This window comes from Convolutriloba macropyga, chromosome 2 (genome assembly GCF_964194025.1).
Source record: "Convolutriloba macropyga chromosome 2, txConMacr16.3, whole genome shotgun sequence".
NCBI classification, from domain to species: domain Eukaryota; kingdom Metazoa; phylum Xenacoelomorpha; order Acoela; family Convolutidae; genus Convolutriloba; species Convolutriloba macropyga.
In genome coordinates, this window is record NC_134469.1 from 77,214,356 (window position 1) to 77,358,534 (window position 144,179).

The 144,179-nt window shown below is 35.0% G+C and overlaps 6 protein-coding genes across 9 annotated transcripts; 4 read left to right on the forward strand and 2 right to left on the reverse strand.

The window, feature by feature from the left end:
- Window positions 1-2,492: 2,492 nt before the first annotated feature.
- On the forward strand, window positions 2,493-29,979 carry LOC142334725 (protein C-mannosyl-transferase DPY19L1-like). Of its 2 annotated transcripts, XM_075382979.1 has the most exons (16): window positions 2,493-2,747; window positions 3,753-3,777; window positions 6,560-6,647; window positions 7,053-7,190; window positions 9,862-9,985; window positions 15,486-15,729; window positions 20,642-20,849; window positions 21,200-21,286; window positions 21,358-21,417; window positions 21,987-22,067; window positions 22,284-22,385; window positions 22,798-22,944; window positions 23,013-23,138; window positions 23,412-23,604; window positions 29,099-29,324; window positions 29,690-29,979. In XM_075382979.1, the coding sequence occupies exons 1-16, from the start codon at window positions 2,531-2,533 to the stop codon at window positions 29,832-29,834; spliced, it is 2,211 nt and encodes a 736-aa protein (XP_075239094.1). In that variant the 5' UTR covers window positions 2,493-2,530; the 3' UTR covers window positions 29,835-29,979. The 2 variants fall into 2 exon arrangements, with proteins under 2 accessions (XP_075239094.1, XP_075239095.1); XM_075382980.1 differs by lacking the exon at window positions 3,753-3,777 and having other exon boundaries at window positions 2,644-2,747.
- Window positions 29,980-32,820: 2,841 nt separating this feature from the next.
- On the forward strand, window positions 32,821-56,911 carry LOC142335476 (putative tubulin polyglutamylase TTLL2). Of its 2 annotated transcripts, none has more exons than XM_075383999.1 (6): window positions 32,821-32,969; window positions 44,205-44,577; window positions 47,326-47,541; window positions 48,332-48,845; window positions 55,475-55,607; window positions 55,972-56,911. In XM_075383999.1, exons 2-6 carry the CDS (start codon window positions 44,225-44,227, stop codon window positions 56,727-56,729), a joined length of 1,974 nt encoding a protein of 657 aa, XP_075240114.1. In that variant the 5' UTR covers window positions 32,821-32,969; window positions 44,205-44,224; the 3' UTR covers window positions 56,730-56,911. The 2 variants fall into 2 exon arrangements, with proteins under 2 accessions (XP_075240114.1, XP_075240115.1); XM_075384000.1 differs by having other exon boundaries at window positions 32,840-32,969; window positions 44,208-44,577.
- Window positions 56,912-61,624: 4,713 nt separating this feature from the next.
- Window positions 61,625-65,477, reverse strand: LOC142335477 (FAD-dependent oxidoreductase domain-containing protein 2-like). Its single transcript, XM_075384001.1, has 4 exons — window positions 64,946-65,477; window positions 64,239-64,628; window positions 62,957-63,390; window positions 61,625-62,855 (listed from the first exon to the last, which is right to left on the reverse strand). Exons 1-4 carry the CDS (start codon window positions 65,230-65,232, stop codon window positions 61,894-61,896), a joined length of 2,073 nt encoding a protein of 690 aa, XP_075240116.1. The 5' UTR covers window positions 65,233-65,477; the 3' UTR covers window positions 61,625-61,893.
- Window positions 65,478-75,333: 9,856 nt separating this feature from the next.
- LOC142335478 (FAD-dependent oxidoreductase domain-containing protein 2-like) lies at window positions 75,334-82,661 on the forward strand. Its single transcript, XM_075384002.1, has 4 exons — window positions 75,334-75,713; window positions 78,191-78,580; window positions 80,231-80,664; window positions 81,392-82,661. The coding sequence occupies exons 1-4, from the start codon at window positions 75,427-75,429 to the stop codon at window positions 82,375-82,377; spliced, it is 2,097 nt and encodes a 698-aa protein (XP_075240117.1). The 5' UTR covers window positions 75,334-75,426; the 3' UTR covers window positions 82,378-82,661.
- Window positions 82,662-102,114: 19,453 nt separating this feature from the next.
- Window positions 102,115-105,619, reverse strand: LOC142335006 (uncharacterized). Its single transcript, XM_075383335.1, has 3 exons — window positions 105,302-105,619; window positions 102,475-104,385; window positions 102,115-102,417 (listed from the first exon to the last, which is right to left on the reverse strand). The coding sequence occupies exons 1-3, from the start codon at window positions 105,617-105,619 to the stop codon at window positions 102,115-102,117; spliced, it is 2,532 nt and encodes an 843-aa protein (XP_075239450.1).
- A 3,725-nt stretch (window positions 105,620-109,344) lies between these two features.
- Window positions 109,345-140,524, forward strand: LOC142335479 (uncharacterized). Of its 2 annotated transcripts, none has more exons than XM_075384004.1 (9): window positions 109,345-109,554; window positions 112,235-112,408; window positions 116,456-116,583; window positions 126,162-126,318; window positions 127,335-127,466; window positions 127,948-128,184; window positions 131,459-131,502; window positions 137,397-137,648; window positions 140,184-140,524. In XM_075384004.1, the coding sequence occupies exons 2-9, from the start codon at window positions 112,282-112,284 to the stop codon at window positions 140,415-140,417; spliced, it is 1,311 nt and encodes a 436-aa protein (XP_075240119.1). In that variant the 5' UTR covers window positions 109,345-109,554; window positions 112,235-112,281; the 3' UTR covers window positions 140,418-140,524. The 2 variants fall into 2 exon arrangements, with proteins under 2 accessions (XP_075240119.1, XP_075240118.1); XM_075384003.1 differs by having other exon boundaries at window positions 112,245-112,408.
- Window positions 140,525-144,179: the final 3,655 nt, after the last annotated feature.

The following is a 144,179-nucleotide window of genomic DNA, read 5'->3' on the forward strand; positions in this document are numbered from 1 at the left end:
TAGAAGAAATCGTGTGACATATGTGTGTTGCTTATATAAGCTGCCTCAATTAATCTTCAATTAGAGTCACATAAACTCCCTTGACATTATATTTATTGAAGGCGAGAAAAATCATTTTAAGAGTGAGGTAACTCTTGAATAATTCATGCAAATGAACAAAAACTCGCTCCTCAAAGAGTAAAAAATGACATCACGCATCTTATTCTCTTGACGATGCATGAACGAAAAGCAGATTTAATGAAGGCTATCGTAGCTTTTAAAAAAGTTCTGTTGTTCTCAAATGAAACATTCCTCGCGGAAATATTGAGAGGTATATGGCAGTTTATCTTCACTGGTGAGGGGGGTAATAACCCTGGTCAGTATCACTGTAACAAGCATTTTTTGAAGATGGTACGAGAAAATCTGGAGCTTAGTTTTTCAATGAACTTCACGGTGTTCAGCTTAATCATTACTTTTAAGTCAATCACATTTGAACAACAACGTGAAGTCCGTTGGAAAATTAAACTTCAAATTTTCTCGTACCATCTTCAATAAATGCTTGTTACAGCGATACTGCCCACGGTTTTTAACGTTGGGTCTAACGTTCTTCATTGCTTTTTTGAGGCTGCAAGTCTACGAAGTTATCGCAGCTATTTTCTGGCAATCTAACTGCTATATTTTTATTTTAAGACAAAATATTCAACATAAAATATTTCAAATTAAATTTTCACGTTAAGGGACATGAGAAATAAGCTGCAATTATGCAGGGTACTGCAATGTTAAATATTAGTTGTGAGGAATTGAGTTAGTCTGGTCTTAAAATCTAAAAATTGGATATTAAAAGTATTCCAAAAAGAACGAAGATTCGTGAAGTTTGTGCGTGGCACAGAATGTTGCAGCGCAGTGATCGTCCTCAAAGGACATGGTTGAATGAACGCACTGTTATCAGACAAAGAGTTAGAACAGAGACAGTGTCTTCCAAGCAAATCCAATTTTGAATTAACTCTGGAGAAGTTAGGTTCCACAACTGTTGGGCTTTGACGTGATTTACAAAATCTCTTCTGGTGCTGAAGTAAAACAACACATCATCACTAAATATTTTAACAAATGTTCGTGAATTGTAAGTCTAAGATAGTCGAGGATTTCAAATTTTTAGCTGATCATCGGTAAGATAAGCAGTTGCTTATATCAGTCAAATAATAATTGAGATATAAGTCAAGATTTTAGCCTCAGTTTTAAGGTCGGAGAAGTTGTCAACTTAAAAATGCCATTAATTTTTTTTACTCAGAATGCTAAAACGAATACCAGAGAGAGATATTTTCATCGTTTTTTTTTACTTTTTAACAGTTGCGAACGATAGCTGTGGCTGGCATTGATCTTATTTTTGTACAATTAAAGATTTTAACTGAATTGGTGCGCTGAATAATTAGATCTGTTCGAAAGCAAATTGAAGTTTATTTCAAGTCAGGTCAAATTAATAAGTAGCAGAAAAAATGACTGTTTTAAGTCTTAAGTTTCCAAAAAATCTTCTAAAGTTGGGCCAAAATACATTCTCGGTATTGATATTTTTGTTCACGCAATTGAATTTTGTTTTCAATGTTGTTAGATCGTTTTGCTCAAATTTTTTGCATAAAATTTGTACATAGTTTTCAGATTTTTTGGTAGAAGTTTTTTTTTAACTGTCCTTCTACGCTTGGTTGCAGTTAGTAGCGTGGCTAGGTTTGTCATGTTTGGTTTACCTCACTAAATTATTTTTTAGGAAATAAATTCTGATTGAGGGTCGCCTAAGTGTATCGAAAGCATCACTTCAAATTATAACAGTGCTGTCCCTGAAAACTTAATTTTTGGCCATTTGAAAATTGGTAAAATTATAACACTAAAATTGTAAATTTGAAAAAAAAACTTTTGGTTGCCTGTTTTTTTTTCGCAATGCTCAATCGCGATCGGTCATTTTCTTGTAATTTTAACTCAAGTCTTAGAATTGCTTAGATTTGAAAAAGTTTTTCAACTGATCGGATGAATGTGTTTCCAATTATACTAACAAAGCCTCGGTGATTATACATAGAGTGTATTATACAAATTAGGCTTTAATTTAGGCTGTAGCGATTTATAGCTATATGATCAAATTTCATATCTTTTTGTATTTAAAGATGTACTATTTTTTACCTCGTCTTTTAAATTTTACCCACGTATTCGAAATAGTGAGGCTTACGGCCTACTAAGGCTTAGGATTTTGGGCCATGTTGCTAATTTTCGAAAATCCCTGATAATTCCTTTTTGATAAATGATTGGCATTTTGAGCGATGTCGGGTTTTTTTCGGCTCAAAGGTTTCGGCTCGCTAATTAACTACAATTAAATAATTTGGCCTTAATGAATGGTTTCACTACTACTGGTTCAATCATTAAGAGCACAAACAGTTATGAGTTGCCCAAATCAAGTTATCTGGTATTTCAGATCTTTCTTCAATTTTTAGGATGATCTTTTATCCCCAAACTAACTATTGTCAACAAATGAGCTATTTAACTAATTTCAGATGTAGATTTACTCGCAATGAAGCGACGGAAGGTTAAGGAAGCAACTCAGGAGAATGAAGTTTTGTCCCGTGAGCTTTCAAAGTCTGGCAAGTCTATCCGAAACCAGACTATCTCTAATAAAAGAAACGTAGGTGAAAAATCCTTGAGCAGTGACATGCGTGACGCTGGGATTGACAATGAAGATGATGATGAGTGTTGGCGGATCCGACATTACGCATTTCTGATTCTTCTAGGTAAGTTCAAGAATCGTTAAATGAGCCAAATTTTGGGTTAGAAAAAAAACTCGTGTCCAGCTCCACGTTTCCGTTTATTTGGAAACTTGTTGCTCATTCAATAGCAGCATTGATATAAAATTGGTTATTACTCACTTTTATAGAATATTGGGATCTATTGGTGTCAGGACAATTTACCCAATTCCATTTTACCCAATGCCATTATACCCAATGCCATCTTACCCAACCTGCCATTTTACTCAATGCCAACTTACCCAATGCCAACTTACCCAATTTACCCTATTGCTAAATTAACGAGAACGACCATTTAGCCGACTACAAAATAAATGGCCTGTGGGACTTGATATGAAACTATCACAACCGAACATGAGATTATAATGTCCACAAATATTAAAAATCATCCTTGAAATAGCGACTGCTAATTTGTAATAGGATAATTGAACGAAAAGATCAAAGAGCATTGGGTAAGTTGGTATTGGGTAAAATGGCAGGTTGGGTAAAATGTCGTAGGGTAAAATGGCATTGGGTAAATTTTCATGTAACCGGATCTATTATGCCCCGCAATAACAAAGAATGTTCTACAGCTGTTACTATTAAAAGGACGGCCTTTGTGCTCTGGGGCAGGAGAGTTGAAGTTATTCATTCTAGTATGGGAAAGAACAATAGATCCGGAAATTGTTAAATTAGGCCAGATGCTCATCATATATGTTAATCGGATGTATCTATATTTACGATTTTCTGTCACGACAGTGGAGCAAATTCAAGAACTGAATTTTTAATACAATTTTTGTACTCAGAAATATAGCCAATCAGCTGTTTATTGACTACTTGTGATAGTCTGGTAGATACGAAACCTACCTATGTCCTGCTTTGTTCTATGTAACCTATTTCCACGGTGTATAATTTTACTGGCATTGTAGTTGAAAAATTATGAAGCTTTTATGAGTGTGAGGGGAATTATTGATGCTATCTTTCATATGCACTGATTGAGTTCCATTGTTTCAGTTCTGATCTTTCATCAAATAAATAGGTAAGCGTGAACACATAAGGTGAATCATTTGGAATTAAAAATAATGTGCTTGCTGTGTTTTGGTGATTTGTGGCGTGATTTTAAATTCATGCGCACTCAAATTTATCTATTTGTTATATTTCATTTATCATGATAAGTAAATGTACTATGCTATTTTGAAATTATTCATAGCCTCGATAAAGAGCGCATCAAAAGCCTAGATGGCCTTTTCGAGGTGGTAAAATGTCAATAGAGGTAACCATTGATGATCAATGAAGAAAATTGAGAAATAAAGCAATGTTCTCATACAAATTTTGGTTTCTTAGGAAAGGTTTCTCAAAAGCAGTGAAATTACTAAACTGCGTAGAGAGACTGATCGGGCGTCCCAGATGATAAATTATAATCGGGGAGATTAGGATCACTTGCAATAAAACTCAAAGCGCTTTATCGGAAAATTTTACCAGCATAATTAGTAAGTGTGAATCATTTCGGTATTGCACCTGTTAAATGTATTTTTTGATCTGAGCAAGCGATGAGAATAACAAGAAGGATCGTTGTGTGCATTCGCATATAATAATCCGACCCGTTCATACACATTTTTGACTTAATTGTCTAAAAAATGAGACGCACGAGATGTGAAGATTTCAAATATTCGGAATAAATTGTACGAGTTAAAAAAAATCCTCGAAAGTTCAAGCGACTGAATAAAATAGATAATGGCACATCAGAGGCATGCCATTAATGAGACTACGAGAGGAGACTAACAATAAAATAAAATAACAACAACAAACATTAATTGCGGCCAGAACTGAATATCGACTGCTTTAAAACACTTGGAACAAATGCAAAATACTTCCGTGAAAAGCAAAACCCAAAGCAAAAAATTGTACCTACTTAAAATTCCTTAATGATACTAGGTAAAAAGTAAAAAGTCGATAAAAAAGAAGAACGAAAGGGGGCAATGTTCAATAGCCTATTGATTCTTTTGAAACCAAATAATTTCAGAATTCATAACAATAATAAATTGATTTCAACTAAAATGTACTAGAAAGAATTTTAAATCACCCCTATTGAGCCAATGGGACCTGTCATTAGATGGACTACGTGATACGACTACAAAATATCAACAAATAGCTTCAGAAACAATTTAGGAGAGAAAAACATTGTTGAAGTCATTAAAACCATAAGTGGTTATGTTGAATTGGACATCCTTTCACCGCCAATCGCACCGGCCAATAACGTGACCTGACACCAAAAAGGAAACTCGAATATGGGCAATTATTCAAAATCACAAAATTTTATGAAAAGTATCAGTAGCGAATTTATTTAATCAATAATAAAGCATAAAATTGCTGTACAGAGTGTTATAAAATAAAAACAGGATGGGATCCGCAGCATGGCGATTAAGCTACAAGATGACAAAATAAAGATTTAAAATTTGGCTCAGTTCAAAATTCATTGTTTTTTATCTATTCCGTTTCGCCCCCCCCCCCCCCAATGTTTTTATGACCCTCAGTTACAAATTATATGTTATATAGCACGTTAATATGTAAAAGATTTGGGCTCACTAAGCTTGTGGGGCCGAAACATATTAGATCCGTTCTTTTTTCAAAGAAATTTGTTGAAACTCATAAAAGCAATTATCAGTATCAACCAGAAGCATCAATTTCACCTCTACCTCTTTAGGAAATCAAAGGGGCTTTGGTTAACTGGACTAAATCATGAGACTATAGAAGGAAAGACAATTGTAGATAAAACTAAAAAATTATTTGAAAATTTACGGAAACACTTTGTCAATGCAATAAAAAGCATGAGCTTTTCTCATAAGACATAATATATGTTTAAGGGTTTAATTGGTGAGCGTAAATGAAACCTGATACTAACTGAAATTGCATATGAAATCTTGTTTAACCGTAATTTACATAGAAAAACAAAAACGTGTTTGTTTTGTAAAAAATCCATGATTAGAAATAGCCTTGCCTTCGCTGCGTGTTATTTGAAATTATTTTTTTTTCAAATTTTAGCTTAATACATATTTTCCCAGTAAAAATTTCAATATATCTGATCATTAAGCGATTCAATCTGGATAAAAATAGATTTAAACTTGCGAAAAGCCGGTGAGCAGCAAAATTTTATTCCTCGAACTCTTTTAATAAGCGGAATTAAGAATAGCGTTCCTCTGTGTGTATGAAGCTGCGTCAATAATGTTTAGGTGTATACTTTGGGGTATTTTTTGACAAAGTGAGCTAAATAAGTATATTTGGTGGATTTTTACTTTAAAAAGGGCTGATTTTTCAAAAGTTAGCGAAAAAGCCAGATCAAGCTGTTCAGAAACTCTCATTAATGGTAAACCTATCAATTGTTATTTTATTTGATTTAAGCTCAATTTTGCGAAATTCTTTAAAATTGAGCAAAAGTGGCGGAAATTGTGATAAAAAACCACGGAAGTCAGTTGAATGTTCACAAAATTTTTGTGAGCAAAAAACAGTTAAGCATATAGTCCCCCCGCACTAAGGTGGGATCAGAACAAATTTGAGAACGTAGGTATTTATAGGTCGCACAGTAGGAGTGGCTTATGCAGCACATTAGTGTTTTGTTTATCAAATAATGATTGCTGGATAGGTTTTTGTGTCCCTTTTTGGCGCCCTTTCATTGAAAAAAGTGACAGAACTAATGAATTGCAATTTTGTTTTGGATGACAATTGTCCGAGATTAAGCACGTTTAGGTGTTAGCCTCTTTTTGTGCTTAGGATCTTGGTACATCTGTTCACGTTTTATAATTAAACGTTGAATATAATTTCAGGCATGTTCTCTACACGTTGTTCGAGCGCTCCAAGCATTTCTCTCATCTGTCTGACTTGGAGCGTGAGATGATGTATCGAACAGAAATGGTAAGTTTGAAGGTCCTCAAAACTTCTAATGATTTAAACATTGGGAAATGGAAAACAATTTTAAGTGATTTAAGCAGTTTGGGAAATCGGACAATAATGCAAAACATAAACAACGAGAATAATCTTAGTATTGGGCTGAACGTCTTGATGTCTTGGAGCGAAATGCTTAATAAAGTACGACACTCATGCTCATCCGTCGGATTTGAAGACACTGACCGCGCCAATTGAACGTTTCAGAATACAATAAATAGTTTAGCATCATTGTCCGTCATTACGGCCAGTCGCTGAGGTTATTTTCTTGTTTAAGGTATCCCCCCTTAGAAGATAAAGAGATACTTGCTATCGAAAATTTGTATATATTCTGTTTGCCGGAGATGCATACGAAAGGGTTTGTCATTATTTTAGGGTCTTTACTATTCTTACTTCAAACAAATGGTCCATGCGTCAACCCTGAGAGAGGGAGTTGAGTCAATGACACATGACAACTTGACAGAGTACCCGACAACTATCAACGCTCTACAGAGATTCAATCTTCTGCCAGAGGTAGAATCAATTTTCATTAAAAAATAATAAGAAACAGGCAATTTTCATGTAAAATTGCAATCTGTGCGTTTTTTGTCGATGAATGTAGATCTATTAAACTTTTTAATTTCTCTCAAACGAAGTTGCCCTCCCCCACTGTTGCCCCACATCAGCCCCCCCCCCCCCAAAAAATCCCCACTCCTGCACATCGTTCAGGCCGTAGGATACCCGTGCAGCCGAAAACAGACCTCCCACCGTTGCCACCCCCCCCCAATGCCCCCCACCCAGTGCACCTTCACCCCCCGCTGCGCTCACCTCACGTCCCTTCAATTAAGCTTAAGCTACTGACGCAGCCAACCGCTCGGCGGTCGATTGAGAGCAATTTGCCCGACGTTAATCGGTTATGTTTATGATTAAGGGTCGATTGATATAAAAATAAAAAACTGCCAAAATTATATCAACAAAATATGAGCCGAGGAAAGCGCACTTTACTACCAAGAAATAAAAAATGCTCTGTGAAAAATGGCGTTTGGAATAAGAGCAGTTTGTGCAATCAAGAGCTCTGCCCCGGTGCTCTTCTAATTTCACTTGCCAAACAATTAAACTAGGCAATAATGTCCTGCTTCAACATAGGAAAATATGACTAATCTCATGACCTAAAGTTACAATTTGAAATACTTCCACTTGAATACCTTTTCAGGATTAAAGAAGCTGCTTACTTGCATTTTTTTTTGATCGAATACAGCTTCAGCTTTCCTAAAATCAGTCGTTCCTACACTCCAGTACCAAACACACACACACACACACACACACGCACACGAACGAATTTCCTCCCCTTCTATGTCAAATACAAATCGCATTACCTTAAGAACTGTTTTTCGCCAGAGCTATAGTGTCCTGGAGTGACTTCATCATATCTAATCCAATTAGTAATATTCCTAAATTTAACCTTAAAAAAGTAGGTTCCGTTTCTTTAAGAAATTTCGAACCTCTCATAACCTATGTTATGGAAACCTATCATGGAGAGACTTTAAATTCAGTTAAATTTGATACAATAAATTTATTTGTCCAAAATAAAAGCAATAATTTGTATGTTTACCCTACACTGCCATTGGCATGGTATTTATATCTGTCTTTGGAGTTCAGGTGTTCTTTTTTACATTGTAGAATTGCCATTCGTGGTAAAGTTACTATGCGAGTGAAACTGCCATGCTCTATTTTGCCTATTAATATTTTCTTCGGCGATAAAAAAACGTGGTATTTTTGAAAAATACTTGAAATTTCAATATATGATTGGGAATCAGTAATCCGTTTTAATGGCTTTCAAACAAAGTTTGCTGCAATTATTTTTGGCCTGTCTGTCCTTGTGTCCAGTATCCTGCTTGATCATGTTTTTGTTTGCTTGATGTGTCTTTTGCCATCAAAACGGGCAAACTGATGAAGCTCACCCAAAAAATTTTGCAAACATTGAAAGAATTTGCGGACATTGAATAAACGTTTACCCATTTTGTGATACTGTAATTGCCATTAAGCAAGTTTTTGTTATACGAGCTTAGAAGCCACTTTTTGGAACGTTTACGCAGTCGCATTTCGAAATTCGGTTCAGTTGAACTATGTTAGTGAAATTGATAAATACTGTTGTCCCTATTTTGCAGTTGATTAAATGATTGCATCTTCTCCGTTTGTGCCCTCCCCCAGCTTAGTGGGTGCACCACCATATTGATTTACTATGTAACATCGCGTGTTCTGTAATCGGTGGTGCATAACGCACTGAGTTTCAACAGGTGCTCCAGTTTAAGCAGATTTCCAGCTTGGATTCCGTTGAATTCAAGCTGGACGGGATAACAATGAAGATCTTGAATCTCTCGAAAGGCACATAAAAAGTGATCTTTCACAGCGAAAGAATAGCGAAAGAGAAACAGCCCTGAACAAAATTCTTAGTAACCGTTCGATTTCAATATTGTTGGACAATGAACGTTTTGTAAGAGATAATGAAAGATTAGTTTGTGTTTTCACATTTCTCTTGTAGACTTAGGTTGATCTTTCCGCGTTTTCTTGATCTTTGTTTGATTGAAAACTACAAGAATTGATTTGTTAAAACTTTAATTCAAAAAGCTATATCTGAAAGTTTTACTTTAATTCAAAAAGCTATATCTGAAAGTTTTTTTAAAAGTGATTTTGGTTTGATTCGATCCCACTGTTGACAGTGTTTTTCGATGACAATTTGCAGCTTTCGAAGTTAAAGTTCACGATTTAATGTGATTTTCTGATGATTTTCTGAATGCGATTTCGAAATATATTTGGAGGTAAGTTGTAGCTTTAAAATGATTGAAAGACAGAAATCAAACTTTTTTGATCTCTTCAAAGCTCTGTTGGCAGCTTTTTTTTGGTGTCATTGCTGCCTTTTTGTTGGAATGGCTTATGGTGATATGATGATTGCAGAAAAGTCAAATTTTGATTTTTTTGAGCTATTAAAATAAAAGCTTAACTAATTTTTCATAGCCAAATAATTTTTCTAATTAGTGAAAAAATATTTTTCTAATTTTTGCATTAGAGCGTCTATAAACTGTACTGAGTGAAGGACTGAGAAAAATAGATCCGAATTTGGCTGCCATTAATAACATGGAAGATGTCTAAGCTACAGTATTGAGACAAAGATTTTCAGATGGTCATGTGTGGTGTATGTTTTTAGATACTGACAGGGGTTGCATACAAAATATACCTGAAGTGGTGTGATCTAGCAACATGTCCATTCAATCACGTGTGTTACAGAATTAACCGAGGGGCAGATTTGGAACCAACCACTTCTTGTGAAGGTTTCTAGTTTACAAAAAATAAGCCTTTGGGACCCCTCTCTGTGAACAAAAATCCTTTTACATTCATAATCGGACTGAACAAAAGATCATTTTACATTGAATGTTGGGTTTTTCCCATTATAGAACACATTTACCATATTTAAACCATAGTGGCGGGATTTAGTTTTATTGGGAGTGTAGCCAGTCATTACAAATAGTATGCGATAATTATTATGGTGTGAAAGTTCAATTAGGTAATATTTAAACAGGGAAAGAAACCAGCTCTCATACTCGACGAGAAACTATGAAAACTCTGTAAAAGTGTGTCGACCCATATAAGTCAGCAAATTATCAGAGTTTTGAAAGTAATTTTCTATGTGACCAAGTTATAACCTGGTGCATTTAAAAGCATGTATTCTCGTTTTTGTAGATCTTGATGAACTAGTTTAGTTCATTGTCAGATTTAGTTCTGCCATGAAAGTTGAGGGTGGTGCCACTTGACCGGTCCATGCTAAATGTCAATTATCGTTTTTGTTGTTCATACACGCTGTTCTTTGATCGGTGCTTTACAACCATTTTGGACGCTTGAAAGCATGCACTTATATGAACTGAATTATTAAATTGGATTTACTCGGTGTGAGTTACTTAAGTTCTTAATTATATTTGAATGCAGTCCAATAAATTCGTGTGTGTAGAAAGGTAATTGAAGTTCAATAAGGCCGACGAACGATAGAAGTAAAGCATGATTTTTGAAAAAGGTTTGATTCACGAAAGTAATTTTGCTTCACAAGGCTCCAAACATAACATCGGGGCGTATGGTGGTCTTATTCTCCTAAACGAAGTTAGTTTGTCAAACATTCTGAAAAGATCACTTAATTTTTTTATGATAGTTAATGAAATAAAACTTAAATTTCTTGTTGAGTCCATATGCAGGATAAAATTATTGTTGGGATTTTTCCTTCAAATCCTATATTTACAATTTTTTCTGACGTCATGCTGTATGTACAAACCTATATTTTCGTATTCTGATCATGGGCTTATAACATAAGAGCCGGGTGTAAAAATATATTTGGTACAGTCGTGTGTTCGCGTTAATAGTCCTGACTGCTTGATATGCTGATGAGATTAGTTAGACTATTTAAAAATTAGACCTGTGCGTATCTTATCGCGTATCGTGAATCGTTATGACTTTTAAATTATTTCTACTGGCCTAAGAGCATTCGTGAGTGCCATGATGGTAAGACGAAACAGCCGAAAGGAAGTGTGAATGTATAAATAATAGGACGAATCAGTTTTAAGCGAGATCCGCAAAGATCGGCTTCTTTTCAGAACGGGATTAGGTGTTCGTCGCGATTGATAGCCTGAAAAACAAGCAGGCAAAGCAAGTAGATCAGTTTTATAAATCTCACTTTTTTTGAGTAGAATTACCAAGTATCATTTAAGTGACAGAATTTGAAATTTTTTGTTCCAAAGCAGGTCAGGAAGAATATAGTAGCTCTCGAACAAAAGTAGCTCTCATTTGTGAATTATTGTAAAAGTCTGTCTTTTTTATGCAAAATTCCATTTGCGTTATCTAAATTTCTCTCATTCGCAAGTATCAGCAGCTGAACTCAAGTGGCAGCAGTTCACTACTAAGAGTCAAATGAAAAGTGCGCTGAAATTTGTGTCAATATTTTTACTTTAAATTATAGTGGTGTTCATTTCCCTCTAATGACATATTTGAAGCTGAAACTGAATTCGTGCCTCATAGTTACGTGATGTTTTTCCTATAATTATCCATAATAAGTGCTATGATATAGTTCGTATTCAGATAGATCTCAAGGCCATATATAGCCAGTATTTCCATCTAGGCCTGTAACCCCTTATTTGTTTATGTTTACTAAAAACAACCGCAGATTGACAGTTTACTGACAAACATATTAAGTGCCTAAAAGCCTCAATATTTACCTTTTTGAGTTCCCTGACGATGAATTCGCATAATTGGTGAATAACTTCATGAGAAACTCTATACTTGGTGAAGCAAATATTCTGATAAAGTAGGTGCTAATACGGAACTTGTATATGTACTTGACAAACATCAAGAGACGTACAAAAGCCGGAAATTGCCCAACTTGTAGATCAGTAAATATTTGCGAAGGACCAATACAGCTCAAGGTACAGCCCAGCGGAACGACGTTCACCAGAACACCGGAGAACCAGCCTGACAATCAGTTGATCAATATCTCTAAAAACTTGATAGAACCTGGAAACTTGGCGAAGTAATAATACTGAACTGGAAAGTCTTTATAAAACACCAAGTTAAATCAGGCATAAGTAGAGCTAATCGCGACAGATTAAATCTTTCAAAAAATACAAGGCAAATTAGTGGATATATCACGCATTCGAACCGCTCAATAGAAGACTTTTACTAGCTAATTTTATTTAAAATATATCTGCTTAAAATCGCACTGTGAAACATCTAAATAAGTCCTTGTAAAATAAATTTTACAAGTTAATTACTCCTATTATTAACCTCAATAACACCACGAGAAAGACACTAAAAGTTAGTGCGTAACATGGTGACAGGAGTTATTAACGGTTTCCCAGTTTAACGGACCGAAATTCCGATTAATTCTTTGATTAATTTGATATTTTCGTCTTTCTTTTGACATTTTATTTTCCTTCTCTTCATTACCTCAAGAATCTTCAACCAGACTCCAGCACACTTTTTTCGAGCAAGACAATAACGCAGAAACCAGTAACAAAGGAAAGATTGGGTGGAAACTTTGTGTCTTTGTGGACTAAATGCAACAATAATTCAAAAGTGCTTGAGTGAGTAACAACTGGAACAAACTCAACCACAGCCGCCACAACGGACAAAAACAAAACAGGGTATTTACAAACAAGTATATTGTGAGTAAATGAGTTTGTAAAATTGATTTTGGTGCTTTATTTATGTCAAATCATAAAGAACAAATTCTCCCCGTTATTAATAATTGTCGCGCTTCCCCCAATTTTGTTAAACATATTGAAGGAAACAATAATAACTACACACAAAGTAGTAATATTACACAAGCTCAGATAGTAACTGCTTTCTCCTTGTCATTTTTAAGTCCATTTTATATTATGTGGTTGATAAAGATGATAATCGTGTTGCAATTTATTGGACAGCAAAAAGCATAAATAAAAAGCTCGTAAATTTGGCCTTATTTGTAAAAAATTTCAATCAGATAGAGAAATTAATCTTGACAACATCATTACTTATTTTCAGGTGACATTAGAATAAGCTAAATTACTGAAACCATAGCTTAAACATCAACTAAAAGAGGTCAAAACTGAAATTTAAACAAAAATAAATCATTTATATTCAATTCCCCCACCCAGCTCCGTTAATGAATCAAACAGTGACTTCGGTCATTATGCTGTTCCCTATCTGAGTGCAGCTTCCACAAGGCCTGTGAGGTTGTGGTCCCCACGAATTTTCCTAGACTAAGGGGCACTCTTTAATGGTGAGACTTAGGCGGCCCATACGGCTCCAACGATATAAGTCTGACGATTCGACCGGAGCTTTAGGCATAGGTTCATAAGTAGCCCATCTTTACTATTTTCTGAACAAATGGTTTAAGTAGTTTCTTTTCTGATCTCTTGTGCTACTCATTTAACTTCTTTTATCTCAATTAACCAATTAATCTTTTCATTAAGTTAAGTTAAGAGCTAGTTAATACTTTAGAACGAAAGTAAGACTGATTGAACGATAAGTATATAATCTAAACAGGTAAAAAGCAAAATGGCACACGCGCAAGAATATTAGCGAATTTGAACAATTAATAACGGGCGCAATCGGAGTCGCAGCAATCGCAGGTGCGCAACAAGTGAATTTTCTGCAATTACATTTAAAAGGAGATGCTCCTCTAGGTTTTCTGCTTTTTACTTCTTAATCTAATTTCGGTCACATTGCAAGAGCTAGGAACTTCATTTTAATCGATTGAGTCTTATTGATGAAAAAGCGTCAAATTTCTTTCTTTAAAGACTATTTGCTCAAGGCCAAGTATTAAATTTTTTAAGAATAACTTTAAGTTTAGGCAATTTTAATGCTCTTGAAAATTCACAATGTCTCATCTTTGTTTTTGATTAATTCCAATGAGTAATTGCTCACAAGTGAAACAATGATTTGGGTCATGTTTTTCTGTTTTTTTTAATGCGTGTTTGCTGAATGGATTGTTCGTCGTATGCATTTGACGCCCTCAGAAGTGGGGTAAACTGGTGAAGCGCAAAGGGCATTAAGGGCCTGTTCAGTGCTCTCAGAGCTCTGCTGGTCTCTAAGTGTACGTTTCTCCAAAGTTGTTGTGGAGGAATCGTTTCATGATTTTTGACTGCACCGGATTTCTTTCCGCTTCCGATTTTTCGTATTTACCTTAAACTAGATACTAAGAAAGCCAACACTTTCAACTCAGTGGTTATTTGAGTACAGTTTGCAGTGTGTTAGTTCGCCGTGTTTAGAATCTTGGCGAAATTGAAAAGAGATTTTTCAGAAATTATTGATTTTTGGAGCTTCAGCTGCTCGAAAATCTCTTAAGCAAAGTTTGCACGCTCTTTTCGGGTGAAGGTTTAAACACTAAACTTCAATTTGTTTTATTTGGATTAGGAGCAGTCATTGTCATCACTGCCTATTCGTTTGGTTATAATTTTCACTGAAAATTACTGTTTAATCGGTTGCGTAATAATTTTTGTATTTAAAATTTCTAATTTTTTCAAACCTGGTTGGTTGTCAAACTCATTGAAAGGGTTTATTCATTGCAAGGAAAGTACCAGATTTATTGATGTGTGATCAAAACTATTTATCATATGTCGTATTAATTGCTCTCAAGGGAAGTTGACAGCAATTATATTGGTCCAGTTGGTCTTTCTTTTCGTATGCAATTTTTCGTTGTATTTACTTTTCATCTGATATTTATCTTTGGATGCCCATTTTCCGTCCATTTTCAACTCCGTCGCTTAAGCTGGCCTCCCTAATGCTGGCCTCCTTAAATCGCAGTTATCCTCACGAAGCTTACCGCTCGCCAATTATTTCAGACTCAGGCCAATTTGGCTGACGATATCCAGTTAGGTTCATGTGTTAAGTTACTGAGTATTTAACATTTGCTGATTTTTAGTGTATTTGAAGCGTGAAAAGACGAAAAAATGTGATTTGTTTTGAAAATTTTGGTCCTAAAATTTTTCAAAAGAGGAGTTTTTCATAGAAGCCTATTTCGTATGTATCCAAAAGTTGGATCGATCGGTCAAAAATTTAAAAATAAATCAAAGTCGTATAAATGTTGAAGGGACGTACTTATTGTGTATTGATGGGTTCTGTAGCTTTTAGCCCTGTTTCACAGCTGTTCAACAATTAAGATTGAAAAATCGCATCATTTTCAAAATTAGTTACAAATTTTATGAATTGTTTTTGAGCGTAAAGTGAAATCAGTAGTTTTGGTCAATCAAGCATAAGCATACACGAAAAAATGTTCCAATATAGTTGTTATTTTTATTATATATTTTACAGGTCTTGGTGTTCCCATATATTTCTACACACATTCGGCATTTGAAGTGAATGCTTTGCTGGTTCCGTTGACGTTTCTGATATGTGTGATCATCAACAACAGCATAGGAGCCGGTGTCATTGGAGCACTGGCATTTCTGTACAATTTCGGAGAGGCTACCAGAGTTATGTGGACTCCTCCCCTGCGCGAGACTTGGACATTTCCAGCTATCCACTTGCATCTCTTTGCTATCACATGCTTGGTCAAGTGAGTGCTTATCTTAACTGAGTAGTGTAAATATTTTTGCTGCAAACTCTCGCCAAAAATGCTGCGCGCGCTCAAAGTTCTTATTTTGCAATAGGGAAATTATCCTTTTTTTAGTTCAACTTAGTTTGGCTAGGTGATGTATTGGGAACTCGGTTTTTCACTGCTCTCGAACAAAGTTTGAAGCAATTATTGTGAACGTGTCTTTTATTAATAGCCGCACAGCGATAGCTGGGGCTATTATTGGCCTTCTCTTGGTTTTTTACAATTCAAAGAATTTGACTTGTATTGGGGCGCTGTCTTTTTTTTAAGATCTGTTCACAGATTTTCATGATTTTTGAAGTCAAATTGGAGTAGTGATTTTGGTCACGCCGAAACAGGAAATGGAGCAAAAAAGCGAGTGTTTTTGTGGAGTGAAATTTCTTCGCTCTAATTTTAAAGTAGAGTGAGAAAACGGTGTTTGAACAAAAATTCGGTTTCTCGGTAGTGGTTTTTTGTTCACATGCGGCAATTTCACTCTGATTTTTACTGTTTTTTCGATTTTTTGGATCGGATTTTTTTCTAAATGGCTTTCCCAATCCATTCACAGCTCATTCTAGGCCTAGTTTTTTGTTTGAATTAAATTTTCAATTCTCGCTAGTGGTTTTTTTGTTCACATGCGGCATATTGACATTAGTTTTTTTTCTTATTTTTCATCTGATTTTTTTTTAAATGGTTTTATCAATTCTCTCATAGTCCATTCTAGGTCTAGTTTTTCTGTTTGGTCAAAGAAAATTCTTTGAATTGTACGTCAGGACTTGTCCTGCCATGTTGTTTATTTCGTCGTCATGATTTGTGTTACGACCATATGACGTCACAGCCACTTTTTGTTCATTCGTTCATGCAATTTCAACTGAATTGCATGCGTGACGTCATTTTTCGCTCTTAGTGGAGCGAGCTTTTTGTTCATTTGCGTGATTAAATTTTTGGTCACACTTGACTTACCTCACTTGACTTCCTCACTTGGAAATTGACTTTTATTTACTTTAATTCAAAGAGATAAGGTTAAATGGGTGTGTGTCACTCTAAATGAAGGTTATTTGAGATCAGCTAATAGAGGCAGCAATAACTTATACAGATTATAATCAAAATGAAAAGACAAATCTTTTTGGTCTGTCTTTTTTACTGTTTTTTTTAGACTGCCGATCTAAGAATCTATTGCGGCTATTTTCTGCAATCTGCCAGCTATGTTGCAAAATTTTTGCTTGAATGTTTTCCTCTAGAACATTATTCCAATTTCACTTCTCGAGTGACTTGACGCTTGGGTTTTCTGAGTGATTTCAATTGCGAGCCTTCAAAAATTAAGTCTGTTGCTAAAATAAAACCGATTGAGGATAAGTGTGCATGGAGGGCGCGGTTTTGAATCCCTACCTAGTAATAAGTTTTGCTAAGTTTTCTTGTCTACGCCCCCTTCTAAGCTGTTTATTTCGCCAATCGTTCGAGAGCAATTCGTCCGATGTTGGTCGGTTTGTGTGTAGTCAAATTTTAACGATATATCACTCTACGTCTGGTCTAGTTATCAATTGCTCTCAAACAAAGTTTGTCACATGGTCTTATGCGATTTTTTGCCTGACCGATTTTTCGTCTCACCCATTTGGTTTTTCGTGCTCAAAAGTGGGATAAACAGATAGCACTCGGAAGGCATTAAGTGGCTGATCAGGTCTCTTAGAGCCTTGCGCTTTACTAGTGTCTAAGTTTGCGGATCACCAAAACTGTTTTGAGGAGAGTTTTAATGTTTAAAGGATTTTGAAAGTTTGAGCCAGCCCCCCTCAGTCACACCCGCCCCCCTCAGTTCCCCTTGCAACATTCTCCTGTCCAATCTCCACCTGGCGTTTTTCAAAAACCTACTTTTTCAAAAAGCGTTTTTCAAAAATTAAAATTTTTTTAGTGCGATATTTTCATTTTTCATTGAATCACTTCATGCTATGAAAGCAAAGGTTGTGAGGGTTATCTAAAAACCCTTAATAATGGCTGCTTTGAGGTTGCTGTGGGTATATGTTAGTGCTTGCTGTGGGTATATGTTAGTGCTAATGTCTATGACAACGTTTATTTAAAAAAAAAATTAGTCAAAGCTTTGTTTTTACAGCAGTGATTGCGTTTCATCTGTTTTTAGATGCGATGGCTAAACGAATTCAGTTTTCTGTTTTTTTTTCATATTTTCACTTCTGTGTATCAGGGGGAAAACATCAGTAGGAAAGCGTGAGAAATTATCAGCGAGATTTTAATAATTTTGTTCATTGTAACATCCCTTGTTCTCAAAAAGCTATTGTGAAATTTCGCCTGACTATCCTGTCGTTTTTTGAATACTGTCGTTTTTGCTGTTTTCAAAAAATAGTGGATTTAATTCTGCATTCTTAATTGAGGATTTTATGGTACAAATATTGAATATGACTTACACACTAACTTTTGTTCAAAATTTAAATTGAGATAGTAATTTCGTTTGAGGTCTTTTTTTGTTAACTTTTCAATTCATGTTTGAAGTATAAGTTTTTTCACTATCGAATGTCTCTTCATTTGAGTAGCATGAAAGTAAGCCCGAGCAACCTTTGAATTTGTTGACTTTGAGAACTATTTGCAAAGAAAATTTTAATAGTCTCAGTTAAGTTTCACTCGCATTTTTTTGTTCTTTTCTTTTTTGTCATTTCATTATAGTATCAATAAGTAGTAAAATGAAGGCAACAGTAAAATGAAGGATGCGGATCGACGGAATGTCAGCAGTAGTATATATATATATATATATATATATATATATATATATATATATATATATATATATTAGTTAAACATTTTGCTCAAGAATTGCAAACAAGTCTAGTAGCTCTGTTAGAGCCTCACGCCTTACTAGTCTTTAATTATCTGATTCGTCAAAACTGATTTGATTGAGGAGACAATTTCAGGGTGTGAGGGGACGGTTCTTAGTCATACCCCCCCCCCCCCCCCCTCAGTCCTCAGTACCCCCCTCCCCCCTCATTCCCTCATCCACCCTCCTCCAAACTGGTGATTTGGACTCACTTTCGTCCAGCTGTTGCACAATCCTACCCCCAATCCCTAACCCCCCCCCTACTCCGCTCCGCTCACCCCTCCCCTCAATGCTAGGGTCCTACGCCCCAGCTGGCTACTACCGAAGCCAACCGATCGCCCGTTGTTTCGTTTGAGAGTAGTTCGCTCTACGCTAGTTGGTTGTTTGATGGTTTTAGTGGTATACGAGAACCTCTATTGACGTTGTAAGCCCCCTTAGTGCATTTATTTCCCCCGCACCGGTTGAAGCAGGCTGCAATAGATTTGAGCAGCCACTGTCGTTCGAGATCAATGCTTCCGACGCTTGTCGGTTATGTTTATTTTATGATGAGGACGAAGGGAACAAATTGACAACTAATATGGGAGAATTATTTTAAAGTTATTGTAATAACTACACTTCTGTAGTTATTATAATAATCTTGGTATTCTTTAATGGAGTTTTAACTAACACCGGTTTTTTGTCTGAGTTTTTTCATTTGACCACAATTTTATGATCGTTTTTGTCTTGAGAAACGGAATAAACTGCCAAAGCCCAAGAGAATTTGAGCAGTTGTTGAGCGGTTGTTGAGCAGTTATCGTAGAGCCCTTCTATTTGTCAAGTATGCAATTGACTGGAATTGGCAAGAAGACATAAATTTATGGCTCGAAGAGCGCTTCTCGAGAGCTTTGGAACCCCGCGCCCCGCCCTGTAAACATAGTTTGGAGTTCTGATTCTGTAATTATTTTGATAGGGCAATTTTATTGCAGTCTTTGTGTTCAGAGTGATATCTGCCTCGTTTTTGCTAATTTTATGTTAAATGATTCTTGAGGTACACTTTCTTCCTTTTAATTAAAAAACTCAAATCTTTAAGGAGCTCAGGCAACAGTAAAATGAAGGATGCGGATCGACGGAATGTCAACAGTAGTATATAGTTTAGCTAAACATTTTGCTCAAGAATTGCGAACAAGTCTAGTTTTTTGCTCTCAAAAATTTCTTGGAACTGTACAAATGTCATTTCACGAACTATTTTTCAAAATTCGTCTTCCTATGTGTTCTTCAATGCAAATATTGATGAATAAATTTAGTTTGCCGGTTTTCAGCTCCCAGCGATTTTGTTTTCCGATAACTTACATGAGAACAGTTCACTAAAAGCTATTCATTTTTGTGCATTTACCTTAATTATTATTTTCCCAGGATATCTTACACTACTATTTGTACTTTTGGATAGTAAAAAGTTACTTGGATCCTGTTGGTCATGTTTTTGACTCAAACTTAAATCCAGCTGAGATAACAAGCAGAACGCAGTTATGTCTAGCAGCTACAAGCTAACAACGTCAGTAAAAACTGACAAAACACTCAATTAGCAAGTTGACATAGTAGTATACAATCTTGCAGTGTATGTCAGTATTTATCAAAGATGTACTTAGAACAAGAGAAATAAATCAAAAATGTGTCAGCGTTGAAACCTAAACTCCTTCCATGGAAGTTTACCGGACGTCTGTTTTGAATCCTTCCTATATTCAGCTAGAAAATAGGCTTTTAGTCGTTTCTTGAAAGCCTTCAGTCAGACTGGTGTTGTTGCATTTGAGATTTGATTCAAGTATTACATTGTTCCATAAATCACAATTATTACGAAAAATTGAGTTCTGGAAAATTTGGCAGTTGGACCGCACAGGGTGGTACCACAAACCGGTACACTTATGTTTTATAATCTGAGAGTTTGGAAAATCTAGTTTGGAAAATCTGGAACCGATAGAATGCTATACAGAGGAAACAGACGTAGTGTTGTGGTAACACGTGAAATAATTAAATTTCACTTCTATTTTTGCAAAATTTTACATTAATTATGTTTGTTGACATTTGTATTTCTTTTTTTAGACTGGATAATTATCGCAGAGGATGGAAGTGGAAGAGATATGGGGTGGTTTTGTGCCAACTGGTTTTGTTTTCGACTACAGTGTACAGTTTGGCTTCCTGGCAGTTCTCTCACTTCAACTTCTCAGTCGCAATCACAGCTGTATCTGCCTTGCATGTTCTCCAACTGATCCATGAGAGAACATTTGTCAGTTTTCTCATTCCTACTTCGGTACGAGAGACCTCCTAGCTCATTTTGGAACTAACAATTGCTTTCTATTAATCCAATTATTGCATGCAAATTTTACATACAATTTTTCTATGCATATCTGATAAAAGTTGGTAGCTGTATCAGAATAGAAGAGTACTAGTCGGTGTTAATGACTTGAGTCAATGCAAAATCTTAAAAGTCGGAAGCTTTGATCTTAGCACTTTTAAGGACTCTTCCCCTAATAGAGAGAAGCAGCAGACGAAATAGAAAATGAAAGCAATGAAATTGTTTCGCCTTAGTGACGCATATGTCGTAATTTAACCAAACAATAATCTACTTCAGTTTCATTCGAAAACTGTTTTTTTTTTCAGTTTGGCTACTTTTTGGTTCTATCTGTGATGAGAGAGAACACTATGATGTGGACATCGGCTATGTTGATGACAATAATCTCTGCTTGGGTTAGATTTACACGCTTACTCTTCTCTGTCAATCCATAGGCTGTTCCTCTTTGACCAGATTTCTTGTTTAGTTGCTCGTCCTGTTTCAAAGACAGCAGTCACAGAAAACGACTGAATCTCTGCTGTACAGAGTAAGTAATAGATGTTTTTCAACACTAAACAATTATCTGGGCTAACGCGCCTAAGCAGTTCTGCTCACGTTTAGTGGCTTTTGGTATTTTTGGTGCGTTTTGTTTGTGATCGCTGTCTCGATTTTTTGATCGATATATGGAGTTAATACGATGTTGCGTTAGTTGAAGCTTCACGCGTGATTATATAATCCGTAAACTAGAAAAAGCGAACTCTATTTTGCATGTTTTTCGATTGCTTCGTAGATTTTTCACAATTCTGTTGCATCGTTTTGATTTTTATGGCATCCATTAGACTTCAGATTATTTTTGACATAATGCTTATCTTGAAGGGGTTCCCGTGTACCAGTTTTAGTACCGGTGTGTGATTGATCGCTCACTGCACTGTGATTCAGAATTCTTCTGATTGAAAAAATTAATATTTTTTGTTATAAATTTGTTAAAAATTAAAAATTTTGCGAATACTGAAGTGTAAGATTTATGTATTTGTGTGCGGAAATAAAGGATTGAGTTTTTAATTGCTCTCAAAAAACGAAGTTTTTAAATGCTCTATTGTAAAAATTGTTCTGCAGGTATTTGCACCGGTGCTGATATGGGTGAACACTTTTGTCCTGAAACAGATGATAACTTCTCTATTCGGAGTATCAGATGAGGTAATACTACAACTTCTTAACAGCACAGATATTTTGAATGTGATTTCAAGCCGTTTATTTTCCCCCTCCCCCCACCCGCGCCCCGGTTAGCTCAAAGACTTTCTATGCAATAACACATCGTGTACTTGAAGGGGAGGGGAGTAGTAAAACGTAACAGGTCTTTTCAATGTGACCAGGACCAGAACGTTACTGTTGATTCGCTCATTTTCATTTCAGATGCACATTCTGAACATATTGAGGTCAAAGTTCTCCAACTTTCGTGATTTCCACACTCTGCTGTATGTATGTGCCAAGGAGTTCGACTTTCTGGGATGGGAGGTTAGCCATGGCATTTATTATTACATTATCACTTTATTACTATATCAGTTATGAATCATAACAAACAACTCGGTCTTCCAGTTGGCAATGCAAAGTCTGCTATCAAAAGTATTTTCTGGTACGGAGTTCAAGACTTTTTTTTAATGGAACGGCTATACTTCATTGTGCAACGTGCGAATCATGTTTGCTCTTCAGGTCTTTCAAATTGTAGCGCTTCTTCAGCTTAGTGAGCGCAAAGCGTAAACCCCCTCCCCCTCCAATACCCAAAATATATACTATTATGGGAGGGGGGAGAGGGGGTAAAAGAACACTGTTTTTTTTTTGCACGCATTAGTGTAGCTGTTTTGAATTTGATTTTGCATAGCTTGCCGAAAGCAGATAATCATATGTTGAAAATGGAAACGTATTTCAGTACGTGAACACGTTGACACAATCCGCTGTACTTCCATTGGCTGTTCTGTGCGTAACTTCTCTAACATTCCTAACTGCAGTCTTCATTTTGACGTCCACAAAGAGCCAGGCCTTAAAGTGTGGCCCCATCCACTTCAACTTATGCCCGGTAATTTTCAATAACTTGTAAAAACTTTACAAAAAACCTGGGAAAATGGACCTGTAATGTCATTTCAGGCAGTGTTGCTGCATCTGTTGCTATTTCTGGGATATGGATTGATGGCGACTCTTATCATGCGTCTAAAGCTTTTCTTCACGCCTCAAATTTGCATCCTGTCAACATTTGTGCTCCTGCCGCCTCTTGTTAGTTACGGGCTCCTGCCGCCTAAATATTACGGGCTCTAATTCAACAAAGCTATACAGTGTGGTAAAAATTTGAAGCCTGAGCAAACATTTCAAATATGATTTAAAGTTTTAAGTTGAAATAGGAAGTAGTTTGGAAGAAATCGAGCAACTCATAATTAAACGTTAAGATGCAGATCTGATTGATGCGCAATATTTTGGTGTTTTTGAACTTTAGATTGTGTTTCAATGTTACAAGACATGCTATAGGCATTCAATCGGTTTATGTTTTAGGTGAAATCTCTGAATTGTTGTCTTCCTAAATTGAAATTGTGCCATTTGCGACTGAGTTTAGCGGCAATAGTGGTACTGATGATGTCCTACAATGGCTATCCGGCCTTGAATCGAGCTATGGAGAGATATGGCGAATATAGCGACGCTGAACTGGAATATTTGCTCGAATGGATTATGAAAAACACAGACAAAGGTGGGATTGCAAGTTGTTATTTAGTGCTATTTGCAATTTTGATGTCCTGTTTGTTTTATTAATAGCCGCCCTCATCTTCTCAGCCGGTTATTATAGCGCTCTTATTTTTTTTACAATTCAAAGAATTTGAATTGTATTGGGGCGCTGTCTTTTTTTTGAAGATCTGTTCACACATTTTCATCATTTTTGAAGTCAAATTGGAGTAGTGATTTTGGTCACGCCGAAACAGAAAATGGAGCGAAAAAGCGAGTTGTTTTGCGGCGTGAAATTTTTTCGCTCTAATTTTAAAGTAGAGTGAGAAAAAGATGTTTGAACAAAAATTCGCTCTCTCCCTAGTGGTTTTTTGTTCACATGCGGCAATTTCACTTTGGTTTTTATTGTTTTTTCGATTTTTTGGATCGGATTTTTTTCTAAATGGTTTTCCCAATCCATTCATAGTCCTTTCTAGGTCTAATTTCCTGTTTAGTCAATGAAAATTCTTTGAATTGTACGTCCTGCTATGTTTTTTGTTTCGTCGTCTGACGCTCTTTTTCGTTTTACATTTGTTCACACAACTAAGCTGAAAAAGTCAAATGTTCTGAATGACTTCTTCCTTTCACTAACGGCGTTTGCGCACGTGAAGTCATTTCCTACTATCTTTAGTAAAAGTTTTGCGCTTTAAAAATTAAGTTTAATTTGAATTTGTTTGAGGTCAAAGTAGTAGTATTAGTAGTAGCAGTAGTAGTAGTAGTAGTAGTAGTAGTAGTAGTAGTAGTAGTAGTAGTAGTAGTAGTAGTAGTAGTAGTAGTATAGGCTTCAGTGTTGTGGCACTAGGGTTGACATCCTTTTATTGGTTGGGTAATTTGACCTTCTGTACTGGATTGCAGTTGCACAAAAACGTCCACGTACAAGAATTGGCTTCAGAGTATTGTCTAGAGAAATAATTCCAGTTTATTTCGGTTAATCGTTTTTTGTTTAAGCTTTCAATAGATAAATTTGTGATTTTACAGATAATATTTAAAAGTTGACTAGAACGCCTCCAGAAATTCTCATCTACCTTATTTGTTCTTGTTTGATTTATGTTTATTAGCTCGAACTGTCTGGAATTTGGTTGATCTTCACAGTTTTGGTTTCTAGTGTACTGTCCTGAGAGAAAAGTAATTAAGAGAAGTAGATCGTGTAGTTCTATATATAAAGAGAGATGAAGTAAATTGAGTTTTCCAAGCCTCTTCTTGCAATTCAGTTCCCAGATGTTTAGGATCCAAGTGGTAGCTTTATTTTGAACGCGCTCACTCTTTCGTCTGCGTTTTGTTAGCGAGCCAGGCCTGAGTTGCTTATGTAACAATTGGTACGACATATCCTGCATACGCATTGAGTTTTGCGCTTAATTCCGTGGACGTTGAAGTGTTTCTTTTTAAGAAGTAGAATGCTTTCAGTGCCTTTGAGCACCTTACTCGACATTAGGTTTCCAGTTCAGCTTTGGCGCCATTGTAATGCCTAGATCTTTTTGCTCGCTCTGGTAAAGTAAAGTTTTGTTGTTTAATCTTAAATCTTGGGTTTGTCTTGACTTTTGATTGGCAAGATTTAACACTTATTTTCATTTAATGTCATTTTATTGTTTAAACACCATTCTTCTATTTGTTTTTTTATCGTAATGCATTTTTTCATTATTTGTTGCAGCAAGCTTGAAATCGTCTGCATAGCCAAAGGCTTCACACTTAGTTACTTGTAGAGGAACTCATATGTGCAGTAAAGGTCCCTAATAAGAGGCTTCTGTGAGATTAATTTTAACAAGCTTGATTAATTTATGGCTGATTTTTTTACCTAGTTTTTTGAGCGGCGTCGATTTTTTTCAATTTAGGTCTGTCTCTGTTTCAATCACTATTATACGGCACGCAGATCTATTCTTTCGCAGCTATTCCGGCAATCTGCCGGCTATGTTCTTGCGTATCATTTCTGTGTCATGCCATGATTTTCTATAATTACGGAGAACATTTCAAGGTCATTAAGGGATACTTGCGTAAATGAAGGCTCCTTTTTTACAAGGCTTTTGAGGTGTATTGAAAAACGTGAAGGGCAAAGGATTGTTAATCATAGCTGCGAAACTATGCAAGCTCAGGTATCTAGCTATATTTTAAGCTTTTACCGAAATTTAAGATGCACAATAGGTCAGCAGCTTCATTCTGCTGGCTTTGACGCTTTTCAGCCATTTTTGTGTCATTAATAGCCGCGAAGCGATATCGGCTATTATTGGGGACATCGTGGTTTCTTTACAATCCAAAAGATTTGGATTGTACTGGTGTGCTGTCTTTTTTAAGATCTGCTCACCTTTTTTCGGCTTTTTCACGTCAGTGAGAAGTCAAATTGAAGCGGTGACTTTAGTCACGCTGAAGTACTAAAGGGAGCTAAAATTAGAGTAGGTTTTAGGCGTGATTTTTTTCGAGCTACCTTTAAAGTGGAGTCAGAAATTGGTGTTTGAACAAATTTACCACTTAGTATCATCAATGACAGTATCATCATTGCTTGATAATGAGGCGCAAAAGAACCTAATTATTGGTCTGAGTTGATAGCTTATTAATTTTCATGATTTCGACACTACTTTTTCTCAAAAATTATAAGTTAATTTTTGAGTTTTGTTGTACTTATGTTATTTTTGTTGTCTTAACGTTTATTCTCATTAATAACAGTGTTTAAAGGTTGCTAAGGGGGTAATTTTAGCCGATACATTCGTTTCTGTTCAAAGCTGATGTGTTTATGACTTTGGCATCAATTATTTTCGAGAAATAGTTAGAATTTTTGAGTTTTGCGAGTTTTTGTTGTTAACTTCATTATCTTGTATCTTTGTTTCATTATTGAGCGTTTTCTTTCGTTTCTAAAAAAGTTTTTCTTTGTTAAAAATCTTTTCAATTATAGCTATTGCTTTCTTTGACTTATACGCTGCCCGTTTTTAAAAAGAGAACTTAGTGAACTATTAGTGTCTGTTTTTTAATTTTTCTCCATCGTTGATTCTTGCGACCTGACTTCTTGCAATTGACGTTTTCAATTTCAGTGATTTCTACTGCTTTGCAGTTAAATTTCGTGTGCGTGACGTCTTTTTTTCTTTTTTGTTCAATAGCGTGACTTACCTCACTCAAAAAATGACTTATGAACTCGCTCAATGAACTTCAAGTTTTATGAACTTACTAATTAAAGGTCAATAGTGTGCATCTAAGTAGTTCCAAACGTTTTCGCCCTAATTCTTCAGTATTAGAGTCTTGAGTTTTTGATATCGAATATTAATTTTGAGTTGAATTTTCCATAACTCTAAGTAGGATAAAGCAATGATTTTTTAATCTCTTTTTCCATTCTTGTCTGCATATTTTTTGCCAAACGCCTTTGTTCAATTGATAGCAAGGCGAAAAACTAGTTTGCAAAAATGGTATGTTTTGCATGTGCTTTGTTTACTCATTTTGATGTAAAGACGATTGTTAGGGACACTGGAGTACTTGATAGCGTTAAGTGGATATTGAAGTGCTGGATTAAGTGTTTTAAGTGAAGTTCGCCTAATGCTCAGAAAAGTTTGAAATCAAGTTTTCCGTATAACGGATGCAAAAGACGTGTTTGCGTAATTGAGTTTTTGTTTAAAAGCCTATGCCCTGTTTTATTATCAAGTTGAGTATTAGAGTCTTGAGTTATTGATTTCAAATATTTATTCTGAAAAAGCTCCATCAGGGCTTTTTCGTTATGGAGCGTATGTTTCTCATAAAAAGGACAGTCCGAATCTAACCGAAAAGTTGTGGTGATGTAGGGCAAGTGATGTAGGCCTGATGTCATTGAATACATTTTACGTGAGACTGAACTAACGGCTTCTTGGATGGAACTAATGGAACACTGGCTAATTGTAGTTCGTTTGTCTCCATAAGTAATTCTGGTGTCTTCCTACAGTTTAGAAGAATTGAAATGCTATTCTTTTTACAGTTGATTCATAAATCAAAACAAATTGGGGTGGTACTGTATATAGTCCTCTGTAAAAACGGCCAGCAATAGTATAAAATTGGAATTTTAGTGTTTGTCAATCAGTGTAGTTGTCAATTGTCTTCTTTCATTGACAATAGTAAACGCTTAACTGCTTTTTTATTAAGTTTCAGTCAATATGATTTTGGGTGTTTCTTTTTTTTTATAGCAATTGAATTTAGGAAGTTTTCCATGCGCAGCAGTGAAATGACTGCTGTGAGAAATCTGTTCAATTTGATCATGGCTCCATCAAATTGAGCGAGCTTTTGTATTGTGAATTTAAACGTTTTATTGGGGGATGAGATATTGGCGAAAAATCGATTGGGCGAACACTTTTTTAGATCCAATGGGCAAAAATTCGGAACTAAAATTTTGTGGACTTTGAAGGAATGCAAATTAAAACTCAAAAGCGTTACTTCAAAATCCACTTGACGCTATTAAGAACTCAGCTGTCCCCAACAAATATCTCTACACGATAATAGTTTACAGAAACGGTCCATTTTTATTGAGCATTTGCAGCATTTTTTGTGTTCATCCAGCATCTTTGGCAACATTTTTCTTGAATTTTCCATAACTCTAAACAGGGTAAAGCAATGAATTTTTATTAATGCTGTTCAATCTTGCCTCCGTATTTTTTTGCCAAATACCTTTGCCCAATTGGTAGGGAGCGGCGGAAAAACTAGTTTGCAAAAATTGTATTTTTTAAATGTGCTTTGTTTACTCATTTTGATTTAAAGAGAATTGGTAGTAACACTGGAGTACTTTATAGCGTTAGGTGGATTTTGAAGTTGGGGTTTAAGTGTTTTAATTGAAGTTCGCCTAATGCGCACAAAACTTTGAAGTCAAATGGATGGAGATCAAATGTTCGTCAAATGGATGCAAAAGAGGTGTTCGCGTAATCGAGTTTTCGCTTAATATCTTATGCCTCGTTTTAATATCACGTTGAACTGAACTTACAGCTTCCTAATAAAATTGGTTAACTTCTATCAGAATTTTTTCCGTAATTGCTTTTGGCAGCTGTTTACAATTTCTATCCCTTTACAGTCGATTCATATACAATACAAAACAATGGGAATTCGTGTTGGCACTAAAAAGACCAGTCAAAATCAGGCAGTTTACTATTGGATTTGTGCGTTTACTTTTGTCAGTGTAGCGGTCTATATTAATCTCTAATGCCATGATTTGAGGGGATCTATTCTGTCCCCCCCCCCCCCCCCCAGCTTAGTGAGCATAAATTTTCTATGACCCCCAGGCGCACGTGCTATTTTTTTACATAGTAACGTGCTATATAACAACATATAATTTGTAACTGGGGGTCATAAAAAACACTGGGGGGGGGGGAAACAGAATAGATCCATTTGTCCATTTGAGGCTATGCTTTTTAATTGTTTCCCCTTCAAGGTATAGTAGAACGAAGCCTCAGCCAGGAGTAGGAGAGCAGAGTAGGAGAGTAGAACTGAGCCTCAAACTCCTGGCGATATTAGACTTATATTCTATTGTATGTAAATCTGACTGCTCACAGATGATTCGTTCGCTGGTTCCATGTCTACAATGGCCACAATCCGACTTACAACTGGTAGACCAATTGTGAATCACCCCCACTACGAGGACACACTTGCAAGGGAGAGGAACAAGCTGGTCTACCGAGCATTCGGCCGATTCCCTGCCGAGGACATACACGAGACAATGGTTAAACTTAGTGCAAAGTATCTTCTACTGGAAGTGGGCTGGTGTTGGGCTAAGAGAGCGTGAGTTTCAACCTGTTTTTTTTTCGCTTTAAAAATTTTCAAAATTTCTTTTCATTAATTACTGTTTCTCTTTCCTATTAAAACACTGAGTATTTCCCATCATGGAGTTAGAACGTAAAGCTCCCCCCCTCCCCCCCCCAACCGGGTAACTGTACAGGCACCGCAATCGAGTGTATAATTTGCCTGCTGGTTAGGACTATAATAGGCACAAAACCCAAATCGCATCCTACAATGATTCATTTTCCCTTATGACCCCTGGCCACATTATGACCCCTGGAAGCACGTTATATTTACGCTTTCTTCAGTCCATGTTCCCATCGGATCAATTGCTCAAATAAATTTATCCGAATTGATTAATTTTTTAGGCCTGGCTGCTCCATCGCCGAGGCTTTTGACGTCGAGTATCCAGAATTGAGTGGGAAGGAGCCCACGTGCATTGGAATGAGAAAGAGACCACATCCATTTACAATAGCCTATCAAAACAGAGCTTTTACGCTACTTAAAACTTGAGCTTATACTTTGGCAGGTATATACCATTCGTCTAAATAATTTGGGTCACTATCTATATCTGTAAATTTGTAAATTATTTAAATGTGTGCAATTATTTACTTTTTTGACTCACTTATATATCGATGATAATTCAATATTTCGTTGATTGGAGTTTTGGATCAAGTGTGAGGAATTCAGGTTGTACAAAATGTACAACTTCTAAGTTCTTAACCCAAGTTCTCTTTGGAGATAACGTAAGTAAAAGTACTGAATTTTCGGGAAAAAATCATTCCAAGACATAATACAACGAATCAAAACTGGCGACTGGAAACAATATTCTGCAGCGGAAAAAGATTCAAAAAGCAGGATACATTGACCACACACAAAGAAATTCAATTCAGAGTTATTGTTCCCTTCATTCGATCCAAAGTCAGAGATATCTGTGTTGTCAAAATTATATGAAACATCCTGGTAAAAATGAAACCAAGGCATCAGGTTGAATGTTAGCCTGGTGACATGGCAATACCCAACACAATCAACATTTTGTTAGTAATTTTCTTAAAGTGAAAGAAATATTGTTAAATTGTGGATAACCGTGACAATAAAAGTTGCGGATAATCATTACAAGATTCTCACTGATCGTGCAATTTCAATTTTTTGTCATCAGGTCTGGAATTGGTGAGCAGGGGGTATCGTCATCAATGCACTTTAACCTTTAATTTATGTTCAAAGTATTGTCGGATTTGAAGTATAATGACCCCTCACTTCATTTTGATAAGACGTATTATTTAATTTCTCTCGCATTAAGTGCTCTTAGAGGCTTTCAGCTCACTCCAATTATGCGATTAACAGAAACTGTTTTGGAGACCTATACTTATGGTGTGAAAGGCGGTTCGTAGAAGTTCAACCCCCCCTCCCACATGATTCTCTTTCGATCAGTTTCAGAAGCCTTGACTGATAACTGATAATCATCCCTCACGGTTGACATAAGTTTTGAACCCTTATATTCAAACTGACGGATTAAAATTATAATTACCCCTCAATGGATCCTGATAATGAACTAATTATATCCCACAGCCTTGCGCAGAATGTAGTTACCTTAGCGCGGAAGTTAGTGACTTAATTTTTTTAAAGCTGCGAAGTTGTAAGCTGAGCGGAGCTATATTGCCGTGTCCTTGGTTTTTTGTTTCCTCTTCTGAGGCTCTTTTTCGTTTTACATTTGTTCACACAGCAAAGCTGAAAAAGTTAAATTTTCTTAATGACCTCTTCCTCTCACTAACGGTTTTTGAGCGCGTGACGTCATCTCTCTCTTTCTCTCTCTCTCTCTCTCTCTCTCTCTCTCTCTCTCTCTCTTTCTTTCTCTCTTTCTCTCTCTAGCAAAAGTTTTTGCGAGATTAGATTTTGCTCATACGTGATTTAGCTCGCTCAATAAAAATGACTCGCACTTTAAAACTTAAGTTTAATTTGAATTAATTTAAGGTCAAAGGAACTCATATGTGTTAAAAAGTTCCCCAATGAAAGGGCTTCTGCGCAATGAATTTCAACAAGCTTTATTAATTTATTGCTGAATGTTCTTACATTGCTTTTTGAGCGGTGTCGAAACCTTTTTCAACTTAAATCTGTATCTGTTTTTATATTTGGATAACAGTGACACAGTTTCGTTGGTACTTCTTGCTTGTCATCAGATTCTGCATATACGGATGTGACAAATTATCCCAATTTTGAGCAAGTTTGAACTAGTTTCCCTTACTGTCTCTTGTCCGCGAAAGCATATAAAACCTAATTTTAAAAAATGAGGGAGCGTACAATGCTGACATTTGCAAGCAAAATTGCTAGCGCATATGTCGATTCGATAACGTACTGTCTTGTGAACTAATCTGCAACTAAAAGCTTTCAAGATGTTCTGTCCCCGGACTGAAATTTGGCAAGTAAGGAAAAACTGCAAAATGTGTTTGTCTCATTTGATGTCAAAGTTCGTTTATGGGCCTAGCTGCGTGGAACTGTGATGATTGTAAAACTTGGGTTCAGTTTATTTATTACTACACAAGTGAAAAATTTTTTAATTAATAATTTCATATTCTAATGAAAATTTCTGGAAAAACCAAAATCATTTTGGAGCCACACAATTTTTTATCCTTATCGCCTGGAAACAAAGTTTACTATGAATTGGAGGTTTGAGAAGTCTTTAATTCAGCCATAGTCTGCAACAACATTTTTTAACTGATAGTTTAGGTTGGGCAAACATATTGTTACTAACTTTTTTTAAACCAATTTATGAAGCAATGATGTGCAATTTTGGCAGACATAAGATAACTTTTTGATTTGAATAACGTCGTGTCCTATTGAGGGATTTTCTACAAAGTGTTTAATTTAAAAAATAGACACGCTAACATTTCGTCTTTCATACAACTAGCAAAAATTTTGTCCTTTCATACAACTAGGGAGAATATGTTGTGACCCATTTATGGCAACGGTTGGATTGGGCGTTTTTGTTACCTGTATCAAGTATTGGTTACTTTGGAAAATGAGAGCTCCGAAAAAGCCCCTAAGTTCTGCTGTTCCTTATAAAAAAAACATTTTGTGGCGCATAAATTTGTGTTGTGGCAGTTTTGGAAAAAAATCCAACCCTCTAAATTTAACCCTATGTCCTTCAGATGTTTGAACTAAGTATTATTTCAAAGTATAAAACAAAAGGTTTTTATTTTCTGCCATCACAATAAAATTTGACTTTTTTTCGCCTTCGAGAAAATTACGCGAGATAAAGACAGCGAACAGATACGTTTGCTGCAAATTTCGGGGCACTTTGGCCTCTGTTAGCCTTTGTCTTTTCTGGGGGCATTGGCCAAGAAATTTATCTTTTCATCTACGGAAATGAATTTCTTGCTTTGGCGTATTCTCGTGTCATTAATTGTTTTGATGTTCGGTTAATTTTCAAATTACTACAAAACCTGTCAAAGAGGGTGGAGAAATTTAACAGCACTATTAGAGTTTTACCTATACATATTAACATATGCGAACAAGTAATTGATATACTTTGACTTTTGACTTCTAATTACAGTGAGAAGCGTTAACACAATAAAACATGTGATTTATCAATGAAAGATTGAAGGCCAGGCTCCAGCTACAACAACAACCAAATTACAACTGGACTGGAAGGTAGGTAGTTCCAACTTCGTAGCATATTTTAGAATGCGTGATTGACTCGGAAACTGCGTAGGTGCCAAAATAAATTTAGCGTCCTTTTTATTTTTACAATGCCCCCCCCCCCCCCCCCGCCGCTTATTCTCGCCCACAGGTCTAGTGAATTCAGAATATGTACACCCACGAAGAATATTTGATTTAGTAGTACAAAATGTTTTGTTATGAAAACTGTTTCGTATACTCGCCTCTGACTAACAAAATTTGTAAATTTTTTTGATTAGACTGTGACATAAAATAGTGAAAATTAAATCCACGATGGTTTTTTATTCTAATAGGAGCCAGGACTGGCGAGGGAATTCGAAACTGATCTTTTCTATGAAATATTTTGTAAAATGTGGGGAGGGGCAAGAAAGTAAGCTTTCCACCTACGGGATTCTTCAACTGAATTCTATTCTAATCTAGATTGATTAAGATTTTGTTCATTCATGGTAGATCACAGAAAGAGGATATCTCTGGTGTTATCTGCCGCAGTGGTAAAATTTTGCTAAAATAAAAAAAAGTTCTTGGATCATTTTCGTGTGTGCTCCTCCCCAGCTTTGTGGTTTCATATTATTTGCTTCGATTTCCTATGTAATGGTATGTATTCCACAAATTGGAGAGTTGATATACTACAACCTAATGTTCAACTTTAATGTTTTTGAAAGATAATTTTAATTACACTTCCTTTTCTCTGTTGATTGTGAATCTAGCAAGTCAGTGTTTTTAAGAATGAAGAATAGCAGAAAGTTCACGTTCTGAAACTGAGAATAGAACAAACAAGGCGGCTCGTTAATGTGCGTTCGCACATGATGTTCCGACCCGAGCTCATCTACATTTTTGACTAAATTGTCAACCAAATGAAGAGACCAAAAATAGATGTTTGAGTTTAAAGCAAACGTTACACAACTTATCTACTAATTGAATTACATAATACCATGCCTGATTACAGCGACAACGTGATCTGACATTAAAGAGACTAAGAGACAAAAAACAAAATTAGCACAAACAAAAATTTCACGTCAAAAACGGAATATCTAAGTTTAAATGCACCTAGTAACAACGTCAAAGCGCAATCAGGTAAAGCCTTAACTACATAAGATTACGTTTTTCTAACAATACAGCATATGGAAAGTTTTTTTAATGAGACTGGGTAACAGGTCGACAAAAAGAACGAACAGGGCGGCGAAACTTAAAAAATTAATCAACATTTTTTACACCAAGAAATTTCAAAAATCTTAAAAACCATTAGCTTTTAACTAAATATTTCTTAATAAGTTATTAAAAACTCATTACAAAACCAAAAGGACCTGTTTTTGATTAGACTAATTCATAGAAGCGAACTAAAGAGAAACTCAAAAATTTACAAACGATTTGCGAAAACACAAACTATTGCTACAATTAAAGGCATTAGCTATCATCTGAATATTGTATTTTTAATTCAATTGTTCGATTCTACAGATTCAGCTGAAGGACTTAAACTGAGAGATTAAATAAATTTACTTGCGCCACATTTGAAAACCATTGGGATCTGTTATTACGCGATTGTTCTGAAAGAAGAGAAAAAGAAACACAAAACTTGGCCACTAAATAAACGTTCAGAAAAACGCATATTGTCCAAAAAACGCATATAACAAAACAAACATTGTGACAAATAATATCAATAGATAAGTTATCTCTTGAAATACAAGAAATTGGATGGGACCTCTCATTGATGAAAGTAAGTTACAATTTGACGAAAAGAACAACAAAAACTGAAAAGTTTGAAAAAAACTTCAAAATGATTATCATAAACTTTCAGACTATTCGCTATAAACTGACTGCTTCTGGTAACATCATTCATTCAATGCTCAATTAGAAGCCTATGAGCACTGTCAGCAATTTAGGGTTACCTAAAGAACAAAAACAGCAAAATCAAGAAAAAAATGAGCGAGAAAAAAGTCGAAGGCATTAAAAAAATGAACTTTTCTTTGAAAGCTTTTCTAATTTCAATCAATTTTTAAGAGCAATGAGCTTTCTCTTATTTATCAATTTAATCTCAAAAAATCAACAAACATTAACAAATACCTTAGAACAACGAAATTTTCGAGAAAACACGTATTATCAACGCAATTAATTTCATTAGCCTTCAAAGCAAGCCGGTAAATATGCTAAATTATGCCTCGACGGAACAATAATTTTGTTTGACTATCATATTTCATCAATAAGACCTTGTAACAAGTTATTGACTATGAAAACGACAGCAGAGACAGGCAAAAACCAAAAATTCAGTAGAAAAGTGCCAGAAGAATGTCGAAGCAATTCAAATCATAAGCTCTTCTCTGAAAACTTTATCTATGATCAGTTGAACTTGATCCTTAAAACAATGGGGACCATCAGCAGAAAGATGATGTGATAAGATTTGAAAAGGATCCAAAATAAAATAAAGTACGCAAAAATTGGAAAAAACTATGAAATCTCGTGGTATCGAAGTTTTAAAACTATAAGTTAGAAGATGAAACCGCTAAACAGAATAATTTTGGCTGCAGTACAACGGAAAAGAATTCTGCTAGTACTGGCATTGGCCAACAGTAAAAGAAAAAAATTTCGGATTGGTTATTTTTCAGAAAAATTCGAAAAATTATTTTTAACTCTTAACAGCCATTAAACACAAAATCTTTTTGCAAGGGAGCTCAATATCTACATTCAGATATAACCCGATGGTTGAAAAGGAGTTTTGTTTTGCATAGATATTTATCATGACATCACAATAAGTCTTATGACTGTGAAAACAATAACAAAAACAGGCGAAAACCAAAATTCGGTAAAAAAAAGTGCGAGAAGAAAGTGTCGAAGCCAATTAAACCATTAGCTTTTCTCTGAAAACTTTATCTGTGACCATTGAACGTCCTCTTGAAGCAAATGGGATTAAAAAATTATTTGGATTACGTGTATATTGTTTTGATAATGTGATAAGAGTTCAAAAGTAACCAATAAAAAAAATATCCAAGTAATTTTTTAAAAAAATTGAAATCTTGTGTCATTGAAGTCATATAACCAATAGTTAGAAGATAAAACCGCTAACCAGATTTGTTGCAGTAAGAAAGAAGTGGGTGCTCTCACTCCTGGACTGACTTACAGTTCACGTTAATAAGTTTTATTCTTTAATGTTCAAAAAAAATTGAAATTTTTTTTAAGTCTTAACAGCCATTATCTGTCCCCCTCAAAGCACTAGATATGTTCTTTTAATGCTCACTATGGAACATATTTTACTGTTAGTCAGTGAATCCATGCCATAGGACTTCATAAAAATAGTAAAACCTCAAAAAGAAATTCAAAATTTCATATAAAATTACGAAAACTCAAAATCGAAGTAAAAAAAACATGAGCAATTCCTTGAAAACGATGTTATTTGTTCATTGGGCTTAGTTTGACGGTAAAGGAGGTTTGTCATTAATAGAACCTTGATACAAAAAGTGACTTAAAAAAGCAAAACAAGAAAAGTTTTATAAAAATAAGGAGCTCTCAAATAGAGTTCGATTTTTTTTATAGTGAACTTCCCAATGAGACCAGAACTAGTCTTCTTTTTGCCTTTAGTCTATTAGGAACAAAAAAATTGGTCCATTTTTTGGAGTGAAATTTAATTTTGAAATACTATTTTTATAGAAAATATTTTAATGTGGAGAAAAATTACACAAAAAGTTAACAAATTTCGCGTGTTCACACAAAACTTCAATCCTCGATAACTCGAAAAAAAAAACGAAAATGAAAAAAATCTTTTTAATTTTGAATTCTAAGCTGGACAAGCTTTTTAATGATACCACTCACATTTCTCTACGACGATTATATCTATCGGCCAAAATTGACTGAACAAAAAAAACCCATTTGAGTATATAGTTCCTCCCCCCCACAAGTGGGGTCGGAACAAAAATCTTCCGAGAGCCTACTTATCAATGAGCAACTTGAAGCAATAAATATCTTTGGGCAATTTTGAATTGTCTTGGCCTCCAACTGAAGCGGCTTTTCGCGTAAAAGTTGCAATCAACAGTAATCATTAATCTCAAAATGTTAAAGCGCTGAAACAGAGACTATAGTGAAAAATAATCTTTTAAGAAGATAAACCTCAATATAAATTAACGACTTGAACGCATTAATTTTCGGAGAGAAAACAGGACTTCTGTACCAGGACGCTGGTAAAAAAAACACCGTATCAGTCAAAATCAAAATGCGCGCCAATAAAACATTGAATGCGCGAGGGCAAATCGAAAAAGATCCAAATACTAGCTCAGAGTTAGAAAAGACTTTTGTTGAAAAGTTAGCTGTTTATATGTTAGATGTGTCAAACTTTTCTCATATTTCATCAGCGATCCATTGATTGTTACTCGAAAACAACGTTTCTGATTTTTTTCGTTTAACTCATTTTTATCTCATTCGTTTGTGTAACAGATCAGAGGTATATGTGCAATAGTTCGCAAGAAATGTGCGTCGCAGTAATAAAGTTAAAGGTGCTCTAATTTGTTGCCAAGCCAGGTAGTTCAGAACAGGAAGATGAACTTAAACCATGCTCTAATCTAATTCGTAAGTACCAGTCAAATGGACGTCAATTGCTTGTACTTTAGGAACTACAAGTATTGTTTCTGTTGTTAATGAAAACAATTATGTCCTTGTCGCTTTTCATGCAGTATTTCTGGAAACAAGTGTTTCTATCGAAAACCCAAATAAGGAGGCTTGGTAATATGTATTTGCACATGATGTTCCGACCTCGCCCATCCACGTTTTGATTTAATAGTCTACCAAATGAGGAAGAGAAAAAGGTTCAAAAATTCACATATCATTTAACAATCAATTAAGTGAAAAAATAATGCTGCATTAGGGTGCCGATGAGACATGTCATCAATGAGAGCACTGGACAACACACACACGAAAACAAATAATAGCAAACATTAATTACGAGATCAAAACTCGTTGACTAAAATTAAAAAACAGAAAATAGCAAAACGAAAAAGTAATCCGATAAAACTCGACCTAAACAAATCAACCTGTACTTCATCAGAAGCTCATTGCATAAGATATAAGACCTCTCAATAATGCGACTCAGTGACAGGTCGACAAAGAAGTGCAAAAAGACAACATTAAATACGTTTCTTTTTTTAAAAACTACCAATTTCAAGTTGATTAAAACCACATCGTATCAACCCGGCTCATCAGGAAGGCTAATTTATAGGTCACAGGAATCAATTGAGTTTTTTCGGTCTTCGTATCATGTTGGATGACTGCAAAAATAACGGCAAAACAATTGAATTTAATAAGAACGCTGTTCAGCCACCGCTATTCAGGGAAAATATTAAATACCGTTAATTTTGCTTTTTTCAACGCTAATTGGGTTACTGTAATCTTCTGATAAAGTGGAAAAGAAAAAAAAGCTCAGAATGAGCAAATATCCAAAAATCACACTTCTCTTTTGAAAATGCGTAGTACCAAAACCAAGAAACCATTCGTTTAAATCAACTATTATAAAGTTTGGATTTTGGTTTACTGGAAACAGGATTCAAGCTGTTGCTACAGAGAGAAAGCTCCGAAACTGAAAGAAATAAATTAAAATTGAAAAAAAAATCAAACAAACCGTAAGCTTTCTACTTAAAACAACAACAGATCAATTTGCATTTACTCAGGAATCCAATTGTGCTTTTTATTATTGAGAACAAATCGTAGGACGACAAAGAAAAACAAAAACAGACAGAACTCAAAACTTCACAAACAAATTATCGAAGCCACAGTGTTGAAGCCACTATATCTGTAAAACATTAAAACTCATTAAAAATTTAGCTGACAAAAGCGGTTAGATGATTTGAATTGATCTCTTTTGATTTTAACTGGGTCTTCTATGCAAATAATCTTTGTGTAAAAGACAACAAAAAACCACAATTATTGACCAGTATAAAAAACTCAAGATTCCTATAAAAACACATTTCTAAGCTCTATAGACATCTGTCAAAACACAACCAACCGCAACAATTTTGTTTAGATTATCTATTCTAATAGAATCGCAACAGAAAACTGATGAGCTTTGCCGATAATAAGATTGAGTTACTTATTGACGACAAAAGGAACAAAAAATGGGAATAACAAAAAATGTTTCTTTTTTGAAAATTTTAATTGAAAAACTTAAAACCGTTAGTTATAAAGCGAAATCAGGAAATAGATTCAGTTAAACAATCGTGGAAGCAATCAAAGTCTTTGATTGTCATGAATATGCCGAACGATAACAAAAAGAACAACATTTAGTGCCAAAAATGATATTAAAACTATAGGTTTATTACTGAAGGCATTAAACAGGTTCTTTTGCACATTCCTTCATTGCCATTTGGAACTATCTTCAGTGTGATTAAAATCAAAGGAGAACAAATAAGAATCCCAAATACAGGAAAAAATGCAAAAAATTGGGAATTACAAAGCTATTGTTTTAAGAAATTAAATGAAAGTCATTAAAACTTTCAGTTCTAATCCAAAATCAGTGAATATATTCGTTTCAACAACTTTAGAAGCAATTAAGTCTTTTGATTGACAGGAATATGCCGTACAAAAACGAAAAGAACCACAATTACAGCTGAAGACAAACTCCAATAAGTTTTGTGAGAGAACGGCTTTCAATGCCAATTGGAGCTGTACTTAATATGATTTGTTGAAAAGGGAATAAATTATTACCTTAAATACAAGAAAATATTCACAAATTCACAAATTTTTAATTAACTTCGTAGTAAGAAGGCCCCAAAAACATTGCTTGGTTCAAAAACTAATATAAAGACTATTTTTTCCTTCACTTGGTATAAATCGTTGCCTGTATATTTTGAAACTCAGCAACGTGTGGCGAAAAAACGATTGAAAAATATCAAATACCGAAATTTCCTAAACATTCTCCTAAAATAAATATGTTCAAAGTCATTAGAGGTCTTAGATATTAACTGAAGGCATTTTATAGGCTCACCTGCAGTTTTTTAGGAACCTAATTGAATCTTTAATTAATAAAACGTAGTCATCAGGCTGCAATACGATTGACAATTGAATCCAAAACAAAAGTCATTTTATGTTTACGAAAATACATCGTCAATGCCATAAAAACTCTGAGTTTTTTGAAGACAAATGTTTTTATGCGGCTTGATTTTGTTGTAAATAATTTCTCTCATTGATTGGGCCGTGATTTGAAATAACTTTTATCAGTAATCATCATAAAAAAGAACAAATGCGAATAAAAATTTTGATAAAAAAGACTGCACCCTAAAATAATCCGAATATTTGTTGATTGTTAGTATCCACGACGAGCTCAAAACTAGCCTTGATTTTTCCCATTGTCCAACAAAAACAAGTATTTATTCCATGTCTGCAAACTAGATCAATTAGCAAAGGGAATATTTCAATCAACAACGCATAGTTTAAAAAACTTTAAAATAAATCATGCATATTGTATAATTATTAGATTTATTTTTCGAAAACTGGCAAAAATTGAATTCCAGAAGAATCCTTTAAGACGCGAATGTACAGCTACTCTTTCAGGAGTTTTCAAAGATTGTGGCAACAGATGTTAGGTCTCTGTTTCCTGCAAGTTTCAACGAAGTACGAAACAAGAGCTTATTTGGAGCCTTTGATTTAAAAAAGTCTCAAATGCGAAAAATTTAACAAAATTATAAACCAAAAACGCGGGTAGATCAAGTTGGCGAGTTTTTCCTATCCTTAACCGTAAAACCAATAATAATGTTTATAAAAAATTTTTAACAATATTAACAAATTTGACTGAAAATTTTGCAAAAAATACGGAAAATGGGAACAAAAACATCAGAATTCACTCTAATTTTCGCAAAAATTTTAAACTTCGATAACTCCCTTTAAGCAGCGAAAATCAAAAATTTATTTCAATTCCATTTTTCATGCTGGTCGAGTTTTCTAATGATACCAGTCTCAACTCTCTACGATGAATATATCGATCGGCCAATATTGTCTGAACAAAAAAACCCATTTGAGTATATAGTTCCTCTCCCACAAGTGGATCGGAACTATAAGCAATTTTTCTGTTAGGGTGTCGATGTATAAAAGTTGCGCTGGAGTTCAGGCCTCAAAGCAAAAGACTCTTCAAAGTCCGCCTCTTCAAGGCATTAATGGAAAAGAAATGCAATTTATAAATTTTTTGCTGCGTTTTTCACAAGTCTGATTTTCTTAACTCGTCTTCAATGCTTCGTTTTGCATTTGGCTTCTGGTGAAACAAAAGCGAACCGGCATCAATTTGTAACTTGATCCATTTCAGAATAGTTCAACTACAGACGCAATAAATGTGATAGAAACATATGAGCAATGTTACTGTCAAATCAGATAGACTGCAGATCGTGGAAGATTGTGTAGAACTTTAGATTAAAAGAGACATATTCTTAGTAAGAAAAAACACTCAACGTGGTTTGTTGTTGAGACCGTTTTGAAAAAGAATAGATTGTTTGTTACCTGTTTTTAATTAACAAATAATTCGGTGTCATGCTCTCCTGAGATATTGGAAACGGCAATGACGGTACCTTTTCATAAGAAAGGTTGCAAATTGAACCCAAAGAGTTACTCAATAACATTTCTTTTGCCGATACTTGGCAAAACCTTTAGAAAAAAGTTTTCAAACGCCGTATGTCAAATTAAAGGAAATGTGAAGTTCTAATTTGTGATCAATAAATACATGTTCAGAAATAAAAGAAGTAGAATCGATTCAGTTGCTCAAAGGTTAGAAGTTGTGCGTATATCCTAATTCGAAAATGAATCCTTGTTTTGTGTTTCTTGATGTCAGTAAAGCTTTTGTTACTGTCAGACACTTCAAGGATTTACTTAGAAAACTGGAACTATCTGGATTTCGTGGTCCATTTCTCGGCTCTTTAAAACCATACAAAAAAGACAGAAAACAGTTTGTTTCCATGGGAAATTTTTATTACTTAACTAGAGCCATTAAACGCTGTAATTCGCATGGGTCAGTACCCGGACCAAATCCTTTTAAGATTGATATTAATGATCTTCCGCTTGTGTACAAAAGTTGTAACATGTCCCTGTTTGCCAATGATACGTCATTTTACTGATCTATTAAAGAAGGACACCGGAAAAGAGAACAAGATCTGCATAAATTTGGGATGGGATAGATGATAACAAACGTTATAATAATCAAGACAAACATAATTTCTAGGAAATCAACTAAAACAAACTAAGACGTCTTAAAACATTCAATACTTTTTCATACAAAAAACAGAAACGATGATATATTGGGGGTGTTTCTCATTGGGGGTGCTTTCTTTTGCGGAAGGAACATTGCTCATTCTGCAATTCGGTGTCTTAGTTTATGAAACTGCAGTTTCAATTGATTTTGAAAGAATTAATTAGTCACAAAGTTTGAAAGCGTTTCGAAAGTCAAAATAGACGAAAAATTTAAACGCACAGGAGAAATATCTCTATGATCCAAATTGTACGCTTTTCAAGGTTCTTGGTTAAGTCTTACCACTTTATTTTTTGAATAATGCAATTAACGCTTTTGATATAGAAAAGCTTATTTCAAGAGGTTAGGAAAACTGAACTTGAAAACTCAGCGAAATCAACAACAAACAATGAAACTTTGGCAACACGAGTGATTAAGATATGCATTTCTTCTGCAGAACGTAGAACCAGCATAACTAAATGTTTAATAACGCTACCATAAATAGGACTTCCAACTGTTTTACTTAAACATGAGGATAATTAAATACCTCGAAACTAATTCTTGTTAATAACAATGGTAGAATAGCAACTAAATAATTCATCTTATTAGGCTTCAATTTGCTAAATGTTCCTCTAAAGAGTCAAAATTTCACAGTTTCTGCCCTATTTGGTTATTTCTCGAGCACTGATTGTACCAATGCATTGTACATTTTATACAGCCTTTCGAATTTCAAATTAATCTATTTAATCTTATCTTTCCGCAATAACTGCCCTAATTTAGAAGTGAATCTGATTTTTCTCCCTGCAACTTCTGTGCCGTGATAGGACATTTTTTTGCGCGTACACACTTGCTCGGGCCGTTTTGTTTGGTACTATTTGGTCTGAGGCTGTTTGGTCTGGCAATGTTTTACTATTTGCGACTATTTTTTGTCTGGAACTCTTTTTCTGGGAATATTTTGTCCGGGAATGTTTTGCCTGAACCTGCAACACCTGAATTTGGTTCAATTTGTTCTCAATGGAACTGCAGCTGATTTCACCCAAATTTTACCTGAAATTGAACTCATTCAAAGCATCTACTGGAACCGAAATAAATCATCTTCCAAACAAAATGGCTTCGACTTACAGGCCAAGTAAACTTGGTCAAATAAACTTTCATAATGTATCATGAAACGAAAGTGAAAACCAGCTAGAAATCTGAGTAAATTTACTTGCAAACGTTGAAAGCCTTAATGTTGAAAAGTGCAGGCCTCTCTTTTTAATTTATCATCTGAACTTACCTGAAATATATCTGAAAATTTTGCGCTTTGTTGTTTTTTTTTAAAGTTTAGGTGTGCTTACGTAAACCTTTTCCCAAGAAACTGGCTACCAATATGATAGCTGCATATCGTTGTGGCTGAAAATAGAAACTGAAAATATAGAATGATGAAAGGATTTATTGAACCGGAGGCTTGTAATGGTCGATAAAGCAACCTGCTTGCATGTATTTGTGTCACGTGATCAGAACCTTACAAAAGAGGGAAGGCTTTGATTGGGATGGAATTAAGGAAAAGAAGGTGAATTTCACACTCGAATTATATTTATTGTCCTCGATGCCTGTTATATGTCTTTAATCTCCCTAGCGGATCGATATAGGATTAAACAAAACAAACAATTTTAGACATTGTTTTGTTTTCAATTAATATTTTGAACCGCTAGGCTTGCCATTCAACGCTAGCGTCGATTTTGAAATATTTTGATAGCGTTCTTTTGTGGTCCACTAAATAGTTATTCTCAAATATTTATTATTGACAGTTTACTTTCAGTACTTTTGTGTAAAATCAATCATCACGATTTTTTCTCTACTTAAAAGATTTTCTGTCAAAATGGTCAAATTTTGAGTTCTAAAGGATTTCATCCTGGTTTAAGTTTATAGCACCTCAAAAACTTAAGAGACCTGAAATGAAACGTAAACTTGCCCCCACCTTTCCCCAAATTCGTTCTTTCGCCCATTCAAGCAAATGTTCGGATTGATAAAGTTCTAAATTGAAGCAGCTTCTACTAATGCACAAATGAACGGGGGCGACGGCAGGGCAGCTCAGAGGTGCTCTACTCTTCCCCCGAAGCAGGCGAAGAATTCATCACCCGACAGAGGCGCTGCAGGCGGAGGGGGAGGAGGTGCAGGAGGGGAGGGCATCACTGCCAACAGAAGGTTGAGAGCAAAACGGGGTGTCTCATTTTCGGAAGAACGCTCTCAAAGACCAGAAGCGAAGCGACTGCAACGGGTGGGTGGTGGGGTGGGTGCAGTTAGAAGCAGAGGGGCGAAAAACAATCCAGACTTAGCCAGATTCTTCACCAGTCGGAAACTAGTTGAGAGGAAACTGGTGTTTAAAGTGGATGATCTAGCACCTGCTTGTGTCAGAAAGTGAGTAGCGTCCCAGTAAAAAAACTTGAATTTTTTCAAACGTTTTGAAGATTAATGGTAAGAAAACATCGAGACGTGCTTAAATTTGCATTTTTTTCAAGAAAAATATTTTGAATTTGTGTCAAATGTTACCAACAAAATTTATCACGGCATGTCAAGATTTATCACAAATGCATCACCAGAAATTTATAACAAATGCATCAAGAAAATGCATTCGTGTAACGGCTGCTCACCTATCAAGGACAAGGAAAGCTTTACACCACCCAGTATGTTTCAGCGGTTTCAAATCTGCCAGGATATTACGTTTTTGCAGTTAACTTTTGTGAAATGTTTCATCCGCTATACTGTAGATTGCCGTTGCATTATTTGATACTCAATTAGTCACAATAACTAATTAGTCTTTTGTGATGAATATTCAAATGCTTTGATTGAATTAATCAATTAACTCAATTTCAAATATTTCAGAAATTAAAATTTTTTCTTGACTTTTTTGAACGTAAATGCTAGATATCTAAATATTTACGTGCTTAAGAGCGTTGGGAGACCTCCAGTTGTTTGTAGAACATAAACAACGCAACCTATACTATATTGATGGGCCCAGATTTTATACTTTATACCCAATATGAATACATAGGCAAAATATAAAAGATTGTATTTCCTGGTGAAAATTTCTTAGATTAACCAATCGAATAAATGGAATTGGCTTAGGTTATTAGAAAACGAAGGAAACAAGAACGAACAGCTTATCTCTATAATTGTTTTTATCAGAACTTTGTTCCTCAACGTGAGACTTTGAGATTTTCAGTCAATTCTCTTTTCAATTTGTCAGAGTGAAGACAAGCCGTGCAATCACTATTTTGATCTACAAAACACGATGACAAATGCTGCTCAAAGATCGTGCTTCCCACCGTATGTCAACTTAATAAGACCAAGTTTTTGAATTTCAGCCGATTCTTCAAAGTTTTTCAATTTCCTTTCATGCTGCTAGTATTGTTGCTTTGCATATCAAAATTGCATCTCTGATTGGTTGTAGTTAACTATGTCGTCAGAGTTTCCAAATTTGCTGAGCTTGGGGTGTAGGATACCTCATATGCTGTTTCGCGCTCTCTGAATTGGTCTAAAAATAGCAAATTTCGCTGAATCTGACATCGCATATTCTGTAACTCGTACTCCATTTGAGCTCGATTCTGTGTAATTGTCAATATTTGGCAATAAGAGGGCAGTTTAAGTTTGAGTTCTGGTTAAACTTCAATTATGATGATCACTTACTAATAATAGTTACGAACTGTATATTTTTAACAAGGTGAGCAAATGGATGTGGCTTGGATAAATTGTAGCATTAAATTTTGCTTGCCATTGTATTCTAACTTCACTACCTAATTTGGCCTTGAATCAATTTGTTTAGGTGCGGAGGTCAACCGTCAAGTTTTGCTTAACTGTTACAGCTGACTAAAGATTTCTTTTTATTAATTTTGAAGTGATATTTGCTCATATGGCCGAAAAAGACGACTTGTGCAAAACTGTGTCTAGCAGAATGTTTAACTATACGTCTTTGCCAAAAAATTTAAAGTTAACTGAGGAAAAGTTGTCTTTATTTGTGAAGTTGAACTTGATTCCATCTGTCTGTAGAAGCTTGAGAACAGTTGTTTTTTATCCAATACTCGAAACTTAAAACTTCACAACTGCCTTTTTTATATACTGGTACTTAATCTAAAAACATATGCCTTGTAATTTAATTTTTAAAGTAAAAGAGTAAAAGAGCTATTCGCGAAAACATGTTAAACAAGAGTAATTGATTGCTGAGCACTTCTGATTTAAAGACAAGAGACAACAATCTTCAACACGAAATTCTGGGATATGTTGGCGTGCAGCAACATGCAGTAAACTAAATGATCGAACTTTGTTTTCATGATTACCTTTGACGTTCTAAGAGCAAAAGCCAAAAAATCACTTTAGTACATATTTTGTTGCTATTCGAAGTGTGCTATGTTGGTGAAATCATAAGTAATCAGTTTGAATCATGACAATATTTCTAACCGATTAAATTATTATTTGCTCCTAATTGAATCTGGTGTCTGAATTATATTAGTGCTGCGGTCTTTTTTTCCAATTATTTTGATTGACCAATTTTTCTTCTGTCCGTTTTGACTGTCCCTTCTCAAAAACGGGATAGGTAGGTTAAACTCGGAGGGCATTAAGTTTTTTTAGAGCCTCGTGGCTCCCTAAACTTCAAGTATGCTCCGCCGATGAAACAGCTTCGGAGACATGCCCTATGATGTGAAGGATGGTTCTTAGGTTTGACTCCTCCCCTTTTAACCCTCCCCATATGACCCCCTTACCCCCCTCACTTCCTTTCCTCCGCCCTCCACTTCCTCCCCCAACCTCACCACTCTCCATCCCGCCGTTGCCACCGCTGCCACCACCACCACAACAACCACCTCCGTCTCCTCTTCTAATGCTCAACCAACCTCTACTCAATTAGGTCGCGGAGTTCGCTGCTGAGGAAACTATCCGCTCGCCAGTCGTTTGAGATCATTTTTCCCTCTCATGTATGTTCCCTCACTTTGTAAAAATGTTGGAACAATTTTAGATGAGACTAGCCAATATAAAGGCGGCCATGATAAAGGCGTAAAAGGAAGCAGTTTCAATATTATATGAATGATTTGCAGATTATATTTGAATGATTTCATTTTATATATATATGATTATATATGAATGATATGAATGATGTATATGAATGATATATAGGATTCTGCTAGAGCGTGGCTGGGTGGAACACGGAGGCAATGGGCTTAACAGCCAGTTACAGACTCCGGATCAGAAAGATGCCTGGCACCTGCACTGGAAGAATGCCAAGTTCTCCCCCGCAGAGTACGACTTCCTCCTCTCCTGGCAGGTGATCAACCACTTCCCGAAGACATTCAACATCGCCAAGAAAGACTGCCTCGCTCGCAACCTCAAAAGGTTCCATTCTTTCTTCTTTGTCGAGAAATTATTTTAGTTATCTTTGGATTATGTCTGGATTAGCATTATGCGGCGTGAGTTAGTTGCTCCCGCTCAAATTGCTAAAGCAGAACTAGATCAAATTAGATACAATAGATGATCTAGCTCTTTGACCAGCTTTACATCTCCAGTTTCTATTGTAGCAATCGATATTTTCGGTTTTTGGTTTTATTGGTTTTATAATTTAGCTTTTGCGAGCATTTTTCTCTGTTTTCTTAATTCTTCTTTATTTTCCCTGGTACTTTTGTGTTTTTATTGCATTTACGAAGTCAAACATTTTTGACAATACTGAAAAGTAAAGCTGCAGTGTCCTTAACATGGTCCTAGTAAATCACTGAATTATCACTACAATCACTGAATTATCACTGAATTATCACTGAAATCACTAAACAAAACATTATCAATATTGTGAGAAAAGTATTAAAAGAGCAAAAGAAAAGTGAGCATGTTTTTGAACTTATAAGCATTTTCTGGGTTTTTATTTCTATTGTCAGTTAGAAAGTTTTAATTAACTGTCAGCAATTGAAAAATTAAAAATTTATTATGTTAAAGACATTAATAATAAAAATTGTTATTAAAAATTTATTAATTATTATCGTCTCCTGTCTACACATTGAAAGTTTTTCATTAGGACAAGCGGAACCTTGTGACGTGTTTCAGTAAATAACTTGTTTCTGACCTCCTTATAACGTGCTTTTGAGAAACAAGCAAAGCATAAACAGAAGCATGATGAAATTTCTCATGATTTTAGAATGCGAGCTGTGTATGGAGCTAGCCTGTTCGATTTCTTCCCCCGAACTTACATTCTGCCGAACGACTATCCCAAGTTGATTGACCAATACATTGAAAATGACAGATGGACTAGCTACATTAGACAGCGGATGAGCCGATCAGCAAAATACAGCGCCAAGACGCGCTCTGAATCAACTACTATCAACTCGCGAACTGGCTCAGCTAGTTCGCAAGCCTCACGCAAAACAGACAAGTCGTTCACAACGAAAAAATATCCGGAAACATTAGCAAAAAGTGAAGCAATTGCGAAAGAGAGCCGAAAGTCGAGGTATACCTGGATTGCAAAACCAGCAGAGAACTCGCAAGGTCGAGGCATTACCATTCTGAATGACTTGGCGGACCTGAGATTTGAGACTGCAACTGTGGTGCAGAAATACATAGACAACCCGATGATGATTTCTGGTTATAAGTTTGATCTGAGGCTCTACGTTATTGTCGCTAGTTATAACCCGCTAACTGTTTACTTGTATAAGGTTAGTATTTAGCAATCTCGTAAATAATCTACACCCAAGTCGAGGTGTTGCTGGTGAAAACTGATACGAAGTGTGGGATTTATTATGTTTGCCCCCCCCCCCCCACTGTTTTTACGCCCCCAGTTACAAATTACATGTTGTTATATAGCACGTTACTATGTAAAAAAATATTACGTGCGCCTGGCGGGCGTAAAAGATATCAGCCCACTAAGATGGGGGGCCAAAACAGAATAGACCCGAAGTGTGCTATGGAAACCCAATTGTCATTCTCAAAAACTAATTACCCAAACTGCTTTTAATTCTAATCTGTTGTTGTTTAACCCCCTATATTTTAACCCCGATTTTTTATTCCCTATTATGTAACCCCTATTATGTAACCCCCTCAATTATGTAACCCCTATATTGTTGCTCCCCGATTTTAAGCTTCAAATAATTAAGGATAATTAGGCCTCAATCAATTCTATATTGTCTAATTAAAAGAGATCAAAATCAGGGTGATATGATTGAGGTGAAAAGATTTTTCACACTTCAATCATTTCATCCCAATTTTAATCTGTAAATTCATGGATCATTTCTGTCAGGGAAATTGAGCTAACGACTCAATAGACTAATAGTTTAAAGCAATTAGCGAATTAGTTATATCATCTAGCCCCTTATGCGTCAATTAAAAGCAATTGAAAAGTGAATGATACGTAAAATTTCTTGTTTCATTGGATTTTGAAATCAGCATGATGTCTGCTGACTTTGAATTTATTATTTCTTACAAAGAAAGAAATATTGGTTGTACAAGGTCAAGAATTTTACGTTAAAAGAATAAATACGTTAACAACCGCTCGAAATTGTTCAAAATATCAAAACCAAAAGTGCCGCGTTTCCGCATTTACACAAGATGACCAACTTATTTGAGAAAACGGTGAGCACAATCATCATGCTTCTACTAGAAAACCAGCCACACAAAAACTTATAGACAGGATAAAAGCCATGAGTGACAGCTTGACGGCCGCAGCAGCTGTAGCGTCCGCATTTTTACCACTATCTTTCGTTCTCTCGACCCAGTATGCGTTGCGGTCAAAACCAAATTATAAAAAACAACGCAGCTTCGGAACGTCATTTCGAGATACCTGATATGTTTCAATAGTTTTTAAGGTATGACAGTGGAAAAGATGACCACGAGGGTATTTTCATCTTTGGTGATCCGTATATGACATCGGTTCCCGAAGGTTCGGCTTGCAGAGAAAATCGTTATTTTACCGCCAAAACACTTCTATCAAATATTCACATTTCATGTATATTTTCTCGGTATTGCTACGGCTTGTTTGATGCCCTCCTTCCAAACAAAACAAAAAAACCTACAAGAGACTTCTTGATGCTTTATAAACGTTTCCCCAGACTGTAAGCCCGATAAATTTCGGTTACATTTTGAAGTTGCTCCAATTAACGCCTCCCAAAAACACCATCCAGCTTCAATGTTATTGGGCTGCTATTTCAATTTAACCCAAAATTTTGTTAAGAAAATTGGGAATCCAGGCATTTAAAATGATCCTTGCTCTAGCTTCGGAAAAAATGAGTAAATAGAAAAATTTTTTTTATTTTGATTGTCGAGGAAATAACTACTCTGGCGGATCAACAGCCTTTAGATAGCTTCGTTGTTGAGAAAATAGACGGGCTTTGTTTATTTTTCCAATCAAATTGCATCACGTGTCCACTATCGAATCATCCTCTTATGTTCCCTCCACAAATCTTGAGTCAAAGAAACGCTGCCATTGAGAGAATTGCCAGAACAAGTAATGCTGTTGAGGGCTGGCTTTGTGGGTGTTTGTGCTTTCGTGTTAATTTAAGGTTGAAATCATCTTAATATTTTAAGTTGGGGCGCCCTCCTTGCGTCCTCACGGAATTACTTCGAAACCTCTTATCGTGACTCATTAGGGAATTTGATCCGGGGCGTGAAACTTACAATACAACCCTAATTAAAATTGACGGGCTTTGTTTATTTTTCCAATCAAATTACATCACGTGTCCACTATCAAATCGTCCTCCTATGTTCCCTCCACAAATCTTGAGTCAAAGAAACGCTGCCATTGAGGGAATTGCCAGAACAAGTAATGCTGTTGAGGGCTGACTTTGTGGGTGTTTGTGTTTTCGTGTTAATTTAAGGTTGAAATCATCTTAATATTTTGAGTTGGCGCCCTCCTTGCATCCTCACGGAATTACTTTGAAGCCTCTTATCGTGACTCATTAGGGAATTTGATCCCGGGCGTGAAACTTACAATACAACCCCTAATTAGAAACACAGTTTTGCGGCATTTATTTATGAAACTTGCACAGCATAGCTGCTAGCAAAAATGTCAATCTTGGTTTCACTGAAAATTCTGTTAAACACGCGGTTAAATTTCGTTTTGATTTGCTAATTTATGTCTACTCAGAAATTAGTTTTCAAAATTTAGCCTACATCTTTTCTATTGAAAAGTATCGGTTGTTCTGTCTTCTGGGCTAGGAGAGTTTTTGAACTTTTTGATTCAAATCAAAGTGCAACATAAAAGAGGTCAGACTTGACACTTTTTTGTTCAAAGTCATTGCTCTAAAAAAAAGTTTCTTCACTGTTCTTCGATTTCAAAGAAACGCAAGCTGTTTAATGCCGCAATCTTGAAGGTCAGTAGTTTTGTGTTTTTGAAGTCCTTTGAACTTTAGCTTTGCTTATTGTTCTTTTGGACGACGAAATAGATAAAAGATTTCGGTGTTCTATCAATTTCGGGGTGATTAAATTGCGGGGTGAAAAAACTGAGGGGTCATTATTTACGGGTTGAATTATAGGGGGTGAAATAAATCGGGGTGAAAAGAAGTAGAACCGTTGTTTTACAGTCTCAATAAGATCACTACTAATTTTAGCGTTTAATTGCTTTCGAAGGAAGTTGGTAGCAATTATAGCAATTAGATTAGTTTTCGGTCTTCCTTTTAATGAAAATTTCCCATTTTAGTCCCTCACGTAGATATAGCTCCCTAGGGGATTGGTTCCATGCAGTTTAGGGAACTACCCTAAAGCCGGCAATATTTATTGTTTGGATCTATCCCCCCCCCGCTTAGTCAGCATGCAATTTTTTGATGCACTTGCTAATTTTTTTTGACATAGTAAACGGCTATATAATAACGTCAATTTTTAAACTCGGGGTCTTAAGAAATATGAGTGAACAGAATAGATCCACTTTGTTTTTAGCTATTCAAAACAATAATTCAGTTTCTTACATTAAAGTGAAAAGCGATAGACTTGTTCAAAGATTTTAGAGGTCACATTTATCCAACATAGTCCAATTTGTTCAGTTTATGATAAGGTAAAGCTAGCCTGTAAAAACCGTCTCCAGCTACTGGCAAAACCAACCACTTGCCAGATGTTTGAGAACAATTTAACCGAGTTTAGTCGGTAATGTTTTCCTATTTAATTGGTTTTTTTCAACTTTCAATGTGTTATTATTAATAGCCGCGTCAGCAATTCCAGGCGGCTGTTATAGAGCTCCTAATTTCTTACTATTCAGTGAACTTGAATTGTATTGGGGCGCTATCTTTATTTAAAGATCTGTTCACTCATTTTCGTGATTTTTGAAATCAAACTAGAGCAGTGATTTTGGTCGCGCCGAAACAGGAAAAGGAACGAAAAAGCAAGTGGGTTTCGCGGCGTGAAAATTTTCCTCTCTAGGTTTAAAGTAGAGTAAGAAGACGGTGTTTGAATAAAAATTCGCATTCTAGCTAGTCATCTTTTGTTCACATGCGGCAAGTTCGGTTTGGTTTTTACTGTTTTTTTTTTTCAATTTTTCGGATCGGATTTTTTTCGAAATTGTTTTCCCAATCTATTCATAGTTCATTCGAGGACTTATTTTTTTGTTAGAATCAAACTTATATTTCTCGCTAGTGGTTTTTTGTTCTCCCTAGCGGCATTTTGACATTGGTTTTCTGGTTTTTTATCTAATTTTTTCAGAAATGCTTTTCACAATCCATTCATAGCCCGTTCTAGGTCTAGTTTTTTTTATAGTTCTAGTCAATGAAAATTTTTTGGATCATACGTCAGATCTTGTCCTGCTATGTTTTTTAACTTCGCCCAACAGATTTTTGGTTTCGTCTTACCCTGACTTCTTGGAATTGACTTTTTCAATGATTTTAGTGACTTCTATTGCTTTGCAATTAAAATTTTTGTTCGTGACGTCATTTATCTTTTTAGGTCAAGTGCGTGACTTACCTCACTACAAAATGACATCTGAAATTACCTATGCAACTTTAATTTTTATGAACGTTTACTAATTAAAGATCAATAGTGTGCATCTAAATAGTGCCAAACTTATATGAACTAATTCCTGAGTAAAAGAGTCTTTAGTTTTAATATCGAACATTGATTTTGAAAAAAGTTCCATTAGGGCTTTTTCCTTGTACAGCAAATGTGTCTCATAAAAATGACAGTCCGAATCTAAACCAAAAAGTCTAGTGGTCTAGTGAAAAGCTGGTGGCCGATCTGCAAATCTTAGTTCTTTAGTTGTTTCAATTCATGGTAGGCCACAAGCGTCTATCGCGGCTATTTTCCTGGCAATCTGCCGGCTATGTTACACTAAAGTTATTTAGTCTAAAAAATTTTTAGACTCAATATAAATTACTGCCGACATAAAGATTGGATATTTTTTTGAGTAAAGTTCGCTTGGAAAATCTACATAGAGGAGGTTTGTTTGGACGTTTCTACTAGCCGCCCTCATCTTCACAGCCGGCTTCAATGGCAGCCTTTTTTAAGATCTGCTCTCTAAATCTCTTTATTTTTGTCTGATTTTTCTTTTAATGTTTTTTCCACGGTCTTTTCAAAACTCCCTGAAACTTGCCAAAACTTGTCTTGCTATGTTTTCTTAAGATCTGTTTACACATTTTCGTGATTTTGGAAGTCAAAATGGAACAATGATTTTCGTCACGCCGGAACAGAAATTGGCTTGCGAAGTCAAGTGTTTCTGTTGTTTCAAGCTAAGCCAACTCATCTCATTGCCTTATCCCCACTTGCCAGCTCATATTCTCCTGCAGCTAACCCTACCCTCAATAAAATGAACCCCCCTACGTCTTTTCCAATCGTTACAATACTAATGATTTTTTTTAGAATATGACATATTCCCCCCCCCCCCCCCCTGCTTAGCAAGAATGAAACTTTTAGGGATCCTAATTTTCACCAGTCTTTTCTGACTGAGAACTAAGTTATTACATTTCTAATTTTTTTTTTGTTTTTTATAGTAATATACATACTTTTCAAATATTTTTTAAATATCTATTTCCTTTTTAATAGCCGCGTCCTCAATTCTAGGTGGCTATTATAGCGCTCCTAAATTTTTTACAATTCAAAGAATTTGAATTGTATTGGGGCGCTGTCTTTTTTTAAGATCTGTTCACACGTTTTCAATAATTTTAAGTCAAATTGGAGTGGTGGTTTTGGTCACGCCGAAACAGGAAATGGAGCGAAAAAGCGAGTGGTTTTGCGGCGTGATTTTTTTTGGCTCTAATTTTAAAGTAGAGTGAGAAAACGGTGTTTGAACAAAAATTCGGTTTCTCGGTAGTGGTTTTTTGTTCACATGCGGCAATTTCACTCTGATTTTTTACTGTTTTTTCGATTTTTTAGATCGGATTTTTTTCTAAATGGTTTTCCCAATCCATTCACAGCTCATTCTAGGCCTAGTTTTTGTTTGAATTAAATTTTTTTTCTCGCTAGTGGTTTTTTCGTTCACATGCGGAATTTTGACATTGATTTTCTGTTTTTTTTTATTTTTTTATCTGATTTTTTAAAATGGTTTTCTCAATTCACTCATAGTCCATTCTATGTATAGTTTCTCTATTTAGTCAATAAAAATTCTTTGAATTGTACGTCAGGACTTGTCCTGCTATGTTTTTTTTTACTTCGTCTAACAGATTTTTGTTTCGTCTTACCGTGACTTCCTGGAATTGACTTTATCAATGACTTACCTCAGTGAAAAAAATGACTTCTGAGCTCACTTATGAAACTTTAAATTTTATGAACATTTACTTATTAAAGGTCAATGTTGTGCATCTAAGTATTGCCAAACTTATACGCACTAATTCCTTTGTAATAGAGTCTTTAGTTTTAATATCGAACATTGATTTTGGATAAAGTTCCATCAGGGCTTTTTCCTTGTACAGCAAATGTGTCTCATAAAATTGACAGTCCGAATCTAACTCAAAAAGTCTAGTGGTCTATTAAAGGACTGGTGATCGATCTGTCTATTTTATTTCTATATTTGTTTCAATTCATGTAACGCCACAAGCGTCTATCGCGGCTATTTTCCGGCAATCTGCCGGCTATGTTCTGAACATCGGTCATTGCTAGATCTGACGTCTAATTAACAAGAGTCTTCGAGTCGCTTCATTTATTCTACCGGATCTGTTTTTGCGACTTCCATCCTAACATTTTTGATCTTATAGCTGTTTTAGTCTTTACTTCTACGAATTTCCAACACTGCTGAAGAGGCATACGTTCATGGTCTAAATGAGGTATTTTGTTTGGTTTGGAGGCTCCCTTTTTCTGCCATACCCCTTTTTTGTCCCCTGCCCAGTTCGGCTTACCTCCTATGGCCAAATAGTTATGTTAATCGAATAATTTTTAGGAGGGTCTGGTTCGCTTTGCGACCGATAAGTTCAGCATGGATAATCTGACCAACAAGTACTCCCACCTCACTAACACCAGTATCAACAAATCCAGTCCATCCTACTCGAACACTAAGGAAAACGTCGGCCCAGGTAAGATGCTACTGACTTGTATCGACACTTCTGTTGGTAGGGTTTGAAAATGGGTATCATCAAGAACCCGCGTTAATAGGACTTGTTCTGACTGTAATAAGAGAAGTCTAGTTCGGATTAAAACCTAAACATCCTGACTGTAAGCTTGCCAACATTAAATTGCGACTGTTGAGTTTATGGTTTATGAAAAATAAATTTTAGTTAACTTAGAGCACCGAAAATTTTCTCTGCAAAGTCAGACTTGCAAAGTTAAAATTGGATAACTGACTGGAGCGTCTAATCTCATCCGGTACCGACCAACAAGAACCGCCCTTTTCTAAAATATTGCTAAATATTCATACTATGATGATGCTAAATGTTCTAGGCTGCATTTGGGCACTAAGTCAGCTGAAAAGCTACTTCGAGAGTCAGCCCTTACTGTTCAAAGGAGAGAGGAACCCTGCCCATACCTGGCACAAGATCACCAACATCATCATCCTAACCCTCTTAGCACTCTCAGACCACATTCCCACCCACACAACCTACAACTGCTTCGAACTCCTCGGTTTCGACATCCTAATTGACAACCGGATGAAGCCCTGGCTACTCGAGGTCAACGTGAGCCCGGCTCTTACTACAGCCACTCCTCTCGACGCATATGTTAAGCTAGGAGTGCTACAACACACGATCTATCTGGTTGAAAAACTCTTTTTCAGCGAACTTGAAGATGAAATTTATGGTAATAAATCACAAAAAGTATCGTCGCTGAATCGCAAAATTGCAAACGTCGACGGTTCCTCGTCCGATGCGACGTCAATGTCATCCAAAACGTTTCCGAGCACAACGAAGTCATTGCCGTCCAGGTACCACGGCTACAGTTTTTACAAACCAAGGGCTGGTATATTTTCCAGATCAAGATCATCCAAAAACTTGCCCCTGGCTTTAGGCGACCTGACACTCATTTTTCCATTCAACGAAGAGTCGCGTTTGGCAACTTGTCTTGAGAAACACGATTTAAGAAGTGCTATTTTGGAGATTTCGAAACGAGATGCGTTTGTGCAGAGAAAATTGCAGTCGTGGAGTGCAAAAAGGCGAAGTCCCACACCGCAGAAACTAGAAAGTCTTCTTTTATGGTGTCCATAGGCAACTTTAAGTTTTTATTTTGTTGTTAACCAAGAATTTAAACAGTCATTAAAAGCATAAATTACAGCACTTTTAAACTGAGCTGCGCTATATTGATGCTTGTTTGTTTTTTTTTGTGAAAATTTTACTTGTTCATGCGCGTACTGCTATTCAAAAATCTGGCTATATGATAGCTTGCTGCACATCTTTTTTGTCCACTGAGCATGTTTGTATCCATGTAACTTTTAGTCGTTCAATAAGCAATGCATTTTTTGGTTTAAAAAGCTGCAAACCTGATCAATTTCATAAGAATCCATTTTCAATTTGGAAGGTTGATAAGCTGGGAGTTTGGTTTAGTTGATAAAATTGTATATACATGCTCATCTCCATCTTAATGGATAAGCTACCCTAACTCAAGCTCACCCTCCCTTTTCCTAATTAAACTAAAGCAAGCCTCTCTAAGGCGCAGCTAGCTCATGGTGAACCCAATAGTCGTTTAAGAGCCGCTCAATGGTGAACCCCGCTCAATAGTCTGTTGAGAGCAATTCGCCCGACGCTTGTTGGTTACATTTTCAGGATTAGGAGGTACATGTGTCTGATGGTGGTCTTACGGTTGATGGGAAATCGCAAATCATTTTACAAACAAAACAAGTCTGCTCGTTAATGTGCATTCGCACATGATGTTCCGACCCGAGCTCATCTACATTTTTGACTTAATTGTCAACCAAATGAGATAACAAAAATAGATGTTTGACTTTAAAAAACACGTTACAAAACGTAAATACTAATTGAATTACATAATGCCATTTCTCATTACAGCGCTCACGAGATCTACCAATAAAAAGACTACGATAAAAAACAGCAAACAACAAAATATGCAAAAACAAAATTTTCACGGCAGAAACCCAATATATAATTTTAAAAACACCTAGTAACAACGTCAAAATGCAATCAGAAAAAACCTTAACTCCACAAATTTAGTTTTTGCTAACTATACAGCAGATGTATGTTTTTCATAATGAGATTAGGTAAAAAGTTGACAGAGAAAAAATGAGGTTAAAGTCAAAGATCAATCAACATTTCTTAAACCAAATAATTTCAAAAGTCTAAAAAAATCTTTAGCTTTTTAACAAAATAATTCTTGATAAATTTACTAAAAAGTCAACATGAAACTAATGGGACCTGTCTTTGCTGAGACCAAACCATAGGAACAAACTAAATACGCAGAAAATCTCAAAAAAACGAACAATATACACAAAGACGCAGAAAATCTCAAAAAATTAAGAACAATAACATAAATTATTGAAGCCATTAAAATCATCAGCTATTATCTGAATTTTATTTATTTTCATTTCAGTTTACATTTATACTCATTCAGCTAAAATTATACTAAAAGAGAAAAGAAGTTCGTTCATTTGGGCCACATTTGAAAATCATTGGGATCTGTTATTACCTGAATAAGCTAAAAGAAGAGAAAAAAGAAACACAAATACACCACTCACAATATTTTTTATGAAAACGCATAATGTCCACCAAACAAAACATCAGTTACGACATAATAAAAGTAGACAAGTTATTTTTTGAAATTCAAGGAATTGGAGTGGACTTCTCAATGACGAGAATAAGTTGACGAAAAGATCAAAAAACTGAAAAGTTTGAAAAACCTTTGAAGAAGTATAATATCATAATTTTTAAGACTATTGGCTTTAAACTGACTGATTCGGGTAACATCACTCATTACAAATTTATGGGCAACATGACAGGAAACATTAAAGGTTTATGAGACCGATCAGAACTTTACGGCTACCTAAAAATAAAAAGAAAGCAAAAACAGCAAACTCACAAAAATTAAGCGAGAAAAGTTTCAAAGCCATTAGAGTATGACCTTTTCAGTATAAACTCTTCTATTTTCAATTATTTTTTTAACAGCAAGGTGATTGTTTCTATTATTACAAAATGACTTGAAAAACAAGAAATATAAACAAAGATATTAAAACCACGAAGTTTTTGAGAAAAGCCCTAGTATCAAATACATTAAATTCAATTATTTTCAACGCAGTTAATTAAACACACTAAATTCTGCCTCGATGAAATAGCAATCATAGATTTCATTCATGTGACATCAATAACTCATCACAATAAGTCGTATGGCAAAGAAAAATACATCAAAACCACGAAATTTTTGAGAAAACCCATAGTTTCAAAGTCATAAAATTCTACAGCTTTCAATGGATGGCATTTAATACGCTAAATTATGCCTAAATGATGTAACGACAAGGATTTTTGTCATTCAAAATTTATCAATAAGACATTACAACAAGTCATTGACTATGAAAACAACAACAAAAACAGGCAAAACCCAAAAGTTCGGTAGAAAATTGAGAGAAGAAAGTGTCGAAGCTATTTAAACCATAAGCCTTTTTCTCTGAAAACTTTTTCAACGATCCATTGAACATCTTCACTAAGCCAATGGGAGCTATCAATATTGGGATAATGTAATACGATTTCAAAAGGAACCAAAATTACTAAAAAAATCCAAAAATTATAAAAATTATGAAAACTCGTGCACCGAAGTCAAAAAAACCAATAGTTAGAAGACAAAACCGCTAACTAGATGAATTGTTGTTGATGCAAAAAAAGTGGTTCTGTTATTACCGAGACTGACTTACAATCCACGAAAATAAGCTTAAGATTGATTTATGTTAAAAAAAAATTTCAAAAAAAAAATATTTTTAAAGTCTTAACCGCCATTAATCTCAAAAGCTTTCATAGGAATTCATTGAATACGCTCAGCTATGCCACGATGTGAATACAAAGATGTTTATTATGCCTAAGTTATCAATAAAATATCACAATATGTCTTATGACTATGAAAATAAAACAACAAATACAGGCAAAAAACAAAAATTCTTTAGAAAAATGGGAGAAGAAAGTGTTGAAGCCATTTAAACCATATTTTTTCTTAGAAAGTTTTATCTATGATCTTTTGGACGTCTTCACTAAAGGAAGATGCAGCCATCATTATTAGGATCACGTGATAAGATTTCAAAATGAACCAATAAAACGAAATGTCCAAAAAATTTTAAAAAAATTTGAAATCTTGTGGCATTGAAGACGTATAACCAATAGTTATTTGATAAAGCCGCCAATGAGATTAACGTATGTGGCACTGGTATGAAGGAGTTCAATCCTGTTTTACTGAGATGAACTTACAGTTCACAAAAATAAGTTAATGATTTACTAATTTAAAAAAAAAATTCGAAAAATTATTTTCAAAGTCTTAACAGCCGTTAGCTGTCCACTCACAGCACTAGATAGGTTCACTTTTTGTTCATTAGCAACTCTATTACACCTTTAGTCGAAAAGTTTATGCCATAGGATTATAAAACTTTAGGAAAACCCAAAAAAATCAAAATTTCATTTGAAATTACCAAATTTGAGATACGAATCCAAAAAAAAAACATGAGCAATCCCTTCGAAACAAATTTTGTTCATTGGGCTTCATTTGATCGTAAAAGAGGTTTGTCATTAACGGAACTTCGATATTAAAAGTGTCTAGTAGTCTCTAGGTGACTTGAAAAAACAGAAAAATTGCAAAATTTTCCAAAAAAAAGAGCTCCCAAACCTAATTCGAACCTTTTTTATATATTAAACTGCCCTCTAAGACTAGAACTAGTCTTTATTATCTCCTTTCGTTTATTAAAAACCTAAAATTCATTTACTTTTTGGCGTGAAATCTAGTTTTGAATTAAATTTTTCATAGAAAAAACGTTAATTCGAACGAAAATTACGGTAAAATTGAACAAAAGTGAACCAAATATCCAGTGTTCACATGAAACTTTAAACCTCGATAACTCCTCGAAAAAAATGAAATTCAAAAAAATCTTTTTAATTTCGAATTCTACGCTGGATGAGGTTTTTAATGATACCACGCACATTTCTCTACGATGAATATATCGGTCGGCCAAAATTCAAGGAACAAAAAAACCCATTTGAATATATAGTTCCTCCCCCCCACAAGTGGGGTCGGAACAATTATTCGATGAGTTTCTTACAGCAGAATTAAACACATTGTGTGGCGTGTGATTCATTTATTGAAACATTGTGCGAGGAAAATTTGGGAATGACCGTATTAGGCGTTGGTTTTATGGAGAAAAAGCTTAAAACCCTAAATATTTTTGACCAACACAATCGTTTCGGCCATTCATAAAAGAAATAAAAGACCGCTGATTTAAGGGAAGTTATTGAGCCACGAAACAAACGATAGAGTTTTTTGTACCAATGTGAATATTGGCAATTTGGTTCAAATTTCCAATATCATTTTTTGCTATTTAAGGGTTTAATTGCTCACAAACGAAGTTTGTAGCGTTTATATTAGTCCTGTGGTTTTTTATAGCAATTTTTTGCTTGGCGATTTTTTGACCCTTGTAACTTCTCGTCCTCTGAAATTAAATAAACAGGTAGAGCCCGGAGGTTATTAATTCGCTGCGCAGCTCTCTTGGAGCCTCAAGCCTTCCAAACCGATAGGTATGCGATTAATGAAACTGTTTTGAGAAGACACTTTCATGGTGTTCTTAATCTTAGAAGTTTCATTCCCCTTAATTATCACCCCATCACTCCCCCGTCCACACTCCTACACCTGACAATTTTGAACACTCCCCCCCCCCCCCCCCCCCCCCCCCTCATCCGGCCCTCTCCACCGTACCCAGGTCAAGAATTCTATTTTGTCAAAAATTAAGAGGCAGTCACAATTTTGTTGGCAGCAAAATATGAGGAGACCATAAAACCATCGTTCCTAAATTAAAACTTATCTGGAATTGTTTTTAAGGAAGACCCCATATCTGATATGTTTTGCATTTTTTTGCATTCCTCGAAAAGGTTTAAAAATTACCTGTACTTCGTCAGCATGAAAAATATACAACATTCAAATTTAATTTTGCAATTATATACAAAAATATTCACAATCAGTTAACATAACTATTTCTATAATGTTCTGCAGTAATTACCACTATAACAGTTTGCATTCAAAATTATTACGCTGCTCATAAGTTGGTGAAAAGTTTTATTGGCTCATTCAATGTAGGCCAAAATTCAAACAGCAATGGCTTAAGATTCCGATGTCGAGTTTGTCGAATGAAAATATGAACTATGATTTAAATGCAATCAGGCTTAATTAGATTTTCCATTACAATGCTGAATCGCATGGACACTTATCTCGCTGTGAACAGAACTGCTCTGGTTTCCGGGGTCCGGCTAATGCGGCTTCGCCTAATTTGGGCACCTCAAAGAACATTTTATCACACATTTTTGGGCACAATTCCTGGTTCTGAATTGCAGCTCGCATACATTGATCGTCATAATTGAGTCCGCTGTTGTCAACTCTCCAGCTGGCGTGCAAGAAGTTTGCCAGAGGATTGTAGTACATTCCTTTAAGAAGCCAGAATGCGAGAGCATTTTCGGTCAGCGCAAATTTGCGGATCGGAATCGGCTTCTCAGGTCCAGCCATGTCCTTAAGCATGTACTGGTTGAATATGGGGTGGATGAAGTTTGAGTCGAAGGGGTTGTATTTGTCATTCTTGACCCTGTCAGCTCTGAGAGTGTTGCAACCGACACAAGAGAAGGTCTCTCCATAGTCAAAGTACCAGATCATCACTTCGGCCTCCTCCCCAAAGTCCACCCCAGTGATCTCTGGGATCTTGTTGAGGAGTTTCAGAGGGTAGTCAGTGAAGTATCGGTACTGGAACTCTCCAGCATCCATGTCGGTGGAGGTGGCGGCTGGCTTCATTTTGACAATGACGTCACAGAGGGTGTGGAACATCTGGTAGGGTCCTGGGGCAGTGTTGATTCTCTTGAGCAGGTGGAGTGCCAGGTACTTGCTGGAGTGCTGGGCGTATGGCCAGTGGTTTCCGTGATTTTTCTGTTCCAGGATTCGATGCAGTGCTCTGATCTGGTATCGGAATCCGTGAATGAAACCACCGGATGCGTTCTTGTCATACGTGTGTGCATTTGTTCCCAGGAAGTACACATTTGGCTGGTCTTTGCCCTGGAAAATCTCTGTGACCTCTGGATGCTTCGGGTTCTTGTTGGGTACTTTCAAAAGTTTTGGTTTTGTGTTCTCAGAGAATATTGACAAGTTCATGGTCCAACCTAAAACACAATTTTTGGTGTAATTTCTCTCTAAAATATAGCAAAATGTCAACCTAATTGCTGGAATGTATAGATGTTATGAAATGTTTTGTTCCACAAACCCATGCAGGTGATGATTTCATCGTATGAGAACTCGGAGATGATTTCAATCTTGTCGTTAAGCTTCTGGTCGAGGAGATCTTTATCTTCAATTGTGGCCGCCCACTCCTTGTAGTACTTTAGGTTTTCCTTGTAAGGACCCATAGCCCACGAATCATCTTCCTCGTTATACTCAAAGAACTTTTCCCGGTTCACGTCCCACCCGTTATTGACGGCCACTAGAGACTTGAGCTGGTAGAGGTCGAGGAACTGTAGGTTGAGTCCACGTGCATGTCCGACGTAGTGGGTCTGGAACGAGAGCGGGATCTCTTTAGTTCGGGTGATCATTCGGACGAAGGCAGCCGAGTCTTTCAAGTGGTTGGCAGTCTCGAAAGCTGCGTTTCCAGTGCCAATGATCATCACCCTTTTTCCATCATAGTGGGATTTGTTGGTTTGCCTGGGAAAAACAGGTGTTTCAAAGCGCCCTTGACGTTATACCAATTGCCATTAGCATAATTACTATATTAATAGTTGCCCCATTTTCTATTTTATCGTTGCTTTTAAAATACAAATATTTTATTTCAAAATCCTTGCTAAACGATCAAAGAATCGTGGTCATTGCTATTTTATGACATGTAGCAACATCAAGGTCAACTCAATACCTTAAAAGATTTACGTAATTATAACTCCAAAAGATCCTCATTGTCATACTGAAACTGAACTTTTAAATGTCACTTTAAATTAATCGGCTTGATTTTTACGTAAACGGAAGAATTGATTGTCCAGGTCCCTCTTCAGATAAATTATAGGCCCGATGGTAATGGTCGTGCGTTTAAGTTGTATGAAGTTGTATCTTTGCTTGACTACTAAGAAACCGTACAAATCATATTGACCTAGTACGGTTACTAAGAATCATATATGACCTAGTATGAGATCAGAGAAAAGGTGATGGGTGACCCGGGACTCGATTATCTGGATAGTCTCCTTGTTGGGGGGGGGGGGTCTAGCTCATTAACTTGTTTTATTGATTTAAGTATCATGCTTGGCCAAAATGACAACCATACCACCCCCACCCCCCCCCCCCCCCCCCACACACACACACACACACACGTGGCACATATAAAATTAAACACCTATACCCATTTCTTGTTGGGCTATACAAACCAATGCTAATGCAAAAAGTGCTTAGTAGTAAACCCACACAGTCTAATGGAAAAGAAATTTTGCCAACAAGGAAAAGGAAACAGTTCCAGAAGCTCACTGATTGGTCATTCAAAATTTACTTAAAATGTGCACATTACTTACATATTGGAGTAATCGAGTGCCCTGTCATTGGCCCAAACAGGTCTGATGGGTTGGTTGAGTCCATTGGCCATAAGCATGTACTTGCATGTCATCTGGTAGTCCATTCCGGAGCTCTGGTTCCTCACTGTGACCCGGAAGGGTGCCTTCATGGGGTCATCGTACATGTCCATGAGTCTTTGGATGAACTGGACCTCCTGTTTGGTGTGGATGTTGAGGTGGAAGTAGTTGACGAAGTCATTCACATATCTCACTAGGTGGTCTGCACTTGGGAACAGTTCCTCCGCGTAGTTGGTGAACTTGGGACCCTCGTGGTTGTGAGTGACCAAAGAGTTCCAGTCGTGTCTCTCGTTGTAATCTGAGTTGTTCACACCCGTGAAACGTTTATTGATGCTGAAAATATTAAGAATAGAGAACAGTGCTTTTGAGATTTAGCGTACTATTGATTCGTCATTCGAACGGATGGGAAATTCTAAGCTGATTTTCCAGGGTCAAATTCATCTGATAATAAATATTTATTCTCTAAAAATAATTCAAGGCGTCAATGAGAAGCTAAATACATTTGAGGATCGACTTAAGAATCTTTTTGGCATGTTCTCTTTATCGATATTATATCAATTATCTACAGGTACAAAAATTTTACCCTACTCCTCATTTTTAATTGATAAAAGAAGAAACTGAATACCCAGCCGGGTTGTAAATGAGATTACCTGATGAGTGTCCTGTGTCTGGGGAACTTTGAAAAGAAGCACCCTGGCATATCACACCTCTCCAGTACAACATAGTCCCTCTGTGCCTGGTCAAGGAAGTATGCCATCTGGGTTCCAGCTGGACCCCCTCCCACCACACAGTAGTCATACTCTGACTTGATACTGTCTGATTTGAGGGCATCGCAGGAAAAGGGCAAGGCCGTGAACAGAATTGCCACCGTTGCCAACAGCAACATCCACGCTTTGCATGCAAAGCTAAGATTACTACTATGACCTCTGTCGAGCATTTTTATTGTAGTCTATACTGGTCTCAACTTACTTTGTTTCGAGTATCGGACAAACTGGAGCAAACTGAGAACAAAAATGCTCAATTACTCTCAATGAAGTTTTTTCTTAGCGCTTTTAAAACTTTTAATTTAAAGTCAGGTAGCAATATCTTATGTATGCTCAATACATTACAATAATTGTGGTTATGCGATAACGATTTGAATTTTTTTAAGTCCTGCTTGAACAGATAATAAAGATGAGTACTATAAACTCTTATTTAGTCGATAGCTATTACCAGCTAAACATGAACTATATTAGCAGAAATTGTACTTCATTTTGTTCGGTTAGATTAGTTCATTCGCTTTTTCAGTCACTACAACGAGCTTTTGAGTAAGAACGTTGACTTCTTTTCGAACGATCGTGAACAGTGAAGCCGAAAAACAAACATTGCTTCAAATTGAAACAAGAAAACTTATTCTCCAAACTTTCTTTTTTGCTGAAGTCGTCTACAAAACACCTACGCAAAAGTGCATTGTAATTTAAAGTAAAGTTTTTATAGTCGACGATATAATCCGAAGATTTAGTCGTTGAAAACTTTTTCCCGTGGTTCGAAAAGTATATGACCGAGTTCGTTATGTGAATAAACTTGCATCGGTATTTTCCAGCAATTACAATTGTGAAAAACATCAGATAATGAGTTAATTGTAGTCACTGTATTTGTTATGAGATGTTTTTAATCCGCGTGAATTACTTTTTTTTAATAATTACTGGCAAATTTGCACTGATCATTGACAATATCATTGACAATATCATTAGCCGAGGCCAATCACCTAAAAACCGAAAGAATCAAAACTTAATCGTTATTCTTTGACTATAGCCGCCGTCAGCCTCTCAAACGGCTATTATTTAGGCGCTCTCCTTTTTTACAATTCAAGAATTTTAATTGTATTGGGGTGCCGTATTTTTTTAAGATCTGTTCACACATTTTAATGATTTTTGAAGTCAAATTGGAGTAGTGATTTTGGTTACGCCGAAACAGGAAGTGGAGAAAAAAAATCGTCGAGTGGTTTTGCGTCGTGAAATTTTTTGCTCTAATTTTAAAATAGAGTGAGAAAACGGTTTTTGGACAAAATTTTGCATTCTCATGCTGCAATATCATTTTGATTTTTGTTTTTTTTTTTAAGATTTTTTGGCTCGGATTTTTTTCTAAAGGGTTTTCACAACCCATTCAGAGTTCATTCTAGGCCTAGCTTTTCGTTTGAACCAAATTACCATTTCTCGCTATTGGTTTTTTTGTTCACAGGCGGCATTTTGACATTGATTTTCTGTTTTTTTATTTTGATCTGACTTTTTTAGAAATGGATTCCCCAATTCACTCAGAGTCCGTTCTAGGTCTAGTTATTTGCTTAATCAATAAAAATTCTTCGCCAGGACTTGTCTGCTTTGTATTTTAATTCGCTTTACCTTTTGATAACGTTTTTCGTTTTACATAGGTCACGATTTTGACGTTTGACTTCTGACTTACGTCATTAACTATTTCAACTGAACGGACTTTAAATTCTTTCATGCATTGAATTACGCAGTATAGTGTATACGGTCAAAGTCAAAAGAGCAAAATCAAAAGAGACGGGATAACCCGATAAATCCCGGTCATTAAGTCATTGAGAATTAGGTTATCAAAGTTCAATAGAGTGTTTGCTAGCTGATATCGGTATTAAGCTTATTAGCTTTCAGTTTAGAAGCTGAATTAAGTATAGTTTTAGAATCTAACTAAAACTGCATGTCAAATTAGAACACTTTTGGACACTGAAATTTGATCATTTTGTCTCTTCTTTTTTCCTTTTCTGTTTCAATCCCGATGTGATCAAGCGCGTCAACGGCGACTATTTTCCGACAATCTGCCGGCTATGTTTATAGAGTATAGAATTTTTTTAAATTGCTTAACATTGCACTGTTAAAGTAACCTCTGCAGTGGAATAACAAATTGTAATCACTGAGGCAAACTAAACTTCGAGTATATTGATATAAGAAAAACACTGAATATTCTTCAGTATTATATTACAAACGACAAAAATAAAACGAGTTCGGTCACAAAGCAGTCTTTTGGGCTATTGGCTAAGCATACTGTAGAAGTTAGCATCAAAACGGAGCAAATCGTTTATGAAACTTGTCGTAGCATTTTTGCACAAACTTCCATGAGATTATAATACGGATTAATAATTGAAAACTGTGACCAAAAGTGGGCTCACTGATGGCGGGTTCCGCCTTCAAAAACAAAAATCAAAATCAAGTGAGTGATCTTTAAAAATGCCGTCTTAACGCTTTGCTATGGTTGAAATGTTTTAGGTCTCAAAAAATTGGAGCGGTTAGAGAAAGCCGAAGTCCATGTGTCAAATTGGTCAAGTGGTAAAATGGTCTGATGTACAGAAAGAAGCAGATTTCACAGTTTGGATCGTTTCCGTCAGAAGCTTGGCAGCACCAGATTTCGTCTTCGAGGTTTTTTGCTTTAAAATTAGATGGCATTAAGGAAACAGTTTGAGTTTGGAAGTGAATATTTTATATTTTTGGAAATCTTTTCAACAAAAATGGACGCAAAGTGTTGGTTGATGCCCAGTTCAATTTTCTTATATCCAATGAGATCAAACTCTTTGTCAACTATAATTTCAGTAAAAAAGTTATTAAATACTTTTCGCTGACAGATGGAAAACATGTTTGGTTGGTTTTGATGAAATTTTGATTGTCTTAATTCAAAGTGAACGAAAATGTTTCTTTCATAAACGTTGTTTTATCAATTACCTTTTTGTTTCTCAATGTTCTGAAAATTTAGAAAAGTTGAAATGTCCATCTGGAAGTTGGTTAAGGAAATGCAATTTGGACAAGATCGTCTCAATTTTTCGCCCAAAAATTCACTTCAGTGTCTTAAAGGACCGCGAGACAATTAAAGAAAAAAAACAGAATGCTTTTTGCATCTTCCAATATTGCTTTCTCGTCCTTTCTACTTTTTTTCAATATACATTTTTGCTTCAAAAAATGAGAGAAATTGCTGCTACAATTGCTTTGCGATCTAAAAAACACTTTCTGCCATTAGATGAATGCCTATTTTATATTGGTCTTGCAATCTAGGTGTATAAATATCAAAATATTTTCCTCAAATTGTAATGGAACGTAGTTTTTGTATGAAAAAGTACAAAACCAACCAGTAAGAGTGAAAGAAGCCGTTGAAAAACGTTGTTATACGAAACTTTGATAACTCGAAAACAATTGTCGCAATTTCAATTTTTGTTTCCTTTCTTACTTTGTACTTGTTTTTGTGGTTGGTTTGTAAAATGTACCCACGACAAATAAGTTTTGAAAAAATTTTGCTTGCAACTACAAACAAAGTGTCATTCTGTACGCAGGATTTCCATATTGGTCTTTGATTTTTAATTTTTTTGCTGTACTTATTTTCGGGGACCATTATGGGTCAATAGAATACATTGCCTTCAACAGAATTTTTGAACTTTTAATACACAAACCCAACCCGCTATCTCTCAGGCAGATAATTTCAGGATTCCCTCCCACGAAGAGAATGTCCATCAAAATTTCTCTTTTCGTCCACTTTCATTGTTTATTGCTAAGACAGGGAACATGCATTATATTGTTTGTCTCTAGTTAAAAAGATGACCAAACTGTGACCAAAAGTGGGCTCACTGATGGCGGGTTCCGCCTTCAAAAACAAAAATCAAAATCAAGTGAGTGATCTTTAAAAATGCCGTCTTAACGCTTTGCTATGGTTGAAATGTTTTAGGTCTCAAAAAATTGGAGCGGTTAGAGAAAGCCGAAGTCCATGTGTCAAATTGGTCATGTGGTAAAATGGTCTGATGTACAGAAAGAAGCAGATTTCACAGTTTGGATCGTTTCCGTCAGAAGCTTGGCAGCACCAGATTTCGTCTTCGAGGTTTTTTGCTTTAAAATTAGATGGCATTAAGGAAACAGTTTGAGTTTGGAAGTGAATATTTTATATTTTTGGAAATCTTTTCAACAAAAATGGACGCAAAGTGTTGGTTGATGCCCAGTTCAATTTTCTTATATCCAATGAGATCAAACTCTTTGTCAACTATAATTTCAGTAAAAAAGTTATTAAATACTTTTCGCTGACAGATGGAAAACATGTTTGGTTGGTTTTGATGAAATTTTGATTGTCTTAATTCAAAGTGAACGAAAATGTTTCTTTCATAAACGTTGTTTTATCAATTACCTTTTTGTTTCTCAATGTTCTGAAAATTTAGAAAAGTTGAAATGTCCATCTGGAAGTTGGTTAAGGAAATGCAATTTGGACAAGATCGTCTCAATTTTTCGCCCAAAAATTCACTTCAGTGTCTTAAAGGACCGCGAGACAATTAAAGAAAAAAAACAGAATGCTTTTTGCATCTTCCAATATTGCTTTCTCGTCCTTTCTACTTTTTTTCAATATACATTTTTGCTTCAAAAAATGAGAGAAATTGCTGCTACAATTGCTTTGCGATCTAAAAAACACTTTCTGCCATTAGATGAATGCCTATTTTATATTCGTCTTGCAATCTAGGTGTATAAATATCAAAATATTTTCCTCAAATTGTAATGGAACGTAGTTTTTGTATGAAAAAGTACAAAACCAACCAGTAAGAGTGAAAGAAGCCGTTGAAAAACGTTGTTATACGAAACTTTGATAACTCGAAAACAATTGTCGCAATTTCAATTTTTGTTTCCTTTCTTACTTTGTACTTGTTTTTGTGGTTGGTTTGTAAAATGTACCCACGACAAATAAGTTTTGAAAAAATTTTGCTTGCAACTACAAACAAAGTGTCATTCTGTACGCAGGATTTCCATATTGGTCTTTGATTTTTAATTTTTTTGCTGTACTTATTTTCGGGGACCATTATGGGTCAATAGAATACATTGCCTTCAACAGAATTTTTGAACTTTTAATACACAAACCCAACCCGCTATCTCTCAGGCAGATAATTTCAGGATTCCCTCCCACGAAGAGAATGTCCATCAAAATTTCTCTTTTCGTCCACTTTCATTGTTTATTGCTAAGACAGGGAACATGCATTATATTGTTTGTCTCTAGTTAAAAAGATGTAAAATTTTTGAACTTTTTTTGCTTAGGTGACACCTGTAATTGGTAAGTTGGCATCTATTAATTTCTTAATCGGTGTTTAATTGGCATTTAGAGTTTTGTTCTTATTTCTGAACGGTTGATTTTTAATGCTTTGAAATTCTGAAAATATTTTTTAATATGCGATTTTTGTTTAATTTTTTTAATATGAGGATTTTTTAATATGCAATTATTTTTTTTATGCGATTTTGTTCTTCCTATCAGTTTTTGCGCACTTCTTACAAAGTTTTAGCTCATTTCAAGACAATCCAGTGCAATTTTGTGGAAAGTTTTTAGTGCTGATTTCTTTTGAAAGTTCAGCGCATATCTTGCATAGTTCTGGGAAAATTTCTTGACCCCGGAGTCTGAAGATGATCAGCTTTCATTTATGAATTTGACATTAGGATTAGACGATAATATTATGAGGTATGAAATTTCCGAAGCAAAATAGATCAAAAAATTTTAATGTCTCTATTCCTTTTTTGTCACGGGATTTGCATGTCAGCCAGACGAACATTTTTTTTACAAAATAAAAAATATATGAATGTATATTTAATCAAAATTTTTTGCAGCGCTTTGAAAAAACTTGCAAAATGGTTCAATGCTTTTAACGACGATCTCTACAGTTTTTTCTCGCATGATTGATTTGAACCCTTGTTAATTTGAATTGTTAAAGAGTTTTCTTTTTCTTATTTGCTTGGCTTGTTCTAAAAAATGTTAAGCGCAACAAGTACCCTCTGTGTTGTCTTCTGTTTTTTTATGACGTGATTGTGATATTGTTATCACGAGGGCAACCACTTGGATGAACTACGTAAGTTCGCTGGTTGTCCTTGATAAATAAAATATTTTCGAGAAAATGTTATGTGCTTTAAAATTTGTGTTGCAATCAGGCTAAATGAATTGAACTTGAACTTGCTTTTGGGGTCTTTTCTGGCAAGTGCTTATCTCATTTTTTGTTGATTTTACTTCAGTAATAGCAAAATTGGTTAGCCTATCGACAAAAATCTGGAAAACTTTTAAATTATGAAAATTGGATTTAAAAAATTCGTATCCGAAAGTTTGGCACTGTTAATTTAGATGCCATAATTTCTTGAGGAACAACATTTTTGTTTTCTGTCGCAGTTTGACCAATTGAGAGTTTGTATTTTTTAAGTTGCATGTACAATTATCGGTGATTGCTTTCAAGATCCATCACTTTGAAAGTGGTCGTCATATCACTACGTCAATGAACTTTGCGTTCTACAATTAAAATGAGTCAATTTGAACTGATTAGTTTTTGTATCAACGTAAAGTTTGTAAATTAAGTACAGTGAACGAACTTCGTGTACCTCAGCATATACATCACAGAAAGTTGGCTGAAGTTCATCACACGAGTTTTCGATAACTGAATGTAATTTTTTGAAAATATGTTCTCATCTTTGATTGCTTAAAATATGAAACTATGAAAGATAACTGAAACTACTGCTGGATTGAGACGCAAAACTATTCGAAGATTCTATTCCCTACTTCTCCTTAAAACAAAGTAATCGGTATTTGAGCGTGATCAAAATTGCAAAGATTACCATGGATGCAGTAGCGACTCTTGTATTCTACCATGAACTTGTCCAAGCGAAGCTTTTTTTTCATGCTTTTTTATCCGATATTGAACAATTTTGGGCTTCATGACACTCTTGGGCCCTGTTGGGTCCTTTAGTTCATGCGAGAGATCGTAAGAAACCAATCCATTTTTATCTGACAGGCCACAAGTGAGAAAAAAATGAAAGCTATACTATGCCTTCTGTTAGTTTGCTCGTGTGGGTCAACTGAGTTCAATAAGAGTTAACTTAGATGTGATTCTGGACTTGTTTTGATTGCGTCTGAATTCAGTTTAGATTGCGTCACGCTATCTTCTTAAACCTTATCATTTCTGTTGATTCATTTTTGCAAATTATTTTAAATATTAATGATATTTTCTTTCACTCTAAGTCGATTGCCCAATTTATCTTTTCACCGACTGGTGTTGGATTTTAAAGTTCGGGCATCTTCATAAAAAAATTTTCTCCAATACTGTCGCAAATTTATGCGTTTATCTGGTGCAGTCAAACTTGCTAGCATTAACGATCGAATTGTTAACTACAATGTTAATACCTGTAGTGCTCAAAATCTTTGTGCATCGTTAAAAAACGTATAGTAAAGTTGATTCAGGCTGATTTTTAAAACCTTTTTCAACCAAGAAGACAGTCACATAACGCGTGTTATTCACCAGTTTATGTACTGAGAATCAAACTTTATCTTTAATCTGTTGAGCCAATTACTGAACAAAATTGTAATCCACAACATGCGTATTGCAATCCGAAATTTCAGTGTGAACATTGAAGATTTGAGCGCTAAGAGAAAGCCAGTCAAAACTGTTATTGCTGTAAATATTTGCGCTCATATTGATTGTCACAGCTTCATCTCTCCGGGCAAATCTTTGAAAACTTAACCTTATATTCTTGATATACAAAATAGATTTTGAGTGATGTTGCAAAATCAAATTCTGGAAACAACTGGAAAACTGTCCTTTTCAAAAATTGATTTCAACAATTTCGAGCCATCGTTTTTTTTGTGTACAGAAAGAATTTTGTTTGAATTAAATTTTTCAATTTTCTAGCCCTCTCAAATCATTGAGTACATGGTTTTGCTAGTAAAAGGTAGTCAAACAAATACAACAGAAACAGTGAACGACGCTATTCTTTTAAATTTTTTTAAAATTATTTTATCAAAATTCTTTTACATGAAAGTTTGCCTGTTGGTTTCTGAAAAAATACAACTAAAACGATGAAGAACATACATGTCTATATGGCCAGCTAGTGGTCTAGCAACTCGACAAAGAATAGAATAATGTTGCCCAGGAAGATGGTTGAGAATAATCATTTAAGATCTTCGAACATTTTTTTTGGAATGCAATTCAAGCCAAAATTTTTCAGTGCGTCCTGTTAGGACTTACTGTTTACTGGCCGTCTAGCAAAGATACGAAAACGATTTAGTTTAGCAAAGATACGAATAAAAAATTGATACGAAAAGATATGAAAAATATCTAGTTTAGCAAAGATATGAAAAAAAGTTGGAAACAACAATGTTTCATAAATCAGTTTTAAAAAAGTTGAATATGTTGTATATGTTGCATATGTTTTTTACTGTTTTCAATCATACTGAATTAAAAATTTCAGGAAGTTCTTTAAAAATCTAAAAGCTTTTGGTTTCCGTCAATTTGTCTAACTCATACACCAAAAATTCTTTGCCAAGAGTGTTTGCCAACAAATGAAGTGTGTTTGCGAGACTGTTTGGTGCATTTAAGTTGAAACTATTTGCTGCATTAAATTAGTGACAATAGTAACTGTGAAAACCCTTTTCTTCTCTTAGACAGGAATATTAATAAAACAACTTTTTTGGAATACAGAAGCTGCCTCGAAATCAAGAAGCTGATTCATGGAAAACTCAGTTTCCGTGACTTCGCCGTATTTTGTTTTAATTGTTTTTCGAACGTGTTTCTAAAATTTAAAAAAACTTAAATGTGAAGATCTTTTTAAGACACTGAACTTTGACGGGGCAAGATTATATTTTGTTTTTCATTCGATCATCAGCCTTAAAAAGTGATTAATTTTCATTTAGAGGTCATTTGTGGTAACAAAAAGCTATGGTTGGGTACAATTTGAGCGTTACACTGACCTAAAATGTTTGTTTTTTTTCAAGATCAAGTTCATATTCAACCCCAGACATCTGAGAACTTTTATCGTGTAAGATCTTACAAGTTTCTGACCAAATTGTCTTTTATTACTTATAAGATTATGCGTCGCCTGACTAAGACTTTGCATGACCATTTATCAGATCTTGCACGATAAAAGCTCTGGCTGACAGAAAATGTTTATCGTGTGAGATTTTACAAGTATCTTATCAGATCTTGTAAGATAAACATTGGGAAAGCTATGACTCATCTTATTGATAAAATTTTTATCAGATCTTTTCAGAAAAAAATTTAAGTATGGCAAGTACTTCAAATTTCAGACAATGCATAATTGCTTTCAAGCACTAGCCAAAAACCTACAGCATGCAACACTTAAGTGTCAGAGCAACAAAGAACATCATCTTATATTGCTTTTTTTTGAGACTTATAATATATTGTGAAAAAGGTTGTTCGAGTATCAGGGGCGTTTTCTGAAGCAGTGACTATCAAACTAGGCTGAAAAAGGTTTTTTCAAAGACCAAAACTGTCTTATCAGATTTTACACGATAAAAATTCTACGCTACGTGAACGTTTATCGTGTAAGTTCTGATATGAAACTTATCAGTTCTGATAAGATAAAAATTCAGCAAAATTGAATTTTTATCTTATAAGATCTGATAAGTATCTTATCAGATCTTACACAATTAAAGTTCACGTAAGAAGTTCAGAATTTTTATCGTGTAAGGCCAGATAGGAGCTTACTCGATGAAAGTTTTTGGTCAGCGTCTTATCAGATCTTACGCGATAGAAATTCCGGAATGTCAGGGGGAATTCTTACTTTCGTTTAACTTTCAATTACAACTTGTTTCAACTACAGTTGATGAAATTGAAACAATGACTCAAAACCGAACAAGTGTCTTTTCACGATTTAAAGCATAACCTCTTCTATATGAACCAAATATCATATTTAGAGAAAAAGGAGTTGGCATTAGCTTCGGATAGATGATTTTTGAACAAGCTGATTATGATCGAAAACCATTATAGTCGATATAACTATAATCATCACGTGCGTTTTCAGATGCCAACAACCAGCTATATACTTCTAAATTTGGCTTGTATTTGATCTATTGACTCTTATTTAATTAGCTTGTAATTATCAATTAAGACTGAAAATTAATATATGCTACTTTTTTCATCAATGTACATCAACTCGTCGATTTTGTACAGGTCGTTTAAAATTGAATTGTAATTTTGAGAACATAAATCGTTGCTCAAAGGCATTGATCTCTTAGCTGAACTTTTTCGCTCGCTTTAAGCGCACACACCTAGCTGCTTACCGAGCATCTCATCTCGTCATTTCTGATTTAATTGAACTAGAACAGAGTTGAATCAGAGACAAATAACAACAAAATGCTTGACAGAGGTCGTAGTATTGCTCATGGTTTTGCATGCGAAGCCTGGATGTTGCTGTTGACAACTGTGGCAATTCTGTTCACTACGTTGCCCGTTTCCTGCCATGCCCTCAAATCAGACAGTATCAAGTCAGAGTATGACTACTGTGTGGTGGGAGGGGGTCCAGCTGGTACCCAGATGGCATATTTCCTGGACCAGGCACAGAGGGACTATGTTGTACTGGAGAGGTGTGATATGCCAGGGTGCTTCTTTTCAAAGTTTCCCAGACATAGGACACTCATCAGGTAATCATATGTCCGTTCATCATCAATTTCCGTTGATAATGTAAAACTCTGATAAGTTAATAGCTCTGATAATGTTTTTCTGGAATCAAGTGAAAAAATTCAAGCATTCGTTGGAATCCTAAAGACAGCCCAAATATTTTTCAACATTACAGAGGAGCCAATTACTGTATACAAAACCTTTCTTTAAAAAATTCTCGTTTGTTTTGTAATTTTGCTCTTCTGTTGAAAATTAGGCATAAAAACTTCGACAAATGTCAATTGAGAATTAAAATTATATTAAAAGAGCTGCAAAAACAAAACAGAACAAGAGGAAATGGCTTTCACTGCGATTTGCACGAGGAGTGTTCCAAACTATCTAGTAACCATTTTTTAGTACAATGAGGGCAACGTATGGGTAAATAGTACACAAGAACAATATGTAAAATGTGATAAATGAGAAAATAAGTTTTTAAAAAAGCTTATGCGCTCGATGTTTACAACGACTGTTGCAAAAAGTTTTGTTTTTCGTTTTTACGAGCAACAACAATATCAAACGCATTGATTAATAATTTTCAGTTCCAAAACTTATCACTTTTGAAATCTACAAAATTAATGTTGTTTTATGAGATCAAAAATCAGCAACAAACAGTTTCTCAATTTTAAAGATTTCGGTCTCAACTATCCTTGTGAACTTCAACATCTGACAAATTATTTTTAGGTGTACTTTGTGTTTTTTGATGTAGAAATTACCTATGTAAAAATAGTTGAATTGTTTACCCATTCATCCCATTTCAAAGTAGTAGGAATATTATAGACAGCCGATTTGTAGGTAGTAGATGCTGTTTAACATAATTTTTCATCAAAAAACTTTTCTATCACAATTTAAAACTTTTGTACACTTGAACTAATATCAGCAGGAATTTTTCATTTTTAGTTGTTTTTGGAAAAAAATTGTCAACGTAATAAAGGGTTTAAAATGATTTTGTTAATTTTTATGGATTTGTTTGTTTGTTTTTGTCTGGCATTCCGGATTTCTGAAATCTCTACAAGATATTTAAGTAACTTTTGTCGGTAGTTTCATGTCCATTAGCTCCAATTACGTAATTTTCAATAATAGCAATCGCATATCTAAAGGCTTCAATGAACGCAGAATCGTATACCACGAGTAAAAAAATTTGCGAATGTTAAAAATTTTGAAAACTATGATGCTTTTGTTCCTTCAGAACTGAAAAATTTGCAAAGGCCTCTTTATCAATCTGATTGGTCGTCACGATTTTTCTATTGGTACCCAATTAATCTTGAATTATCCAAAAACGAAATGAACAAGAAGTTCCAGCCCCCATTTCATGGAAGATTTCAATAAAAAAAAACATTAATGATTTACGCTATCTTGCAACTTTAACAGTAGACGTGGCTGTATGTTTCAATGGGATTGCTGTCTTTGAATATGATTTTATTACTTCACACACCTCTCGAAAGTGATATAGTTGCTTGATCTCTGGCTATTTTAAAAGGTCTTCTATACTTTCTCCCATCATCACTGAACTGAAAAATTTAGGATTTTGTGTATTTTTTGATCTTGTATATCTTTTTGGTTTGTTGAGCAGCGTATTCATATCTTTTGCATGCAGACTGCATGCAGAAAATTGGATTTAGTTTGATTGGAATTAATTTACCGGGCCAACAATGTCCTCTGGATTTTTTTTTGATTCCTGGAGTTTTGATGTCAGTCTTCCCCTTATAGACCACCACGAAATTCTAGCCTCTATCATGGTATAATTACCATGATTGTGGGACTTTAGATTCTTTTACCCCTAAGCTGGGGGAGGATTGGGGCCAATAATAGCAAAAATCCAACTAAGGGCGCAAATGGTGTCCCTTTTTTTGAAAAAAAGTTTCAAATTTTCCAATATGCTCCTTATTTTTACACATCAATAATTAACTCAAAAGAGCCAAGAATTTCAGGTTTTAATTGATTTTGGCTGGAAACTGTTTTTTGAAGCAAAAGCACGTACTTTTTCCATCACATTTTTGGCTTATTAGCAAATACTAGAAGAGATCTCACATTTGTTGTGCAGCATTCACTCTATTCTTGAGTTTTGATATAGTATCCGTTATTTATCCGTTAAGTGCGCGTTAACTACTAACTACCATATAAAATCGATATTTATTATACGTTGGTGGCTAATATATAAATTTTCATTGAAAATCTTAGAATTGGCATCTTAGAAAGAGCGTGATAAAAATGTACAATAACCCGCTTCCAGCGTTCAAAAGAAACCATGTCAATTACACCAAATTCTTTTTTTTATTTTAAAAATCAACAACAGACACCTCTCTTTAAAAATTCACTCTAAAGGAAAGTTATATCGGGCGTAGTTGGTGCTATTTTTTGAACGGGCTATAAAGGGAAAAGAACAGTCACTTCTAATAAACCAGATCCTCTCAACTTCTCCATGTCAGCTCTAGAGCACAATATCTGCTTATTCTCTCTTTAGCATCAACAAACGCTTCACGGGAACAAACAACTCGGAGTACAACGAGAGACATGACTGGAACTCTTTGGTCACTCACAATCACGAGGGTCCCAAGTTCACCAACTACGCGGAGGAACTGTTCCCAAGTGCAGACCACCTTGTGAGATATGTGAATGACTTCGTCAACTACTTCCACCTCAACATCCACACCAAACAGGAGGTCCAGTTCATCCAGAGACTCATGGACATGTACGATGACCCAATGAAGGCACCCTTCCGTGTCACAGTGAGGAACCAGAGCTCCGGAATGGACTACCAGATGACATGCAAGTACATGCTCATGGCCAATGGTCTCAACCAACCCATCAGACCAATCTGGGCCAACGAGCACGCATTGGACTATTCTACCATGTGAGTAGTCAGTTCTTTGACCATGTATTACTCATATTGAAAAAACCAGATTCATTAAAACTTGTTGTCCTGATTTGGATTCTGAACACGTCCTGGTCCTAACGCCAAGCCAATTTCAGTGCTGGGCAAGTTTTTTTACAGTCATTTCATTACTGATTCAGAGTTATGATCATGTCACTTTTTACACTTGCAGTCAAAATCCAAGTCTTTGCCAAGACTTGGCAGGTCTAATTACATCCGTATTCGCTCTGCTGAGCACAACAAAATTCTCTTTGAATGATCAGATTAGAAGAATAAATCTTTAGCTTATAAATGTGTGCGAAGTGCCTAAGAGTATATCGTATATCTCTATAATATGCAGAAACTGATCGTGAAAACCTTAGTATGATAGAGTTTTATTTGCCGACAGTTTGGACTATATAAGTGACTAAGAATTTTGCAGTTTACAAGGTAGCTATAATAAGCACTTCATATAAAAAATTAATCTCTCCAAATATTGCCACAAGTTTCGACAAGTTTCGAGATCTCCATTTGCTGTAGAGCCTATTGGCGAGTAAAATTCATTCTTTGCAAACAATATCGAAACTTGTCGCAATATGTGGAAATTAATTTTTTTATATGTAGTGCTTATTATAGCTACCTTGTCATAACCAGAAAAAACTAATTAGTACAAAATTATAAGGGCGCATAATTTTTCTAGAGTTAAAATCCAACATTTAGAAGTTTTTGAGCGCTGTTAAATTAAAAAATGAGGGTGTCTAAGAAATTGCATGAAAAACATTCATTAATTAGAAAATCTAGTCAGAATTTTTTAACGAAATTTTGAAGTTTGTTTTGGGTGGTCTTTCGGTAGGGCTTGCTTTGATTATTAATAATGTTAGCAAACCATTATGTAGAAATGATGTCCTGAAATTAATATGAGCCATTACCTGCACAATCACTTGTCTTGCGTTCTTATATTTTTGCAGTTTTTAAACGCGTTCTTCATTCTTTTAAGTTCCTCAAGGCTCCATTATTCTAGCCAAGTTTAGATTGAACAAGTGGCGTGATAGCCGAGAGGTATGGTGTGTGGTTCACACGCCAATGATTGAGAGTACAATCCCCTGCCTCCGTGAAGCTGTTTGTGTGAGGATGAGCTCTTACTTAACCATAGCTTCAGGTTGACCATAGCCTGACCAATGTTGGCTGCAATGATGGTACCACGTGAAAGTTTCAGACACAAAAAAAGTGGCTATAGTCACCAAAAAAGAGCAATGCTGCTCATGAAAAGATTAGTCTGAAATGTGGGGAACAATAAGAAAAAGGGCAGCTGAAAACAGGCTACTGTAGGCCTAATGCTGTTCCGCTGCGATTACGCAGAAACCACAATTATTATTAATAAGTAGAGGTTCTTGTCAAGCTTCGTCAAGCTCAATCTTATGCAAAATTTAGTGAGGTTTTAGTTCTGAACCTGACATGTTTGGGCTGCTCGTGATTAATTTTAAAAATTGTAAATATGCGCTCCATGCAATCAATTGAATTTCCAATAGATGTCAGACTTATTGAGAATGATGCTCACTTTGAAGTTGAAAGTACATGTCATGAGCTCTATGATATTTTCCGCAAAATATTATAATCTATTTTGAATATGTGTATATGTATTGTTTACAGGTCCACCAAAATCAGTGACTTCGACGGAAAGCATGTGTTAATCATTGGAGCTGGTAACGCTGCCTTTGAGACAGCCAACAGCTTGAAGGACTCGGCTGCAACTGTCCGTCTGTTGACACGCACCCCGGAGATCCCTCTCTCGTTCCAGACCCACTACGTCGGCCATGCCAGGGGTCTGAACCTGCAGTTCCTCGACCTCTACCAGCTGAAGAGTCTTGGAGTGATTGCGACTGGACGAGAAGTGAACAAAACCGGATTGTTTGAGTACAATGAGGAGAAAAAGGTGTGGAATTACGGAAACAACGTGACCAACTTGAGAGCGTACCCTGATAAGCTGTCTATGATTGAGGATGAGCAGCAGAGAGCAGAAATGATCAGTGATGGTCTTGCCATGTTGACAGAGCAAAACTTTGACGAAATTATTACATGCATGGGTGAGTGACATCCCCCCTCACACACTTTTTCCACACTGTTTCCCCCACACTTTTCCCCCACTCTTTTTCCCCACGCTTTTTCCCCAAAACTTGATACATCTTATCGAGACATGCCAGATCTTGATTCTGTTCTCAAAACTTGACAAGCTTTTACAAGATCTTGATAACCAAAATTTTTATGATGGCCATTGGCACTCGATAAAATTTTGTTAGAATATAGATGCTCAGAACTTATTGCATAATTTAACGTTTTAAAACAAGAATCTTATCAAGACGTATCAAGTGTTGTTTCATTTGGTGGATCTTTTCCGTTTGTGCCCCCCCCCCCCAGCTTAGTGGAAGCATATATTTTTTTTTACAAAATGATTTACCATGCAATGAAACGTACTGAGAGGGGGTGGGGGGGGGGCACAAACGAAAAAAAACCCCTTTTGGTCTGTGTAAATCTATCAACTCTATCTCGAAATCTATCGAAGATATCGGAATAAGTTGGAACAGTTCTTGTTACTAATCTCGTATCTTTTCCATTAACGAAAAGGTAAACCTCAGAACTAGGGTATCACACACTTCGCTTGTTTCCGTACTACAGCACGCGGGCGGGCTCGTTGTTTACAGTCGATCCAAGAATTTGTTCGCACCAATTTTCTTCAACATAACGAAGTTTGGAACAAGGTTGTTTTGCATGAAAGAAAAGCCGTATCAGATGTTTACCATTTAATTGTTTTAGGTTGGACAATGAACTTGACAATCTTCCACGACAATACAAAACCAAAACTTCTCAAACTTCCCAAGAAAAACGCCAAGCACCCTGAAGTCGATGAGATTTTCCAAGGCAAAGACCAACCAAACGTCTATTTCATGGGAACAAATGCACACACGTATGACAAGAACGCATCTGGTGGTTTTATTCACGGATTCCGATACCAGATCAGAGCACTGCATCGAATCCTGGAACAGAAATATCACGGAAACCACTGGCCATACGCCCAACACTCAAGCAAGTACTTGGCACTCCATCTGCTCAAGAGAATCAACACTGCCCCTGGACCATACCAGATGTTCCACACCCTCTGTGACGTCATTGTTAAGATGAAACCAGCCACCACCTCCACCGACATGGATGCTGGAGAGTTCCAGTACCGATACTTCACTGACTACCCTCTGAAACTCCTCAACAAGATCCCAGAGATCACTGGGGTGGACTTCGGGGAGGATGCGGAAGTGATGATCTGGTACTTTGACTACGGGGAGACCTTCTCTTGCGTCGGCTGCAACACTCTTAGAGCTGACAGGGTCAAGAATGACAAATACAATCCCTTCGACTCAAACTTCATCCACCCCATATTCAACCAGTATATGCTTAAGGACATGGCTGGAGCAGAGAAGCCGATTCCTATCCGCAAATATGCTCTGACTGAAAATGCTCTTGCATTCTGGCTTCTAAAGGGTATGTACTACGAACCCCTAGCCAATTTCCTGCACGCCAGCTGGGGTGTTGATAACAGTGGGTTGAAGTATGATGCCAAGTGTATGCGAGCCGCAATTCAGAACCAACATTTGTGTCCCAAAATGTGCGACAAAATGTTCTCCGAGGTACCAACATTGGGCGAAGCTGCGCTTGCGGGGCCCGTGAGACACGATCGAGCAACTTGTTCTCAGAAAACAAGCGACATGAAGAGCGACGACAGTCAATGTGATTCTGGCGTGTATTAGAAGTCGTTCAAATTATGAATTGTCACAAACCTTAGAAGAACCAATTTTCTTTAGTCTGTCGTTGAAAAGAAAAACTTTTAAAAATATATCGGACAGCTGTCATAATTAGCGTGATGAAAAAAAAAATTGACGTTCAAGTATGTATTGTACCAAAAAAAACATGAAATGTTTATTTGTATATTTGTGTAAAAGAACTATTTGTTTTTAGCCAAAATTGAATCATCAATCTGTAGCTTTTCAATTCAAATAATTAAAAAAGCAAGCACTGGTTGTTTTTGAGTTCAGTTGTCACTTTCAAAGTAAGGCGAACAGATGGAGGTTATATAAAACATGATCTCCTAAGCTGAGTTTCATAAGATTTCGGGTAACTTCGGTTAACTAGCTTCTCTTTTTATAAGTACTTTGTAAAGACTCCAGTATAGCTCTTGGGTTGCATATACTTCTAACTTTTTTCATGTTTCAGTGGGAGCAATTTCCTGGGCAGAGTGCATATTTGTTTTTTACCAAACAATATTTCAGAGTTGACGGCCATCGCAGGTCTTTTGAGGAAAATTTAGTAGAAAAAGTAAAATTTGCGAATTTGTCCGCTGCTCATATAAGGTAATTTTTATTCATGATGGAAAAACTATACTCTAAATGAAAAAAATTGTGATGAAAATAACACGAAATTCATTACTTCTTTTGGCGTAACCATTGTCCACGATTTTGAGCATTCAATTAGCTGAAAACCTTACTGGTCAAATTCACCCGGAGCATTGTCTCAGAACATATCATTACGGAAACACCAGAAATCATTTGAAATATTGTTAAGGCATTACTGAATCACGAGTTTTGAAGTTTGAATAAATCTAAACTGCTGAACAGCATTCAAGGCAGACTAGGCTACTCATTTTCAGACAGAAATTTTGTCTTGGATTTTTCTGTTAGTGTTTTTTCTCAGAACGACGTAACTTATAGACTTGTCTTGGAAAATGAAGTCCAAGTCAAATGAATAAAGAAAATTTCAAAAATCACCTACATCATAATTGATATGCTAATTTTAGAAACAGAATGCTGTAACCTGTCGGTACAACGTTGCACTAGACAATTTTTTCTACTCATTGTTGAAAACACCACCTCACGGGAACGCCTTAATTGCGTCCGAAAAGTCTTTTGGCTCGGCTTCCAGTGAATCTGTATAATGTGTCATGTATTTCAGGAAGATTATGCTCTTGATTGGTATTTTGGTTTGAACAGCTGCATCGGTTTAAATAATCATTCGATCGCAGTTGAATCCAGTTTGAACATACATGAGCTGACTAGAACGTATTGTATCTGTCTTTTGATGAGAGTGGATGGGGGGTGTAACGTATTCTGGTTGGAATACGATGGAATGCAGGAATAAGATATATTCCTTTCCGACATGATTTCCACCCAGACCCACCACAACTCCAAATGGAGGATTTTCATAAACTTTCAGGTTCAACTGAGGTGCAGATTCAAATTTAGATTTAGGAGAGCGAGTTGGTTTGTGTTAAAACCAGAGTTGATAAAAGTGGGGGCAAAGGTAAGCATTTCATGGTTTTTGATGTCAAATTGATATTATCTTTTAGGTCGGAGGTTTGCGATTCAACAAAAATTTTTCAAAAGGGAGGTTGCTTTTTCAAAACAACCCCCCAATTTTCCCACTCCCCGAAGCCCACCCCTGTGCGTCGTTTTATACGTAACTCAGCACGCTTAATCGCGTAATCCACACCGACCCCCAACACACGCAAACACACACTTGTTCTTTGCTCTTCAGTCGTTTCAGAGCAATTCAACTAACGTTAGACGGTTGCGTTATTGACATGATTGTTTTTGGTTGTTCAGATCATCAGATTCTGCGCATGGATGTCTTCTGACAACCGGAGCCATGTCAACACTGCCAATGTCATCAGAATAGAAGTCATCTTCTGTCATCACCTGTTAGAATTACAATATAACCCTCAATATTTTGGAAACTCAAAACATTGCGCTAAAAATTTTTTTTACGTTCCTGAAATCTCATCTGTAGCTCCCATCTTACTAGTAGTAATAATTATAACCAATCCTTTTTATCTAAAATGATATTGAATTAATTGTAGAGGGTAGTTTTATCTCTTATAATTTACTAGGATCTTTTCTGTTTGTCCAGCCAACTTATTGGGTGGATTTTTTTTGCACCAACGGGGCTCATTCAATAACTCAATATAATGGCTTACTAGGCATTGATTGAAAAGTGCTAAATTTATGGGGGTGCAAAAGTACAGGGGGTGTTGCAGTGGACAAAAATTGTTTCCAAGAGGGATGTTGCCATTGAACAAACGAAAAAGACCCTGTACTCCTGCATTTGATCGTCATTTAATCACGATGCTTGATCTTAATTTGGCTGTTTGTCATTATTAACTTGTGTTTATAAATCATATTCTGGTTTTTTTCGATAGTATTATTCTTTTTTGATTAAACTTTAATTTCAAATTTTTGGTCAGTTACCCTGAATTTATATTTGCGTCCTCCATTTGGGGTTGGTATGGGTCTGGTTGAACGCCAGGTGGGACATGAATATTTCTTACCCCTGCATTCCATTGTATCCCAAACAGAATACCTTACATCCCCCATCCCTCTTCATCCAAAGACAGGTAAAACCTGTTCTGGTTGATCTGTAAGCATGTATATGTTGTATGCGTGAAATCAAACGTTGAGACGCTCAAAGTGAGAAGCGCGCCAATTGAGAGGCGATCAAATAGAGAAGCGCACCAACTGAGAGGCGCGCAAATGAAAAAATCAGTGGTAAAGTACTTTGATCATGCGGGCGCGACAATTAAATACCCGCTTAAAATAATTACCACAGGATATAAATATCACTTATAATAGGATCGGGATTCTTTGATCTTTTGATCATTGATGTCAATTTTTTCCGCCATAATTGTGTTGGTCATTAAAAATGAATACTTAAGTTAGCCAATTTTTTGTTCTGAAAAATCACGCCAATCATATTCAAATGTGACATGATCAGATCACGCGCCAGAATAATTTGAAGGTATTGAAATTCATTGAAACAGTTCTGATTCTCTATGACGCACAACTCTGGGAAATTGCGACAAAAATCAGAGACTCAGCTGTGCTCGCAAGTGGGGATGTATGTAGTCTCAAAATTGCTGACTGGCGTCTCAATCATTATTTGTATTGAAAAGGACAATTTTGTTATTGACCACCAATTATTTTTTCCAGTTCGTTTCTAACTAGAATCTTGTTAGTAACCGAAGGGAACTAGAATCTGTATCGACAAGTTTGACAGTTTGAAGAAGTGTCAAAACCAGGGTGAAAAAACTTTTTCAATGTCGTCCACGTTTGCTCAAGAATAGGATGTTGATAATTGCGATGAACGTTCCAAACCTGAAGCAAATTTGAACTAAACAATGTGCACCCACTGAGGGGGTGGGAAGACTTTTCGCTAGAAACTGACTGCATTGAGTAAGATCATTTATTCAATCCCCAAAGGGAACCTCACTGTGAGTCTCAGAATTTTAAGACATCATAAAGAATAAAAAAACCGCAGAAACAGCAACTTCGAAAAAAAATTGAGAGCAAAATGTCAACGACCATAAAAGATAGCCTTTTCAGTTAAAAAATATTTTCAATTAAATTTTTAACAGCATTGGAATTGTTTCGTTAACAATCAGAGATCAAAAAATCAGCAAATATGAACATATCAAATCAAATATACATTAAATTTTTAAGAAATCGTGGTACCAAGGCTATTATATTTGATTAGCTTTATTTTTCATTGGAAGTCAATAACAACGCTAAGTTATTTGTCGTTGTGAGGCAAAAAAACTTTTGTTGTTCATATTTCGTCAATAAGACATCAAAATATGTCTTATGACTATGAAAACATAAACATATACAGGTAAAAACTAAAGTTCAGTAGAAAAGTGCGAGAGGAAAGTGTCGAACCGTTTTTCCCTGAAAACTTCATCCATTGAAAGTCTTCTCTATTCCAATGACAGCTGTCAATATAGGATAATGTAATAAAAGTTCAAAAGGAGTTCATTTTTCAGATTGCAACCCGGGAGTTAATTGAAACCCTTGAGGTTCATTGTTTCCTGTTTCCCATATAGGTTACATATTTGAAAACGTCTCAAATTGAAATGTTTGTACTGTTAGCCTCTGTACTGTATTAAAATTGTACAGGGTACCAGGACGGAAAGTATTGGAATGCTACTTTGAACTACGGTTTCAAACAATAAATCTCCGGTTTTGAGTTTTTGAAATTGTCCGGCAACATTTTTACTGTCTTTGAAAGATCTTGTTCCAAATCTTTCAAAAATAAAATAAAAACTGAAAATATTATCAAAAACTTAACCGTAGTTGAATAAATATGTTTTCCATAAAGCAAGAAAGTTGTTTTTAACGTTGTCATATAAGAAATTCTTTAATGCTGAAAATAATGCATCGGACTTCAAATTAAGACTTCTCCGCCATCAGCATTTTAAGGCGGATATATCTTCAAGTTTTCAATTATTCAAATACAGTTGCTTCGAAAACGTTTTCTCCCACTCATCTGAAAAATAATCAACTTCAACCATCATTTTAATTGATGAATTCTTTCTCACTTGACTCTCTCGCTTGCTTTTTTCACCAATGGTTTTGGAAGACATTCACCGGTTCCGCAATGGAACTTTTGGCAGTCAACGTAGACTGTGGTGCCTCACACGAGACCATCCAGTTAACCAAAATTCTGCACACTATAGACTCGACCAACGCGGGGACATGCTTCCTTTTGCCTTCTGCGATAAAATGGATCTGAATAACTATTAAATTCCTTTCCTCTTCCCATTTCTTTACGCTTTCCAACCAGAATATCCGCCATTTCATAGTATTTTTAAATAGATATTTTGAATGTACCAGGCTGAGGTTCGGTATACCAAGCTAACTCTGATTAGGCGGACATAGGTCGTGCACATCTCTTGCAAGGAATTTTCATCGGAACAAAAAAAAACTTTTTTTTCTGAACAGCACTACACATTTTTTTTTATCTTAGCGTTGTCGATATTGCTTATCAACAGAAATAGTGGAGTGTTTTTCATAATAGACTCTTGTTAGCGCGTAACAATTATTTTACGAAAACCGAACCTTAGTTTGTTATAAATTAGAAAAAAATAATGTTTGATTAATAAATTTCTAACATGTAACATTAACCAAGTGGTTAGTTTAATTTACATGTTTGCAGATTAAAAAAATATATATCAAAATCAGCTCTAATCAAATCCATTTAAACCGCAAACAGGTGGTATCAGTCTCACTGGTTGGATCTAGGAAGCTCTTCACCCTTTGTATGCGCGCACTAGAAGCTACCAGGCTTAATTAGTTCGCGTTTTGGTTTTTTTGGTTTTAGAGACATAATTACATCAGGATAGTCACATCAAAGTTCTGTTCGAATTCTGTATAGTCTTTCTGACTAGAGTCTATAATAAAAACACTCCCTATTTCTGTTGATAAGCAATATCGACAACGCTAAGATAAAAAAATTGTGCAGTGCTGTTCAGAAAAAAATGCTTTTTTTGTTCCGATGAAATAAGAAAACAGATGAACAGAGCAAAAATTAAACAATTAACAAATTGCCACAGCACTTTCAATTTTTAAATATGGTGGTCTGAGTACCCGCGTGCATGAACAACGCGGGTACTCAGACCAACATATTTAAAAATTGAAAGAGCTGTGGCAATTTGTTAATTGTTTAATTTTTGCTCTGTTCATCTGTTTTCTTATTTCATCGGAACAAAAAAAAACTTTTTTTTTCTGAACAGCACTACACAATTTTTTTTATCTTAGCGTTGTCGATATTGCTTATCAACAGAAATAGTGGAGTGTTTTTCATAATAGACTCTCGTTAGCGCGTAACAAACACTTCTCTTTTTTGGCGGGTACTTACTGTTTTGTGGTAATGAACTTCTCGGCTTTGACAAGAAAGACTACACAGATTTCGGACAGAGCTCTGATGTGACTATCCAGACTCTACACGGGACTCTGATCTAACTATACAGACCGTGCGCAACGTTCCGATCGCACCTTGCAGACATTGTTCTGCGCCCCTAACTTTGGCGCTGGCTTCCGCTTAATTCACCTTTCCGCCTAAAAATTGGGTCTGATCAGAGCTAACTTGCGTTGCGCATCTAATCCTGTGATATCAGAAGAGCTTGAGGGATACATGTAAAATTCGATTAAATTTTATACCAGTTTCATTGGTTTGTAATTTAATGAAAGTTTTTTGTGATGAGTGCCTGATTGTCATCAGCGTTTGAAAATGTTTTCCAAATAAAATTTGGGATACCAAAGCAACAAAAATTGAAAGAGAAAAAAAAACAAGATGGCTCGTTAATGTGCGTTAGCACATGATGTTCCGACCCAAGCTCATCTACATTTTTTGACTTAATTGTCAACCAAACGAAAAGATAATCAAAAACAGATGTTTGAGTTCAGAAAAATGTTACACACCGAAACTACTAATTGAATTACGTAAAGTCGTGACTCACTACAGCGCTCACAAGAGCTGTCATTAAAAAGACTACGAGAAAAAAACAAAAACAAAATAAGCAAAATCAAAAATTTCACGGCATAAACTCAATATCGAAAATTCAAAGCAGCGAGTGACGACGTCAAACTGCAATCAGATAAAACTTTATCAACAAATATTTATGTTTTCTTAATTATAAAGCAGACGGGATTCTTTATTGAGACTGGGTAACACATCGACAAAAAAAGAAATGACGAGGTAATCAAAAATCAATCAACATTTGTTAAACCAGCTAAATTCAAACTTCTTAAAAAACATTAGTTTTTAACAAAATAGGTCTTAATAAATTTATTAAATAGTCATTACAAAACCGTTAAATTTTTTTTGGTTGGATTAAGCCATAGACAAGTACTAAAGATGCAGAAAACCTCAAAAAATTACAAACAATTTACGGAAACACAAATTATTGAAGCCATTGTAATCCTTAGCTATTATCTGAATATATTGTCTATTTCACTAGTTAAAAATACTACCTCGGCTCACTTTACACTGAGAGAATATTTAAGTTCATTTGGGTTTGATTTGAAAATTATCGGGATCTGTTATTACGCGAATGTGCAAAAAAAAGAAAATGAACACAAATATTGACCACCCAAAAAAGTATTTATGAAAACGCATATTATCCAACAAATAAAACATCAGTTGAGACATAATATCAATAGACATTTCAATTCTTGAACTAAAAGGATCTGGATGGGACCTCAGAGTGATGAGAATAAGTTACAATTTGACGGAAAGAACAACAAAAATTAAAAATACTAAAAAGTTTTTTGAAAACGATTAAGATCATAAACTTTAAGACTCTTCGCTATAAACTGACTACATTGAGTAAAACCAATTATATAATCCTCAAGGAAAAGCTTACATGGAATCTCGTCATTTCAGGGAGGAAGAAATTTATTATTGACCAATAAATATTTTTTTTTATTTCGCTTCTAAATAGCATATTGTTAGTAACCAAGGGAGCTCGAATCTGTATCGACAACTTTGACAGTTTGATGAGGTGTCAACACCAGGGTGAAAAAACTTTTTCATTGTTTTCCACAATTGATCAAGAACAGGATAATGATAACTGCGACGAACTTTTCAAACCTGAAGCAAATTTGAACTAAACAATGTGCACCAACTAAGGTGGTGGAAATACTATTCGATACAAACTGACTGCATTGAGTAAGATCATTTACTCAATCCTCAAAGAGGTGCTCACGGTGAATCTATGCATTCTAGGACTACATAAAGAACAAAAAAATCGGTAGAAACAGCAACTTCAAAAACAAATTGAGAGAAAAGTGTCAAAGACCTTTAAAAATGAACTTTTCAGTTATTTTTTTTCAATTAATTTTTTAACAGCAAGTGAATTCTTTTTTGGATAAAATTTAGAGCTCAAAAATCAGCAAATATGAAAAATTATATCCAATTAAATATACATTAATTTTTGACAAAAATCTGGGTACCAATGCTATTAAATTCATTAGCTTTAGTTTTCATTGGAAGTCATTAAAAACAATAAAGACAATAAAGAAAAAGAAATTTTTCCTTGATGTGAACAGAAACTTTTTTCGTTGTTCATAATTCATCAATAAGACAACATAATCAATCTTATGACCATGAAAACATAAACAAGTATAGGTAAAAACAAAAGTTCAGTAGAAAAGTGCGAGAGGAAAGTGTCGACGCCATTTAAAACATAAGCTTTTCCCTGAAAAATTTATCTATGATCCATTGGAAATGATCTCCAAGCCAATGGGAACTATAAATATAGGATAATGTGATAAGAGTTGAAGACGAACACGAATGGAAAAAGTCCAAAATTAAAAAAAAATATGAAAATTCGTGGCATCGAAGCCATAAAATCAAAAGTTAGAAATTAAAACCGCTAAAACAGTTAAAAACCGCTAAAAACCGCTAAATTGCAGCAGAAAAAAAGAGTCCCGTTAATACTGAGGCTGGCGTACAGTTCACAAAAATAAACTAAAGATCGATATTGTTCAAAAAAGCTTTTTCAAAAAAATGTTTTTGAAGTCTTTACACTTTTAGCAATGAGTAGACGCACTGAGACTACAAAATTTTAGTAAAATCTGAAACAGAAAACTAAAATTTTGTTAAAAATAAGAAAACGCAGAGTCGAAGCCGCAAAAAAAACGATTCCTTGAAAACAAATTTTCAATTCATTGACCATAATTTGACTGAAAATGGAGTTGTCATTAACGGAACCTTGATATGAAAATTGTCTAGTCTCTAAGTGACCTAACAAATATGAAAAATTTGCTAAAAACAGCTCTCAGACAGAATTCGATTTTTTATCATAGTAAAATTCCCTATGAGACCAGAACTAACCTTTTTATCGCCTCAAAAAACTGATTCATTTTTTAGCGTGAACTGTAACTTTGAATTGGTATTTTTATAGAGAAAATCCTAATTTGAACAAAAATTACGCTAAAGTGAACAAAATCATGCCAAACATCCCGTGTTCACACAAAATTTTAAGCCTCAATAACTCCTCGAAAGAAAAAAATTTTCAAAAAGTCTGTTTCATTTTGAATTCTATGCTGGACGAAGTTTTTAAAGATACCCCTCACATTTCTGTACGATGAATTTATCGATCGGTCAAAATTGACTGAACAAAAAACCCCTTTGACTATATAGTTCCTCCCACCCTCAAGGGTCGTAACAATAAAATTCCCGGACTGAAGTGCAAAATTGGGAACCCGGAGAATTGTTGACAGAATTGTTGTAGAATAGGGCAGCAAAAAATTCAAATTCTCCTCCTGGCATTAAAAAGATCGGGCGGCGAAAAACTTCTGTGCCAGTTTCCCTCTGTTTCACTTTCTGTTTCACTGGAAAAAAATTGGATTGCCTTGAGTTTCAGTATTTTTTACCGCGGCTATGTTCAAGCATTATGATAAAATGAAGACTATTTTTATGAAGTTTTGACGAGATACAAAAAGATGAGTATTTATAACTTGACAGCCTGTTTTGAATGCGATATTCTACTTAACGGCGTTAAAAAAGTCGAAAAGTTTCCGAGTATAGTTTTTACTTAAATTGGGGATTCACTGCTGTACATTTGGTTCTCTAGACAGTCTATATTATCATTCATCAGCAATATCTGCGGATTGAAGAAGAGTTGAAAATTCTACGAGTTGAAGAATCAATATGAAGATTTTTATTATTATCTGTAAAACTCTTAAGTGCAGAAACTCTTCCGCTTAATTCCTTTTTTGTTTCAATAAATTAGTTTAGGGCTTGGAGATTTTAAAAATTTTGTGATGATACTTATATTGTGCTTCTCGTCTGTCACGTGGGTTTAGTTTCTCGATGTAATATGGAGAACAAAGACGTTCTGACCAGATTATCTGCCAGAGTTTATTTTATTTTAATGCGGTATTAGCTCCGCTCACCCTCCATTTTTCGGTTCTCTCAAAACTAGACTGAAATAAACTGCCTTAAATTTTTCTGTGAATCTAAAAGCGTTAGAAAGCTTCTGGCAAAAATATTTGTTTATCAGATTGCTTCAACTTTGATTGCAGCTACATTTCATTCACAGACTGTCGTTAAAAATGAAAAGATTTAAAAGATTTAATTTGATACTGTGCAGGAAATCCAATATAAAACAATGAATAAAAATATTTTGCATAAATTTTCTTCATTCAAGTTAATTTTTGAATTACGAATTAAAGTTTTGAAGCCTTGTGAATTAACAAAGCAATAGGAAAAATAGGGATCTTTCTATGTAAATCTTCATCAGAAAGCTCTCAACGTCCATCTAAAGTCAAATTTAATTTTTCTCATTTTAGCAGCTGAAGTCTTGAACTATTTCCCCCTCAGCCTCTGGAGACTTGCATTGACACTTTCTGGTTCCTCCTATGGAATTCTGGCATACGAAATAGATTGTAGTGCCACATACCAGCCCATCTGGACAGGGAAATTCTTCACACTGTTTCCCACACCAGGAATTGTTTTTAGTTGTATTTTTTGCATTTTAATTTTTTCAGTTAATCAATCCCCACTTCCCGTACACTATGCGGAGCTAATATTAATATGATCCATATATTGTAAACAAGGAGGCTCGATAATATGCCTTCGCACATAAGGTTCCGAACGCACTCTTCCACAAGGTTCAAAAAATATTTGGTGTACAAATAAAAAAAAATGTTTCCAACTAAAAAAATACTTAGTAACAAGATCAAAATAGCGTCAAACAAAATGGTACTCAGTAGGAAAAACACGGTTATCGCCTCCATATGAAGACACTGAGATCTGTCGCTATCCAGATTATGTGATACGTCTACAAAAAAAACAACAAATTTAATATTTTAATTGGAATAATTTAATTTGCGAGAAGACAGAGTTGAAATATAATTTGCGAGAAAAACAAAGAAAACGAAACCATAAAAAGAGCAAAAGGGCAAAGTTGAAGAATACATTCGTATTTTTAGAAAATAAATAATCTCAAAATCTTAAATGCATTAGCTGTCGACTAAAATCATTAAATAGGTTCATTAATTTCTTCAAAAAAAGCCATTGAAACCTGTCATTTTTCAGAATATGAGATACGTCGACAAAAACTACGACAAGTACAGACAAAAAAGTTATAAACTTGGCCTTAGAGCAAGAAGAAATTCACACAAAACTTTAGAAATGTTCAATTGTGCCCTTTGAAATACCAATAAAATGATATTTGATGACACTAGGTAACAGGGAGAGAAAAAGAACAGCAAAGTGAGTTAAACTAGAAAAAACGGGCAAAATGTTTAAGCCAAGATCAATGTCAAAGTACTTGCAACTAAATTAGCCTCTTCGGACTTAAGATAATGTCAGCTGTTTTTATGTGTGTCAATTCGGCAAAATCAAACAAGGTGGACTAAAGAAGCCTGTTTCGCCCCAGTTTTGATCGAAAAAAATGCAGAATTATGAATAAATTAGCCACAATTGTGTCCAAAAATGGGGTTAAACAGTTCAACATCACTTTTTTATCTTTAGAGGTATAACCAGCAGCACTATTGTTAATAGTTTTTATCAAATTTTGCGCCCAAATTGGCAAAAAATTGCGTAAAAATTGGGAAAGTGAACAAAATCAACAAAAATCAATCAAACGTCCACATATTTTAAATTGCGATAACTTCCAGGATAAAAGAAAATTAAATCTGTTAAAATTTATGAATTTTTAGCCTGATGGTTTTCTTTTGGTGCCACTTTAAAACCTCTACGATGAACATATAGAGAGACCAAATTTGACTGCGAACAAAAAAGCCCTTTTGAGTATATAGTTCCTCCCCTACTAAAATGGGTCGGAACAATTATTTGAAGTTAGCAATAAGGCACACGGATATGAACCCATTGTACTTAGGGGGCTCGCCAATGCGGAAAAAACCCATTAAATGTCAATCAAGTTCATTTTGACTGTTTTTAATTTAGGGAGGCGCATCGATTGATCACTGCGCTATCAGAATATTTATGCTAACAGAATTTATGCACTGTATTCCGCAATGTTTGCGCACAGTTTGCGTTTAAACTCGAAAAGATTGGGTTAAAATAAAAATTTGTCATCAGCGCTGACAAACACGACAATCGGCATCAACAGTTTCCACAGAACATTTATTTAATAGTTGTTTCTTATTTATGCAAGTTGTTTTTCTCAATAGGCGTTCAAATTGGTGAACTTTCCATTGTAACTGCTTAATTGATCGATTTACCGGCAGAAAACACGAGTGCATCAGTTTACTTTTATTTTTTTTTAGTAGATTTACTCTACTTGCTAGTGATAGAGTTCGAACCCTAGTTCAACTGTAATTTCTGGGACTCAATTTCAAAAAATCAGGCAAATATTGATCATTCAAAACGCTCAAGATAAGTTGGTTGAATGTTTGTGAAATGAAACAATTCCTGGATGTCTTCACAAGGAGGAGTCATGGCTAAGATGTATATGGGTGAAAATAGTAGCAAGATGGCCGCTAGTAGTACCCAAAATTTTCCAGCAAAACATGCCAATGTCATTTTATATAAACAAATGCAAGCTTTTTTTATCGGTAGAAGATAACGTAAACAATTAATGATGTTAAATAGCCCTCAAAAATAATTCAAAACTCTAAACAATGACTTTGAGTCAATAGAAAACTTTTTGAGGGCCGAGCGGCATGGTTCGAAACATTCAAGACATTAAATTGCTCAACATTGCAATATGACTACAACTGATGTTTTAAAATGGCATTCAATGGACGATAGAGTTTATAAATCTATCAGATTTAAAGTGTGTAACACATTGTTCCTGTTCTTTGAGATATCATTCAATCCTTAGCCAAAATACACAATAGGGAACATTAAATGCAAACAAAACGAAACTGTGTAGGTTTTAAATCATGCGTATTTCAACAAAAAGTTTTATTGCTAAAATATATTCTTATGTAGAAGAAACAAACTTGGTGGAGGTCAAGCCTAAACTTTACTGAGACATTTTATGTCGACTAAAAAAAATTTCAAACCAATTGACCTGAGCGCAGTACAATTAAGTTTCAGTTTGGTGCGCAGATCCTATAATTTACATAAAGTATATTCCTGATAAACTTTACGTTTTGCCTGAAATGTGCGAGATGCAGCCAGGAAAAAATTGCTGAAAATAATAAGCATTCGAGGACTGAGATATTCTAAAGATCATATGAGAAATGCACTGACAACCAATTTACAACAAACTATGGATCTATTCTATGGATCCTACTGTTTTTTTTTTGCCCCCGCCCGGTTACAAACTATGAATTGTTATATAGCCCGTTACAGTGTAAAAAATTAGCACGTGCCCCTGGGGGGGGGGGGAGGGGGGGCGTAAAATATATATGCCCACTAAGCGGGAGGGGGGGGGGGGGTATGGGGCAGACTGAATTGATCCAACTTTTATTTCTTTCGAGCCTCTCAGCAAATTTTTAACATAGCAATAAGCACTACAACTATCCCCAAAAATCTATGTCCTTAAAATGCTAATCCACTCTTCTTTTATTGCGCAACGTGCAGACCTTTTGAGCAGCCTTTGAACTGGGTTTGAAGTATATGGTAAATTGGGTTTATTTGGCCGAAAGATGGATTTAGCGTAAAAAACTGTCTTTGTTAAAAGAGTAATCGAGTATCGAGGATTAAAACTTCGCGAACATTTAACAGTATACTTTGAATTTGATCACATTTAAGGAAACTTTCGCTGAACTTTTTGTTTATTTTCAATCACACTGAAATTTTTCAATAATTCCGTGTTTAAATAACCGTGTAGTTGTTTATAATTGATCTGCTACTTTTTAAAATTTAGGACAGATTTTGATTTGAACATAGAAGTTTTGGGTTTCAAGAACAGTTTTTTCCACGTGTGGTCTTTCGACTTCTGTTTTCGTTTTTCTCTTTTGTTTTTGGTCAGATGCATGTGTAAAGAAGATGCATATGTTTTAATAAGGAAAATATATTGTTGTCTCGATTGGTATTCGATCAACAATTGGTTGTTTAGATTGGAAACGTTTTTTGTTTAACAGTTTGTTTCTTTTATGTTGGTGAATCTCTGACAAGAAAGACTAACAGCGTCTCATTCAAATTGCAAATGAATGAGTTCTGAAAGAAACTGTATAATGTTTTCAGTTAATGATAATTGGTATTGATTACTATGGTGGTGTTAGTTTTTTTAGAAGTGTACAAATTTGAGTTTCTACTATAATTGATAGTTTTCTGATTCTAGTTTCAACACAGCATCATAACCTGAACATTGGTTTGTTTTACTGATCGCTGTAGTGATTTATATGAACCTTATTAAAGGTTTAAGTTTATAGCTAATAGTTTTTATTTATGACCGAGCCGCTAGCTGTTTAAGAAAAACGAATTATGAGTTCTTTGTGTTTTAGTTGTTCTTTTTGTCGTTTTGCCCTTTAAATTGATTAAAGTCTTCAGGAAATATTTCAGCATATTGATTTGGTTGTTGCTTTCTGTTAAAAGTTGATACTAGACGTTTCTAGCGCCAATTGAATTCTTAAAATGTTTGACTGCTTTTGAGTTTTGAAAGCGTGTCGTTGTTTTCACAGGTTTAAGACATAGGATGATTGGCAAAAATTCCGATTAGCTTTCATATGAAACATAAGTGCAGTTTCTCACTGTAATTCAATTTAATAGCTTTTCTAATCATTGTTATATTTTTTTTGTAAAACTGGTGCCCAAAATTTGGTTGTTTTGTCGGATCAATCTCATTTTTCCGACAATCTATGGATTAAATTGTTCTTGATGACTCAGAATCTTCCTAGTGAAAAGCAGGTGCAAGTTCAATTGTTTTAGATGTCCGGTTGCTTCTTTAATTTTGATTTCTGGTTAATTGAGCATTGAATGTTTGATCATTTGCCAGTATGCGTTTTTTACGTATCAGTCTTTGATCTCAATAATGCCAATTCTTAATCTGTTTTTGATAAAGATCAATCTTTTATTCTAATAATTTCAAAATTCGGCTGACTGTTCAAATTAAAAGTACATTTGTTAACAATTTTTTAAAAAAATTTTCTGACACTCAAAGTTTACAAATAAAGTCTTGTATTATTGCTACTTTTATTGTTTTCTCGCTGAGTGAAAATTTAATGTGATGCCTGCCTTTTTTGAGGTTTAACGGGTAGGAAATATTTGATCAGTTCAATATATCGGTGCTTGAAAACTGACGTTATTATTTCCCCAGACTGTTTTGTTTTTGACAAACCGTCATTCTATTTGTCGCTTTTTCTTATCGTGTCTCTCAAAAACGCATAGTTCAACTTTCTTAGGATTTTTGTTTTTAAAAATTTTGGCGCGGGTACTTATTGCTGGAATTTTGAGATTTCCTTTTTCAGCGTTTCTTTGTTTTCTTCCACTCTTTGTTAGGTAAAGATATTGATATGTTTAATAGAAAAAAATTACTTACTTTGTTTTCTAGTCAGGGTAATTGCCACTAACATTCATCTGATTTTTCAATCTCTAATTTTTTTTTAGTTTGTGTTTGTGCAGAATTTATTCTACTTACTTTAAAATCTATCACTTTAAAATTTAAATTGAGAACCTCTCTGTTTAGCTTCTATAACATTTTCAATATATTTTTTAAAAATACAACATCATCTTTCACTAAAGACATTTGAAAGATGATGAAAGATGATGATTTTTATGAAAATAAAAAGAAATTGAATTCTTTTAAGGAGAAAATGCTAGTGGCTCTGAACATTCAGAACAATCAATATTTAAAAAAAATTGATGAGCAGCGTGCTGAATACCCGAAATTTACTTTTTATATTTTTCCTGACGAAAAAATGTTTAGGAAAATGGGCTAACAGATTTCAAGCATTTTGATCATGTTACGTTGATTTTAACTGCGCAGTAAACTAACTCTTCACTATTTTACCGAAAACCTCAGCAAAATTACAAAAATAGTAACTAGAACCAAAGTTTTCTAAAGTACAGATTAATTAACCAAAAGTTGACGAGAACAAGAAGTATGTTAAAACTTTCAACAGCCATGCTTACGACTGAAATATTACTACAACAGTTACGACTGAAATATTTTTACAACCGGATAAATATTCCGATTTAAATATAAATATATATAAATATATATATATATATATATATATATATATATATATATAACATACATACATACATACATACATACATACATACATACATACATACATACATACATACATACATACATAGATACATACATACATACATACATACATACATACATACATACATACATACATACATACATACATACATACATACATACATACATACATACATACATACATACATACATACATACATACATACATACATACATACATACATACATACATACATACATACATACATACATACATACATACATACATACATACATACATACATACATACATACATACATACATACATACATACATACATACATACATACATACATACATACATACATACATACATACATACATACATACATACATACATACATACATACATACATACATACATACATACATAGATACATACATACATACATATATACATACATACATACATACATACAAACATACATACATATATACATACATACATGCATATATATATATATATATATATATATATATATATATATGTTTTAAAACATATCTCTAGTCTAAACATTTGTTAAAAGAGCACGTCTAAGTTTCACGTTGTTGGACAAAAGAGTCAAGTTTTTGTTGCAATTTTGGCGGTTTTTGAATCATCTTGAAAGTTGCAATAACATTGTTAACATGCTGCAAGGGCACAAAGGGGGCACCAAGGGTTTTCGGAGGCATCAATTGATTGAAGTCTTTTGTCATCTTCTTTGAAATTGGCTCTGAAACTGTAGGCTGAAATGTTGTCAATATGGTCAGTACATCAATTTGTGGGAAAGGGGTAACTCACGTTGCCTAAAACCGGAGCGAGAAAGATCGAAAAAAACTATGGAGAAAAAACGCGTGCGAGACCGGAAACGGGGCGAACGAACGTGCCGTAAGCCGTTTTTACCTTTACGACTCGTGTTTCTCCATCTCGTCCTGGCGTTGTCTCCATGACTCTTCCCAGTGGCCAAATGCCTCTCGGTGTTTGGTCTTTCAACACCCAAACAATGTCGTCCACTTTGAGATGTCGATCGTTGCTGTTTGACCATTTCGACCGTCGGCTAAGCGTTGGCAGATACTCTTTCAACAAGCGTCGCCATACATGGTTCATCAGCTTCTGCGTGTTCTTCCATGTCTTCAAGCTTGCAGGTTGCTGGTCTCCAAATTGCCCTGGTGGCAAGCTATTGAAGGGACGCTGGATAAGAAAGTGGTTTGGAGTCAAATGTTCCTCGTTGCCAGGCTGCTCAGCAACGTTAGTCAGTGGTCTGGAGTTGAGGATTGATTCTGTTTCCACCATAATTGTTTGGAAAGTTTCAAAAGAGAGTCTTCTGGATCCTACAATGAGGAGGAGCGTTCTTTTGGCGCTCTGGATCAAACGCTCCCAGACACCGCCAAAATGAGGGCCGTACGGGGGATTGAATTTCCACGTTGTATTGGCTACTGCTAAAGCTTTGTAGATTCTGTCATTGTCCAAGGCTTTAACAGTTTTCTTCAGTTCCTCAGAAGCGCCAATGAAAGTTTTCCCGTTGTCGCTGTAGAGAAGTTGGGGCTGGCATCGATGACTGCAAAATCTTCTGAAGGCATTGAGAAACGTATCTGTATTGAGGTCAGGACACGTTTCTAAGTGAACTGCTCGCGTCACCATGCATGTAAATATTAGACCATAATGTTTTTCTAAAATGCCTTTGGAATCTTCGATGTAGAAGGGTCCAAAGAAATCTACACCAGAATTAGCAAAGGGGAACTGTGTTTTTGCTGTTGGAAAACGAAAACTAGGTAATGGTGCCATAATTGGTTGAATGTTTTTCGTGTCAAAGCGTCGACATAAGAAACAATGAAACCGTACGCTTGCTAACGCTTTCCGAAGGCCAGTCACATGGTAACATTGTTGAATGAATGTTTTTGTTGGTTCTGTGGAATGGTGAATACATATTTGATGGGCATTTTCCAAGTACAAACGAACAATTTTGTCCTTGGCGTGCAAAATTATTGGACGTTTTTCCAAATCCAGTTGTGTTGCTGCATACTGCAATCGACCACAAGATCTGAGTAATCCGTCCTCATCCAACAGCGGATTTAAGCATCGTATTTTGCACTTAGAATCTAGTTTGATTCCACGTTGTAAGGAATTAACGGTTGAATGGAAAAAACTGTCCTGAGATAATTTCTGGAGATAATTTCTTGATAATTGAATGTCTTCAGTTGTGTATTGGTGATTGTTCGTTCGCATTTTCTTTGCACGATTAATTAGGTTGAAAACTGTTGCAACTGTCAGAAGAAGTTTGTTCCATGTTGAGAATTTACTCGGATCGACTATAGGTTTAATTGTCTTGGGACTTCTCGTGACTGCCGCACATGTTGCGCGTGGTTTGTTTATCTCATTCCAGGTCGACCTGCTTTGGCAAAGAAATTGGGGTGGATCTAACCATTTCTGCTGAATTTCGTTTGTCTCAAGACCGCGAGTTCCGTGATCGGCGGGATTGAGATAAGTTGAGATGTGATGCCATTGCTGGGGTGAACAACTTTTATGAATTTCTCGCAATCTGTTTGAAACAAAAACGTTTTGCTTCTTATTTGAGGCTATCCAGTTTAAAACTACTTGACTGTCGGACCAGAGAAAAATTTGGTCGAATGTCAGTGTCATTTCTCTTTGGATCAGTTGTAGAAGGCGCACTCCTATGACAGCGGCTTCTAGTTCCATTTTTGGCACACTTATTTGTTTAATGGGAGCAACTTTGCATTTTCCCATGAGAAAGCATGCTTGTGGCGGAGTGGTTTGACTATTGGTTGTATGGAGGTAAGCAACGGCTGCCATAGCTGCCATTGAGGCATCCACAAATATATGAAGTTGGCTGCTTGTGATTTTACTGAAATTGTGAACAGTTCTTAGTATTCGGATTTCGGGCATGGCAGAGTAGCTGTTTAGAACTTTCTAGAGGTTTTGGTGTAGTTCATGTGGTATCAAATCATCCCATTTTTTTCCAAGTTTCCAAATCTGCTGCAAAACCATTTTGATTCTAATTGTCAGGGGAGACAACAGGCCGAAGGAATCGAAGATTGAAGATACCAAACTGAAAATTTTTCTTTGTGTGTACACTGTTGCATCTTTAGGAAATTGTTGTAGGGGAAACATGACAAAATCGTCAGTTGTTATGTTCCATTTTTGACCAAGGACTCTTATGATCTCTTTTGTTTCGTCTTTGTCGTCGGAAGAGATGTCAGCAAGTACATCTGGTTGGTTCGAAACAAATTTTGTCAACCTGAAGCCACCATTTTTCAGGCATCTTGTTGTCTGTGATATGACTTCTTAGGCTTCTGAAATTGTTGGCAGGGACTGAATGTAGTCATCCATAATAAAGTGGTGTTTAATAGCGTTCAAGGCGGCTGGAAATTCACTTTTGTTGTCTTCTGCACATTTATTGAGCACATAAATTGCGCAAAATGGTGAACATGTTGCGCCAAAGATTAATCTAGTGAATTGAAATTGTCGAATGGAGTTGTCTATCATCCAAAGGAAACGAAGAGCAGACTGGTCTTCTTGTCTCACGGCAATCTGCATAAACATTCCTTCGATGTCCACAAAACAGCAACCGGGTGTTCTCTGAATCTCAACAGCACTCCAACTAAGTTGTTTAGCAAATCAGGACCAGTTAGAATATTTGAGTTCAGTGATTCACCGCGGAATTTTGATGCTGCGTTGTCAACTCTTCTCACTTTTCCGGGTTTGTTTGGAATAGTGACTGGATGATGAGGTAGGTACCATATTGACTCTGGGGGTGGTGCTTGCATTTCGACTGGCTTGACAAAATTTTTATCCAAGTCTGTTTTGAGTGTCTGGTTGTACTTCTAATTGAGACCGGGATCGTTTTGTAGTCGTTTTTGTAGACTTTTTAGTTGACTGACTGCTGAGAAATAGTTATTCTGGAGTTTCTTTACAGGTTTCCAAGGAAGGCCAATCTGATATCTTTCACCGTTGTGATAGATTGAGTTTTCCATTGTTTGGACTGCTAATTGGTCTAGTGAGCTGTCTTCATTCTGTTCGGGTAATGTACCTTCAGCTTCTATTTTCCAGAATCTTTGAACTAATTCGTCCAATGGTTCCTCTTCAGTGTCTTTCCGGCAGACATGGTAAATGAATGGTTGGCGAGGGGGCTTGTTTGAGTTCATTGTTTTAGGAGATAGCTCGTACTCTCCAGCGAGAGTCCAACCAAGCTTTGTTTTTACGCCGAATGGGCGCTTTTTGCTACCTTGGATTACCTCGACTGGATATGTGAAGGGAAACGTTTTGACACCAAGAAGGGCGCCTATTGCACCGTTGGCTATGTCAGTGAAATAAATGTGACTAAGTTCCTTGAAGGTGTCGCATAATTGATTGAGTTCAAGAACGTTAGCGGGTGATACATTGAGACATGGCGTGCTATAGGCTCTTGCAATGATGAAGTGTTGACTGATTTTGTCATAAGGCGTTACTGTCACTGTTTCACTAATTTTGGACAGTGGCATTTCATGTTCAGTGTTTAGGTACTGCAGAGTTGTTGATGCTTGGGCTTCGCAGGGAAGCACAAGAAAGCTAGTAACTTTATCCAGCAGGAAGGTGAACTGGCTTCCGGGGTCAATCAAGGCGTAGGTATCAAACACTTTACTTCCGTTTACAAATGAAACTGGTATTATTTGTAGTTGTTCATACCATTCAGGAGGAGGAATTGTATTTCGGTTGATACTGAAGTTTTGGGCCGGATTCGAAGCACTCAAATGGGCGCGTTGAATATTTTGTTGCTGTGATTGTCTTTTACCAGAAAAAGATTGAGCGTATCTTGTCTGCTGGCTCTTTGTACTGCTGACAGTGTCAGTACTTTTGTTTTGTTTTTGTTGTTGAAAGGATGGCTGTGTTTGGGGGCTTGTTAGATTTTGTGTCGGCTGATTGGGATTGCTTGTTGAGAAGGCAGCAGTGGGCCGCTTAACTTGTTTCGAAGGATCATGCAAAGTTGTGTGGTGAAATCCTTTACATGTTTGGCATCGTTTTGTGGACGGACATGACTGCTTAAAATGTTTGTTGCTTAAACAGTTCGAGCAAAGATTGTTCTTGCTCACAATGTCATACCTTTGGTCTGGCGCACATTTCTGGTATTCAGGGCATGTTGCGAGTATGTGGCTTCCTTTGCATTTCTCGCAAGACCTGTTTGACTGATCAGCATCTTTACGCGGAGGAAAGGGTGGTTGACCATGCTGGTTTGAAGGGCAACTTGAGTGCAATGAATTCGGTTTCCAATTGTTTTGTGAAGTATTAGAAAATTGATTAGTAGCATTGCTGTTCCTATTATCATTGTTGTTGTTAATTCTGCTAATGCTATTACTGTTGTGACCGAAAGTGTTCCAATTATTAAACGGCTTATGAACATTTTCTCTGTTGATTTTGTCGTATACTTGGGCCTGTACTTCAAGCCACTTCTGAAAATCAGACACGGTTGGTTGATTTCCAATTGATGTTATTGTACACTCTGTCCATTTTATCAGAATATTATGTGGAATTTTTTCTTTTGCCTTTTTCATCAATGTTGAACTTTGCAAGTCGGCTTTGAAGCCTAAATATTCAAAAACTTGCACTAATCGTTTGAGAAAAGATGCAAAAGATACGAAACTGTGTTTGTTGTAGTCATTGTTCGGACGCCAGGCTTCCAGTTGATTGATGAAAGCATTCACAACAATGCTGGGATCTCCAAAGTGATCCATGAGCTCTTTCAAAGCAATCGCGTAGTAAGCTGAGTCACACGAGTAGGCTTGAATTTTTTCTTTGGCTTTTCCTACGACCGAGTTCTGTAAGTATGTTTTACGGTGTGTATCCGTAAGGCCAGTATTATTGTGAACTAGGTTGAAAAAATTGTTTATCCACTCATGGTATTTCAGTGGGTTACCATCGAAATTTGATATTGTTATTGGTGGAAGTTTAATGGAATTTTTGTTTGTGGTTTGTAAATTAAAATTATTTTCAAATGGGATTGTTTCTGTTTGTTTTTCAGTTCGTGGCTGAAACAGTTGATTTCCAGAAAAAGACCAATTTGGGATTTGTTTCGAATTTCCCGAAATGTTTGGTTGGCTAATATATTGAGTAAAGGGGGGAAGAATGGCTGTTTGGTAGTTTGTAAAGGGATTTTCCGGAGTAAGCGGACAATTTTGGTGGCTGAGATGATGTACAGCAAACAAGGTTGGTACCTTGGTTGTTGAGTGTTGTATTGGAGGGGAAAACAATTCCATTGTTTGGTTCTTCCGTTCAATTTCCATTGCTAAAATGAACTCCAGTTGGGTAAAGTGGGTTCTGAAATTGTTGGGAAACGTTTGTTTGCGCTACTGTTGGTAACGACATTGCTGACGCCAATTTTACGCTGTTCTGGTTTTAACTTATTGGAACAGCTGAAAATTGAGTGTTTGAAACAGTTTGAGCAGTTGCACTTTGATTGTTGTCAAAATGTAGGGGATTGTGTCGACTGTCTTCGTAACAATATGGATTTGGCGTGGTCTCATTTGTCACTCTATTTGTTCCTTTTTCTGAATGAAATTGACGCTGAAGCATTTGCTCGTTCAAATTGCATGAACTTGATGTTTGGTAAGTATTGGTTTTGTTAACTGGGCAGTTATGTTGAACTGAGTTTTGTAAATCTAATGCAAGACGTTGTATGCTTTGATCTTCTCTTTTGTTATCTAAGGGAACAGAAGACTTTTCTTTTGGTCTAACTGTGGCATTTGCTGGTTGATTTATTGGCATTTCGGGCAATGTGATCAGCTTTGAACTAGAGAACTGGTTCAATTCTCCAATTGATGAGTGAATTAATTCCGGCTGGTTATCAATAGATTCAACGGGAAATAAGACTGCAGTTTGACTCATTGGAATGGAGGGTTGTTGAATTGAAGCAAACTGGTTGAAAGTAATCTCTTGCTCTCTGAGAACAACTTTGTGTACTGGGGATTGAGGATTACTCACGACAAATCTGTCCTGAATGTTTGCTCTGGATAATAGGGGTGATGCTGGTGTTGGGGCTGCTAACAACGACATTGACTGATTTATGTGTTCAACCGTCGTAAAATTTTTTACTGATTCTTCAGTCAATTCACTAGTATCCTGCGCAAATTGGCTGTTGCTCTGAAGGAATTTGGAGAGAAGGTTGGGTTTATTTTCTCCTTATGGAAGGAAAAACGATGGTTTCGCCGGTCTTGGGGCCACTGGAGGGGAGACATCGCTGGCAGGGTTCTTTCCTGTCATGTTGTTTTGCTCTGAGTTTTGGGAAACCGGTGTCAATCGATGCAACTCGAGTTGTCTTCTTGAGGACTGTGAGATGCAGCTGATGTCATCACGCACTCGAGTTGATGATTGACTCAATTGACCATCATCGTCGAGACTGCTGACTTCTAGTTCCAACTTTTCTAGACGAGAGATCAAGTTCGATTGACGCTTCATGACCGAATTTATGCTAATGGAGCTTACTTTTTTAATCATGATGCTGTCAAGGTTTGTCTTCAGCTCTTCAACGCTCTCCATGATTTTGTTGATCAACAAAGAAAGAGTGCGGAAGCTTTTTCTCTGCTCAACGGATGTCTGTAAGAGATCAAGCTGATTTTTAAAGTTGAGCTCAGTCATTTTGAACTTGTTCAATGCGTATTGTAACTTCTGGCTGTTTTCTTTTGTCATCTTGATGAACCGGCTGTAGTCAACTCGTAATGGTTCTGTTGTACTTAAATTAAAGGTAAAGAACGGCTCGAAATTTACGGAGCGACGACTTTTTGGTAAATTAAAAACCTCTCAAGTTTTTGTAGGCTAATCAGCCTAGCTCTTTTCGTTCAAAAGTAGCAACACAAATTTTCACAAAAACAGGAATCCTAAAGGTGTTTTTTTGGTGCTAAATCTAGCTAAAAATTTGCTTAAAAAAAGGAAAAACTAAGCGTTCGCGCGTGTGTACCGTTGATTTGTTGAACAGGACCAAATAATTGCTTTCAATTTTTTTTACATATATGACTTCGCAACGATTCTCCTGTAAATTTTAGTTCTCCTTTAATCACAATCAAAGTACCAGAAAATATTTTACTGAAGTGTTTTCTTTTTTTTGTGTGGAGTTTTTGGGAACAAAAAAAAACTAAAACCAAACAAACTAAATCTATATTGATACTTCTTCAAAATAAGTTAACTTTTTTTTAGAATTTAAAATGCGGTGCGACCAGGCAACGTGAGCTACAGACAAGCAGAGAAAACTGGTTGCTTAAAAGCTGGGTCTACTTTGAAGCTCTTTTCCAAGAAATTCTGTTTTGCGATTCTTATGAAGTTAAAGACAACTGCTACCATTAAACTGCTTGTATTTGTTTCTGGATATTATCTGCCACCTATGAATTGCTCAGCTTTACTTTGGTGACAACTGCGACCCAACGGAAACACACTCCTCTTCAGTTGGTGACTACTGAGACCAAAGAGGGAAAAGGGACTTCTTTCGGTAACTTCGACGTTTGAATTTTCCAACTTAAAGGGACTATATGCGTGAATGAATTTGAGTGGGGATTTATTCGAGAGCGTTTGATTTACTTCTTTTTGAGATCTTCTCTTCTCTTTTATTTCTCTTGAGAAGGTATTTTCAGTGTATACTACTCAATTAACTAGATGCGCGGCTAGTAGTATGCAAAATGAAAACAATATAAGTGTAAATGTTGGGTTTTCTTAGGAAAGCGTACTAATCCATTAACTAGGCTCGCGGCTAGTAGTATGCAATTAAGATCAAAGAAAACACAAACCTCTTTGCAGGTTTTTTTTTGTCAGAAGCTTTTCAGTAATTTTCTGTCTGTTGTTTTCGGTTTTGCAGAATGGTTATATAGTTTTTCAGCTTGTTTTTTAATGAACTGCGGAGGTATATAAAATAGCTCTTTTTTGAAAATTGATTGATTTTTCCTTTAATAAGAAAAAAAACGTTAGAAAAACTTTTTTTGATTTTTATATAACAGAGAAACAATTTTGCCAACTTTCTGTTGCTTCTTTGCAGTTTTGAAATAAATGAAATAAATTTTCAGATTATTTTCAAACAAACGGAAGGAGCTATTTCGAACGCTTTCCTGTTATCTACTGATAATTTCCAATAAACATTAGAAAAATGTTTTTTTGAGTTTTTTAAGTAAAAGAAGCAAATTTGCAAATTTCAAGTTGCCTCTTTATAAGTTTGTATATTCAATCAGCTGATTTTGAGACTTGTTTTCCAACAAAACCAGGGGAGCTAATCAATGGGTTTCAGTGGAACTTTTAAATGTTTTATTCAAAACGTTAGGAAAACGTTTTTTGAATTTTTAGATTCAAAGAAGCAATTTTTGTCAAAATTGAGTTGCTTCTTTACAAAATTGCGAAATCGATAAACTGATTTTGAAGCTTATTTTCCAACGAACCCAGGGGGGCTAATCAATGGGTTTTTTGGATTTATTAAAAGGTTTTCCCTAAAACGTTAGAAAAGCGTTTTTTGATTTTTTGTAGTCAAGGAAGCAAATTTTGTCAAAATTGAGTTGCTTCTTTACAAAAATGCAAAATCGATAAATTGAATTTGAAGCTTCTTTTCCAACGAACCCAGGGGGGCTAATCAATGGGTTTTCGTGGAACTATTAAATGTTTTATTCAAAACGTTAAGAAAACGTTTTTTGAATTTTTAGATTCAAAGAAGCAATTTTTGTCAAAATTGAGTTGCTTCTTTACAAAATTGCGAAATCGATAAACTGATTTTGAAGCTTATTTTCCAACAAACCCAGGGGGGTTAATCAATGGGTTTTTTGGATTTAATAAAAAGTTTTCATTAAGACGTTAGAAAAACGTTTTTTTTATTTTTGACGCTCAAAAAAGCACTTTTGCGACTTTCTCATTTTTGAGCAAAAATTTTACATAAGGTGTTCAACCAAAATAAAGTTGATTTTAAGTCCAACTGAAGTGTTCCATTCAAATAAAAATTTTACTTTCATGTAGATTTTTTGCGACAAATTGAGAAAATTGTTTTTGAGTTTTTCCGATGCAAAAAACGCTATATCGTTTTTTTCGGGCAATTTGTGTTTTTTTTTCGTTAATTGCTGACTTGTAGTTGCTCACGGCTATTTCTTTCATAAACCATCTACCAAAAGCTCGTTGGGGGACAGTTTTTGTGTGTTTGAGATTTTTTGTCGCAAAAAAAAATCACGTTTTTTTTGGATACGTCTAACCGGGGAAGGACTTCTAAGGTGACGTCTGGAACCTCGGGCGATCATCTCTTGGTGACATCTGTAACCAAAAAAATGTCAGGCCTTCATGGTCGGGTGACGTCTGAAAACCCTTGAAAAAAAAACTCTTCGTCTTTGGTTGGCTCGTCTGCAATAAGAAACTCTGTCGTAGTCTTGGATATTAGTCTTGGGATGTATATAAGTATATAAACTCGGAGAGTTTCTATGAATAATCAAGTTTTTGCATGGAACTACGAAAACTTAAACTTGTTTGTCAAGACACTTATGTCATTGTATGAATTTGAACATGGCCAGTTTTTTGAAGAGTTTTCAAATAGTACCAAAATTGCCTCAACAAACATCCAGGCTCACTTAACAATGTTTCTGACCCTAATTGAATTTGGAGGGTTTGAACAAATACTGTTGAGTCTTTCGAAGAGAATTGTGATGGTAGTTGATAAAATTATATTAAGCTATGTTTGTCTAGTATTACCAAATTCAAACAAATTTCCGTTTATTTTATAAACCGTACTACAACAAAGTTTCGCATCGTTGAAACGGATTAAGTTTATCGTTTATAACTTGTTTGGGCTTATTTCTGACCATCGACCTCCACAACAACAACAATAATGTCAATATGATGAACCAGACAGAGATGTTGTGCTCATTATTTAAATCGACACGGACTAACGCGACAGAATAAGAGACAAGCTGTTCATTTCTTTAGTACAAAAACTTTTACCACAGAGTCAGAAGCATCAAAACCGTCCAAATGTCTGACAGGTAGTTTAATTGATTAGCTATTGTGAATTAGTTCCTGAACTACTAGCGGGGCGATGAAAATTAAAAGAAAGCCTTACTTGGCCCATATGGGATACTCCGTTATATATACTCGTTATTGGTTATTTTTACGACTCATGTTTTAAGATTATAGTTGTAGGCGTGTGTAAACTAGTTACACCAAGGGAGTTGAGTTGAAATTTTGCTTCGAAATTGGATATATGTGCAACTACATTTCCACGATACGTGTTTTGCATCAAGTGTGAAAACTATTGGCAGTACTTTGTAACTGTTTTTCACGCCATAATCACTAGATCCCACGCATAACCTGTTCTCGCCATTGAAGTATCTAACAACTAAGATTTTGACAAGAATAAAAGCCTAATTGGTGGTTAAATTCAGAAGTGTCGCTCTTGATATCAATTGTGGGTTAAGAAATCAATACGCAGTTTTGCAATTACCCATAGCACTGTTAATAAGAACAATTAATTTTTTATGTTTGGTCTCAACTAATTACTGATAAGATTAAAGCAATAAAGTTTCAGGCCAATTACATAATCAAAACGGTCGAATTTGTAGACCTATTCTGTTCACCCCCCCCCCCCCCCCAGTGATTTTTCGACCCCCAGTTACAAATTATGTGTTGTTATATAGCACATTAGTATGCTAAAATAATGCACGTGCACCTGAAGGTCATAAAGCATAACTTCCCATTAATTTGGTAGGCCGAAACAGAATAGATCCGAATTGGTTTACCTTTATCCTTGAACAATTGTTACAAATTATAATCCATTTTATGAGTGACTTATTTCCAGAGTTTTAGGCAACTCTGTTTTATTGTGGAAAAGTGCTACGGTAAATTTGCTGCCAAAGACCACCACGTGCAAAATGGCAAATTTCAATAAACCTGACGATTTTTTGAATCGAAAATCATAATTTGTCCCCAATTTTCACGATTCGTATACCATTTTAATTGATGTTTTATAGTCACGCCAGACTTAGAAATAAATTACTTATATTATCAAAAAGGATTCACGAGCATTCACGGATAAGTACAACCCAATTTCAGCTTTTGGAACATGCAAAATTGAATTGTTTTTTTTTGTGAAAATTGATATGGGTAATTGCAAAGTGCTTATTGTCTTTTAATATCACTACATTTATAAAACGGGAAATTTGGTGAAATTAATTACCAGTTAGGCTTTTTCCTTCTGTAATTAAAAAATGCTACGATGAGAAAGCGTAACATGGAAAAGAGTTACTTATAGTGAGGAAGCTATTGACTTATGGCGTGGAAATTAGTAACCAAATATTTTCCTAATAATTTACGCTTGCCCCGAAAGCATTCAATATTAAAACGGAGTACATATATCCCATTTTGAAGCAACTTGGAACTAACCCGGCTTAGTGTAACTAGCTTCCACACGTTTACAGGTCTCAAAATTTTGGTTGAAAAAAAACGTGTCGAAATTGAGTATATTGATCGATTTTTGGCACATTAGCTACTTAATGTCAGTTTCCAGGGAAAAGAGATATTTTGTCAGCGGGAGGAATTTGTATCTTCAGCAATTTCTTATGTTTCAGGCATCAATATGAGCTCAATTTCAGCATTCTTAAAATATTTGAAATTAAAAACTTTGATTACAATGAACAGAAACATGACAAAACTTTCTCAGCAGCGTTTAATTTCTCTCACTGCGTGCAGACAGTAAACATTGTTTTAATTGGAAAATAACTAAAAACTGGGAATAGAGGTAAAAATTATATTTTAAAACTTTAACCGCATAACCAAAAAATTGTGGTTTTTTAAAGTAAAACTATGAAAACAAGAAAAATTGTTACAAATGTTGAGTAACATACGCAAGTTTAGGTGCGCGACCCAGACCACTCTGATCAGACTATTTCCCAGACTATGCCCTCTGATCAGACCGTAGTCCGAGCTAAGAAATCGTGCGACTAAAGTGCGACCCCAAAAACCTCTGATCAGACCATCGTGCGACCCAAATCCCTCTGATCAGACCGTTGGGCGACGATCAGACCGTAGTTCGGCCCAAGAATTGGTGCCACCCTAGTGCAACCCAAAAAATTTGCGCAACTTTAGCGCGACCAACGCTCCCTCTGATCAGAGCATTCCTGAATACATGTCATAATCCGTTGTTATTTGCCAAAATTATTCAATTCAAACCTTTATACTACTCAACTTAAAATTATAAAATTAAGTATATCTTGTTAAGGTTTGGACAAAACATTGATAAAAATATAAATAGAAAGTCATTTTGAAGTGCTCGCAACTTTTTTTGAGTTATCAAAAACAGTGATAAAGAACTGCAGTCAAATAAATATGGTCAGTTAATGCTCTGTGACCAGACTTTGGGGTAAGTTGTGTCCAGACTTTGGTCTCTGATCAGACCGTAGTGCGACCACTGTCCAGACTTTCGTCCGACCTATGATCAAACTATAATGCGAATTTGCCCTCTGATCAGACCGCAGCGCGATCATTGTCCAGACCATTTTCCCGATTTTGCCCTCTGATCAGACCGTAGTGTGACCATTGTCCAGACCATCGTGCGACTCAAGCGTTTCCCAGACCATGTATTTTGGGTTGCACCACGCCACCAGTGTGAGACCCAAATGGTCTGATAAGAGCAGTCTAGGGTCGCGAACCTAAACCTGGGTATCCTAGTTGATTGTAGGGATCCCAGTCCCGGTCTGTCGACTTTGTTCATCATAATGGGAGTTCTCTCTGTCATCGGATGCCTCATCTATCTCTACTGTTTCTTCTTCCTACAAACTGTCCACAGCTACGCCAGAAAACTCATCGCATTCATCGCTTTCACTGAGGGAATGTGCATTCTTGGTAAGCTCATTAATTTTCATTGACCGTGCCAAAAGAATAGTTAAACATTTACAAACATGACCAACGACGGGCGTCAAACTTTTACTTCTTAAATTTTCTCCCTTTATTGGTGGTTAACATTTTTGTATCCTAATAATTCAAAAAGCCGGTTTATTCCCTTTTAGGTTGCGGGCAGTGAATTGAGGTCATGTTGTTCAGTTCTCTAAGCGCAACTCGCATATAGAATCAGGATATCTTCGTGATAATGAAAAAAAGTCATTTGAAACAGATCTCGTGATCTAATAGTGTCTGCTCTGGTTTTGAAAAACTTTTTTGAACGACTAACGCCGGTAAACAATCCAAATTGTTAATACTATTATAAAAAAGAACAAGGCGGCTCGTTAATGTGCGTTCGCACATGATGTTCCGACCCGAGTTCGTCTACATTTTTGACTAAATTGTCAACCAAATGAAGAGATAACAAAAATAGGGTTCTACTTCTTTCCATCCCTATTCATTTAATCCCCTATCATTTAACCCCGATTTTTTCACCCCTCTATCATATAACCCCTCTATCATTTCACCCCTCTATCATTTCATCCCGCCAATTAGCAGTCAACATTAAAGGCATGTTGTTTCATAATTGAGTGGATAAATTGATCCCACGTTCGGTTGTGATAGTTTCATATCAAGTCCCACGGGCCACTGAGGCATGGCCATGGTCCGCGAGGCATGGCGAAATGATTATATTGCTAATTTAATAATCCTTATTTTATAGAAAGGTTAAAATCGGGGTGAAAGGATAGAGGGGTTAAAAGATAAAGGGGTTAAATGATACGGGGGTGAATAAATCGGGGTTAAATGATAGGGGGTTAAATGATTAGGGGTGAAAAAGCGGCAAACCCAAAAACAGATGTTTGACAATGTTAAAAAATCGTTACACAACCTATCTACTAATTGAATTACCTAATGCCATGCCTCATTACAGCACCAACATGATCTGACATTAAAGAGACTGAAAGACAAAAAAAATTGCACCAACAAGAACTTCACAGCAAAAACTCAAAATCTAATTTTAAAAGCACTTAGTAACAACGTCAAAATGTAGTCAGATAAAACCTTAACTACACAAGTGATGAGATTAGGTAACAAGTCGACAAAAAGAACGAACAGTGAGGCGAAACTTAAGAACTAATCAACATATTTTACAAGAAGTTTCAAAAATCTTAAAAAGCTCATCAGCTTTTATTTAAATAATCCTTGATAAATTACTAAAAAGCCATTACAAAACCAAAAGGACCTGCCTTTGGTCAGACTATGCCCTAGAAACAAACTAAAGAGAAACTCAAAATGTTTATCATAAACATTTCAAAATGTTTATCATAAATTTTAAGACTATTCGCTATGAACTGACTGTTTCGGGTATCATCATTCATTCAATCCTCAATTACAAGCCTAGGAGACCTGTGAGCAATTTACAGCTATCTAAAGAACAAAAACAGCAAAATCAAGAAAAAATTGACCGAGAAAAGTGTCGAAGGCATTAAAAAATGAACTTTTAACTAAAAACTCTTCTATTTTAAAATAATTTTTCAAGAAAAATGGGATATCCCTCTTTTATTAACATAATTTCAAAAAATCAACAAATATGGTTAAATCCATTAGAAGCACGAAACTTTCGAGAAAACACGTATTATCAACGCCATTAAATTCATTAGCATTCAACGGAAGCCAGTAAATACAATAAATTATCTCTCGATTGGACAAAAAGTTTGTTTGCTAATCGTTTTTGATCAATAAGACCTAACAACAAGTTATTGACTATGAAAACAACAACGGAGACAGGCAAAACCCAAAAATTCAGTAGAAAAGTGCCAGAAGAAAATGTCGAAGCAATATAAATCATAAGCTCTTCTCTGAAAACTTTATCTATGATCCGTTGAACTTCTTCTCTAAGCCAATGGGGACTATCAGCAGACGGATGATGTGATGAAATTTTAAAAGGATCAAAAAAGAAAATATAGTTTCCGAAAAAAATATGAAATCTCGTGGCATTGAAGTTTTGAAACTAATAGATTAAAGATAAAAAGACTAACCAGATTAATTTTGGCTGCCGCAGAACAGAAAAGAAATTCTTTAGTGACCAAAAGTTTTCAAAAAAAAATTAGGATTGGTTAATGTTCAAAAAAAATTTCGAAAAATTAATTTTGAACTCCTAACAGCCATTAAACACAAAATCTTTCAACAGAGCTTAATAACTACGCTCAGATAGAACCCGATCGGAGGAGAGGGATGTTTGTCATGCATAGATAATTAAAAAGACATCAGCTTAAGTCTTATGTTTGAAAACAATAAAAAACACAGGCAAAAACCAAAATTCAGTAGAAAAGTGCGAGAAGAAAGTGTCGAAGACAATTAAACCAGTAGCTTTTCCTGGAAAATTTATCTCTGTGATTCACTGAACGTCCTCTTTAAGCCAATGGAAATACAATGATATTTGGATAATGTGTATAATGTTTGGATAATGTGATAAGAGTTCAAACGTAACCAATAAAACAAAAATGTCCAAAAAAATTAAAAAAAAAAAAACTGAAATCGTGTGTCATTGAAGTCAAATAACCAATAATTAGATGATAAACCAGCTAAACAGATTAAATTTTAGTTGAAGTAGAAAGCAAATGGTCCTGTCAATACTGAAACTGACTAACTTTTCACGAAAAAAGTTAAAGATTTGTTAGTGTTCGAAAAAAATTTTTGAAAAATTTTTTTTTAATTTAACAGCCATTAAATTCAATAGCTTTCAGCGGAAGTCAATAAATACGATCAAAAATGCCCCAATAAGCTTATCTTTATGTTTGTCATGCATAGGTAATCATTAACACATCACAATAAGTCTTAAGACTATAAAAACAACAACAAAAAAAGCTAAAACCAAAAATTCAAAAGAAAAGTTCAAGAAGAACGTGTCGAAGCCATTTAAATCATAAATTATTCTTAAAATTTTTATCTGTAACCCACTAAACATCTTCTTTAAGCCAATTTGAGCTGTCAATATTTGGATAATGTGATAAAATTTCAAAAGTAACCAATAATACAAATTTATCCAAAAACTTTTTTTTAAATTTTTTGAAATCTTGTGTCATTGAAGTCATATAACCAATAGTCAGAAAAAACACCGCTAGCCAGACTATATTTGGTTGCAGTATGAAGGATCAGGGTGCTGTCACTCCTGGCCTGACTGACAGTTCACAATAATAAGTTTATGATTCTTTAATGTTGAGAAAATTGCGAAAAAATGTTTTTAAGTCTTAGCAGCCATTAGCTGTCCCCTCAAAGCACTATATATGTTCACTTAATGCTCATTATGGAACATATTGCACTGTTAGTCAGTCAATCCATGACATAGGACTTCCAAGTTTTCCAAAAAAAATTAGAAATTCATTTAAAATTACGAAAACTCTGAATCGAAGCCAAAAAAAAACATGAGCAGTTCCTTGAAAACAATGTTTTTTGTTCATTGGGCTTCTTTCGACTGTAAAGGAGGTTTGTCAATAATAGAAGCTCGATATAAAAAGTGACTTGTCTCTAGGTGACTTAAAAAAGCAAAAAAGAGAAAAGTTTTTTTAAAAAAAAAGAGCTCTCAAATTGAGTTCAATTTTTTTTGATAGCGAATTTCCCTATGAGTACAAAACTAGTCTTTTTTATCGCCTTTAGTCTACTAGAAACACAAAATTGGACCATTTTTGCGTGAAATTTAATTTTGAAATACCATTTTTTTAAAAAAATGTTTTAATTTGGAGAAAAATTACACTAAAAGTGAACAAATATCACGTGTTCACACAAAACTTCAATCCTCGATAACTCCTCGAAAAAAACGAAATTCAAAAAAATCTTTTTAATTTTGAATTCTAAGCTGAACCAGCTTTTTAATGATACCACTCACATTTCTCTACGACGAATATATCGATCGGCCAAAATTGACTGAACAAAAAAAAACACATTTGAATATATAGTTCCTCCCCCCCCCCCCCACAAGTGGGGTCGGAACAAAAAAGTGATCAATTTTAGGGAACGTGAGTGGTATAGTGTACATGAAAACTGCATCCGAATCCACTTTCTCTGACTTTGGTGAGCCCGGTTATCCCTACAACTGCACCCCTAAACTACCCACGCCTGATAGTGACCAATTCTGCCAAGTTAGTTCTACTCAACAGAACAGTCCCAAGAAAACCAAAATTTTCAGTGATTAGATTGTTTGCACTGAAATGAACTCTGATCAGACTGTTTATACTGAAATGACCTCTGATCAGACTGAAAATCAGAAATTAGACTGAAGTGAAACCCTGTGCCAGATTTTATCCAAATAACATTGTCTCGACCATGGTGCAAAATAATTACCTCTGATCTGACCAAAATAAATAGCGTTGAGTGGACAATTCTGCCAAAATCAATTTATGTTATGATTTTAAGGATAACTTTTGCCACAATTAAGTACACACATATCTATCAGACTCTTATGAGAATCGTTTGTGCTTAAAACTATTGTAAAGTTTGCTTATGATTAGACAAAAGTGCATCCGAAAAGCATCGGCCACAAAACTCTAGGACGTTCGTCATTACCCTTTCCTGGCAGAAATGACAGCGGATCAGATAAGCGTCAGACAATTGTCTGGACTGAAATTCGATTGCACCCTAAGCAATGCCCTGTAGTTTATTGCTGGACAATTTTCGGTATACTTTCAAGTTGCTTATGATTAAAGAGGCCATTTTGGAATTAACATCCACCATACGGGATCCGTTAATCTCAAACAAGACATTACCCAGGTTGGTCGAGCCAGAAAAAGTTTTGGTAAGATTAGAACTGTTGTGAGGCATTATATTGAAATTTCTATGTTCCATTGTACGGCCGTACTAAGATTTCAGCGGTTCTCTACAAAGGGCCTACTAAGATATATTGGTCATTCTATCAAGCTTGTACTCATTTCCGGACAGTTGTATAGCTACTTGATTGTTTATTGCTCGGTTAAACCTTAATTTATCATTAATACATGTTATTGAGCTTTGCAAGCTTTATAATATGTACTAATGGCAAAATAAGATTTAACAGAGCAATAAATAAAAAAGTAGCTTAACAATGTTCAGAATTTTTCAAGACAGGTTATCAACTGACTTTTCCAGAATATTCCATTATTATGATCGTGCTTTCTTCTCCTTTTTCAATCCGGGTTTGGGAAACGCAATGTGCGAATTTGGGAAAAGAACAAATGGAGAACTAAATATTAAATGTTTTAAGATTACTAAAATGAGGGATTATGCTGCAATTAATCTGCGGCGAAATTCTTTAAGGAAAGCGGTTCCATCGAACGTATTTTGCGGTTTTCATTTTTCCAACTTCAAGTTTCAAAGTGAAAAACATAGACAAGAATTTCCATATAACTAACCGCCTTTTCATCCTTTTTGCGATTAATTTAAATGTAACTATTAATGTTTTCGGGGGTTAAAGTAAGTAAATAATATGTCACTAAAACTGGTGCTGATATGTTGCGCCAATTTTTACTTTCGGAAGCCATTAGACGTTCACATAACAGTCAAATTTCTTCCAATATACTATATAAACAACTAACTTTTCTAACAGATTTTTGAATGGAAAAAGGAATAGTAATATTTTTCTTTTTGAAACACAATTTATGTTTGAGCAGATCCATTCATTTGGATCTGCGTTGTAGTTAAGTATCTTCCCCTAGCAGTTTCATGGGTTCCATGATTTTATATTCCTTTTATTATAAATCTGCGTATTGGTAAGCACAACCGTATACGGAGTTTACAAGTAGCAAGTGTGAAAAGTGTGAAAATTTTGGTTTTTAATTTTCCTCCTGCAACATTTTGAAAGTTATTGTTCCAGACCCACTTGTGGCGGGAGGAACTATATATTCTAATGGGTTTTTCTTGTTCGTCAATTTTGGCCGATCGATATATTCATTGTAGAGAAACGTGAGTGGTATCATTAAAAAGCTGTTCTAGCGTAGAATTCTAAATAAAAAAGTATTTTTTGAATATCGTTTTTTTCGAGGAGTTATCGAGGATTGAAATTTTGTGTGAACACGGGATATTTGGCATGATTTTGTTCACTTTTAGTGTAACTTTTCTACAAATTAAGAAACTTTCTATAAAAATAGTATTTCAAATTTACATTTCATGCCACAAAATGAATCAATTGTGTGTTCCTAAGAGACTGAAGGCGATAAAAAAGACTAGTTCTGGTCTCATAGGGAAGTTCACTATCAAAAAAAATCGAATTCCGTTTGAGAGCTCTTTTTTTCGAGAACTTTTCAGATTTTTTTTTGTTTTTTGAGTGACCTAGAGACTACTCATTTTTCATATCGAGGTTCCGTTAACGACAAACCACATTTACAGCCAAATGAAGCCCAAAGAACAAAAAAATTGGTTTTCAAGGAATGGCTCATGTTTTTTTTGTGGGTTCGACACTGAGTTTTCGTAATTTTAAATAAAAGTATGGCATAAACTCATTGACTAAAGGTGCAAAATATTTCGTAATGAGCATTAAGTTAACATATCTAGTGCTTTGAGTGGACAGCTATTGGCTGTTAAGACTTTAAAGATTAGTTTTTCGAAAATTTTTTTGAACATTAAATAATCATAAACTTATTTTCGTGAACTGTTAGTCAGTCTCAGTAATGACAGGACCTTTTTCCTTCCTACTGCAGCAAAATTTTATCTGGTTAGCGGTTTCTTTTATTAACTATTGGATATATGGCTTCAATGACACAAGATCTCAATTTTTTTTGTGGCTATTTTCGTATTATTAGTTACTTTTGAGCTCATATCACATTATTCAAATATAGATAGCTCCATTGGCTCAGAAAATACGTTAAGTGGATCACTGATAAAGTTTTCAGAGAAAAACTTATGGTTTAAATGGCTTCGACACTTTCTTCTCGCACTTTTCTGCTGAATTTTTGGTTTTTGTCTGTTTTTGTTGTTGTTTTCATTGTCATAAGACTTATTGTGAAGTCTCATTGACTACCTATGAATGACAAACTTCAATGTCCTCACATCGCGTTATAATTGAGCGTAATTGTTGACTTCCGTTGCAAACTAGTGATTTTAATGGCTGTTAAGACTTTGAAATTAATTTTTCGAAAAATTTTTCTGAACATTAACCAATCTTAAATTTTTTTTTTGAAATGTTGGTCAGTCTCAGTTGTAACAGGAACCCCTTTTTTTCTACTGCAACCAAAATTAATCTATTTAGCGGTTTCTTTTACTAACTATTGGATATTTGACTTCGGTGACAAAAGGTTTCAATTTTTTGTTTGGTTTTTGTGGTTATTTTCGTATTATTGGTTACTTTAGAACTCATATCACATTATCCAAATATTTATAGCTCCCATTGGCCTAAAAATACGTTCAGTGGACCACAGATGAAGTTTTCAGAGTAAAGCTTATGATTTAAATTGCTTCGACACTTTCTTCAGGCACTTTTCTACTGAATTTTTGTTTCGTTTTTGCCTGTATTTGTTGTTGGTTTCATAGTCAATGACATGTTGTAATGGTTAATTGATGAAATATGAAAGGCAAACAACATTGTGGTCCCATCAATATAGCATTTTTACTGGCTTCTGTTGAAAGCTTTTGAATTTTATGGCGTTGACACTATTTGGTGATTTTTTGAATTTATATTGTTAAAAAAGAAGAAACCCATTGCATTTGAAAAAACTAACCCATATTTGAAACTAACAAAAACTTCTTTTGAAATTTTCACTTTGAATGGCCTTCGACACTTTTCTTACTCAATTTTTACTTGATTTTGCTGTTTTTTGCTGTTTATTTTTTGTCTTTAGGTAGCTGTATATTGCTGACCGGTGGGATAAGCTTGTAATTGAAGATTGAATGAATGATGCTACCCGAAACACTCATTTTATAGCTAATATTTTTAAAGTTTATGATACACATTTCCATTTTTTTCCAATTTTTTCAGTTTTTGTTTTGTCTTTTCGTCAACTTGTAACTTGTTTTTATCGTTGAGAGGTCCGTTCAATTTGTTGCATTTCAACAAATAATATATCTACTTATTTGATTTGTCACTAACGTTTTGTTTGTTGGACAATATTCTCTTTCATAAACGTTTTTTGAGTGGTCAGGTTTTTTAATCTTTTCTCTTTTTTCAACACAATCGTGTAATAATAGATCTCAATGGTTTTCAAATGTGGCCCAGGTAAACTTAGTTAATATCTCAGTATAAATCCTTTAGCTGAAACAACAGAAACAACAATTAAATTAAAGAACATAATATTCCGATAAAAGCTAATGACTTAAATGGTATCAATAACTTGTGTTTTTGCCAATCGTTTGTATTTTTTGGAGTTTTTCTGCATCTTTAGTCGGTTTCTATGGCTTAGTCTAACCAAAGACAGGTCTTCTTGGTGTCGCACTAAATTTTTAGTAATTTGTCAAGGTTTTATTATTTGAAAACGAATACTTTTTTTTAAGACTTTTGAAATTTCTTTGTTTTAAAAATATTGAAAAATTTCTGAATTTCGCATCATTATTCGTTCTCTTTGTCAACTTGTTACCTAGTCTCACTTAAAAAAATTCCATCTCCTGTATAGTTAGGAAAAAGTAAATTTGTGTAGTTATGGTTGTAATCTGACTGCATTTTCACGTTGTTACTAGGTGCTTTTAAATTTTTATATTCAGTTTTTGCCGTGAAATTTTTGGTTTTGCTAACTTTGTGGTTTATTTTTTTTTCTCGTAGTCCCTTTAACGGCAGACCTCGTTGGCACTATAATGAGGCATGGCATTAAGAAATTCAATTAGGGGTTAGATTGTGTAACGATTGTTTTAACTTCGAATATCCATTTTTGTTATATTGTCATTTGGTTGACATTTAAGTAAAGAATGTTGATAAGCTCGGATCGGAACATCATGTGCGAACGCACATTAATGAGCCCCTTGTTTTGTAACCGATTCAAGACTTTTTTAATGTTGACACACATATCTGTCCGCAAAAGATATGGAGCGGCCAAAATTGTCTTACCAAAAAAAACTAGGGTAACAGTTACTTCCAATCTCCATTTCATTGGAACATTTACTCCATTAGTAACGACTTAGCAAAATTTAATCAGTTTTCATTCAGAGTGAACTTTGAGCTAGGTCATTCAGAAAAAAACATATAATGAAGAATGTGAAGCGATACAGAGCTACTTCTGTCACAGTTGCGTGCTTTAAGCTATTAAAATCTTAAAAAACAATATTTTAATTACGCTCACAAAAGGATGTGAGTTCGAAACAACTGCCATATCAATGAAGCGATCTATCAATGTCGTTTGAGATAATTGTTGAACTAGGGTACAGTTGACTTGGACATCATTATTTTATGGGTTTGTTTTTGAGTAAAAAGTTAAATTTAATCGGGTAAATACAGATTTCTAGCAAAATTTACTCGATTTAAAACTGGTGTAATGCTGCTGAGCATAATTTTTCTAATCATAATTATGTCACAGTTCTCGATATCTTATTTGAAAACCGATAAATTGTTTATTAATACCAACAATCTCTTATCAATAACTCTCGCTTTCGAAGAAATTGTTTGCTCGTTTAGATTCAAGGATTCTTCAGAAACTTTTTGTCAATCTCAAGCTTCATATTCAACTCTGGACTTGCCATTCTGATGTTGCAAATCATGTGGTCTAATCAACCCAGCAAAAGTTTGTACTGGACGATCAACACTCTCGCATTCCTTGTTCCTATCTCCGTCAGTTAGTTATCAATTTTACATACAATTGTGCATTTGTCAAAAATGCTGCTTAAAAGATGAATTTATTGGGCGTTATTGAACAGAAAAACCAATTTTAGCCTGTTTTAGCCTGATAGATACAACATGTCATGTAACGGTGAAATAAACAACTTGAATATGAAATGCGTCGATAATATGAATTGAGTCGATAAGTGAGTAGCACAATTTCATATGATGCCCAGGTTGAGGTGCCAACTGGAAGTGACCTCTGATCAGACCAAGTCCAACGCACACGGTGTGTTCCCAGACAAAATTACAGGGTCTGGGATTTTGTTCCAGCGCACAATAGTTTGATCAGAGGTCACTTCGGTATGGGGATGGTATGATCAGAGGTCACTTCGGTCTGGGGATGGTATGATCAGAGGTTACATCGGTCTGGGGATGGTATGATCAGAGGTCACTTTGGTCTGGGGATGGTATGATCAGAAGACACTTCAGGATGGAATTGGTCAGATCAGAGGCGGATTCAACCGCACATTAGTTTGATCAGAGACCATTTCGAGCGCGGATTTTTTTTTGATTTATTGCAACCAAAATTAATCTGGTTAGCGGTTCTATCTACTAACTATTGGATATATGACTTCAATGACAAAAGGTCTCAATTTTTTTGTGGTTATTTTCGTATTATTAGTTACTTTTGAACTCATATCACATTATCCAATAATTTATAGCTCCCATTGGCCTGAAAATACGTTCAGTGGATCACAGATGAAGTTTTTCAGAGAAAAGTGTATTGTTTAAATGGCTTCGACACTTTCTTCTTGCACTTTTCTGCTGAACTTTTGGTTTTAGCCTGTTTTCGTTGTTGTTTTCACAGTCATAAGACTTATTGTGATGTCTAAATGATTACCTATGAATGGCAAACTTCATTGTCCTCACATCGGGTTGTAATTGAGCAAATTTACTGACTTCCGTCTAAAGCTAGTATTTTTAATGGCTGTTAAGACTTTGAAAATAGTTTTTCGAAAAATTTTTCTGAACATTAACCAGTCTTAAGATTTTTTTTCGTGAGATGTTGGTCAGTCTAAGTTGTAATAGGAACCCCTTATTTTTTATCGCAACCAAAATTAACCTGGTTAGCGGTTCTATCTACTAACTACTGGATATCTGAATTCAATTACAAAAGGTCTCAATTTTTTTGTGGTTATTTTCGTATTATTGGTTACTTTTGAACTCATACCACATTATCCAAACATTGATAGCTCCCATTGGCTTGAAAAATATGTTCAGTGGATCACAGCTAAATTTTTCAGAGAAAAGCTTATTTGTTAAATGGCTCCGACACTTTCTTCGCACTTTTCTGCTGAATTTTTGATTTTTGCCTGTTTTTGTTGTTTTTTTTTCTATAGTCGTAAGACTTTTTGTGATGCTTTTTTGAATAACTATGCATGTCAAATATCCTTTTCCGCTCATCGGGGTATATTGGAGTGTATTTATTGACTTCCGTTGAAAGCTTTTGATTTTAATGGCTGTTAAGTCCTTTAAAAAAATTATTCGAAAACTTTTTAAACATTAACCAATCTAACACTTTTTCCGTGAACTGTTAGTCAGTCTCAGTATTAAGAGGACTCCCTTCTTTTCTACTGCATACAAATTTAATCTGGTTTTCATTTTTATCTTCTACCTAATAGTTTTAAGACTTCAATGCCACTGGCTTTCATAATTTTTTTTAAAATGTCTGGATACTTTTTCATGTGATTGGTTCCTTTTGAAATCTTATCTTATTATCCTAATACTGATAGTTCCATTGGTTTAGAAAATACGTTCAATGTATCATAGATAAAGTTTTCAGAGTAAAGCTTATGATTTAAATTGCTTCGGGCACTTTTCTACTGAATTTTTGTTTCGTTTTTGCCTGTATATGCTGTTGGTTTCATAGTCAAGGACATGTTGTAATGGTTATTTGAAGAAATATGAATGGCAAACAACATTGTGGTCCCATCAATATAGCATATTTACTGGCTTCTGTTGAAAGCTTTTGAATTTTATGGCGTTGATACTATTTGGTGATTTTTTGAATTTATATTGTTAAAAAAGAAGAATCCCATTGCATTTGAAAAAATTTTTGAAACTAACAAAAACTTCTATTGAAAGTTTCACTTTGAATGGCCTTCGACACTTTTCTCGCTCAATTTTTACATGATTTTGCTGTTTTTTCCTGTTTATTTTTTGTCTTTGGGTAGCTGTATATTGCTGACCGGTGGGATAAGCTTGTAATTGAAGAATGAATGAATGATGTGTCCCAAAAAACTCAGTTTATAGCTAATATTCTTAAAGTTTATGATACAATTCCAATTTTTTTTTCAATTTTTTCAGTTTTTGTTTTGTCTTTTCGTCAACTTGTAACTTGTTTTTATCGTTGAGAGTTCCCGTCCAATTTGTTGTATTTCAAACAAAAATTATATATCTACTTATTTGATTTGTCACTAACGTTTTGTTTGTAGGACAATATGCTCTTTTAAAAAAGGGTTTTTGAGTGGTCAGTTTTTTGAATCTTTTCTCTTCTTTCAACACAATCGTGTAATAAAAGATCTCAATAGTTTTCAAATGTGGCCCAGGTAAACTTAGTTAAAATCTCAGTATAAATATTTTAGCTGAAATAATAGAAATAACAATTAAATTAAAGTACATAATATTCAGATAAAAGCTAATGACTTAAATGGTATCAATAACTTGTGTTTTTCCCAATCGTTTGAATTTTTTGGAGTTTTTCTGCATCTTTAGTCCGTTTCTATGGCTTAGTCTAACCAAAGACAGGTCTACCTGGTGTCATAATGACTTTTTATTATTTTGTCAAGGTTTATTTATTTGAAAGCGAATGCTTCTCAAGACTTTTGAAATTTCCTGGTTTTAAAAATATTGAAAAATTTCTGAAGTTCGCATCATTATTCGTTCTCTTTGTCAACTTGTTACCTAGTCTCATTAAAAAAATTCCATCTCATGTATAGTTTGGAGAAAGTAAATTTGTGTAGTTATGGTTTTATCTGACTGCATTTTGACGTGGTTACTAGGTGCTTTTAAATTTTTATATTCAGTTTTTGCCGTGAAATTTTTGTTTTTGCTAACTTTGTGGTTTATTTTTTTTCTCGTAGTCTCTTTAACGGCAGACCTCGTTGGCACTATAATGAGGCATGGCATTATGAAATTCAATTCGTGGTTAGATTGTGTAACGATTGTTTTAACTTCAAATATCTGTTTTTGTTATAGCGTCATATGGTTGACATTTAAGTAAAGAATGTTGATAAGCTCGGGTCGGAACATCATGTGCGAACGCACATTAATGAGCCCCTTGTTTTGTAACCGATTCAAGACTTTTTTAATGTTGACACACATATCTGTCCGCAAAAGATATGGAGCGGCCAAAATTGTCTTACCAAAAAAAACTAGGGTAACAGTTACTTCCAATCTCCATTTCATTGGAACATTTACGCCATTAGTAACGACTTAGCAAAATTTAATCAGTTTTCATTCAGAGTGAACTTTGAGCTAGGTCATTCAGAAAAAAACATATAATGAAGAAAGTGAAGCGATACAGAGCTACTTCTGTCACAGTTGCGTGCTTTAAGCTATTAAAATAAAGCTATTAAAATCTATCTTAAAAAACAATACTTTAATTACGCTCACAAAAAGGATCTGAGTTCGAAATCACTGCCATATCAATGAAGCGAACTATCAATGTCGTTTGAGATAATTGTTAAGCTAGGGTACAGTTGACTTGGACAACATTATATTATGGGTTTGTTTTTGAGTAAAAAGTTAAATTTAATCGGGTAAATACCGATTTCTAGCAAAATTTGCTCGATTGAAAACTAGTGTAATGCTGCTGAGAGTAATTTTTCTAATCATAATTTTGTCAAAGTTCTCGATATTTTCTTTGAAAACCGATAAATTGTTTATGAATACCAACAATCTCTTATCAATAACTCTCGCTTTCGAAGAAATTGTTTGCTTGTGTAGATTCAAGGATTCTTCAGCAACTTTTTCTCCATCTCAAGCTTCATATTCAACTCTGGGTTGGCCATTCTGATGCTGCAAATCACGTGGTCAAATCGACCCAGCAAGAGTTTGTACTGGACGATCAACACTCTTGCATTCCTTGTGCCAATCTCCGTCAGTTAGTTATCAAGTTTACATACAATTGTGCATTTGTCAAAAATGCTGCTTAAAAGATGACTTTATTGGTCGTTTTTGAACAGAAATAAACCAATTCTAGCCTGTTTTAGCCTGATAGAGATAACATGTCATGTAACGTTGAAATACACAACTTGAATATGAAATGCGTCGATAATATGAATTGAGTCGATAAATGAGTAGCACAAACTCATATGATGGTCTTAGAATCTTGGTGTTACTTGGCCTAGCGTTATTTTTGGAGAATTAAAAATGAGGAAACAGCCGAATTGGGAGAATGATATAGTTTTCATTCATCCAATTACTCTCGACCTTTCCTCGAGTCCAAATTCGTAACAGTCACCAAGTTTACTCTGGTTAATTTTATTACTTCGGTGATCTTTTTCTGCGAAGTAGAAGAATTTGGCATGTGTCTTTATTTTTTCCAAGGCTGTGAGATCGTGAAGACAACCTCACTCTATTGTGACTTCAAATGAGCATCTATAAACGTATCTGAACTTGGCCCCTACTTCACCTCAATTTTAGGGGTATTACCCCAATTTCGACTTGACAACAATTTAATTCATCGATAATCATTTTAGCTTTTAATTAACTTTGAGGTACTAATACGTTAATTTTTAAACTTTCTCGGCAGAAGTAGGTTGAACTTTTAGTTGTTCTCGAGGTAAATTTTGATGGTTTTGGTGGTTTTAGCAGGTTGTAGCGAAACAAGAGAGAAAATGCAAGTTACTCAAGTATGTCATTACCTCGCAAAATGTGCACTTTATCTTAAAATTTACTCGAGAATGTCAGCACTTTTGACGACCCATCAGATGTTTCAAAATTACAGATGTAATTGTGCGTGGACATGAGTGACAGTAAGCAAAACTGGTTAAAATTTATGATAGTTAAGATAATGTACCTGAACAGTTAGAGTCTCTTATATGTTTGTTTCAATGCAAGCTTATGTAAGTCTGTGGTTGGAATTGCAATCTGCTTATTTTGTTGTTTATTGTTAAGCTACTGCAGTGGCAGCTAAAGGGTTGTATGGCTTCTCAACATGCACAACTGGGGGGTGGTGTTGGCTTAGACAGATCAACAACAACACGGATTCATCCAAACATACAGAATTCTTGTGGCAAACTATTGCAGGTAATACGCTTTAAAATAATGTATAGGACATTACTTTTTCTACGAACTAGCCACTGTAAAGTGCGAACACTCGTACCTATATAACAATAAACCGTTAGACAGTTCTGTTTTTTTTCCGCCGAAACCGTCGCCTTTTGTAAGAAATATATTAATTACTTAAAAATTCTTTTAAAAAATATGACAAAAGCTCAAAAGTGCTAATTTTTCATGCACAAATATTTTTTATTAAGTCTTGAAAATCTTGTTCAGTAATTTAGTGTGCTATTTAGATTCGAAATCCAGTATTGCCGGGATAAAAGGCAGAAGGTTGCTGATTTAATCTGTACCATTAAAGTGACCCTCAATTTTTCATCCAAAAATTTCTGGAACATTTTATCAATGAGAAATAATTTTGGCCCTTCTGGCCAGTACACTGCTTGGACAAAGGCAATAAAAAACAGGAAAAGTTGTCTAATCCGCTGCCAAGATTTTGTTCTTTCAGGTAAATTCTGGGAACTGATGACTGAGGCGATATTGGTGGTGTGTTATGTATCATTAGTAGTGGTATTGAAATTCAAACAAAGGATGAGCAGAAACAGGGGTGCCAGTGTGGAAGTGCTCAACACTCTCGAAGCAGTCGAGGCTCTTTACAAACGACTCTTGCTCACTCCAATCGTCTTCTTCTTCTGCTACATTTTTGGCACTATTCGCTCATACGTCCTTCTGGCACATGACACACGTTAGTTCATTTTTTAAACTTGTGGACATTTTTCCAGAATAATAACTTTAATTTAAATTACAGGTTTTTAAAAATCAAATGTTGCGTTTCTCTAAGCAGCGATTATTGGCATAATTTGATGAGGGAAGCCAAATTTTCAAAACTAAGGACCACCCTTCGTATCCTTAAATTGTCTGCTTAAAACACTTTCGGTGAATCGCTAACTTAGAAACTAAGGATAGCTGCTCGGCCACTTAATGCCCTCCGAGCGTTACCAGTTTATCCCGTTTTTGAGGACAAAAATTCAAAAAGTGTTGGACGAAGAATCGGTCAAGCAAAAAATTGAAAAACATAGTTGGCAGGTTGCCAGACAATAGCCACAACAACAGCATAGACTGGAGTTTCAAAAAGATTAAGAAACAGAGCAAAAAGAAATCTCTTCTCTTCATAAAATGCAGAGTTGTTCTGTTTTGATTAAGAATCTGTATAACTTATGACTTATTGCTGTTTTTGTTAGCTGGTTTGTAAATAACCTTCAATTAGAGTGACACACACACACACTTAACCTTTTCTCTTTGATTTAAAGATGTAAAGATAGTCCAGTTTCAGAGTGAGGAAGTCAGTTTTGAGAGTGATGTAAGCCACGTGTGACCAAAGACTTAATCACACAAAAGAACAAAAAACACCGCTCAATTGAGAATAAAAAATGCTGCCACACACGCAATTCAGATGAAATTGCTTGAAATAAAATTGACAGAAAGAATGAACACAAAGCAGATTTTGAGTGATCGTGTTGTCATATGATCGAAACAAAATTCTTGAATCCGAAATAAAAAAACAGGACATGTCCTATATTAGAATGCAATTAAATGAGTTAACGAAAGACCTGACACATAACACTTTTTCAGCATTATCAAACTTACTCGGGCAAAAAACCCATAACACTCTTTGCGAAAATAGCAAAAAAATAAGAATCAATTAGAAAAAATTGTCTTTCAAGATCTAGTGTTTTAAAGGAATAATAATAAACTATGATAATAAAACGCAATAATAATAAAAATTACATTTTACAAGAAATATTGACAATAAGCATTCTTGTGAACTGGTTTAAACGAAAAGAGGTTACAAGACCATCACAAAAACAACAAAAAAGTCTAAGCCGAAAGAATAAAAATTAAACCTAATAAAATTTTTTGGTCAAAAAGAAATTGTCAAAATCATAAAAGCGGCCGCTATCAACTCAAGCAACAAATGCGGCTCACATTTTGTTACTGGCAACCAATGAAACTTGTCATAAATGAGGCTATACAAGAAAAACAAAAAATAGTTTTTTGCGAAAATTTAAAAAAAATCGCTTATATTTTTCGAATAGTAACAGTTTAAAAAAGAGCGTTAATAGCTAGCTGTAAAATTTTTTCAATTAAGGAAATCTACATTACAAATCTTTGTTAGCTCTCATTACTGAGAATAAGTAATAAGACAGCATTATGTAAAACAAATACATTCAAAATTCAAAGATTCTTAATTATTTTTTGAAAACGAACAGCGTAGAATTCATAGAATGCAACAGCTATGACCTGAGACGGTTCACGCTGTTGATGTAAGCATTTTTAGCAGCTTGTGGGACTTGTGATTAATTTAACCACGAGGTAAAACGACAAAGCAAAAACAAAACTATCCAAAGTTAAAAAAAACGACATTTCATGAAAACAATTAGTCTCAGAGTCAAAGAAATCAATATCCTTAAGCTGAACAATTTAAAAGAATCAATTTAATCTCTAATAAGACCCCATAAAACCTGTTCCTAATGTGGCTAATGATATGACAACAAAATTTTCAACAAAAACACGAGGAGCTCAAAAATCCACTAAAAATTTGTCAGAACATATACCTCAAAGTCATAAAAACCACTAGCTATGTGTTAAACCATTAAGTAGCCTCATTTATATCTTATTATCAGCAGATGAGAGGTGTATTTAGCTATAATAAGCGATGAGAATATTTAAAAAGGGAGGAAGTTCAAATTTTCAATGATTTTTTTATGACTACAAATAGTGTCAAAGTAATGAAATGTTATAGCTGCCCATTAATGAATTCAAGCAATTGCAAATAGGAGCAATTAGAAGACATAGGTATCAATTTAAAAGCTTTCAAAAGAAGAAACATTGAAAACAGAAGTTAATTTTACCCACGTGAAAAAAGTTTCCTCTGAAAACTGAAGATTTATTCAAACACCAATTTCTCAATCCACTTTAAAAGTAGTTAGATAAAAAATCACGCCTTACACCAGATCAACTTTTTGCTCCCTTTACTGTTTTAGCGTAAGTGAAATCATCACGCTAATTTGACTTTTCATTGACGTGAAAAAGCTGAAATAAGTGTGAACAGATCTTAAAAAAAGACAGCACACCTATAAAATCCAAATTTTATGGATTGTAAGAAAAACAAAGGGAAGACCAATAAGAGCCCTAGCTATCGCTGTGGGCCCATTTTAAAAGACCACAGGACTTCGCAGCTCTGGCGTGCCAACACAGAAATAAAAAAATAATCCCTTCTGACAATTTTCCCTCAAGTTCATTACTTTCCTGGGATTAAGTTATCCGCAGTTTTCTCGATGTTCACCATAGTATCACTATTGTCAGAGTCTTTCAAATTTTCCATGTTTTTAGAGAAAATTAGAGTTATATTCTTCAGGATAACAATTTGGTCAAGAAATAAATCTATAATTCTGTAATAATGGATCTACAGCGACCGTATTAGTTACGGTTTGATTTGGCAATTTTTGTATCCAATGCGAGTAAAACTGTTTAAAAGTTTTGCGATGATTCAGTTGTCCATTTAAATTATGCATTATTTGTATTTTTAATTCAAAATTGAGCACCAGAAACAGTTAATTAAACAAATAAGATTACAGTCGTAATTATTGGTTTCACTCGAATTGAATATCTTGTTTCGATTCATTATTAAACTGATATATTTCAAAACAGTAGTCTAGCGTATACTCAAATTGTTTACTTAAGTTTCTCATTGGAGTTCTCATTGTTTTTGTTTGAACCTATTTGAAGCAAAATTTTTTCATTTTTCATTGAATTTCGTTAAGTTAAGATAGTGCTAATAATTTTCAAAAAACTTTACTAAAGTTTTTTAGTATTAGTGTTGTTTAATACTGTTTTTTTTATTTTGAAAACTTGAAAAAAAGTGCTCAGATCTAAGAAAATGATAAGAAGAGTCACAGCAACTCCAATTTCTAGTGCAAGCTGGAACATTTCAGAATATCAACTAATTTATATTTTAGATGAAATGAATCACGCGGCATCAGATTTTCTCTCATTTATGCACGTACGTAGATTGCTGAAAGTTTTGCATCATTTCATATTCTAAACATTTTAATAAGATTTCTAAATGCCAATGCTACAACTTCTTATGAGACCTTACAGTTTCACTCAAATTGTTAAAGTGTGGTTCTCGAGTCGGATTCGGATGTTAATCTCACAAGATCCAATTAACTAATAAAAGGAGAAGAAAAAATGCAATCCAAGTAACCATTAGCCATAAACTTTGCTACTAAGAAAGAACAATCGGAATAGATTTTATGTCACACGAACTACTTATTTTTTCGCGGTTTGAAATTCGGATAATCTTGCAAGAATCTTGCAAAATTTGGCAAGATTAACATCTTTTTGAAAGAATCTCGCAAGATTTTGCAAGATTAGCATCCAGTCTCGGCCAGGATCATCTTTTTCATTTCTGGCTCAATGTACTCATTCCATTCCATGAAAAGTTCCTTCACCTCATTTCTTAATCATCCTTTATGGGTTTTTGAATAAGAGTAGCAAGAATTTGATCTTAATAAAAAAAATTGGAATATTTTTCTAGAAAAACTAACTGTTGAATTCTTGAGTCAGCAATATTTATTTAGGCTATTCGGAAATTTTATTCAAATCAATACTTTGCTAAATCAACTGATTTGTTTAACTTGGAATAATCCAGGCTAAGTTCAGTCGAAAAACAGTAATCTTGCCACTCCTTTTTATGAAACTGAAAAACATCACTTCGCTAATTCCTTCTAGATAACTGGCTTTAAAATAAAAGAATTGTCATTACAGCAAGAAGGCTCGGTATTGTGCGTTCGCGCATAATGTTCCGACCACGCTTATCTACATTCTTCACTTAACTGTCTACCAAATGAGGAGGAGATAAAAAATACTGTATCGCTCAACAAACGAAAACGAATAAAACAATATACCTTAAAGGGCCGATGTGACCTGTCATTGATGTGACTACCAGAAAAGACGGCGATAAAAATCAAATAAATACAAATATTAATTACCACCAAAACTCGTAGTCCATTCTTTTAATAAATTTTTTGCCGAATCAAAATGGCCTCAGATAAAATCTATACTAAAGAAAATTAAACCCGTACTTCATTGGAAAAAACGCGAGACTCACTCATGGCGACTTGATAACAAATCGACAAGAAAAGAGCAAAAGGGCAAAGTTTAAAAAAAATGTTTCTTAATGGAAAAAAATTAATGACAATTTGATTGAAGACCTTATATATCAACTGAAATCATTGAGAAATTCACTTATATCTCCATAGAAAGCAAATGAGAACTTTCATTATCCAGAATATGCCATAAGACTACACGAAGAAGGACAAATGAAGGCAGAAATAAAAATCCAAAATTTGCACGAAAATGGTCTCCCAGCCAATTTTAGACCATCAGCTGTTCCCCCTATGAACAATAAAAATTCGCAACGGCAACAGAACGGCCCGACCACTATTGTGATACTGTGAAAAGAAAACAAAAATCTAAACAATGGGCAAACATGCAAGAATAAGGAATAACTTTTTGAAAAATCGCATTACAAAGAAAAAAAGACCATTTAAAAAAGAGGCTGTTATAAAGAGCACATTGTAGTTCACTAAATGATGAACTTGGTTTGTCTAAAGGGAAATAAAGCGACAAATTAACAGCAATAAGAATCGTAAAGCTCAAAAATTGGCAGCCTTTTTCAAGAACGAATAAATTCAAAACTCAAAACAAACATAAGCTTTCAACTGAAAAAATAATGCCTTAGGAAACTAAATACGCCTATTTTTTTGTCCAAGTCATAATAATGTAAAGTAAAAATAAATACAATCAGAACTGAAAAATTTTACAAACAACTTCACGAAACCAGAGAGTTGAAGCCATTAAGTTTATAAGATTTTAATTGCGAGAAAATTAAATCTTCATTTGCGTCTGTTTTTAATACCATCAGTAACAACGTTCAACGAACAAAAAAACTGTTGTTTGGTTCATCAAAACGTTAACAAGTTCTGTCAATAAGAAAGCTAAGTTTCAAAATTTTACCAAATTGTAAAACTCGAAAAAATAACTGAAAACAGAACAAAAAGGGAAAAATTGACGAATTTTTACAATTTTTAAACGTCTATTTTCGAAGAAAATTGAATTAAGATCCGTAAAACTAAAAGCTATATTCAGATATCAGTTATTGCTGTTATTGTGTTAAGTCATTTACCTGTAGTGGGCCATTGAGACCTACCTTTTATTAGCAATATATGGCATAAGACAAACAAATAACAAATACAGGACAATAATAGCAAAAAATCTAACAATCTAGAGAACGGTGTCGCAGCCCTTGAAAACATAAATTATAAAACCAAAAAAAGTTTTTAAATGCGTCCTTATATAGTTTTTTTCTGGATTGGTTTTTCATTAATGTGACAATTGACCACAGAAACAAAAAAGAACAGCAAAATGGATGAATATGTACAAAAATAATCACAAAAATCGCATAAAAACTCGTAGTATCAGAACAAAGAGGCTGCTACATAACGAAACCGCCACAATGATTTGTTTGTGTTTTATATGAAAGAAAGTTTGACCATTGAATAAACTAAAAATTGACAGACATGAGGTAAAGAAAGTGATAAAAAAAGTTTAAAAATGAAAGTTTCCTAAAACAGTTATATTCAATGCCATAAGAGACATAAGATAATACCCGAAGTCATTTTATAGGTTTAATTAAACCTCTTGAAGAAATTGATTTGGTCTGTCATCAAATAAAATTAAAAATAGGACTGCAAAAAGAATAACAAATCAAGGCAAAACTTTTTAAATCCAATTAATAATCCAATTAAAATTTACTAAAACTTTTTGCCAAAGCCAAAAGAACCTGTATGTTTTCTTTGAAAACAATCTATATCTACTTCTATATTACATTTCCAAATAATGGTAAAGGTCACATGTTGAGAATTATGTCAGTAATTAAAAATTAAAAAAAATAAAAGCAAAATTTTTTCAAAAATAAAGGCAGCGCCAAAAAATATATAAAGTTTCTGATTGTAAGAATCCATGATGAGATCAAACCTATCCCTGATTCTACCCAATTGTTCCAAATGTTGCAAAAATACACCCAGTTGTTCTAAATGTTTGTGAATCAGAACACTTGTTAAGTTAAATATTTCGAAAATCATAAAAACAGTAATGCAATTTGTTTAACTATTGAGTTAAATTTGGAAGAAAACAGCAAAATTTTAATTCTAGAAGAATTTTATTCAAGTATCACTCTTTTGGAGTTTACAAAGATTATATCTGCGGTTTCTAGGTCTTTAATACTAGAAAACTTACACAAAATAGACCAGGAAAAGAAAAACTTGTGCCATTTTAGATGAAAAAATTTCGAATTTTGAAAATTTTAGTAAAAATTTTTGTCAAAAAACTTCAATCAGGCATTTCAGCAGCGCTATTCTATCTTTAGTGAAAACAAAACTATCCTATCATTTAAAATTTTTACACTTTTATAATTTTATTAGCAAAATCGAGCCAACTTTTAGCGAAAATTACAGAAATTGTGAATGAAAACTCGATTATTTACAAATATTTCAACGTCGATAACTCACTGTAAGAAACAAAATGGAGAAGAAATCATAAATCCACATTCTAGGATGTACGTGCCTTCTAATGATACCACTCACAACTTTCTACGATAAACATATTGATCGGCCAAAATTGACTGAACAAAAAAAGCCCAGTTGAGTATATAGTTCCTCTGTCCCAACTACAGTGGGGGTCAGAACAATTATGACGACTCTAAGGCAATAAAGAAAACGGACTTACGGCGGTACTAAAAGTTGTCTTTGAAAAAACGCTCGCAATGTACAATTTCAATAGCATTTCCACCGCTAATTTAATTCAATGCATGCAATTATGCACTGGATTTTCTTATTTTACTCTGATTCCTTGTTTGAACACTGCAATTAAACAACTAAAGTTAATCGTATAGTTTTTTAATCGAAAACTCATGCCAGTAATGAAATCGAAACCAACTCTATTCATTTTTAAAAGTGTTGCACCGTTTAAAATAAGGAACTGAGGGGATCATTAAGTTGGAAAATCTTTAATTCTACTCATTTAACAACGTTGTGAGAAAAAGAACACTCTAGTAAATCTCCCCTTAAATAAAAAAATACACTAATTTTTTATTCCAAACTTTAAAATATTTCCACCGTACGAAATGCTGGATCTTTCAACGAAATACCCACTGGAAAACTATACAGAACACAGTATGAAGATACAATTTCTGGAATGGGGTCCCGAGAAATGCAATTAAAAGCCACAGAAAAGAGATTGCACGATTTCATTTGAACGGTTTGGAATTATATGCATTGGGTTTTAAGGATGCGGTAAAATTTCTGGAAACAAATCGAAACAAATTATTTAAGATCTGAAGTTCTGCTGTGAATTTTTGAAAGAAACCATACACGGGAAAAACGCAAGAGTTAAAAAAAATTTTCTACAGTCGAGATATTTGTCGCAATTTCCATCATATATGTTATTTTCATTACGGAGCATTATATATGAGTTTCAAGAAACAATTGAATCTGTTTGCTGAACAATAGAAACTACATGAATTATGCAAACTTAATTCCTCTTAAGTGCCCAGAGGAGCTTTGCCCCTGAGATTCTGAAAAATTTTGGATTAGGAGACAGGCTTTTCACGCTTGATCTGATCAAATTTTAGAGGGGATTGATTCTTAACATTAAATGGAGAAGTAGAGCTAAGCGTTTTTGACGTGTCTTCTTAGATGATGATCTTTTTAATTGTCTTTCTTCAACGAATCAAAAGTACTCACACCATCTATAATCAAACTTGTTGTTCAAGTTTTTAATTCGTTGGAACGAAATAAAAAAGCACAATCATCTATTTTTGCCGGGCAGCAGAAACAATCTGCTCTAAACGTATGGTTCCTGAGAAAATCAAACCACTTACAAAAAGTTTATAAAAAAAGGTTTATAAACGGTTGTGTAGTGTAGATAATTGTTTTAAATGCTCACATTAAATTGTAACGAATATCAAAGTATATAACGAATTTTGAATAAATTTAAATTTAAGCTTGTCCAAGCAAACATATACCAAGCTCCATTGCTGATTCTACTGAAGTGCTCTCGAATTTGCGTCTGATCAGAGTCAAATGGACTCGAAATCACCTCTGAGCAGACTCAAAGGTAGTTGAAATCACATTTGACTGGACTCAAGTGCGCGCGAAATAGCCTGATCACAGAATGGTTTTAAACATGAATAAATCTCTTCATATCGCATTTTTCACTATTATTTTCAACTGAGGAAAAGCAGGCTCTGAGATTTTTGCTGAAATGAGAATGAAAAGAAAACAAACCAACGTGTATAAAGAGTAATTAGTTTAGTTAGACATTGATGCATTTTTCTGAACCAATAGATGAAATTAGGCTTTCCATGAAAAAATTTCTTGTTCTACAGTTGCTCAAAATTATTGGCAAAGAGGACCGTTAATTGCTTTCAGCAATTAACCCTTGGTTCTGATTCAGATTCCAGATGAGTCCCTGATCAGAACACTACTGTATTGTTGCCTCTGGCAGACCCAACATCTCTGAGTAAAAAATACAAAAAAAATTAAAAACTGCACTGGAAATGTTTTCTGATCAGACTAGTTTACGCTCAAAACGGCCGCTGATCAGACAAAGTGACCACCATTCCTCAGACGAATATGCACTCGACAATTTTTCCAGACCATGTAGTTCAAGCACTAGACCATGTAGTTCAGGTATGTTCTCGAAGATGGTCTGATCAGAGATCACTTCGGTCTGGGCACATCAACCTGGGTATATAGGAACATACAAAAAGATCAACAAGACGTTGTTTAAACGGCTGAGAAACCATTTATATTCGTGAGTGAATTTTATCAGGGTTTCGGCAACAACGCGACTGGGTTCTGCAACTTTGTGATATTTGTCCTGTTACACAGACAGATGAGAGAGGATTTGTGGAGTGATATTGTCCTCAAGTACAGACACGTGTGTGATGCTCTCTTCTACAGACGAAAAGGAGCCAATGGTGACAAGAGCGTGGGAAGCACTTCAGCCCTGTACGCCCCACGGAGCAAATACTCATCTCGCAACAATGAAAGTGGATTTGTCAGCTCAACTTCAACGAAGCAGGTGCGAAGAGATGATCAAAAATGCTTTCTATTTATTGGAAGTTGTTGATATATTTTTTAAATGCGAGGGTTAAGTATTTCTGTCATTTCCCGTGTCGAAGTTTTTCTGAAAAAGATCTGAAAATTGCGCCCAAAAGCGCTGGCAACCACTGGAAATCTAAAAAATTTGCTGCAATTGCTTTGAAAAGTTTTTGAATGTATTTTGGTAAGGTGTGAAATTTATTGAAGAAGTGAGTTGAAAAGTGTTGAATTTTTTAAAAAGTTGCTCATTCGCAACAAATCCTACAACTTTCAGTGAATTATTTGCATAAATATGGGCTGAAACCGAGGATTGAAGACAATACGTTTTCAAGAAGATAGGCAAACGAATATGAACAAAATATAAGATGAGCAAAATTTTCAAAACAATGAAGTCAATTTCCACTCACAGATTGGTCCCAATTTTAATTGATCACACGCAATAGAAGATGAGAGAAATATATGCCAGATCATGTTTTCACAGCAGAATTTTTATCTATTTCAAGATCTGAGAGACTCAAATGCGCAGAATATGATGCCGTTTTTTGCAAAGAAATCGGATCTAACGCATTTTCAAGAATCAAACTTTTTCGGCTGTTCTCGAGAATCAAGACCATTTTCAGGAGCCAAACCTTTTCAATGTTATCTCAGTCATTTGGTTAATTCATTTGACGCGACTTTCTCGAACATAAAATCCAATTGATGATCCAAGTCCGCAATGAGCATGGCAATGACATGATCTTTTAATAGTTTTTTACCATTAGTATCTAAAATAAAAAAAAGAAATTTAAAATTTGTACATCTTTGAATTGTTTGTATTATTAAACAAAAACAGATTGATCAAAATCAAAACTTTTATTGCAGTTTGTTCAGCTTTCTTTTCCAGCCATTTTCGATGCATGCTTCTCGGGAGTTATTCTATTGCTGCTGAAACGTTCCTTCAGAAAAATCAACTCTGAGCTTCTTATATTCTTTAAATGTCGTTAATAGATTGAAAATTAACGATTGATTTTTTTTATTTTTGCAGACAATCGTTTAAGCGAGACAATTAAGTTCACTCAAGTACTTATTCCTAATATACCATACAATGCTGAGTAAATACCATTAATACCATTACTTCTGAGTAATATAAAATACAAAGCGTTCTGCATCTGATGCAACGAAACTGTGCAACTTTTTGGTCATTTATTATTTATTATTTCAGTATATTTTGCGGATTCAGTATTTTTATTAATTTCTGAATAACATTAGTGGCCATTATAGACCCCCCCAAATCGGGCATAATTGACCGATTTGTTTAGGTGGATTTCAAACGCAATCTTAAATTATTAATTCTGAGGAAAACACTTATGTTCGCTAAATTGACTTGGATTGAAATATTTTGAGGGACTTAAGTCAATGTTGTCCACAAACGCCTTTTGTTGAAAACACTGACGGATTATTGTAAATGTTTTCAAAAATCAAAAGTAATAAGTTTTGACGATTTGAACAATCAGATCTCGCGATTTCCACAAATGAGAATTAATATATTGATTATATAAATGAACCTCAATTATGGAAGAGGGGATAATTGTTGCAACCCCTCTTGAGGGGGGGGGGGGGAGGAACTATATACTCAAATGGGTTTTTTGTGTTTTAAATATTCGATTAAACATGTAAGTGGATTAGAAAAATTATTGGAATTAAAGAATGTAAGTTTGCTTTTTCATGCTATGGTAAATCTACTGACAAATTTCTGTCTGGTTATGCCATTTTATATCATAAGTCTTGTTTACGAAATGGCTCCAAAAGCCCTTTGTGGAGACCACTGACGAATTTGTGTAAGTGTAGCTCAAGATTTCGCAAGTGAAATTCACTTGTCTGAAATAAGAGAGAATTGGAATTAAATTGAGGGTCTGTTTTTACCAGTAATGCAGCCAGCAGGTCACTCTTTTATCTAAATTTTTCAACTGCCAAATACTCTCAATTAAGAAGATAATTAGAATGTCGGCGAGAGTCTGAAGATTTTAAGATTCAGGAATGTTTTGTCTTTGCATGTTTTGTCGTGTATAATGATAAAAAAATAACCCTGACCTAACCTTGGCCCTAGCTGCAGTGAAACATTGTTCTGGTTCTAAGGGGTTAACGAAAAATGTGTTGATGATCTGTTGATGATCAATTTTTTGGTTCTAAGGCGTTTTAATGGTTAATGAAAAATCTTTTGATGATTAGGCATTTTCCGCAATTAGTAGTGTTTTGCCTCCTGTGTGAATCTGAATTGATACATCTTGCCATGAAATGCAAGATCTCGAGTTTTTCGACAAAACATGTGACGCCTAATAAAATTTTGCTCAGCTTGTTTCTCATAATAAATCTTGACTTGACTTGATATATAATTTGTAAAAATTTCCTTAAAAACTGTAATGATCATGAACGTTTGGACATGTCCGCAGGTTCTTGCCAAAAATTGTATCAGGATGTTTATCAAGACATTTCAATTAAGTTTCGTTTCACGGGAAAGCTGAGTTTCTTTCTTTAGAAGGACCCGGGGTATTCCCGACAAATGAGTGACAGCTACGACAGCACTTGGAATTCGGGTGATAGTGACTATGAGGTAGATGTGGGTGGGGATACGGTGTTTAGGGATGGCTTATTCGGAGTGGAAGGAGTAGGGGGAAGCGGAGGAGGGGGAAGAGGAGTTCATGGGTCTTCTGGAGAGGATGACGGTGACTCAACTGATAGCAACAGCAGTTATATTTTAAATGCTCGATAATTTTCTTGACTTTCTTTTTTCAAATGACGCTTAATTGCAGATGAAGTTACATTTCAAAAACAAAGTAATTTTTCAAGTTTCGTTTCATATGGAGTTACATTTAGAATGCGCCAATATTTATCAATAAATACAATATCTAATAAAAACAACTATTATATATATATATACATATATATATATATATATATATATATATATATATATATATATATATATATATATATTCATATATATATATATATATATATATATATATATATATATATACACATATACATATACATATATATATATATATATATATATATATATATATAACCTGAGAAATGTAAAGTCATCCGCATTTTGTTTTTGCTAGCAAAATTACCTATTTCATAATAATTCCATCGTAAGATTGATATATTTGTGAGCAGATTGAGCAGTCAAACCAATTCTTTTTCAAAACCGTTTTTGAATGCATCTCCTTACGAAAGTCAATGGCAAAGTTAATAATTAATATGAAAGATAATAATTGCGAAAACTCAATTAGGCCAACAAAATTTTGTAGCTATTAAGCAAAATTTTTTCATTGAAATTTTGTGGGCATTAGGCGAATGCCATTTAAAACACTTCAAGACGGTACTAAATTTTATCTGGTTTAGAGTTGTAATAGGGTCCGCTCTTTATGAGCTCGAATGAGCTTGTTGCGGATCCATGGTGATAATGGTATTTTCTAAATGATCTTTATCGCCAAAATAAATTTAATAGTCAATAGTTTCAACTTGTTAATAATGAAAGATCACGTGAGGGAATTAAAAGCCCTCTGTGGTGAGAGTCAAATTGTTAAAAATTGTACGTGATAACATTATCTAAATAACAGAACTAACAGAAGATGTTTTTATTGTTCCGACTCACTTTAGTGGGGGATGAACTATATACACGAACGGCTTTTTTTGTTCATTCAATTTTGGTTGACAGGTTTATTCATCGTAGAGGGTTGTGAGTGGTATCATTAGAACGCCGGTCCAACTTAAAACATATGACCAAAAAGATTTTTGCGGTTTTCGCTTTTTCCACGGAGTTATCGAGGTTTAACACTTTGTGAACCTTTGACTGCTTTTCGCTGTTATTGTTCACTTTCTCCGTATATTTACGTAATTGTCTGTCAACTTTGTGTTAAAAATTGAAAAATAGCAGTATTTTTGGTTTTACCTCTACCTCAATAAAAACAAAATATTATTGTTGAACTGCTTGATCCAATTTTCGGCTACAATTGTTGCGAACTTTTTTCATCAAAAATGGAACGATATAAGCTTTTTAGTCCACTTTTTTTATTTTTACCTAATTACACGCCTAAAAACTGCGGACACAATCTTTGTTGACTACCAAGAACACAATTTTTACCTTTGCAATCTTTAACAGTGTTGTTGAATTGAAATTTTGCCAAATTTACGTTAATTTAAATCAGAAAAAAATTTCAAATAACATAATTTATTTTTTTTAGTTTTTTCACATTTTTGTAGGGAAACTATCGATATGCATTATATTCAGAAAATTTCTTCCAGATGTATGAAGAATGTGCAGAAATTATTGGAATTAAAGAATGTAAGTTTGCTTTTTCATGCTATGTTATATCTACTGAGAAATTTCTGTCTGATTAGGCCATTTTATATCATAAGTCTTGTTTACGAAATGGCTCCAAAAGCCCTTTGTGGAGACCACTGACGAATTTGTGTAAGTGTAGCTCAAGATTTCACAAGTGAAATTCACTTGTCTGAAATAAGAGAGAATTGGAATTAAATTGAGGGTCTGTTTTTACCAGTAATGCAACCAGCAGGTCACTCTTTTATCTAAATTTTTCAACTGCCAAATACTCTCAATTAAGAAGATAATTAGAATGTCGGTGAGAGTCTGAAGATTTTAAGATACAGGAATGTTTTGTCTTTGCATGTTTTGTCGTGTATAATGATAAAAAATAACCCTGACCTAACCTTGGCCCTAGCTGCAGTGAATCATTGTTCTGGTTCTAAGGGGTTAACGAAAAATGTATTGATGATCTGTTGATGATCAATTTTCTGTTTCTAAGGCGTTTTAATGGTTAACGAAAAATCTTTTGATGATTAGGCATTTTCCGCAATTAATAGTGTTTTGCCTCCTGTGTGAATCTGAATTGATACATCTTGCCATGAAATGCAAGATCTCGAGTTTTTCGACAAAACATGTGACGCCTAATAAAATTTTGCTCAGCTTGTTTCTCATAATAAATCTTGACATGAATTGATATATAATTTGTAAAAATTTCCTTAAAACTGTAATGATCATGAACGTTTGGACATGTCCGCAGGTTCTTGCCAAAAATTGTATCAGGATGTTTATCAAGACATTTCAATTAAGTTTCGTTTCACGGGAAAGCTGGGCTTCTTTCTTTAGAAGGACCCGGGGTATTCCCGCCAAATGAGTGACAGCTACGACAGCACTTGGAATTCGGGTGATAGTGACTATGAGGTAGATGTGGGTGGGGATACGGTGTTTAGGGATGGCTTATTCGGAGTGGAAGGAGTAGGGGGAAACGGAGGAGGGGGAAGAGGAGTTCATGGGTCGTCAGGAGAGGAGGATGGTGACTCAACTGACTGTAACAGCAGTTATATTTCAAATGCTCAATAATTTCATTCATATGATGTTTTATTGCATATGAGACCAAATTTATTTTTCAAACGCAAAGTTAATTTTTTAAGTTTCGTCTCAAATTAATCACAAAAAACGTGCAATAAGCTTTAATCTTATCAATGCCACTTGAATTTAAAATTTGCGAAAAACAGTTTTGCCGAACTTAGTAAACCTTTATTTCACGTTGGAAATAACCTGTAACAATTATATTTGGTAGGAGAAACAATTGCTACACAAGCAAAAATCTGCCAACCACTTTTTCTGTTAGACTGAATTCAAAAAATTAGTCTGTATTCAAAAAACATTGATTTGAGAGCTCAATTCTGGAAAACTAAAGTCCTTTATACTTCCAAACACAAACATATAAATCTTTTTTCTTGTTTCTCCTACCAAATATAATGATAATATAAAGATTTAAAAAGTTCGGCAAAAATGTTTTCCGCAACCCGGGTCAACGACCATACAACTTTCTTTGTTTTCGTACTAGATCATATATTATTCTTAGTGATCATACTAGGTCATATATGATTTGTATGAACTCTTGCTCGTCATAAAAGGACCATAAATGATTTCCTAAAATTCATACAAGGGTCATACAAAAAAATTCAAAGACTAAAAACTGTATAATTTTGATTTTCCATTGAAGATGAAAAAATTTCTTGGATATCATTCAAGGTCATATATGACACACAATACATTGACTTGCGCCACAAATTTTCGTATAATGTAGTGAGAGGACTTAATAAATTATTATATCGCATTTGCAATCCACATTTGATTCTTTGTGTGCGCTAAAAGAATAACCTTGTGGTTCAAACGTATTCAGAAAATGAATTCGACGTGATATGCATTTTTTTTCTTGATTAATTTTTTTTTATAAATGAGCATTCATATGTATAGACTGGCTTCAGAGTATGTCAATAATTTTTTTATCTGTTTGGACTTACTCTTTTACTTTGTGCCCAATTTGCAATTGATATTGTACGTTAGGGTCTTTTGGCGGATCACAATGTGATGCCAGGGTATCATATAGGTGATGCCCTACCGAATAAAAACAAAAAAACATAAATGGTTAAAGATTTTTAATAAATAGATGTATGATTTTTGGTATTCGTA

Coding starts and splice junctions, on each gene's coding strand:
- LOC142334725 (XM_075382979.1), top strand. CDS start 2,531: ATGAAGCGACGGAAGGTTAAGGAAGCAACTCAGGAGAATGAAGTTTTG. Junction 7,191..9,861: donor GATTCAATCTTCTGCCAGAG/GTAGAATCAATT, acceptor GTATGTTTTTAG/ATACTGACAGGGGTTGCATA. Junction 22,945..23,012: donor TCCACTTCAACTTATGCCCG/GTAATTTTCAAT, acceptor ATGTCATTTCAG/GCAGTGTTGCTGCATCTGTT.
- LOC142335476 (XM_075383999.1), top strand. CDS start 44,225: ATGAACGGGGGCGACGGCAGGGCAGCTCAGAGGTGCTCTACTCTTCCC. Junction 47,542..48,331: donor CTCGCTCGCAACCTCAAAAG/GTTCCATTCTTT, acceptor TCATGATTTTAG/AATGCGAGCTGTGTATGGAG. Junction 48,846..55,474: donor TAACTGTTTACTTGTATAAG/GTTAGTATTTAG, acceptor AATAATTTTTAG/GAGGGTCTGGTTCGCTTTGC.
- LOC142335477 (XM_075384001.1), bottom strand. CDS start 65,232: ATGCTCGACAGAGGTCATAGTAGTAATCTTAGCTTTGCATGCAAAGCG. Junction 64,629..64,945: donor AGACACAGGACACTCATCAG/GTAATCTCATTT, acceptor TAATATTTTCAG/CATCAATAAACGTTTCACGG. Junction 62,856..62,956: donor TGAAATCATCACCTGCATGG/GTTTGTGGAACA, acceptor ATTGTGTTTTAG/GTTGGACCATGAACTTGTCA.
- LOC142335478 (XM_075384002.1), top strand. CDS start 75,427: ATGCTTGACAGAGGTCGTAGTATTGCTCATGGTTTTGCATGCGAAGCC. Junction 75,714..78,190: donor AGACATAGGACACTCATCAG/GTAATCATATGT, acceptor TTCTCTCTTTAG/CATCAACAAACGCTTCACGG. Junction 80,665..81,391: donor CGAAATTATTACATGCATGG/GTGAGTGACATC, acceptor TAATTGTTTTAG/GTTGGACAATGAACTTGACA.
- LOC142335006 (XM_075383335.1), bottom strand. CDS start 105,619: ATGTCGTTGTTAGCAGCCCCAACACCAGCATCACCCCTATTATCCAGA. Junction 104,386..105,301: donor ATCAACCAGCAAATGCCACA/GTTAGACCAAAA, acceptor ACATACTTACAG/AACTCGGTCGTAGGAAAAGC. Junction 102,418..102,474: donor AGAATAACTATTTCTCAGCA/GTCAGTCAACTA, acceptor GGTCTCAATTAG/AAGTACAACCAGACACTCAA.
- LOC142335479 (XM_075384003.1), top strand. Junction 128,185..131,458: donor CCTTCTGGCACATGACACAC/GTTAGTTCATTT, acceptor TTTATATTTTAG/ATGAAATGAATCACGCGGCA. Junction 137,649..140,183: donor GCTCAACTTCAACGAAGCAG/GTGCGAAGAGAT, acceptor TTCTTTCTTTAG/AAGGACCCGGGGTATTCCCG.